This window comes from Apteryx mantelli, chromosome 4, assembly GCF_036417845.1.
Source record: "Apteryx mantelli isolate bAptMan1 chromosome 4, bAptMan1.hap1, whole genome shotgun sequence".
In the NCBI taxonomy this organism is placed as follows: Eukaryota; Metazoa; Chordata; class Aves; order Apterygiformes; family Apterygidae; genus Apteryx; species Apteryx mantelli.
In genome coordinates this window covers 41,656,485-41,788,895 of record NC_089981.1, presented here as the reverse complement: position 1 = coordinate 41,788,895, position 132,411 = coordinate 41,656,485, and the positions used below count along the sequence as shown (strand labels likewise).

General features: G+C 35.4%; 1 long non-coding RNA gene across 1 annotated transcript; it reads right to left on the bottom strand.

Annotated features, from left to right (window-relative positions):
* Positions 1 to 54,055: 54,055 nt before the first annotated feature.
* LOC136991989 (uncharacterized) lies at positions 54,056 to 110,509 on the bottom strand. The gene is made up of 3 exons (XR_010884017.1): positions 110,452 to 110,509; positions 103,142 to 103,174; positions 54,056 to 54,127 (listed from the first exon to the last, which is right to left on the bottom strand). It is a non-coding gene; the product is annotated as an uncharacterized lncRNA (long non-coding RNA).
* Positions 110,510 to 132,411: the final 21,902 nt, after the last annotated feature.

The following is a 132,411-nucleotide window of genomic DNA, read 5'->3' as shown; positions in this document are numbered from 1 at the left end:
TACTCAGATTAGCATGTAAATCATTTCTTCCTTGCCTAAAAGATAGTTATGTTGACAGTATTGCCCACTTGGAAGAAACAGCAAAAATGTATCAGCAAGCAGATGATCACAATACAGTCCTTCATAACTATTCCTTTGGATGAACCCTGCTTCTTTTAGAAGTGAACCTTAGTTATCCCAGAGATTATGGAAACCTAATAATATTACAGATTTCTTACTTGATACCATAAACATTATCATCAGCTTAATACACCTCCTTGGGAAGGGGACCAAATGCATCTGCGTTCCATCTGTGATATGTTTCCCAGGACTTCGGAGTATGATAAACTGCCCTCTGTTAAGTGTTGGTCGAAACACAGTTAGAGAAGTATTGACATAGCCCTGAGGCCCTATTACCCGGATCTAAAAAAAAATAAAATAAAAAATAAAAATAAAACCTATGAAAAACAAATAGAGAAACTTTATTTAGGTGACAATAATTTAAAAAAAAAAGTGAATTGATGAAACCACTACCTTGCCATGTGTCTGTATGGTTGAGTAAATAAACCTAGGTCTGGAGAATGGACAGTGCTTACAAGGTATTTTGAGACCTTGCGAAAGTGCTTGGAAATTAACACTCCTCAAGAAAGCAGAAAGTCATGGTACTGATGTAATTTTCACTATTCACCAGGAAATACCACTAAAAGGTGCTGGGAAATGCAGCTAAGGATCCAAAAAGCATTCCCTTCAGGAACACAGCTGTAGATAACAGGACCCAATGACGGGGAAAGTGTTTGCTCAGTTCTATAAACAAATTAGGCCTATAAAATATTGGCCTAAAAAGGAAAAAAAATGTGACAGAGTTCTGTCTTTCATGAGCAAGTCCATCTACTTCAGACTAATCAAAGACCATTACGAGGTAGCCTAGCTTCTTCAAGCATCACATGAGATGCATTATTTCATAGGAACTTCAGTCTTTAATTCCCTTCTGCTTTGGGCTCATCAACAATGAATTATGCTTAATATGCAAAATTCAGAGCACAGACCCAGAAAAAACGTCCTGGCACTGCTAAAGGAGCATATTTCCTTGGGAGTGGTGTATGCAGAGCACTGATTAGCCTTCGTGCTCCTACTGTCACTGATTTTGCAGGTAAGGGATGCCTGGAAGTGCTAACACCTACAACAGCCCTTTTACTTGAATTTGAACTACAGCTGGAACCTTTACCAGAACTGTTTCAGAAATTGGAGGAATTCATACGCTATCTGTATGTTCCCAAAAGGGCATCCACTGGTGAATGCTATTATCAGTTTTTTCATGCCAACAGAGGTAAAAATTGATTCCTGCCAACTCCTGCTATATAAATAATATGTATTCCAGTCTCCAGTGACTGCGGACTGTTCAAAAGGAATTTGGAGACAAGCCCTGCAATGTTTTTTAACCCTATTGACTCTACCAACTTCCGACTGGCACCTGGTGCTATAAAGAATCTGGACAGTCAGCCGACAACTGGTTCATCAAAAGCAGTCCTGAAGCTTCTGAAACGCAACTGTTCGAGCTAAATTAAGAAATGAATCCTTAGGCAACCCCCAGTGTACAGATATACAAGCTGCCATGCTGGATCAGTCAGAAAACCATTGATGAAAAAGAGGATGGTTTGCAAAAGCATCTTAAAGAAGACATGAGGAGAAGGAGATACATATTTCCAAGGTGCCTTACATCACAACTTACAGACCTGCAGGAAGGAAAAATATTCTATTGCTGCAGCATGGCATATTCTCTTTAGTTACTTATCTATATAACTCTATTATCTAATAAATAAGTTTAATGTTATAAATGGTATAAAAATATATTCCTAACTGTAATGGAAATCATCAATGGTAAGACAAAATTTTATCCCAACTGAGCTGCCATTTAGCAAATGCTGAATCCAAACATCATTTGTAGATAAGACATCTTTAAAAAGCCATCACCAGAGTTTGCTGCCTCGGTGATATCAATAGCTGGATGTTCTGATTTTGGATCACTGACTATACAAAATACAATCAAATATGTTGATCTTTTACTTCAAAAGAGACATGCTCCTCTTAGTTGGAAATTGAACTAAAAATCCAGCACCTCTTCTGACAAAGAATATTGGGAACAAATACACTAAGATGAGAAATGCTTAAATTTATCACATGTCCTTCTAGAAAGTATCAGCCTAAAGTTACACAGGGAAAGAAGGAAAAGACTTTAAGAAACAACATACTGACTTAGAGAAGAATCTCACCTCCACTGGTAACCTGTAACTGCTGTTTTGGGAAAGTGCCTAAGCAACAGCTCATAACTGCCATGTCACCTCTTACTATCAACGGTTTAGTAAACTCTCAGTTAATAAAACCTTTTTTTCCCCACATATTTGTCTAAACCCCTTCTGAGACCACTTATAACAGGTTCTACAACATCTTGTGCTTGAGTACTAGCTTTTAATTTTCTTTTGTTTGGGAAGTGAAACCTGCTACCTATTTTAATTGGACACCCTTAAGCAAAACAATAGCAATAAATTCTCAGGTATTTTCATGATTTTAAAGATTTTATCATTTCTCCTCTCATGTTGTCTAGTGCACTGAATTTCTCTTTGTACAAAAGAAACTTCCTACCTCTAATCATTTGTCTTGTTCTCTATCTTTTCTTGTTCTGTTATACCTTCTTGGGATAACTCAAAAAATGGGATGCCCAAAGTTTTTAAATATTGTCATTATGACATTTTGAATTTTGGGTTTTTTTGGTCAGTTCTTAATAATTCCTAATATTCTAAATGCCTTTTTTACTGTTATTATGGTCTGAGCTTACTGAAATTAGAACTAGCTGCAGTGATTCCAAGATCTCTTTCTTAAATGGCAATACCTAATTTAGAAATTACCACTGCTTAAAGTTATTTTTCACATATGCATTACTATGTAATGTATATGTTGTGAAAGGATTCTCCAGTGCCACATGACTGGCTGATAAGATGACGGATGAAATTCAGTATCAACAAATGCAATCAGCTTTAGATTTAAATATCTTGAATGATTTTGTCTCATTTGCAAACCTTGTCAGTCACTAGTTACACCTTTTTCTAGAAGATTTATGAATATGTTGAACATAATAAGTATGAGATTGTATTGAAAATATCATCTGTCCATCTTAGTTGGGACTTGCCTTGAAAGCAGATATTGCTCTCCCAGTCAGGAACATCCTTCTTCTTTTCTTTTCAACAAGAAACCACAATATAAAAATGCCTGTCTTGATCCAGATAAGCCCATAAGGCCACAGGTCAGTAGATGTAATGGTAGTGGTTGTTAGAGACTGGAATATTAGAGATTAGATATAATAGAAGCTAGTATATTCTAGGAGGAAAGGTCTCAGAAAACAGGAAAAAAAAAAACAGAAGATGGAATGGCAAAAAGGAAACAAACTAAGGAAGGGGTGAAAAAAATCATGAGGAAAAGAACCCCAAAGAAACTGGGTTATAAGGAGAGGAGACACCAGAAAGGCAACAAGAAGCAAAGCTTTCCTTTGCCTTTTGGTCCTTCCCACCAGATGTGGTGAGTCACCTGAGAATGCTTCCTGCACTGAGCCCAGGTGTGGCTTACCTCCAGGGTATACTGGGAGTTGAGCAATAAGCAGCAGGAATACACCAAAGGTCTCAGCATTCCTAGTGAAAGTGCACTTTTGAACTGTATAAAGGATTATGTATTTAAGCAGTATTCTTCACCCCATTTTATTTATTTCTAAACTTTTCAAAACAATTTCTTCATGGATTTCAGAAGGGATTTTTGAGAGAAATTTAAATAAATTATTCTATCTGGTTACCTATCTTGAATGTTTCCGGAAAAGTGAAAGAATGATAATTTGATCTTTCTTTACAAATATTGTTCTGCTTACTTCCTGAAATGTCATGGCCACCTATATATCATATAATTTCATTTTAAAATTATTCTTTCTGAATTTTCTTTGTACCCAAACAAGAATTTCTGGTTTGTAATTTCTTGGAGATTTTAATGAGTATGTTTTTCAACTTCTGCTCATAGCACCCTGCTAATTTAAAAAGAGAATGAAATTTATTTAAAATTTAATTCAATTCACTTACATTTTAAAATAGTTTCAGAATGTATAACACCTAATCTTGTAATTCTTGGTAAATTATGTTATCAGCTCATTTCTCTATTTTTTATAGCTCATATCAATATTTTGTGATAGTTAATTGAAAAGATAGAGAACAAATTACTAAAAATGAAAAACAGTTGTATCTCCATATTGTGAGAATGAAGAGGAAAGTACTTGATAAAGAGTTTATGTTTTTTCAACTAAATTAAAAAAACAAAATAAAACAAATTATATGATTTGTTCAGGGCTATGTTTAAAAAAGAAAAAATAACAAAATAAAACAAAAAAAAATAGAGGAAGGTTTTCATACAGTTTGAACTCATTTATGTTAGAAAAGTTATTTATTGAAGTTCCAAGCCTAGCATAATTGAGGATAGTCAGAAATGAGGAGGTTTAACTATAAAATAACATGGATTCATTTTCCAACAGTTTAATGCAAGTGCTGCATTAGGACTGATAGGAAAACATGTTGTTGTGCAAAACAGTGTCCAAAGAAACTATGCAATAAAACAAGAGAAAATCTTATGACGAAGTTCACTTTTCAAAATTTACTCTACTGATGAGCATAATGGAGACTCTAGATGGATAAGAATAATTTTTGCTTGTATTTTGTGCATTTCTATGATGAACTTTCTATGTTTTTATGAATAATCTATCTTTTGAGGCAATATTGCTAAAGTACAACCAAGTAAAATTCATACTCAGCACTTATTCCAATCTTTTGACATTACCTGGCTATATTTCACAAAGCTGGGGACTATGAAATTCATTTTGGTCCAGTATGTAAATCTTTTTATAAATACAGTTCACATAATTTTCCTGATTCCTTTCTTACCATGGAGTGACTGAATATTCCGTAATACCATTAAAAATATGTTTTATCCCATAGTAGGAAATTATTTGTTCAGCAACATTATACTCATTTCTACTTTAAGTATTCAAAAGTGCAGTGACTCACAAGATTGCTTCATTTTAGCAGTCCTGTCTGATATGGAAATCTCAGTGGACAGAAAAAAGGGTATAAGGTTAATCCACTTTCATCTATCAAAGACAGTTCTCCCCTCATCCTTAGTGATACTGTTAGAAGCAAAAAGCACATACTTTCAATAGGCTGTATTTAAATATCACAGCTGTAATATATGCATCAAATCATTTGTGACTGAAACATCTTGCTTCAAATCCTATGAGTGCAGCTTGACAAGGGCCCCTTTGGCTAATAATAGCTATGTTTGTTTTCTATAGCTACATTTTAAAAAAGCTAAGTTAAATTATCCCCAATACTGAGTAAATCCCCTATGTTTCTGGTGCAATCTTTTTTTTGGGGGGGGGAGGGGGAAGAGAGGGTCACTAAAGTGTAGGCTTAAAATATATTAAGAAAAATTTTTCTCAGTAAATTCAAAACAATATATAGGAAGACCATTCATAGACTGTTTTATCCATTCTAATTTTAATATTGATAGAAAATAAATGGAAAAATGTTAATTCCAAAAAGCTTCTTTTCCTTTTTTTAATTTTAAGGTAGTTTTACTTTCAGCTATGTCCTTCTCATTTCCCCAAGTCCAAATTCTTAGATTAGAAAGGTCATGTTTTACCTGAGCTAACCCTTACCCTCATAATGATTTTTTGAACTGTTTTGTAGTAGTTTGTACAAGCCATCATAGAATACTATTGAAGCGATATGAGAAAGCTGATCCGATATTGCTTTTTTACTACAAATGGGACAATATTTTTGTAATGCTAGAAGAAGAATACTGCAAACAGTATCTTCTTAGAACAACTGTTAGGTATACAGTTGCTATAATAGGCACATGCAAGTATGCAAACATTTTTCAGAAGACATAACTTATATGTATGCCCAAACACAGTCAAACTAGTGAAGTTCTCCATCTATCCATCAACCTGTTAATGGATCAGTTCTCGCACTTCAAAGCCCGCTAAGCTGTGCAGTAGTTTATGTTCCTATGAATAATTCACTTCTCACATCTGTGCACACTATATCTCTACATATTACATCTCTTCCTAATTTGGTATCACATATGACACTGTTCTGATCATTCCTCCACTCCATAAACAAAACTCAGCCCAGTATACTAGAGCAGAAGGTATGTCCCTACCGTCATGTAATAGTAAGAAAAAAGACGTATTATGGAGTTACGCTTTTCTATAAAGAATCTTGAAGAATTCAAGATTTGCCACAGTTGCAAATAAACTGTGGGATTGTAAATAAATGACCTTTCCTATGTTCTTATCTAAGATCCAATATATGCATATAAAAATGTGAGATATGAATGAAGTTTTTAATATCCAGACTTATCCAGCCTAAGATCTGAGTTAAATTTTGAAGGTGTCTCTCTCTCCATAGATTTGAGTTCTCAACAATTCTTAATACAGGCACACAACTAAAATTTGATGGCATGATGATTTTGCATGTAGCTTTCAGATAGCTTCCTCCTGCAAATGTTCTGTCCTTTTTTTCTCATTTTGAGTTTTGGTATTTTTATGTTTGTATCCAACCACTCCACATTTACATATAGCCTAACCTGCATTAATGCATTAATGCATTTCTGAAATGTTTATAAGAGCAGCAAGGACTGGAGTCTTTGCAAAAAAAGTTCTTTGTGATATGAAAGACTGTTAGAAGAATGCTTCCATTAAACACAGGGAGTCAGATGCAATCAAAGTGCAGAAGGACTTGTATACAAAGGCAGATTAAGCTCCATTTCTTGCTCACCTTACCATAACATGAATTTTACAGATGGCAGATTTCTGTTAATTTAGGCAATTGTTGTGATTGGAAAAGGCCAGACCTGTTGGATCAGTGTATCCATTTCTCTTGTGTGTGGCAGAAAGACCTTAGCTTATGGTCATGCTCAGCTTCAATGTAAAACACTCAAATTTGTATGTTTTGAATGTTATATATTGGATACTTTTACCGTGCATATTTTGACACTGCCCTTCTGCAAATTTCCAGCTTCAAGTGATGAAAATAAATCTAGAATTTATTTTAATTTCAGCTCAGATATTTAATTGATGTTCCCAAAATATAATGACCCATGACTGATGCACTGGAATGAGGTACCACAATAGCAGGTTTTCTTTTGGAAACACTCATTGCCAGAGAATATCAATGTCTTGCTAACTGCAGTAATACTGTAAATAGTCTCTGCCTGAACAACTGTTATATATAAAATTAGGATAGTTTAAAATTCACATCCAGATACAGAAATATAAGTCTATTTATTTGTTTTGTTTTACTTCTTGGGGGGACATGTAAGAAACAATGAACAGTTGATAGCCTGGCCACATTTTACTCATCTTTTGGCTTTACAAAAAAGTGTTTGATGTGCAGGAGAAATCAGAACCTTCAACACTTAGGACAGACAGGAGCATATGTGGGTCTCTCTACTCTCATTCATAACTGCAGTACTGGTAAAAGTGCTCTTCAGATTAAAGAACTTAAAAGCTGAGGGATATGAAACACATGTAAAATCCTTCATCTACAAAAGGCATGTATGCAGATTCTCTTTCTCTCAACTGGTGAAAAAGAGCACAAAATATCAGCTACAAGATTTTCTAGCTGATACTTCCAATGCATAGGCTGGTTGTCTACAAAGAAAGGTTGAAGTACAAACAAATCCTGCAGTCCTTTCTCAATTTTTCCTTGCTTATTATTGGATGTTCTCATTACTGAAAGAATTACAGACAGGGGCTGTCCATCACAGTAAAGGACTTTTCAAAATTATCTGACACTTTTTACCATTTAAAAGGGTTCATGGTTTTCTTCACTTTGAATAGGGCATAAGGGTTTATGTTGCATCCCAGAAATCTTAGAATTTCTGCAGAGTGATAGCAGCATCTGCTATAAGAAAAACGGGAAATAAGAAAACTTCCTTCACTTAGAAGGTGATCAGGAGTAGTCAGCATGGCTTCACCAAGGGGAAATCATGCCTAACCAATCTGATAGCCTTCTATGATGGAATGACTGGCTGGGTAGATGAGGGGAGAGCAGTGGATGTTGTCTACCTAGACTTCAGCAAGGCTTTTGACACTGTCTCCCATAGCATCCTCATAGACAAGCTCAGGAAGTGTGGGTTAGATGAGTGCACAGTGAGGTGGATTGAGACCTGGCTGAATGGCAGAGCTCAGAGAGTTGTGATCAGTGGCACAGAGCCTAGTTGGAGGCCTGTAGCTAGCGGTGTCCCCCAGGGGTCAGTACTGGGTCCAGTCTTGTTCAACTTCTTCATCAATGACCTGGATGAAGGCACAGAGTGCACCCTCAGCAAGTTTGCTGATGATACAAAACTGGGAGGAGTGGCTGATACACCAGAGGGCTGTGCTGCCATTCAGAGAGACTTGGACAGGCTGGAGAGGTGGGCAGAGAGGAACCTCATGAAGTTCAACAAAGGGAAGTGCAGGGTCCTGCACCTGGGGAGGAATAACCCCTGGCACCAGTACAGGTTGGGGGTTGACCTGCTGGAAAGCAGCTCTGCCGAGAAGGACCTGGGAGTGCTGGTGGACACCAAGTTAAGCATGAGGCAGCAATGTGCCCTTGTGGCCAAGAAGGCCAATGGTATGCTGGAGTGCATGAGGAAGAGTGTTGTCAGCAGGTCGAGGGAGGTGATCCTCCCTCTCTACTCAGCCCTGGTGAGGCCACGTCTGGAGTACTGCGTCCAGTTCTGGGCTCCCCAGTACAAGAGGGATGTGGCACTGCTGGAGCAAGTCCAGCGAAGGGCTACAAAGATGATTAGGGGACTGGAGCATCTCTCTTATGAGGAAAGGCTGAGAGAGCTGGGCCTGTTTAGCTTGGAGAAGAGAAGGCTGAGAGGAGATCTTATCAACGTGTACAAGTATCTGAAGGGAGGGTGTCGAGAGGATGGAGCCAGACTCTTTTCAGTGGTGCCGAGTGACAGGACACGAGGCAATGGGCACAAACTGAAACACAGACACTTCCATCTGAACATGAGGAAAAACTTTTTCACTGTGAGGGTGACAGAGCACTGGAACAGGTTGCCCCGAGAGGTTGTGGAGTCTCCTTCTCTGGAGATATTCAAAACGCGCCTGGATGCAATCCTGTGCAATGTGCTCTAGGTGAGCCTGCTTGAGCAGGGGGGTTGGACTAGATGATCTCCAGAGGTCCCTTCCAACCTCAGCGATTCTGTGATTCTGTGATTCCTCTCTGACATCAATGCTATAATGAATCTTCTGAATGTATTATGATTCCCAACTAAGCTCTAAGAAGCCAAGGAGAGAATGAAAATAAGTATTAACTCCATGCTTATGTATCATCTGTACATTGCCCAGGCATTTCAATTCTCCTTGCATAAACAAGTGCTTGGCTATTTGGATCACGCCCTGCTAGATTAAAACAATTAAGTGGCACAATGTATGGAGAGAGACAATTCTTTTTTCCTGTAGATGATGGAGTTATAGTAATGGAATTTGCCCCTTACTCATGAGGCATGCTTGTCTTTTCAGAAAATATAGTAGAAGGCATAAAAAATTTATAACTTATGCTCTTTATCAAAAAATATCAGTCTAGGCCAGTCTCATATGCTGGATTGCAATACTAGTGAAGACAAAATGGATGAATATACAAAAAATTGCATATATAGTGTCCTACTTACTTAGGTATACTTTTCCATTAATCAGTGATTTAGGACTTCCTGAGCTGCAATTGCATCCATATTGTTCTGTTTTGTATCAAGCAATATTTCTATCTTCCATGGATTTGTGTAATCATTCTTTGAATCTCTTTGTACTTTGAGTCTCCAAAGCAGCCTGTGGAAACAAGTTTCTAAAGTGGAAACAAACAAAAAGCACCTTCTTTTTTCTTTTTTTAAACCATAGAATTTTACTGAGTAATGTCTATTTCTTGCATTGTGAAAGCAAATCCTTTATTCACCTTCTCCATAATATTCACTGCATAGATTTTTATCACGTCCCCCATTATTTCAAGCAGAAGAATCCTAGTCTATTTTGTCTTCTTCGCTTCCATCCTTTTCCATATATTTCCTAGTTCTACTGTATCTTTTTAGGAAAACACCTATGATTTTACTGTAAAAATGCTTATATTCAGACTGGAATCTTGTCAAGGTGTTATAGGAATTCTTAATGTTTCGAACTTCCTCCAACTGTCCCTACTCTCAACAACAACAACAACAAAACTCCACCTGTTTCTTTTTCCAGTCCCTCTATTATTTTTATTTATTTAATTTTTTAACACCAGCATGGAGCTTTGCAATATTGCAGCTACAGGGAAGCACTGATTTTGAAGCTGCACAGTGTATTTCTTTCTTGCAAAAAATATTTCGAGAGTTATTTCAGTCTTTCAAGAAGCATGCAGTCTCTTCCACTCTACAAGTTTGGTTTGAAGGGCAAGGATAGCTGCTGTTCGAGTTTGACCTAATGAAATGAACCAGGTAATAAGCAGGTAAAATGGCAGGTCTCCTCCTCTGAAAAATAAATATGGATTTCAAGGTGTTAGTGTTTATGATAAAGTGAGCTATTAAGGAAATTTTTTTATAAAATTCCCTTAAAATAATGGGTGTTTTCAATCCATGACAAATCTACATAGATTTTTTTCATTTTACAGATTTTTCACTGAATTATTTTTATAATTACTTATGAAAAATAAAATGATTCTATTTCAAAATTATATTTTAAAACTATTTTTTCTTAAGTAAAATCTCTCTTTTGTGAATTTCCAAAAAATATAATTCTAGGTTAAATTAAATGTTACATTTCACTCCACGTAATAGAGTCACTCTGAGGTTATTTTTTGTTATTCCCCAATAATATATTTAAAAGAAAAAGAAGAATAGCATGGGTCTACAGGGTGGCTTTCTGGGTGGCAAAGTGTTTATCATTCATTTTACAGTGCGGACTGCAAAGATTTTTCAAGAAATAAGCTAATAGCAGGGAATTGCACTGAACACAGCAGGTAGCCAGAGCAGACAATAAATCACTAAGTTTACTTTTAAAACTAGTTAGGTTGCCTCAGAAACCATTATAAATATGCCTCTATTCTTCCGGAGAGACCACAATATATCAGTTTAGAATAGCTTAACTATTGCTCAGACAGCCAACAGGAGGCAAGGAAATGATGTCATTTTATTATTTATATATGTGGGACTATGAAAACATGTAAAATAGCATACAGTTTTATTATTATTCATTTCTATTACAGTAGCATTACAAAGCACAAGAGATCTAAAGGAAGCTACATTCCTATCACCAGGAGCTCATCATCAAGTGCGCAGCACTGCCTCACATTTCATTTCCTAAGCTAACTCAAAACATTCCATATTCCATGTTGCAACAGTTTATTATATTATACCCAGCAGGAATTCTCATGCCTTTTCATGAAACAAAATCATAAACCATGGAAACAGTGATGGGAGTCTCCAAGCAGTCTGGCCATGCCATTTCTTTCTTTGCTTACTCATTGTTTCAATGTTTAATCCTCAGCCTTCAACCTTTGCCCACCTATGGAATGCAATAGCAACTCAGCCTTTAATATCCCACACTTAATTCGATCTTAAATTGGAGCTTTCTATAAGGAATGCAAAAGCAGCTCTCTCCCCTCAAAAACTTCAAGGACAGACTCAAAAGTGGGAAGACAAATAGTAAATATAGTATCCAGAATATTTCATGAAATTATTTTGTTGATGGGGTTGGTACATATTCCTGGCTGATCCAACAGCTCTGCAGTAGGTAAGAATAGGGAGCTGGATTTACAGCCACTTCTGGCAACATCTCTGGTATTGCTGAGGCTAGAAGGCAGCCAGGAGTTTAGGAAAGTACCTTAAGCACTATGAGGGACACCCTCCCTCCTCCAGCACTTTTAAATAGGACCACATCTGGGACCTGGAAGACTTCCAGTGAGCCAACCCCCCTACAGAGCTATTCACAAAGATTTCAAGACAGGCAGTACTTACCTTCTTCTTCCTTTACAGGTCTGATTATGCTTTCACACAAGGAGGCAACATAGAGGGATTGCATTTGAGATACTGATAGTAGAAAGCTTGTGCACACAGTCACATCCAGAGCCACCTTATCCCAAACAATAAGGATTAAAGAGCTGCCTGAGAGAACAGGCACCTACTTGTATCGGATCTCAAAGTACATGTTTTGCATGGAGCCATGCATTGTTATTGCCGACAGTGAATATAAATCCACATAGCAACCAAGCAAGACTACACCAGGCAACCACAGCATGCTCCAACGTCCCATCATACATCGTCTGTTCTATCAGTATCCTCTATACATAGCCAGAGATCGTGCCTGCTCATATCTACTCCTTTTCCTCTCTCCCCAAAACCATCAGAGGTTGCCCAGCAAGCCAAGCCATTTTTGCATAGGCTGCAGACAAGACAGCATGCATGAAAGTACAGATAGACATGTAGAGATTAGCTCAGCAGAAGCAGTTTTTATTTTCATTGTGAAACATTCCCAGTATGATATAGTGGAGACTACGCTTTCCTATCAAAACTCTCTTTTTATGTTTTTTCTCCACAAAACCCACTTCTCTCCCCTCCAGTCTCCCAGTTCCTAAATTGTGATGCCACCAATCTCCAAAAGGAGAACTGCCCCAAATAACCTGAGATAATCTGACCTGACCTGGAATAGCACTCACTGCTCGGGGGTAGATAGTACACAATTTATGAAAGATCTCCACTCCTATCCTCTGCACAAGGGAGTCTCCACACCAGTTTGAACCTACATCCCTGCAAAATCCGTTTCCTACGAAGGACCAGGCAGCTAGGCTGCCACTCTTTGGTGTCAGGGAAAGTTCTTCAATACAAGCTTGTCCTTCAAGAAAAGTCTACCATGAACATAGCTGTATCCTGCTACTTCCATGATGTTCCAGGTTCTGCTTCCTCTTTAACATCCATAGGTTTTCTTGCCTTCCTCCTTTTTCAGTGACAGCTCGTTTTACAAAGTAATAGCTACTTCTTTTTAAAGTAAAAACAAGGATTTTTTGGAGGGAAAATTCTAGTCCTCTGCAGCTCATGAATAAAGCACCAAAAGAAATCAATCACACAGTCTCTAGATGAAGAATATTGTGTCCCTAGAGCTAGAAGTTTTATTCTGGGAATCTCAGAAAACTTTTGCCATAAATTTGCAACAGTACTTTAGCAGTGGAAAGCTAAGTAGGAACAGAGTAAGGCAAAGTCTCCGCTGAAATTTTGCTTTAAATGGATGACATCAACATTTGCAAAGAGCAAAAAAAGGGATTCTCTGAATGTATTCTGTTTCTATTAACTGTGACACTGGAGGGATCACTTTTAGAGAAAAAGCTCTAAAAACCTGAGAGAAGACTGATAGACTTGGGACCCTTTAATAGATTACTTTACCTTTAGGTAACCAGGTTTAATCTAAAACAACTTATAATGGTTGTAATGGTTGGTTCTACAAGGAGCTACACACACACAAAAAAAGGACATCTTGGTTTCAGTGAAGAAGAGCTAGGCCAATTTAAAGGTCTTACATGTCTTATATCTCATAAAGGGCAATCGCTCTGCATCAGGGTCAGAGCAATTGAAACACATCACTGGTGCTTCTGCTAAGTTTATTTTGTAAATAAGCAATAACTGTATCTCCAGTTTGGTCCATCTGGCCTATTTCACAAACAGCAACATCACATTTAGATATAAAAGGAAAAGGAGGAGATTTTTTTAAATAGGTATGTTAGCAGTCTTTAAACCACTTGCTATAGCTTTAGTTATGAACTTTCGTTTAATGGCTCCTGGCATTTAAAGGTTCCTAAAGCTGTTTCGCTCTTCCTTTTCCTGACACAGTCCTGTCTGTGAATATTATGACTTCTTGTACAGCAATAGGAGCGTGACTGCTTTTTCTTTTACTGTGGTCACAACGAAATTTTTTTAGCTGAACTGTAAGGGAAGGGAAATGATTAAAGGAGTTGTGATGTTTTTAATTATCTAATACATGCATACAGCCGACTTTTCCATACAAGATGAAATCAAGAGGATAAGAATTATGTTAATAAATGGTTCAAGAGGAAAATCAAGCTCTTACTGTAAAGCATTGTGGTAGTCTGAATAATGAAAAGAGAAGCTGTCTGGTGCAAAACCTGGATCTTTGACTAGCTGCCCTGCTGAAAACTAGAAGTTTTCCATGCTGAAGAGGAACAGCAGCAAGTATACTGGAAGCTACTATACAAAATAGAGCCGGCCACTACCCTTCCTTTTCCAAGGTCAGATCAGTTATTAGAAGAGCACTCAGTTTTTCTCAGTGCCTTGGACTCAGGGTCAAAGATTGTTGCCTTGCAAAGTGATGCTGAAATTTCTTGCTATTATGATGCCTCTAATAAAAGTACCAAATGCATCCCTGGCATGAGAATTAAGCAAATTTGAACCACCCCCCCCAACTCCCTTCTTGTCAAAATGCCTTTTATTCATTATAGGTTCCACTGCTATTTGCACTACTGCTATGCCCAGAAAGCCCACCTAAGTTTGCTTTTTAGCAAATGGTATTCCAGTATGAATAGCAAGGAGACATAAAACAAGAAAGGCAGGAGAGAATGGGAATTGTAGAGCAGCATATACTGTAGAGTAGCATATACTACCATATTGTAGAGCAGCATATACTACCATGTCTCACACACTACACTTGTAAGAAACTTTATTCAGACAACTATAAAAATGTAGTCTTTTCTTTTACTTCATTTTAGCAACGATGCATTTTATTTGGACTGAAGTTGAAAATATTTCACTGATCATCTATAGTAAAGGAGAATCAGCAAAGGAAATTACATCGAGACAAAAATCTCTTGTAGAGGACATAATACATTTCATTTTCATTGCCTTGTACCACTGCAAATTAATTTGATATTCTAGCAATATAACTTACTTTTTTCCCTTTCTGACAACTTTTTTAACAATCATGCTTTGTTTTTCTTTACATTATAAATATGAACACTGGAAGCCCAGCTTGATGCTTTGGGCATCAAATGCAATTTGCCCTCTGTTCTTTCTCCTCTTTTTATTTTTGTGTAATCTTTGGGGAAAAGTGTCTTTGAAGCACCTTTACACTGATTTGTTAATAATTGACATGAACGTCTTTGCACCTGTGGTTTTGAACGTGAAAATTGGCATGACAGAGCATGCAAATAAAAATCATTAGAATACCTGCATAGATTTTTTGGTTTGTTTAAATGCAGCTCTTCACTATAGTAGAAACATATGTCAATTTTATATTAATATGCTGCCTTTATATTAATAAGCAAACCATTGCTCACATTAAGGTCATTTGATTTCCTGATGTGTGAATTCTGTAAAATATCAGAAAACGAGAAGACCCACTAGAAAAGCTGGCGCAAATTCCTTTAATTGGTTGTCTAGAAAATATAACTTCATTAATGTTCTTATTCTGTAGGTTTAACATCTTTTAGTTAACTGTCTGGTGAAAGTTAATAACAACATGTTAAATTCACTTGGAACTTTTTATCTCTAAAGAATCTAATGTGCTTAACGCAGTGTAAGTACATGCATTTTGATATATGTGCATGTGATAATGTGCATGCAATTATGAAACTAAACTTCATAACTTCTGCTGGATTCCTGACTTATTCAGACTGCAAGCTGGGCAATGCAGTGTGTGTAGAGCAGAGGAAATTTTTCACTGATATTTTATGTACCATTGCAACAGTAAACTCAATCCATTCTGAGAAATACACAAAACAACAAAATACCCACACAATTAACTTGCACTGCCACACCTGAAGTTGTGTTTCATCTCACTGATGATGAGAGGGGTATTTTTTAATCCCCAGAAAAAACTCTAAGTGGTCAAGAGCTGTAAAGAGCAAGTGTCTAATTGTACAGAGAATGAGAAAATACTCCTTCACAATGTTTGAGTTTAGTGGCTGTCATTCAGTTGAACACTGGATAAGAAATGACTCCTTTATATTTCATCATCTATGTTGGGGACGATTTGATTAACTTCCTGGGATATGGCACATGCTGCTCATGATGGGCTCTCTTTTGCACTAGATCTGTAAAAAATCATCTGTGCACATTTACATGAGAGTAGATTTTATACAAAGTAATTTTTCTCTGCATGTATTTGCACATGTATTTATGTTTTACATACATTTTTATATACGTGCAAAACATAAAGTTGTTTCTTCAAGATCTAATCTCTCCTCTACAAAGCAAAGCTCTTTACAGTATTCAGTTCTTATTCATTTATTTTGCTGGCCAGCTACAATATGTAAATCAGAACATTATTCTCTGTGACCCTCTGACGAGCCCATATAACCCTCTAAACAACAGAAGGGGCAGCTTAACAGAACTCACAAAAAGGCTGGGGAGATTAATTTTGAAAGAACTAACTAAATAAGAATCAACTATTTCTGTTCTATGATAACTTGTGAATCTTCTCTGTATGTGTACAAATGCCATACCAAAACCATGCACATGTGCTCCATAACTCTACTGTTCACATTTTACAATCTACCATTTCGCTTCCATCAAAACACCAGATCTGCTCCTAACTTCCCCATGGCAGCCAGCATGCCTTACAGAATTAGTGTTGTCATATCTCAACGCACCACTGCATGCTTACAGAAGGCCAAAATAAACTTGTGGTGGAGGTATATGTTTATTCTTGCATGATCCTTAGTTATAATATTTTTTTATGATCATAAATGCTAGTTATGTTTTTCTATATGCTTTTACACATTCTATTTCATTTGATTTAAGTAAAAAAGTCACTGTTGCAATTATCAACTCCATGATTATTTTATTATGTGACACTAACAAAATTAAATTGCTTGATGAATTTTTGCATGAATCCTAGTTTTATGCAATAATTACTTAGATCAAAATAATTGATTAATCTAAATTATTTGTTATATTATTCTGAAGAATTTGAATAGTATTTCAAATTGTGAAGTCAGATCAGTAATAAATTTATCTTTCCTGTAAGTATATTTCAGAATTTGAGATATACAAATAAATTAATTGTTTATTTTAGAATACGTACTTGGAACTAAATAAAAACTGTTACCATCTGATGGCTGTTGGGTTTTGGTTTTGGAAAAAGAGTCTTTGAATAACTAATCGTTGCTGTAGATTTGAAACTTCCTCCTACCACAGCAGTGTAGTAAGGTCAGAGTAACTCCTGGGCAACTCTTCGACATGTAAGTGCTAGAGCTTCAGGTTCTGCTGAATCCTCCATTTCCACCAACTAAAATGCTCCACTGCAGGTCACTGGCTTGAGAAGTACAGAAAGAGCAAAGGAGATTTAGCCTTTGTTATAATGTTGTGTTATCTGTTGGCTAGAAGAACCACTTAAATTTGTAGGCAGATGTCAATTAAAGCAATGCAGTGAGGCCTGTTCTGATTTATTTTGAAAAATAAACCAACAGTTGGACAGTTTGAATCTCGGTGGAACACAAACATAGCCAATATTATATTGACTGCCTCTGGAGTCTTATAATATCAAGATGTTGGCTCAGGTGATCAGATTTTTTTATAAAGAAGACAAGCATTTTTGCAAAGCATCTCAGCATAGGTATATTGAGAAGAAAATAAACAATGTAGATGAAATATTATCCATATCAGGAATAAAATGCATTTAGGGGCAGAGATAGTGGCCTACTAAAAGAAAAAAAAATGTTAATGAATTAATCTGTTTGATTTTCTGTCTTTCATTAAATTACTTCATTATCTTCAGTGCATATTCATAAAACCACATATTTCAGCATAAGCAGTTATAAAATCTAATATTTAAAGGAGAAAATGTTCTTACTCATCTTTTCTTCTCTCCTTCCATCTCTACTTTCCCGTTTTACAAAGCTTTCAGGCAGTCACACAAGATGGTCCTAAAGAAAGCATAAACATTTCCTCCTGCATCATTTCCAAATTAAAGATCCAGTAATGAGCAGAGCAAATAATTCAATTGGCTTATTTTTAGAGAATTGTGATGGAAACTTGTACTTCTGCTAGTGATGTAACCTCTGTAGATAAAAAGATAAGACAATTTCCAAGGCTGTCAACACTTTTCCTAAGTGTCAAATTCATTTTTAAAGTACTGTTAAATTACAAAACACCCATTTAAAAAGCAAATATGCTTTATGTGCTTTGGATGATTATTGCAACTATTTCACATAGACTGGTATGAATTAATGTGACTATAAGAAATTGATGGGGGATGAAGTCCCAGGAGAGGGCTTTGTTGTTTGTGAGTAGTTAAGTAGTTTATCTAGCATTATTGCCTGCAATGCGAGGATGTAGAGTCATATCAATGTCAGCTTATGAACCTAACTTTGTGACTGTTATTTGTTCCTTTGTAATAACTGTTCAACCTGAGTGGAACAAGAAAGGGTGATACTACATTTTTAAAAATAAGTATAGTGCATTAATACAGAAGGCAAGGAAGGAGAGCTAGAATTCACCTGCTCAGAGGGGGTTTGGGATGTCTGCACCCCTTGCACTCAGTGAAAATAATCAGGAGCTATTTTCTAATGTATCTAACATTGAAAAGAAGCAGTCCAGCTAAATTCAGCCAAAGGGCACCCCTCTCTGGAGGGGCCAGCTCAGAGATGGTGCGGCGGGTGGCCCTGGGCGCAGGGGCTGCAGGAGGTGGCAGCTGGCTGGGACAAGCCCCTGCCCCAGGCGACTTGAAGCCAAGGCTCCCGCCCGAGCCTGCTTGCCGACCCCGCTGGTCCAAGCCCTCACATGGACCTGTGGACAGGTGCTATCTAAAGAAAGAAAGGAGGAACACTTTGTCAAAGAAAAGATTTTTCTGAAACAGAGGTTCAGTTTTCAATAAGGTATTACAGAAAAGCCAGCAAGTAAATAGCATATGCATTTAATCAAAGCCTGGAGATGGTTCAGAGCAAAAGCTTAAGTACTGAACTCATAATTCAGAGCTGCAAGGCAACACAGCTATCTGCGTTATTACTTCTATGTCTCACTTTCTTCTCTTAGGTAGTGTTCATCACTCTAGTATTCATTATGATCAACTTGGAATTAGGTAAATTAGTATCTAGACTTCCTGGCAGAGGAAAGAGAACAAAGAGCACTCATATGATCTTCGTGTTCTCGGGATAAGGCAAAGAGGAGAATGAATGGAATATTCAAAAATCTTCTCACAAAAAAGGAAAAAGAAATACTTCCACAGTTATGCTATATATAAAAAACAATGTAACACTTAATTTAGGCAATAATTTTCATTTCCCAGAATAACTTCCCAAAGCTTATAGCAAATGTAAGCTATCTGAAGGAATCACTGCAGCCATCCTAGAAAGGGCACTAATAGTTTGCGACACAAGTAGCCGTGGTACTAAAGAGCAGCATTTTATACAGGCATATGTAATTGCAGTGCCATAATGTGAGCTGGAGCTGGCTGGAACAACGCACTTAACACTTCTGTAACCCAGGAAGGAAACAAGCAAACCTTACTGAGCATTCACTAGACAAAAAGCTACTATAATTTCAGATTTAAGTCCCATACAGCAACACAATCTCAGCCAGGAGTCTTCTGATGCAATATTTTTTTAGTTCTTTAAGATTCCGAGCTTTTTGATATAGGTGTTTACCTATTCCTTTGGAATTTTTCAGTCAGCCCAGGTCTAGTTTCTTCAAAGCAGTTTGAAGGACCTTTGGTATTTCTATTTATTCTCCTGCCTACAAACATGCAAATCCTTTACCCCTTATTTTGTGCTAAGACAGGAGCATTAATACACTAGTGACTACAGATGCAAAGAATTCATGCAAGCTTCTAGCAGTATTTAAAATTTGGATGTCTCTAGAATTTTTTCCTCTTCTATTCCTGACTCTGTTTTGGCACATATCTAAAAAAATACAGGGGCTCAGGACTTCTTTAAATTGAAAATTTAAGAATAATTAGGTTAAGATGCCACTTAATCAAATAAAGGTTTTTCTAAAGAGAAAAATCTTCCCTTTTTACCAGCAGTTTCCTCTTCAGCAATTAAAGGCTACTAATCCAGAAGTACCTGACATTTACTACTCAGTACTAATTTCTGACCTTTATATCTGTCTATTCTATGTGAAATAATTCATCAATATCATAGTTACATTTAGGATTTCATTTATACCACTAAACTCAAAAATATATTTTGCCCTTGGTGTTACTGGTATTGGCTTAACACAGGCTTTTTTACCACTTAAATTTTTTGCCATTGGATTTACATGATAGGAATTTTCCTGGAATGGGAAGGAGAAACAAATACCTACTGCAAGTACTGGAAGAAGACACTGCTTACATACAGTCTGGATATTTGAAAGTTCATAGGATGGATGCTGAGGGAATGAGGTGTAAACATAACACAAAAAAATAAAATAATTTGCTTACAAAAACAGTAGCAATTTCTAATTGCATTACTGTTAAGATAGATGTAGAGGTGCCAGAGTACGACAGATAGATTTGCTGGGATAATTTGCCCAAAGCAATAGAAAGAACACTCAGAAAATAGTTTGTTCTTAAAAAAAAAATTTGAATAATTGAACAGTTTCACAGCCATAATGAAAGTCATTTCTAAAACTTCTAAGCTATTGTTATATAACAACTGAAAAGGTTAAAATCACGTAGCATGATTCATGTAATTGCTAATATTAACGCTGAGCTATTTAAGAACAGAAATGCCATGTGAGGGAGAAAAGAAAAATAACCATACATTATGCATTGTTCTCCCCCACACACACATACACATTTCCTTTGCCTCAGTACCTACACAGCTACTATTTGTAAAAGCTATACATGGGAGAGCTTGCATTTATTGCTGATAAAAGATCATTTTGTGATTCACTTAACTGTCCGATATCGGCCACGCTGTGGCCATGACGGGTAATTTTAATGAAAGATGAGATAGGGATTTCTCACTGATTCAGGTTTCACCAGTGCGAAGGTCAGTTCCTCAGGGTAGCAGTGCAGGGACATTAATCATCCTTCATGTTGAATAGTGGCCTTATTCTCATATAAGAGCTTGTAGTTCTGTGGATGCTACAGCTTGAAGGCTAGCAGAAAGTCAAAAGACAGAAAACAGCTGGCTTAATCCCAGTGCTTCATGTATTAATATATTTCCCAAATGGCAGCAAGATAAAAAAACAAAGGGAAGAAGTCCACACAGTGGGTATTCTTATCATCAAAATTCAAGTGATATAAAAATGCCAGCTTTTCTGTATGAAAGATAGAAATTAGAGCTGAACAATTCCTCATTAATTAATAATAGCGTTGCTATAGTCACAAGGATCTAAGGACGATAAAAGAGGAAAGATTTGTAAGGAGCAGTAATATTTTTATTAATTTTGTCTCTTGGAAATAGTCATTCAAATGGTTCCCCCAAATCCTTTTCATAGTAGAAGACTCTGTTTTCCAACTCCTTTCCTAAGCTGTTCTCAGAAACATTTATATACATAGTGACACATAAGTCTCAAGTGCTAATGTATTTTTAAGCGAAGTCCAACATATGTGTATAATCAAGAGGACAAAGGTGCCTCTGTGAGAAGAAGGTGTATACCTGTTTTTCCATGCCAGAAAGCAGTAGCACAAGAGCTTCAGCACGATTACTGAAATAACGGGAGGTAGCAAAAACCTTCTAGCTTCTGCGCTCTCTGAAATGCAGCGGTCACAATCAATAGCCAGAATCTGCTCAAAGGGAATCTTGAAAAAAAATCTTCTTCTTACTCTCCTTATCATCTCAGTATTAATACAATGTACACCAACAGCTTGCCTCCTAAAGCAGAATTTTTCAGTCCGATAAAAAAAAAAAGATGATTATATACCTGTAATTTCCTCCTACTGGAAAATCCAGGAGATGATTTTAGCAGGTAAATAATGCAGAAAGAATTTCTAAGGTATGTTTAGTGGCTTTGTTACTCCCCAGCCCACAAATTCTCAAATTCCCCAAACAGGCTTTACAGCACTAGAACATGCACATCCTTTGTAAATATAAGTCCTTTAAATTTTAATAGAAATATATTTAATAACTTATCCAAGAATATATCTTTAAAAAATTAATTAACTCCAAACTCGCTTAGTTCTAATCTATATGATAAGGATTCTTTTTTTCAGCCAGAGAGAAAAATGGAGAAACGTAGTTGTTCATGGCAGAGCTTCATGAAAAATTAATTGCTCAGGGCACCAACCAAATCAGACTTGTATGATTGGTATATGCCTCTTAAATCTCAAACATAACTATCATTAAATTGGAAAACATGAGTCACATTGGTCCATTTACTTGTTTTCTTCCTGCACAAATGAAAAACTGAAATATTCTACTTTATGCTGAATAAAATGTTTGACTTGAAAAAAATGATCTAGCTGGAAATGTTTAGGAAATGGTGAACTGGAAAGTCTCACTATGCAGGCCTTAACATAAAAGCCAAGAAACAATAAGCTAACATGTCAACACTGCCAGACTCTTGTAACCTGAATCAAACAAATCAAACAAGTTGACACAGATATCAATGAAAATGTAGTTGCAAAAGCATTATGTATGTAAAATATAAACATATTTAATGTAACTATATACTGTAAAAAGAACAAATCTAATAATATAAAATAAATATAATATTTATGTATACATGCACTCATCTGTATATATCCTTTCTATCCTTTCTAAGTTATTGCCATATGTAGAGTAAACAATCATGAATTTGTAACAGGAGCCACATGAATATAGCAGAGGCCTTGAAAGTAGAGGCACAGGATGATACCAGAGGCCCTACAGCTATAAAAACAGATGGCCAATTACTGATCACTAAAGAAATGCAGCCTTTAGAGGTTTTAGTGCATAACAAAAGTAATTCCTATAACAAGGAGGCATGCATGGCTTGATTGTGCTAATGAAGCCTTTAGTTATGCTATTAGAAAAGTTAAACCCTGACAAATGCTGAAAAGGAAAGGGACCTCCTTTGGCAGGAAAGCATACTAACCATTGGATAGGGGCCACATAACTTGATCATATTTAGAATTGTGTAATAACCTGTAAAAGCTATCCGTAACTCATAGCGTAGGCCAAGCTGTCTTTAGACATATATAAATCTGCAACAAAACCTACTAGCTGTGCAGGTACCTTTCTGCAGAACTGGGTACGCACTCGTATCGTGTATTGCTGCACACACAAGTATCACTTTCTTCTTATTAAAGGGAAACATACCTGTATCATTTGGGTCTGGTCTCATAGTCTATTGCTTGTGTTTAGTATGGTATCCTCTTCTTGATGTGTGGTTGTAATTTTGACAAAACAAAGCAAAAAGCACAGCTACAGAAGTATGACAAGTCAAATTCCTCTTATTCTGAAAAATGGGAGAGTTGGACCGAAATCACATTCATCCAGTGTGGGCGCCTTATCACTACGTAATAGAGTCATTACTTTTCTCAGCTTCCCTCTCAAACCTAATGAATATTTTATGCACTATATGCATTGTGGAATGATACCTGCTTTGGAGAAGGAGGATTTGCAAGTTAAGCCCCTCCAGGGATATCCAAAATATATATCTCTAGTACATTCCCTTGTGTCTTCAGGCATTTTTATTGAGGGTTCAGAGTCTATTGAAGTCTGTTGAACTACTGTAGTTACCTAAGTTTCTGTTCACCTTGAAAACTGGTGATCTAGCTCTTCATTTCTTCAGCTTTTGATAGAAAGGACCTGAAGCAAAAGGGTAGCAAATAAGAACTGATTTTGCAAAATGTTATTATTCAACATTATTTTTATAGTTTTGTCACTTTTATTTAGGCTGAAATTATTTGGCAAGTTCAGCTTACCTCTATGAATATTTTCATGTGTCCCCCCAAATTCTACTACTATGGTGAAAAATTTGCTTGTTTTTTAAACCCAGAAATTTACCTAAATTAAAATTCTGGACCATATCAGCAGTGATATAGTTCAGAATAAAAATTATACAAAAAGGTTTGGGTTTAGGTTCCAAATCTCTATTCAATACACATTCCTTTTTTGTTTTTTTCTAAAATATTTTTGTAGAACACACAAAACATTAATGAGCAAACAAAACTTGGGGGTTCAAATGATGTTTAGTTTCATGTGGAAAGCGTTTTTGGGATATGTGTACTACACTGAATTATTAACTAATAACTCAATAAAGAGAGACAAGAACAGTGATTTTCATGTATCTATGCTGAAAATAATCTCCAAGTAAAACAAGGGAAAGAAGTAATATCATCTAGATGCCCAATAAACACACTACAGATATTAAAGGCAAAGTTGTCAAAGACATAAGCAAAGGAAATCATTCACAAGTAACTCATCTACTGTTAGCTCATTTAGCTCATAGGCTAAAACAGCTTTGTATAATATATTTTCAATAATTATTAATAGTAAGAGATGAAATAAGGAAGTCTTTCCCAGATACTTCAAGAGAAGAAAAAAAAAAATCTAAATGTATCAGAGCATTTGCTTACCGGTTTGTGGTTTGCTTAGTTTTAACAGAAAGCAGAAGTCCTTTATCTCAGATTTCCCTGGTCTAATCATTAGACTGTAATGCTTTAGCCAATCATAATGAAAATAAAATATATATATATGCTTCACCCAGGAAAGTGTATTGCAATATTATCCACACAACTTAAGTACTTGTATTGCCCAGGGATGTACTGTAATGTATAATAGATAATGAAAAAAACAAAATTATACATAATTATCTCATTTCCAGTGACAGATTGTCTTTTTATTTCCAAGAAGGAAGAATACTAGATAAAAGAAAATAAAACTTATGTGAAACATGCTGGAAGTCATCAATGTAACAAGAGAAAAACCTTGGCACGAGGAAAGCTAATGAGATTACCCTGCGCCTCTAGTGAATTGTGTATGACCAGAACATATGAAACAAAATTAGTCCTTCTTGTTACTGAGCTTCCTGTCACAGCTAAGAGTCATTTAAAAGACAAAAACAAAAGCTATGTTACAGCTTATGATCTGATCATTCATAAGCAGAAAAACAGATATATTTCAGCTACCCAACATTTATTATATTGCCTAACATCAGAGGCCTTATATACCATGAAAAAGAGAGAGGAGAGTTTCTAAAGTGTTGTTGATTCATGGGTGATCATTTATGTTAGTCCCTAAGATTTATAACTCCACAAAAGCATCTTTTTAACTAAAAAGGAATTTTCATAGGAATAAAGGTTTTAATGAAGTAAGAATCATTTACAGAGAAGAAATGAATCTTGTGAAATTTCATTTTAAGCTCTTATTACATGTTACATTTCACAATATGGACATTTGACAGTTGAGATCAAGGGAGATATCACCAGTGTATATTTAAAGGAAAATTATCTCATGAAATACTTTGCTTCATAGTTTGTCTGACCTCTGGACATCCCAAAGGAGCTTTTGTTCATGTGTGGAGATCAGACCATCAGCATTCAGATCTAACTTAGAAATCTAAGAAAGTGTTTGGTACTTTTAAACTGATACAGAGTACCCAAACAAAATCCTGAAGTTATTTTGCTTTCTTTCAGATGTACCATTAAGATGCTTCTCCTGAAAGGTAACTAATGACACAGATCTCTTAGAATCATGTTGCATTTTGCAATAAGACAATGAGCCAGATTTTAATAAACTGCCTGTGTTAATGACTATCATGAACTTCCCATGTAAACCCTTCCTTCATTCTCATCTTGTTTTTTTCTTCTATTCCAGGTAAAACTGAAATTCAATTCCTCTTCTCAAAAAGCATGGCACAGGAGATAGTACTGATCCAGCTGGTTCAACCTCCATCCCCGGAGGATTTCAAGACCAGACTGGATAAAGCCCTGACTAACATGGTCCAGCCTCACAGCCACCCTGTTTTGAGCAGGAGGTTGGACTAGAGACCTCCTGAGGTCCCTTCCAACTCAAATTATCCTGTGATCCTATGAACCATATGGTGCAATGAAGTTCTGTGCAGGTATCTTAGAGCTAACAGAAGCATAAAAGCATCAGTACTAAAATATTTTGGATAAATCATCACCCTAAGACATTGCTTTCTGTCCTGCCTCTAGAATATACAGACTCAATCTGGGTGCCTGTTCTACTTGGATTTTTGTCCAAGAGATAGTCAACACAGCTAGTTTGAATGTGTCTGCACTGTCAGGCAGATATCTATTTATTTCTCACTCCAGTTAGGACTACTATTTTTCATATAACTTCATTATGATATAATTCTGAAGTACTTACTCTATTTTTAGTTCTTACTCAAGGACATCTCCAGTTTAAAAAAAAGATGAAAAAGTTGCTTTAGGACAGAGAAAAGCTGGACAAACAACTTGAAAGATCTAATTATTTTTACTTCTTCCGCTAATTATGATCATTTCTAATTTTATGAATCAAACTATATTTCTTCTAAATTGCCAGATAATTTCTGTAAATAATTGAGATTTGCACTGTAAGCAGCTTGCAGAAAATTTTCTGTAACCACATTTTGAAAATCATTCTGTTTTAGCTGAAGTAGTAGATAACTGTTCTCACAGTGCATAGAAGCATTCTTTTGGTACCATGACTGGAATAATGCTTGCAATTTTCATGTATGAATTCTCAATACAAAAATATTTAAAAAATATTTTGAGAACAGTGTACCAAGTAACTTATACATTATTGTTTCTATTAGTTTTCCCACTAATGAACTGAAATATTGAGATAGATGAACTTCAAAAGAAACATTTCAACCATTTATTGAAAGTCATAATAAGCACTTTGCAACGTCCAGATTTGGGATTATATAAAGGATTATTTGGTGCTGAGCCTCAACAGCGAACAATCAAAGAATACTGACTGAGAAACTTGGATAAATATTCAAAACATTATTTTTTTCAACTAACTGAATACAGAGACAGAAAACTCAATATTAAAACCTGAAGTATATTGAAGCCTCATGGGATTTTCTCTCTATTTAAATGGAAATGGAAATTTTCAAATCTGGTGTATATAGTATTAGGGTTAACAGTAAACCATCAATAATTTCAATACTTGGGATGTCTGAAAATTGTTTTAAAGCCTTCTTTAGTTATTGGGCCCAATTCTACCATTTTCACTAGAGTTGAGAAAAGAGTTAAAATTCAGGCACAATTAAGAAAATAAAGAGTAAATTTTCACATGCCTTTTCAATAGTCTGGAGAAATTTAGACACAGACTGAACTGTCACTCGATTACAGAATATACAGCCCAAGATGCTCAATTTTCTACTCACATTTGCAAAGAAAAAGTTAAAAAGAAAAAAAAATCCTAAACATTTCACTATAGTTTACCATGAACCTCTGGAGGAGGGGGAGATATTGAACAGAAGACACAGATGTGAGAATTGCTTTCATTGCTTTCATCTGTGAATTTGCAAAGAAATGCAGTGTTATAAAATAAAATAAAATAACATAACATAACATAACATAAAATAAAGTAACATAAAATAACATATAAAAAACAAAACAAAACAAAATAAAATAAAATAAAACAAAATGGAGAGATGCATGAATCTGATGGATCCTCACACCCATTGGAGATGTGAAACACAAAATGGATCCCCCAAATGAAATTCCATGGCTTGCAGTATAATAATTACAATAACTTTAGGTGAAAGAGAGCCTTGTGATCTGTTGGGGTGCGACAGGAGAGCAAGGGGAGAGATATTCAAATTAAACCTAATTTGCAGTTCTTTCCAATAACACATTCTCTTGACCTTAGGTCTGGGTAACCAGCTAAGCTGAGTAGCATGACAAGAAGCCTTGAAGACAGTGTGACCGAGTAGGGAGTGGGGGAAGCACTTGGGAGGATCAGATGTACAAACTAGCACTTGTTTGTCCACCTTCTGCCTGACTGTAAAGATGCTGCTGGCTTTTCACATCCCGTCTTACCCCTTAGTCCTCCAGGAGAACTGCCAGCCCCTGGCATCCCTTTGATAAATAGAAAGCAGCTGGTGTCCGAAGGATGGCTATTAATCTCCTCACAAGATGAAAGTAAATGGAGAAGCTGAGCAATGCTTTGTAATTACTGATTCATGCACTCTCTTCCTGAGGATAAAAGAAATTTCAACAGCTCCTGCTTCGAAGATGGATTAGTTTTAATTGATACATCATCACTCTATGAAATTAGAATAAACCATATTGCGGCAAAACTTTAGTCAAACCTGCTTCTTTAGGAAGACTATTACCTGGAAACATGAATTTGATTACGCTTTCTGCCAGTGTGTATTAGTAGGTGGATAGAGTGGATGGTGGAAGACAGCCTCGGGACATGGTTGTGCTAAGCGCAGCACTTCCCCCACCGCCACCTTCGTTTTAGGAAGCAGCAGAAACAAGTGTTTTGGTCCTAACATTTTATATTCAGCACTGACAACACTCTAATTACTTTTCTGATGATCAACTGAAACATGTTTGAGGGACTAATATAAAATGTCTTTCACTAGACTGACTACACCATTACACAGAATATCTGATTTGCAGTTTGGAAAAGCTCACTGTTCCTATTTCAGCTAACTAATTCTACATTCTAGCTCAAAGCACCAACATTTAAGCATATTCTGCACTTCAAGCACGGGTTTAAGCAACCTTTCTCTAGAGTAGTACTTTGAATCATATGTATATTGAGAGTAATACTAGAACAGGTTCTTGAGATAAAACCTGGGGAGAAATGTCGATTCAAAATAATTGCTCAGTGAAAAAGAGCCTTATTAAAACCAAAATTATTCATAAGCAGTTTCAAAATTTTAAATGTTTTCATTTTTGTCAGAATCAATAAAAGGTACATCAACAAAATGCAGAAATTATTTTTCCTAAAAGCTCTATCAATGCATCACTAATTGTAAAAATCACAGATACAAGGACGACTTCATAAAAAATATGAATGTATTGAATGCAATAATAGTTTTCTTAAACAAAATGACAAAACTATCATTGGTTTCAAGGGGCAAGTGCTTCAGCAATTAGTTTTATTGGCAACAAACTATACTAAATTGTTAAAAATCAAATAAACCACTGAATTTCAGATTTGAATTTCATTATACAGATGTTACTTAAATATTTCACTAGCACCAAATTATACAGTTTTTACCCCAACATAATGCATGTTATCCTTTGTCTTGTATTGTTAACTGACTATTTTTCTTTCCGTTAAGATGTAGCTATCCCAAAATAATTTTAAGATAGCATGACTCATGTAGCTGTCCAGCAGATACTTCCACAGAGAATGAGGATAAGAACAATGCTAGTACAGCAATAAAACTGCTTAAGAGTGCTGACAAAAATATGCCAGCTCAGTAGGGAATTTTTCTGAGGAGGTGGCCAGAAGTTAGACAGACAGGAATATTTAATAGCCCAGTGGTTAGGGTACCATGTTAAGTATCTAAAACCAAGTCCATTTACTTCAGAGTAGGTTTTCAGATAAAACTGTCATGAATCAAGTTTAAGTATTTTACCCATCCAGCTACTGTCTTGGTGTAAAATGGCAGAAATCTAAACTTTTATAATTTAGGAGCATGGGTTCTATTTCCTGTGTTCCCATTGACTTGCATAAGTTAATTCATATCTTTTTTCTTTACTTCCCTTGGCATTCAGAAGCTGTACAGGTCTCACATTAGTTTTGAATTTGGATAGACTGACAGAAACATCACAGTGTATACATTCTGACTGGTAATTTTGATATAAGGGGTCTCTGTTACAGCTATGCTGATAGAAGCCACTTTCAAACTGCTTAGCACATTCTAAAAGCAGTAGGAACCATTTTTAGCTAGCTATGTTCTTAAAACAGTCTTATTACAGTTTTATACTTCTAAGGATATATCGAACTTTCTTTACATATTTTCAAAATAGAATAAAAAAATGTAAGACCATATCTGCAGCTGATACAGTTCACACTTTATTGACCACAGAGGAAGGAAAAGAATAATGAGGATCATTTGATTACAAACTAGAAGAAAAAGCATTTGTTTTGCCTACATTTATAGTAATATAGCCTATTTTCTACTTGATATTCATTATTTCTTACTATCTTCTTCTAAGTCATTTAAGTGGATCCTGAGAAGACAGATTGTCAAATCAAGATGGGGAAGAAACATCTCATGGAAGTTTTGTCACTTCCAAGATTTCTGTGTTCTGTGATAGGAATAAATGTAAAGCTTTCCAAATTGGGAAGAAAATAGAGAAAAGCATCATGGCTCCAATCACATGTAACAACTGAGTAATAATCCAATGATTTAAGCACTAGAAAGCTGAACTTCTCCCATATGGTTTTACACTAATTAAAAATTTGTGTAATTGGACAAGTGTTATGGTACCGTGGATTAATTTACTGAAGGCCACAAGGTTTATTCTAGTGGTGGCCTGTTTGCAGTGATCATTTTTTCCCAGTTCTATATGTGACATAAAAGAATAAAGGAGGGAGACTGTTGGTAATGATTCAGCTGAATTGTTCTAGTCTGGCAGAAACAGTCAGGTTCAAAAACATCTGGGGGCGACAAATATTGGAAACTGCAAAGATATGGAAATAGAACATTTCAGGTGTGATTCAGTACAGAGATGCCTTTATTCTTATATTCCTGATGAAATGAGGGGAAGTACCTTAATTGTCAGGGATCCTGAGCAAAGGAGCAATAGGGACGAGGTTTAAATAGTCCTTCTCCTCCTTGCCTGTACTTGACACAGGCTCGTTTGCCCTCTTCGGCAAGTTGTAAAGGCCTCAGACCATCTGTAAACTACTCCCAGCTTTAGCACTTGATGTTCCTTGTATACTGTCAGTAGTGCAGAGCTGACCTATATATCTCTTTGGCAGATATTTCATAGGCTAAGATCTTGTCCTTTATATATAAACATAGACTACCGATAGTAATAATAAAAATAAGAAAAGGTTGGCACATAAAGATCTCCAACTTCTTGAAACTTCAGTGAAAGATCTTCCACTCCCTTTTTTTGTATTTTAGTGCAGTCTGTCACTATGATATCTAAACACCATGTACAGTTTAATGAAAGTACAACTACTTCAAGGAAGATACTTAGTATCCTTTATATTTTACATTTTTTGACCATTACTTATTGGAAGAGATTTTCTGCATCCCTAAAGAATCCCTCCTTCACTCCCCTGCCCCTCAATTTATCTCCCTGAGAAGTCTTTCTAATGGCTTTTCCAGTGGAAGTTATGTGGGACCCTTTATTATACTCTGTGAGCTAAGTTACTTTTCTTTAGAAACATTTTAGTTTGCTGTTTATTCCTCTATGATTCTTTTCTTTCATCTTGTTATACTGAAAGCAAACTATAGAACTAAAACATTTTAAGTGTTGCTAAATCAAGGCAAGCACCCACATCAGAGATCAATAATGCTTCAAGGTGACAGTAAATGTAAAACACTCAAAGCCTTTTAAATATTTTAAATATGTTTCTGAAGATTCTGCAAACAGTTGATGCAAATGGTGGAAGAACTGAAAGCCCATCAGAAGGAGAATTTGGGCTGTCATCATGAAATAACAAGACTGTTTGCAGTATATCTGTTGTGAAAGCACAGAAATGATTCTGACTGTCTCGGATATGAATTTCTTATGTTCTTTTGTTTTTGGAACTTCAGGCTCTTGCTAGATGAGTAAAGCAAAAAGGAATTGAACATCTTGTGCTCAGAGAAAACAAAGGAGTAAGGGAAAGCAATGAGAGTGCAGAACAAAAACTTGAGATGATAGTATAGAAAGGAGAGGTCTTATTAAAGGTCAACTAAAGATGTCTTACTACTGATGAAACAGTCCCTATGCTAAAAAAAGAGCATGCTGAGATTAGATAAGAGTAGGAAAAAAACAAGAAATTCAGCAATAGTGTATTTCCAGGAAGAGACACCAGCAATGGAGATACTCAGAAAGATAACACATTTAAGGGAACAGCACAGAGAAAACCAGCTGGGAAATCCTGCTGCTCCCAAACAGTCCAGCTAAACAAGTAGTAGGAAAGAAATCTTTAAGAAGTAGAGAAAAGATGATTTTTTTCCCAGGGATCACCATGAAAGTCTAGACCAGACTGCTGCTAGCTTTCCAAAAATGAAGAGGCTTTCCTGATGGACCCAGGTAGTCTTAGATCCAGTAACCATGACCTTAGTTGTATTCATACAATAACCATCTGCACTCTTGTGGACAGAAAGCACAGGACAAAAATGAACATCATGTAGCAGTACAGAGTCCTTGAAATCTTTTTATCCTTGTTTTCCTAGCTTACTGTACCTAAAGGATTCATGCTAATTTTGCCAACCTTGAAAAATTATTCACCTCAAACTGTAGTTCTGGATATGCCCCTAAGCATGTTTTTGTGTTATTTCCTTTCAGTCAAGTACTCTAATTTTGAGACTTTCACAGTTGATATTGGTTTGAAATGAAGTTACAGAATAATTTTGTAACCATAGGAACTTAGTTAAAGACAAAACATCTGTCTTGACAAAAAACTTACTCTTTTTTAGTTATGGTTATGCAGAGAGAAAAAGTTTCATATATATACTCATCTATGCTTTTCATCTTCTGATGAACTGCAAACAGAGGGGAGGGGCAGAAACACGGCGGGGGTGGGGGGGGGAGAGGTGGAAGGAAGCTACACTTTAAAATTAATTTCAGCCTATGCAGAAAACTGAAGTATTAGAAGTTAAATCTGACCTACTATGGTTTGTAAACTGAACCTTGTAAGACACACTCAAAGACTTTTATGAGGTCTGAATCATTATGGTCTTTGTGGTCTTTGTAATGCCATCTTTCCAAAAATTCTGATTTTTTTTCTATGATTTTATAACATGTTTTAAAGAACACTCTCTTTTTTAGCTTTTATTTGAAGTAACAGGAAGAATTTGCTTTATTTCACTCAAAACTAAACTCAATACACTCAACTGTATATGTGTGTCAGCTGAATTATATAGCAAAAGGAAAGGTACTCCTTCCCCTTGAAATCAGATTTCCACTATTAAGCTGACCTTTAAATGTACCATTTTGTTAGGCAAACATCATTATATGAAATTAGTCACAGCTTTCTTGTTTTGTGCAAGCAAATCTTGATTACTCGCCTTTCTAGAAAGCTGCTACTCAGTTTAATAATTCATGCTTCTCTGCTTATCAGCTTTAGAAACCAAAATGGTGCATTCTACTATAAATCATTCTCACCGCTGCATTTCATTTTAATGCACGGCAGCAAAAACACTAACATAATTGGTGCAATCTGTTATTTACAGATATGTTGCGAGACACAGGTGGCAACCTACTTTTTGTGTTGTAAGAAAAAACAAGACCTCCTTCACAACTTGAGTAATGTTCTAGAAATTATAGTGATGGCAGGATAGAAGTCATTTATTCTCACTTGCAGTAAACTTTGAATCTGTTATAATGACTCATATACTTTTTTCTTATAAACTCTCATATGGGACCTTTTTCAATTTATATCCAAGATAGAATGAAAGCATGTTACAATAAAATAGTAAGAGAAATCATTTTGAAAAAATAGTATGTAATTCTGTATTTTTCTTGTTTGCTGACTTATTCTACATAGCCAATTTCCTCTGCTTACAAGTGAAATGACAAGAAATTCTTTTTTTATTGGTAGTACAAGTGCTGCAGAGTAGTACAAGTGCACCAAGAAAATCAATGGCAGACTTTTATCCCCAATTTTATTAACAGTGAAAGAGTCCGAAATATAATCAAAAACACTGACTTCAACTATACTGCTCAATCTCATTTGACTAAACTGCACAGTCACCAGCAACACTTGCCATGAATCTGTGCTTAATAAAAGTAGAAATGATTTGAGATTGAATAGTGAGACTATATATTGAAGGGGTTTTGACAATTCCTTATTCTGATCAGAGCTGTTTAACTAATATAAAAGTATAGTTATTTAGACTGAGGAAAAATTGTTGGAAACTGTTTTGAAGAACATTACAGGTAAAATATCTAGAGTTGTGAAAGAGCAGAAACATCACTATATGGATAATTCATAACACAATAATGATATCCATCAAATTATTGAATTTTTTAAAATACTTGGTATGTTTTATCCAAACTAATGGACTACTAGCTGTCTTCAGCAGCCTTAATTATTTTCCTGAATCATATGAATTCATTGCAGTAGGAATCTGATCCAGCCAAGTACTCCATCAGAATTTCAGAACTTGTCCATAATAAGATAATTCTTCTAAAAAGACTGGGATAGAGACTTTTTAATTTTTAAAATGGTTGCAATCCACATATGAACCCCAATCACTGCTAAATGCAGTACTTAGAGCAAAATATCAAGACGGATAATGTACAGTGAATATCAAATAAACATTTCCTGGGTGAGCTGTATTAAACAAGAGAACAATCTCACTAGGGAAATGACATAGGTTGTTTCACTTGGCACATTTTGAGTAGCTTGGAGAAAATACCGTAATATTTTCTTGCATCAGAAGAAAACACTAAGTACTCTACACTGTTATTTTCATCTCCAGTTTCTGTTTTTATACCATCCTATTTTATTAATTTCATTTGCTGGGGCTGATCTGTATAGAGAACTGTGTGGGACCTGTTTACAAGGAACCTCTGCAATAGAAACCTGCATAGCAGCACTCAAATACATTTTGAACCAAAGCAGAAAAATAGCTTCCACCCTCTTTTGCTCCTTTAAACAAGAACTTACATGGAGAGAAATTGAAACAGAATTGGTCAAACCAGAAGACCCTCCCTCTCACCAGAAAGCCAAGAGCAGGTTGGCTTTGTGATGCAGCGCTGAGGTACAGCCTCAGAAAGTGTTCCCAGGTCCTGCTGAGGCTCCTGATGCTGCCACTGCTGATGCCAAACCGGCTGCTCTCACTGCATCATCTGCTGTTGGTGCTGTTTCATGCTTTTGTACAAAGGGCCAAAGGAACACATCCGAGATTGCCTTGTGCCAAGAGAAGGAATAAAGCAATTTGGGAAGCCACTTGATGTAACTACTAGAGCAGGAGACCAATAAACCCCGCCAGTTACTCTTTGGCACCCAGGTCTGAGAAGGGAGTCTAAAAAAAGCATAAGGTCATGAATTTGGAACAAGTTTGGAACTTGATGAGAGCCATGGGAAAATATCAAAGGTATCACACCAGAGACTTCGAGCAAGATCACAGAACAAAGTTTTGGTACAAACAGAAAACAGATATTTAGTTGCCACTGTTAAAACAACCAATAAAGGTGAAGGAAAAAAAGAAATTACAAAACAGATAATATTCAGTAATACTATTTTAAAAATCCTTTAGACATTGCAAGCTAACAAAAGCAGTGATACTTTGTTCAGACACTGGAAGAGTTTATTTACTAACTCAACACCTATTAAATAGCAGCAATGCATACTTCAGCCCCAAACAAAACCATATGGAGTGCTCCAGGTCCTCCCTGATCTGGAGGAATCTACTATAGATGTCAAGAAAGTAGGTCAGCCTTTGGCAAGCAAAACTGAGCTGCCATCTGGGCTTGCCAAAAGCAGAGTCCATTTAGTGAAAAGCTAGTGCCCTACTGGGATGTAGACACCAAACTGCAGAAAACATCACATTCATTTCATATAGGTCACAAAGCAGCCTGGTAATAAAGCAGCTATACAGTTAGAGTTACAGTAGAGTTACAGTTAGGCTCATTACCTTATTATGAAGCATTAATTATCCCATTATTTGCTCTCTAAAGCATCTTGTTCCTTGAGCATCTTTCCATTGACATTCAGTTGTAAACATGAGTAAAAGTACCGTGCATTCTTAGTATTTACTAATGCATATAAAATTGAATGATAACAGCTATGATTTTTGCCCAGAGCATTTTATGTACAGATCTGTGTTACATATAATGTCAACCATTGCTGTTAAACAGCCACTTCAAGTTGAAATGCAGCTGTTGCAGCATATAGGAGAATTAGTCAAGAGTTCAAAGTGGCAAATGACAGAGCGTCTTTACTTTAGTACTAACCACTGATAATTCAGACAGCATATCCAAAGGAAAAAAGTATTAGTCAAGTTGTTATATAGTCAGAATAACAGGTTTCAAATCCCTACCCTATGAGGAAAAGCGACATAGCATCTTTTAATGACTCTGTTTTATGTCTCATCTGAAAATTTGCACTTGCAGGCGTACGTTGGCCTCTAGCACCATCCAGAAGCATTAGCGTGCTAACAGCCCAAAGAAAAGACTGCCACATTCTCAATCACTGAAATCAATGGCTTGTCGCAGTGAGGTGGCAGCTGGAGCTCTCCCTTCCGAGTAAAGACACGGCTTGATCTTTTTCAGGCTATCGGATGTGGCAGGATTACAGCTGACTGGTGCCAAGGGTAGTAATGTCAAAAATTCCCGCTGCTATGGAACAGGTACTGGTCAAAACATGTTTTGCAAACCTCACCTTCTTAACTATATCCCTGTGAAAAACATACTATTTTGTGACAAAGGAAACAAAGACATCACTTCTGCATGTTCTGTTGAGACAATATGTTGATTAGTTCCTCAGCCTGCTTTGCGCGACCCGCTAGCTCCTCTATAGGAAATTGATGTTTCCAGTGATACAAAGACCAGACTTCCTAGGGACTGAAATGACTTTGACACGTTGATTTCTAGAGGATTTCCTAAGTGTGCTATCAGAAACTGATATTGGCATCTCACGTTTACTTTTGTTTACCATCCCCTTTAGATTTGTGGTTCCTTCAGGCTACACGCCAGATGTATATCCTATTATGTGGTAACATTTTATGATGATGAAAACTACTGACACGTCTTGGTTCAGACAAGTCCGAATTCCTCTGACAGCACTTGGAGGAGCTAGCATTTGGGCTGGCAGAGGCAGAAGCAAAGAAGGCAGTGCATAGCACGCTAACAGTTGCATTTTCGTGTGAAAAAAATATCCCCCATAATGTGTGCTTATGGCAGCCCCCATTATCAAATTTTACTTATGCAAATTAAATCAGAAATAGTATTAGCAGCAAATTCGGAGCGCAATGTACTTTCTTCAGAGTGAAGGACCACTCTGCAATCTGCATTAGCATTACTATAAATGGGAACACTTGGTTAGACTCAGGTCTGTCACCTTCTTGTGTTTATAGCCATCAGGTTAATTTAAACTAAAAATTAACTAGATTAACTAACATGATGGTAGTAAATTATGGAAGTAAGTGATTCTATGCTGAATTTTCAACAAATCCTAGTACTGGTGAAGCAGCAGCAAGAGGGATTTCTTTCTGAAATTATGCCTACACAAGGCAATCTTCATGCCTTCTACATGCCTTGCTCATGTGCTGATGTTCATAAAATAGAGAATAAGGTAAGGCAGGTTTACTGTGTTGCTTACCACAGCTACTTGTTTTCCTGAAGCTTAATATTAGTGTATAAACTATCAAGCTGTGATACTGTAAAACCTGGTCTTAAAATAACACTGCATTATGTTTTACGAACTGAGAAAAAAAAAATTTTTATAGAGAGCAGCAAAATGCTTGTGCCAGTAAAGTCCAAGCAGTGAAAAAAAAAAAAACCCACTTCTCAAAATGACTTATCCTTTCACCATTCAGACTGGTCTAGGAGTGTTAAAAAAATAAATAAGTTAAAAAAAAAATCAAACAATGTTCAGGAATATTTATTTAAATTAAGATCTGACTCATATCCTTAATTATTAACTGCTATTGAATATTCATTCAAGTTAAGCTCTTTGCAAGAACACTTGTCAGATTTCTCCTTCATGCTAATAAGTATCAGTTCCAGAGGCATGACTTTTTCTTTTATAACAAAATTTTTGTAGCTTAAAGTCCCCATAGTTTTTGAAGACTTGAAATTTTAAAATATTTTTTAAAACACTTAAAATGGTTTTTGGCCAGCTATCGTAAATATTTGAGGCAGTGATAATTAAGTTTTTTAAAATTACATATGAATATAATGCAATTGAAAATGATTAATTAAAATAGTCCTTTTTCATATTCATGAAATACCTACAGGAAATTGCTCTTACAGACTGTATTTGGCAGTCCACAGTAGGACTACCCAAAAACCTAAGCCAAAGTGATTCTCCTAAAACAGTTCCTACAGTCAAAAATACTGAGGTAAGGTCAGAGTAGGGTCTGATTACGCACTGAAGGATCTGATTGCAACATGCCAAGATGATGCATTTTCACAGAGATGTATCAAAACAAAAAGTCTGTCAAACTTGATCGTCTGTGCAGTTCTCTCCAGATGAGACACAGTATATCGTTTGAGCATTTTAACTGAGTGACAGAAAAGAGATATTGTGCCTTTGATCCTCTGCTATAGCTTTTATAGGATTATACCTTGAAAATTCACTATACACCTAGTAATGTGTTTGCTTGTCTCTGTGCTTTCAGCAAGTTTTGGTGTCCTTTGGCCAAGAACTTGGGAATGCTGCCAGCAGAAGAGTAGTGTATATCTTGGACTTAATAAAACACAAGTGCACATGTGCGTATATATACACCCCCACATGTATCCACGATAGTATAAGTCCTCAGAATTTAGGCTTGAGAGAAAAGGCCTCATCTTCACAGCACTCACTTCAAAACACAGACAGGACTGCAGAGATCTGCTGAAAGGTGCAGCTATTTTCAAAGTGCCACTACATCACTGAAAATCCAACATGATTTTTTTTCTTTGTTTGATGCTATTGATGATTATGATGATAGACTCAGTAGTCTGTGAAATATAATATCCTGTGTTTTTATCTCCTTCTTGTTTGGCCTATGATATGAAACATTTTCTCCAATACTTTCACAAAGTCAAATAGAAGTCATAGCATTCCTATAACTCGGCGCAAAATAAAACACGCAGCAACACACAGTAAGTAAAGGGTAGGTAAAGGCTCAGCTCATGCTGGTGAGCGTGGTAGATACTGAATGAAGCACCAGCTGCTGAGGAACAGCAGAGCTGCCCATAAGCCAGAACATTCAGACGTGTGGTTCAGGCTCCTCCTTCATATATACACGTACTGTGCTGGTGCTTCTGAAAGTCTTGTTCAAACACAAACAAGTCAAACACAGGAGAATCTCAGTAGAGCTGCAGGAAGGACTTCAAATCAAAACAAAAATAGTGGCTACATATGTCAAGGTATGAGTGTACACTTCACTACTACCTTTTTCTTTCTTTTGTTCCTTTTTCTTTTTTTCCTCCTTATAATTTGCTGTACTACAGATTGAGTCAGTTAATTGTTTTTTAGGGCAAGATACCTACAGACCTCTAATTTCATTTGAATTTCAGCTCAGAGAAAATTCTTTAGTTGAAACAAAAACTGGTAATCAAATCTTAGTGATACTTTTTAGGTTAAGCAAAACCAGATTTCATTTGAGTATCCTAAATGTATGATTTTTCAGAGTTTGGTTTTCTTTCCTCTCTTGTAAATGATGTTTATTTTAACAGGGTGTAACATAAACATTAAAAAAAAGAACCTTACATCTGAATACCATATGCTGGGTGCTACTGTTGCTAGAAATGCATGCAGCGCTTGAACTGTGTCTTTGAAGTGTACTTAATCCTCATGATCCTCAGCCTAAAACTATGCTGACTGGGAACATATTTACACCCAAATAAGGTTCTCTCATTTCGTTTTCTATAATCCACAAAATCAGTGCATTTACAGCAGCCTGAATAGTGCCCACAGTCTTCTCAAAGAGCAGATTCAGGTTCTCACCTGTATTTCAAATGCTTATGTAAATTTTGAATATTTTAAACACTGCATGCACTGTTACCCTATGCGTGAAAATGGAATACCTGAATAGAGCATTAGCAGTTGCTTTAGCTCAAATGCTATTTTCCACATGAAAGTATGATTTTATCCTCATCTCTCTTGGAGAACATCTTTCTCAGCCAAATGTGGAATTTGGGATTTGAAAATTTTGTCCAAGTTCAACATGATTTTTCTTGTTACAGAATGGTAGCTTTTCAGCAAAATCAGTTTTGCAAATAAAGCTTCCTGTGAGCATACATAGTTTACAACTGTCTTCATCCAACTGTGTCTGCATGCTGAGCTTATGGGCTACTTGTCTTCTCCATCAGAAACCACTGAAATGCATTAGCCTCCTGCCACACCTCTCTAACAACTCCTGCCTCAGCTCTTTTCTCCATACCAACAAAGCAACTAGAAGCAACTGTTCTCTCAGATAACTGATTATCATCATCATCAAAAGTTATGCCTCTGCATAGATATGCAAAGAACCTACTTAACAGAAAATCAAGTCTAGGATGAATAACAAAATTGCTCAGCTGCATTTCAGACTTTTCTATGAACCTTCTATACCCATTTTCCTCAGCTCTGTAATAGGTGATAATACTTGAGCATAGTAATATAATTTTACTAATTACGTAGAAAATGGTTGACTTGTTGTAGCCAATCTAAGATCACTACTGACTGCCTGGTGGTTATTGGCTTTGATTTTAAGATGTTTATATTGACCTTGGCATAAGAATGTACTTAAAATGGGCACAATAGCACGTGACCATGCCCACACTAACAAGACCATATGTTCCCTAATGAAAAGTCCTATTGTTTAAATGAGAAAGCTATAAGAAAGCTGTTTTTCATGAAGACCAGATGTTAAACTTTGTTTCCCTTTACCCACAGCTGGCATAACCTCAATCTTCAGATCTTGCCAGGCTTTAGAATAAAGAAGAGCATGCAGAGGTCCAAAATATGCACAACTGGAAAGATAGCTTGCAGCTGGAGTAGTGTAACATTTTATTTCCCTATTTTCTGGAGGCTTCTGGTTCTAGTTCTGTGATAAATTCTACATTTTAAATATATGTGATAACCCTGGATGCACCATTCTAACCTTGCTTGTATATGTAGTTAAAAAATATATAAATATATATATATATATATTTGCACCAGATAACAAGCTTATTATTTTCAAAATATAAGCCTGACTCCATTGAGTCTGATTGCTGTCTAAGGAAGATAGTCCTTCATAAGAATTTAATATGGACTGAGAAATTTCTCCAATCAGCCTTGATTTGTTTTCCTAGATTTAACACAAGTTTTCCCTGAGGGAGGAAAAAAAACAAGTCATCATAATCCTTAATAAACACACACACATATGTATGCTCACACAGAAAGAAAAGTGAATCTTAGCCTTCACTTTCTAATACTTCCTGAAATCCACTAGCTGTTTGTTGAGGGGCCAGCTACATTCAAATTAGCAGGTACTTACTGAAGAGATGCCACTAGGGGTTAGCAATCATTTACAAATTGCAAGAAAGCAAGGAGGCACAAACTGTGCAGTCTGAACACCTGAGAATACAGTTTATATTGTTTCACAGTGGTAGTCTAAAACTATCTTGTCCTTCAAAAGCGAAGTATTTTTGTCCCATTGTCTAGGCATATGACTGTTCAAGACTAGCAAGGTGGTGGCGCTGCTGGGTGGAAAGACAAAAAGCTTTGGATAATTGCTACCTAAAGTAATTACTTCTGAAAAACAGCAAATGGTCTGCATTCAAAAATCAGGTTTTGGCAGGTAGTTCAAACATACTGCTAATAATCAGAGAGCTAATGTCCTTCTGCACTAGAGGAACAACACCTCTGCATCATCTGCAGAATGGAAGACATCTATTGGCATTATTGTTCTCTCTGCTACCACACACTCCTTTTTTGGTTTTAAGAAAGGAGGAAGCATCTGCAACTGATTTTGTGAAAGACTGATTCTGTCAATGCAAGATTTACTCTACTCCATGTCTAGTACTGCACAGAAAATTTAGGGGCATCTTTGACTATAACCTGGAACCTAAACCTCAACTACACAGGTCATGCACAGTAGCAGAAGCACAGGTGCATATGGATTTTTCAGGCCCAAAAGGAGAAACTGAGCAGGCTCAAGCACTTTTATACCTGACCAGTGAGGCAACTTTTTCCTAAAGCTTCTATAACTCCTTATTTAGATGTCCAAGTACTTTTTGTTCCAAATACCAAATGCTTCTAACTTCTTGCCTAAAGCAATGTGAATATGTATGATAGCTAAGGACTTAGTTAACAACCATGATGATAAGTCAGCACAGAGGACAGTAAAATTCATCAGCTCTTTTTAATGTGAAATAAAATCCATTATGTTTTAGGTGCCATCAAATCACCATAATTTGGGGGGCCTGAAGATGCAAACATTACTCTCAATGGCAAGCAGTTACTCTTACTTATGTCTCAGAGCATTTCTGTTTACTTCATTTGAGCTTTAGACTTTATTCCAAATTATATTTGGACATAGTGTATGAACAAAGGCTTGCTGAAATGAGTAAAAGTTGAACCTCCAAATCCAAATGCCTGAGAAAGATAAAGGAAAAGCAGCCAAAGAAGAAATTTATTTATTCAACTAATGCAATGTTACATACAATACAATTAAAACACACAAAAATAAAAAGGGCAAATTCAAATCAACCTTGAACTGATAGCTGCAGCAACAAAGAAATTACTGAGAGAGTAATTGCAGTGAAAATAGAAACTTATGCCTTAGTCTGGAAGAAAGATCTGTCTTGTAAGTAAGGCTTTCCTTAAGGGTCTTTCTCCTAAATCATAAATCTCATTCTCCCCAAACAAGAGTGCAAAACATCATCTGTTTGTTTACTAACACACCCATTTTGCCATTCATTCTGGGGAAAACATGTAAGCTCTGAAACTAAATATGCAGGGTCTAGTGACCACATGCAAATAGGACACATTTCTAGAATAAGCAAGAGACAGAGCTGAAGTGAAGGGAAAAGAAGTCCATATCCAGGCGGAATAAAGGCCAGAGATAAGGGGAATCCAGTGAACTTGTGCCCTGGTTTTGAGCCCTGGCTGTATTCATCAGGGGAAAAGCAGCAGGCATTCAGCCTTGCATATCCTGCACTGATACCTTCTCCTGGCTTGCAAGTGGCACCAGGCTCTCGCTGAGCCATTTTGTCTTTCTCTCTGAGACCGTGTCAGTACCGGCACAGAGCTGAATCCGACACTCGCGCTCACTAGGTGAGCCTGAGATTTCATTGCACTCTGAACCCTTCCGCTTTCCTGACACCTCTTTTTCTGTGATGAAAAATTCCTTAGCCATAACTATGCAACAAGCATAACATTTTCTGACATGTTAGGTTTCACACAGGCTAGGATATGTTGATAATATTTTGATCGGAAATACATGTGTTCACTGTGCTGCCTGGCTTATTAACTTTGACATACCAGCTGTTTTAAAGATTTTATGGGCCACACGATAAATATTGCAGCATGAAAAGGAAACTGAAGCAGTGAAAAGAAAGAAGAAAATTACATTTTTCCCCACTTACAGTAATAGAATCACCTCTCATTTGAGGGTTCCTAAGTGCTTTACAAGCATTTATTAGATAACTAATTACACACCTTCTCTCTGAGGAGCAAGAAGCATTATTATATTCATATGACAACTGTGCAAACTGCTGAGATACAGGGTTTGGGGCATGACCCTCAAATCCTTAATTACCTACCTTCAGGAAGGGACCAAGCCTGCAACTAGTTCACCTTGGGAGGAGGCGCGCGCACGCACGCACGCACACACACACACACGTCTCTAAGATTCAAGTCGTTCAACTCACAAGGCTCATGCTCACTAATGCTAGTTGCAACCCAGTTTGCAAAAGGCACACTTTTACTTCAGCAAATTTTGTGCTTTGGGTAAAAATTAGTCATCTGACAAAAGGTTTCCTGGGACAGGTTCTAAATGCCACTCAGGATAGCCAGCACATCTAACAGACCTGCACACCATTTCCTCTCTTAGATATTAATTAACAAATTAATTTGGAAGGTTTATACTTCTTAAAATGTTATCATAAGAAAAAAATTACAGTTTCTCTGTTGATAATTCAATACGTAATAAATAGAAAAGGGAAACATATACTGCTGTAAAGGAATAATTAAAGTAATGAGGAGAGGTTAGTCTTGTAAGAACATTAACTTTAAAAAAAAAATAAATCACTGAGTCAGTAATAAAAACTGCCTGTGCATTTTATATGTGGAAGGCTTTATAAAAATCAAATTTTATTAAACAAAATGAAATGCTGTTTTAAAACCTTTGTCAGGAGGACTTACTTTCATGAACTTGTAGTCCAGCTAGTGAAATTGTGAGAGTGACATAAGGCTTTTACTTCTCTTTTCATTAAATTTTAATAAAAATGGATTCTCCCTAGTAAAAATACATGGCTGCAGTTTTCTTTTCAACCCTTTTCTCAGGTATACAATGTATTGGGGCGGGAAAGGGGAGGGAGGAGGGGGGAAAAAAAAAAAACACAGAACAGGAAAGCAACTTTGAAGTTTAAATTTAGTGTTCTGATACCAGTCTGTAAGTCTCATTAGTGACTTTCCAATCCATATTTCTGAGAAGTGATAGATGTAGCTTTTATTTGCTCATGTTTTATCCTTTTTGCTTAAGAGGAAGAAACTAGACCAAAATCAAAATTAAATTGGAAGATATCAAACTTTGCATATATGTCCCTGAAGATTATGCTTGGCAATTTGAGTCATTTAAAAACAGTTTAAGAGCATAATATTTCTGAGCGGTGAATTCTACTCTGTTATTCTTGATACAGCAATCTCCCCTTAAGTATGGTGTATCTTAGCTGACTCAGAAATAACTACACAGTCACTGATCTAGACAGAAAAATGCTACCACAATAAAGCTTGAAAGGGATGTAATGAAAGAGAAAAATATCAGAAAGAAAAGTTTAGAGATCTACCCATCTAAATTCAAGGATGGTCTGTAACAAAACCTGTAAAGCCATTTGTTTGTTTTCAGACCAATCTTCAGCATCTCTCTAATAAGGGATGAGTACGAGGGCAGCTTCATGGCTTTTTTTCCCCATACTGTCTGTTCTAAGAGAAAATCCATTTGTCTGCCTATGGCTTACTTGGTCTTTTATGTGATTTAAAGGAGCTAGATTTTGGGGAGAAGAATCTAGAGAAAAATTTCTAAAAAAAATTCTAAAAAAGCTAATGTCAATTTTACATTATATTGTCAAGGAAAAAGAAAGGATTAATTAGTCACCGATACAGTTTTTTCAATGCCAAGATGTATAGGGAAGTGAAGGAAGGTTTGGGCTTTTTTTCTTTTTTTCCTTGTTGCTTATGTCTTCTTTTTTGAGATGCACAGCATCTGTAGGATCCCAAACTTACCGTTCCTTTTGATTTAAGGAGTTTTGCTCTGTCAGGCCTAATATTTTATTATTAATATTTTCACATCACCCATTTTCTTTTTAAAGTAAAGATCATTGAATCATAGGATTGTGTAAGATTTATTTAAGAAAAATAAGTGAAAAGAATTTAAGAAAGTCAGTTTCAGCATTTTTGGTATGATTTTGGGATGATTAGAGGAATACTATCACTCTATTAGAAACAACTTTGGAGTAAAAACCTGGATGGGAAATAACTACTTATGCTGAAAGACAGCATTGGCACAAGACAAATGCATGTGAATAGCTTTAGAGTGGAATTAGAAGAAAGCGTCTATCAGCTCATTGGGTATTGAAACAACTTTCAATTATATAGTGGGATCTACAGTTTTAAAGATAGATCTTGCTAGTTTTAATAAAGGCAACTGTGCTCTATAATGTTTATGCACAGTGCATTGAAATGTTTATTAAAAGGGAGAACAGCTGGACTCACCATGTATATATTTCAATCATTTGAGTTTTAATATGTAATTTGGTAAATTCTTAGTCGTAATGTATTACTGCTTTAGTTTAGCCTCACTGAAAGCATGGACACAATAATTTATTTTCTTTGTTTGCTTTTGAAGTATTAGAAGGATATTCTAGAAATATTTTATTTATTTTGAATTTATGATTTGTTGTAGACAAAAATCTAGATTTGAATTGATAGAACTATTTGAAAGAAATACAGAAATATATGTAGTCTACAAAATGCTAGCAGAGATGTTGTTACCTGAAAAAAAACTATTTTTAAAGCTCTCCAGGAGAGGTCAATATGATCTTTAAACTTATACAACACCAAAAGCTTGTATACAGGCCTTGAAAGCTTACACTGCAATGGGAATGGAGAGAGCCTTTACACTACATATATGGGTGAGAAACCATGCAGTTTTATGGTAGCAAAAATAGTTTTCAATAACAGGGATAGGATGCTTAAAAATAAAGAGACCATATAATCACTGAAATGCAGTTTTGAATAAGATAATGAGGTTAATGTCCAACTCTTGTGAACAGCAACCTGATAACTTGGCTGTGATTTCTTTTAAAGCACTGCTGAGGGAAATAGGAAATATTAAGGCCCATCTCTCCTCTTCTGCACCACAACATTAGGCATGTCCTCAGTGTGAGGAGGATATGATACACTCCCTCTCATTAAAAGCTAAAAGAGTGAAATGGGCTAAAAAGGTAGGAAGTTTTTTTTCACTTTGTTCCATCTTACCATCTTCTCCAGTATGGCAAGCAGTACTGAGATGCCTCAGGGGAAGCAGCAAGATAAAACACTTCCGCAACACAGAAAGAATTGTGATATGGAATTGCAATATCAAACCTACTGTGGCAGAACTTATTCATGGTGTTCCTGAAGATTCAATCTAGGCTTAAAAGATGGTAGGACTTCAATGTCTTGTCTGAAAAATGGATTTATCTTCTGAAAATTGCCAGGCTTCCTAAAGAAATGTATTAACACACTCAATATTGCTCCCAGCAGGAAGAAGGCCCAAACATTGTTTACTTCCAGTATTTGAAATTATGAATCAATTACACACCTAGAGTTCGAAGAAAATGGAGGAAAAGGTGCGTCAAATATTCTCCATCCTTTCTCTACATGTTCAGAGAATCACTAAATAGGATGCAGCGCTGATAAATTATTTAAACTACAATAAAGGAAGCAATAAGCACTGCTTTTATCCACCTTTGCTTTGAATATGATGCTTTTCATTTATGACTAAGCCACACTTTTACCCATATTAAAATGATTCCTGTTTCACTTTTATTGCTGTCATTTATTTTTTATAACTACGTGTGTTCAACAATGAAATAAAGTCATGGAAAATCTGTTTTACAAATGGAATTATTTCTATATAATATTGCTCCCAGATGGACAAGGGGCATTTGGTCATGTCTTTCGCAGCCTTCATCAGGCTGCAATGGTAATAACCGGACAGCACGCCTCCAGTAGTGCCCAGATAGGAGAGAGGGGCTACAGCATCAGGGGAAACAAGGGGTAGGGACAGACTCCAAGTCATGGCTGACCATGGGGCACCATCTCCCTAGGTAATAACTGCAACATCACCGCTATGCAGAATTCAGTTAGTAACGCACTGACACCTTTTCCTATCGCAAAAGCAGGTGGGATTGAGACTCTTCTGATATGTGTGATACCGCAGCAGAAAAAATCTGAAGGAATAAGTGAGGAAAAAGTGATCATTCACTAGTGATTCAACAGACAGATTTATAAAGGGTGCTTTAAAGGTGCACCCTAAAGCACAGATTGCTGTGTAGCGTAACTCCAAAGCCAATGATGAATACTATCTTTAGTCTGATTATGGCAGACTAGAGCTCAGTGAAGGCATATTTACCCTAGATTTTATGCTGCTACAGGTTACACCATTACCTCCTTGCTGTCTGTCGTTTCTGAAACTCTGCCAAACTACCGCACCGTAAGCATAAGTGGATCTTTATAAGCCTTGTTCTGATGAAAGCAGAGGCATTGCAGCTCATTCCTGAGTCTAACTGCAGCGAGAGTTTGGCCCACTTACTGTATAAATGCCATGTTCTATGTATATTGATGTCTCCTTTGAGAAACCCTATTTTCATGTGAGGCAAGAATTCAATTAAGCATATTGTTTTTCTAGATTTACAACCTGGAAAACTGTCTTGGAGGCTCTCAATTTTCTTGTGATAATTCTGCCATGACACTGAAGAAATATTTTTCCATTAAAAGTTTAATAAACCTAATTTTGCTGTGTAAAGTTTAATTTTAAAATTCTAGTAAGAGTAATACTAAACTATTTGGGGGAAACAATGTCCCATAAGAAGAGCATGTTCTGACTCTCAGAATCAATTCTTTCAATTTTTCATTTTAAAACAAGTTTTATTGCTAAATTTAATTTTATTATATTGTAACCTTAAAGGTCAAGCCAATGTCAGATCAATATTTACCAGAAGGAAATGGTGAAAATGCCTATTTTTGAAATTCTATTTAACAGAAAATATTGACATTATTTGTTTGTGGGTTTTTTCTCATTCAAATCTATAGAAATTTTGAATTACAGTTCTAAGTTTTCCTTAGATTGTCTTTAATGAAGTCCAACGCTTGCTTGAATATTCTTACAAAAGACATTTTATTCTTTTGCTCATGAAAATAATGAATGTAAAGAGCAGTTGCTCTTATATAAGATATTTGGATTTTTTTTTTTTTTCTTCTTCTGGTGATGCCTCTATTCCATGATTAAAATTAAGCTAAGTTAAAATGATAGATTTGTTAGCTTTTTAGTTTATTAGTACAAGACTATTGGTAAACTGCTTATTAAAATGTAAGAAAGGACATTTCTACAGATGCCTCTTATTAAATATTTGTATCATCATAGTGATTCTGAGATACCACAGAACAAGCTGTTAACCACAAAGGCAAGGTGTCTAAGGCAGCTGCTACCTGAAACCTCCATCTTTCTGCTAAACTGCATTGCTAAAAATATTCAAAAAAAAAAAACATAAAGATACTAAACATGTCAGTTTAAATTTCAGCTGCTAAACTTTTCAGAGAATTTTGTTTAGACTTCATTACAGAATTATAAATTTTCACTCCCAGAAATACATAACTGAACTTAGTGCATTTAAGATTGTTGCTCACTAATTACCCAGATATCACTAGTATGACAGTCTCTCTGCACAACCTGCAATTTGCATTAATTTGGAAAGCACTCAAAATGCTTTCCTACTATACAAACACAAAGAACAATAATAACAATGCTGAAACAGTCAAGTTATTTGAAAAAATAGAATTCAATAAAGATGAAAAAGGTTGTTTCAACTGCTATCATAACAGTTTTAACAGTGACAATTCTTTGGCTCAGGAAAGGATTCTATCACTGTAGCTGGGAGTAAATCAAACCTGAACCTCTCTGTTGAAATTCTCTTGTACATTTATACTGAATCTACTGCATAACCTTGCATGGCATACCCATGTGATGATATTCAGATCTCTGACCAAGAACCAACAGACTGCTCCAGGATGAGACCAAATCTCTGCAAGATGAGACCAAAAAGCAATCTTTTGTTTGCTTTTGTGGTGGTTGGGGAATTTTTGGTACAAAACTCTCCGTCTCCTCATCTTTTCTCCCTTTTTCTGTATCTACAGTCTCTGACTGCCCCGAATTGCTTTCATTCTGCCACTTTTTCTGTACTGTGTATTTCTAATTGTTGATGAGAAATATACACTGCTTTTTTGTAGTTTTTAGGATCTTTAGCTATGAACACTTGTGCAGGGGGCGGCAGCTTTCCTTTTCAAAAAGCAGAATTGTTATTTAGATTTTAAGTACAAATTCCATAATTGTTGCTTTATTCCAGCAGAACTCTATTATACTGGCTGCTCTCACTGACAGAAATTATTGTTTGCAATACTACTGTATTGTGTTTAAGAGGGGGTTATTTCAGAGCATAATGAACCTTCTGTTTTCAAACAATTGTAACTACAGCAAAAATAACTGCTGCAGGTAGAAATGTGTTCATACTGGATTGACAATTCTTTTTCTCAACTTTTAGATCTGTTTTGCCTAATTCAATTTAAAAGGTAGAAAGAAAATGAGCAGGATATTCAGGAGCCAATGTTCTACAAAATGTATTTTATCCAAAAAAAGCCCTGACCAATGAAGTGTTTACGAGGAAAGTCTGAAGTGCTTCATCTTTGTTAATAAATCCCTGGGATATTCTGACAATTCCAGAGGGAGTTGCTTACCCTTGGATTTTGGAATCTAGCTTGAAGTTTCTGAATACTTTGTCCAAAGGAGCGAGGGCAAGCCAGCAGGTGAGCCAGCAGCGAATCAAGAGTAGATGCAAGACACTGGATTCCCAGGACTTGGATTTAATAATCACAATAGTGTTTAACTGGTGTTAATGCTGAGTTTTAAACAAAAACATTTATAAATACACTGTTAGAAGTGTACTTAGCCTCCACAGATCTGCATTCTGTAATGTGCATATTGTAACCAAAATTTAGTTTTGATGAAATAAAAATGATGAATAAAGCTGAACATTCCATTTTCTTAGGACATTCTCTTGTATAAGAAATTCTGGAGAAGCAGAGAGAAAAGAAACAATATTATGGCTGCTTCAGTCATTATTACTTGATTAATCCATGGCTAATGAGTTGAAATGTTGCCTTTCAGAGATGGTGGCTTAGACCACAACATAAAAATGCTAAAGGGCAAGCTCTATTGATAGTTAAAGTTGTCCAACACCAGCTGTATAATTTTCTGTTTTCAGTTCCCAAACAATAATCGCTCAGTCTGAGATTTTCTACTGAAACTTTTCATTTTTGAAAATCTATCTCAGGCTAGTGGGGTTTTGGTTGGACAGAAATAGTTTGGACATGTCTGAAAATGTCTTAAAACATATGTATGGAAATGGAGGAGGGGGAGAGAGGTGATAGACATCCATACTAAGACAAGCCCCCAGCTTCTGTACCTCATATGAAACATGGATATGTACTCAAGTATTAGTTTGTTATGTATGTAGAGCAGATTGTGAGGATGAAAGGTACCATAACAATAGGATATTATTATTATAAACACCTTATGCTAACAAAATTACAAGCAGAAGTAGAAATCTCTTTAATCAGCATTTAATTCATGGTCTTTTAGTATTGATAGATCTTCATCTTGGGAAGGGCATTAGCACAAGGCTTAACATGGAAGTATTACAGATCAATGGATTAGCCCTTCAGGAGAGAGACTAATTATTTTAATGAGAACATTCTAATTAGGCAGGTTTGAACTGATGATTAAAGATTCTTGCATGCTTGGAATTTTAATGGGGTTGTCACCAACTAAACATGATTATACGTAAAGGATTTATGGCATCTCTGTTAAAGAGCTAACATGCTCTTTTTTGGGATGTCTGAAAAAATCATGGAGAAGACTTTGGCAATAGCCTGAATTCTAAATGCCAGGTGCTGAGATTATAAATTGACTGTTTCAGACAGAAGACCCAAGGATTGCATCCACTATTCTGTTTGTGTGCTACAATTTATTAATAATGCAATTGTAACAGAAAGCAAGAATTTCTATATTAAAAAGAACCATCTAAAATCAAATTATCCCATGTATTTGGTGAAGCATTTGGGTGATCTAATTTCACTCTATTTAGAGAGAAATTGTATTTGCAAAAGTACTTTCAGAAGTGAGATGCCAACAGACTATTTTATTTACTCTTAGAGACAAGATGAAATGGGAAGAAGGCAAAACTAAAAAGGTAATATAATCGAATATTTTTTTCATTAATCATCTAAACTAATCCAATAATGGCATAGTAATGTTCCAGTTTCTTGTATTTTATACATTGACACCAATGCTGATTTAGATAAATAATTGAAAGGGGGTGTTGTGAAAATTTAAATATTAAAAAAAAAACACACAAAAACCCTTCATGACACCAGAATAAAGGCTGATAACTTCAGCTGTGTTCTTTTCCCCTTCAGGTGCAACGTATTTTATGGTTAGAGACACTACCAAGAAGCTGTCAATCCGCTAAATATCCTGATCTTTACATGTCTGAATATTAGGCCACATATTGCTTTTTCTATTCTATTACTCCCTGCACTGCAATCTGGCATTCTGCCCATCTGTTATGGTACCTACACAATCTCAAGGACAGCAGGCATAGGCAATTTGAATTGCAATGGACATTCTAAAATAACATACTTTTAAAGCATTTTTAGAATAATAATAAGAAACATTATAAAAAACTTGTACAAAATAGTTTTCCCATCATAAAATATTTTTAGGATTTTAAGGGTATTTTTCTCTTTTTTTTTTCCTGACCTGCATCAATACCTTTTACATGCTGAACACATTTTTCAGTGAAAAATGAGTGATAAGATGTACTTAAACCTAAATAACCAGTGATAGTTAGATTACCTAAAACAAAAGAAAGCATGGTTCAAATGAAGTCTACAGATCTCCTTATTCCAGTGGATATTTTAAACACTAAGGGTCTCTTTTGAAATGGACATGTTTTGAAATAAAACATCCAAATCTCTTTACATGTGACACCTATAAATAGATATGGCATATATTTTCTTTTTGGACAGTATTTCCATCACTGAGATTTTTGAACAACAAATGGATGCATCAAAGCCTGTTTAAAAATGTAGCATAGAGTTAGTGAAGCATAAGAGCGGTGCAGTAATACCTTGATCCCTCGTATACTGTTTAATAGAAATAACTTATTATTAAGAATTAACCACTGCTCTTACAAATCCTCTCAGAATATAAATTTAATTACAAATTCCCACTACTCTTACCAAATGTGTCTGCCCAGAGTCAAAAATTCTTTTATTAATTATTAGGATGATGGTTCCTTCTGTCACCAAAGTCTCATCTGAAACACCTCTGAATTCAGAAAAGGCAGTATGGACATTAGAATCTTGTCCAAAATACTATCCTTTTTCCTGATCTGGAGCCAAACAGATAGCCATGTGCTGACTTATTATCATAGCCATATGCAGGATCCTGGAAGAATAGCTTTCAGAACATTTGCCTGTTTGAGTATTAGCAGCAATTAATACTAATGTGTGCAACCCATTACCTCCTTCACTTGCCCAATTTTTTTGTATTTCTTCTCATTGCTTGCAAAATTCAGCTTTTTTTTGTCCTACCGTAATAATTCCACCATCCCCCCTTTTTTTTTCATCCTGAACATCCATGTTTGTAAAACCTTCCAAGCTCCAAAATTTTTTTTGTTGTTCTTGAGTGCTATGAGAACTAACTGCCTTTTAAGAAGCTCAAGGTAATCAAGTTTTGCTCTAAAGGAACATGCTTCAGACTGCTCAGTCTAATTTGGTTTCAAGAAGAAATTGTAGCAAGAATTTTCCAAAAAGATATTAGATCTGCTCCATTATGAATATAAGAGAACTGCTCAACATTGTTGTCTAGGTTTTGAGAAAGAAAAAATGCTTGATGTATGATGTGAAGCCTCTGAAGGTACAAGTAATTAAGAGAAAGCAGTTTGAGTTCATCCAGCAAAGATCTAGAGGAATTTGGATTTACTTAATGACAGTCTTTAAGACTCTTTATTAATTTTAATAATTAATATTTCAAATGGAAGCTTTGCATCCAGTATTCAATCTCTGCTGTCAGATTGGGACTCTTGCCAATTTCTCTGTTAATCTCAGAGGTGCCATTGAATAATGAAAGAGTTTAGCAATTCTTTAAATGAAAAATGTTTCAAAGGTATTTTTAGTTAGGGTTCATCCTTCTATTTTGGGTCATATTTCCTTTTTCCCATTCTTTCCAATGATGACTGAACTAAAGAAGAAAAATCCATACATGGATTCCCAGCCATTAGTGTACACATCTATACTCAAGGTGACAGAGACAATTGGTTTTTAAATTATTTCAAATTATCAGGGTCAGCAAAAATAGTTATAAATAGGTTTGGTTACTCCTGAATTTTTATACTGAGGAAGTAATACGGATACAAGCTCTTCAGTAAAGAAGTGGGCATAGTGTTATATGACTGTTTACTTGTCGGATGGGAAAAGACAGGGAGAGTAGAAGAATGGAAAGGCAGGGAAGAGATTTTCTCATCAGAATCAGACTATAATAAGGGGATGCATAATATTCATGTGAGATTTTTGTGAAGTTCCTTAAGGATTAGCCTAGCAACAGAGTATTTTATATACTTTCATTAACAAACTATAACACCAAAAATAGGACATTACTGATGAAAAATATTGGTGGCATCATCCATATAATATCAGAATCTCATAGAGGAAGCAATAAGTAACCTGAAAGTAAAAGAGATGGAGTGGAATTCAACAGTATAGAAGCAAGGCAGCATACCTTGTAAATAAATCTTCTGCTGTTGCTTGAGATCTCATCAGGCAGAAGAAAAAGACCACATGGCACTTGTCAATATTTAGGTGATGAGCTGCCAATATAATAAGATAAAGAAGGTTAAAATGAATATGGGAGGTACTGGTGAAAGTATTTCAATTAGAAGTTTAAATAGTATTACAAAAGTCACTGATGAGACTTCGTCTTAGGTTCTGATCACCTGTAGTAAAGAAAGATGAATTCAAAACAATACAGGTACAGAGCATGACTACTCGGACAATCAGAAGACTGTAGAACCTGTTTCAGGAGCAGGAACTAGGAGAATTTTGTTTCTTTAGCCTAGCAAAATAAAGGCTGAAAGAATGAGGGAGAAAGATTACCGTCCATACAGATGATATGGTAGGTAAACACCATGGAGGAAGCGTAACTATTTACATTTCAGAAGAATGACAGTAATAGAAAAAATGCATATGAAGTACCCATGAATAAATTTAGCTAACATTATATGAAGCTTCTTAATCCTAAAATCTGTGATTTTCTAAAACAGCCTTTATTCAGTATTTTAATGACAAAAACCTAAGTGTATACTTTTTGAGATGAAGTATAATAAATGGATGATATGAATTATCTGCTGTATATAACAGAAGACTGTTATCAATTGAGAACAACATGTCCTGATCTCCAGAGGTTACTTCTAGCCCAAGTTTTCCTATGATTCTAAGATAAATCATATAATCCATACAGGGTCTAACTTTAGATATTTAGGTCTAACTTTCAGCTTGAAATCACAGGATATTTTCACAAAATGGGTAGAACCGTTGTTAGAAGATTCTTAGAATTTCAAATCAAACAGTAAAATTGTGCATTAACCTTGTAAAACAGAATCAGCATCTCTCTTTTATTGGGGGCCTAAATCAGACATAGCACTCCAGATTCAGCCTCTCAAAAGTATCCGGTAGAGGTCCCTCGACCGGCTGGCTACACTGCTAAAGAGCCCCTGTGTGCACTTAGACTTCACCACCACAAGGGCGCACTCCTGACTCATGTTCAATTGCTTGTTCACCAACAGATCCTTTCTGGCAGAGCTGATACCTAACTAGTTTGCACTGTTGCTTTGGACTGTTCTACCCCAAACGCAGGATTTCCCATTTTGCCTGACCTCCAGCTGCTGACAGCCTCCTAAATGGCAGTCCTGCTCTCCAGAACATTACCCTCAGCTGCTGACAGCCTCCTAAATGGCAGTCCTGCTCTCCAGAACATCACCCCCAGTTTGGTACCATTCGAGGACTTACTGGTGGTGCACTCTGTCCCACTCTCCGAGTCACTAATGAAGGTATAAGCCCCAGTTTTGACCCTTGAGGAATGCCATTTGTAACTGGCTGCCAGATAGATTTCCAGTCATTGACCTATAGAAGCCTTTCTTTATGCCCTTCATGCTTCTAAACAATTTCATCTCCACCTGAGCTTTGGCCTTCCTAATTCTATCCTCGTGTATCTGGATGATGCTTTTATATTTGTTCTTGGTAGCTGTCTCCACTGTTGTAAGTGAATATATGTGTCTATATATATGTATGCATATGTATGTATGTTGGAATTAAGAGATTGTTGTGATGGGAGTGTTTAGAATACTGATAGATCAGACCAGCTTTATACTTCAAAACAAAATTTTACTAGATTCAAGACAGGTTAATATTGATTATATCTTGAGTCATGTAGTTGTAATTTATACATGTCACAGGCCTTTGCTTTGACTAAAGCACTTCTACCTGCCATCTATTTCCCTTTTGCATTGAAGTTCAGTCAGGATTTCACCCTTCATCCAAGCTGGCTCCTGCTATACCTGCTCATTTTCTTCTGGAGTGGAATGGACCGTTTCTGTGTTATAAAGAGGTTGTCACTGAAAATCAATCATCTCTCCTTTGCCCTTCAGAGCAGCTTCCCACAGGATCCCATCCACCACTTCCCTCAACAAGCTGAACTCTGCTTCCCTGAAGTCCTGGCTCTTAATTCTGCTACTGCCCTTCCTCACTTCCCACAGGTTCTTAAATTCTACCATCTCGTGGTCACTACAGCCAAGGCTGCCATTGACTATAACAACTCTGAGCAGTCCTTTCCTATTTATGAGTAGCAGATCCAACAGCCTATCTCCCCTCATTAGCCCATCCAGGGCCTGCATCAAACAATTGTCTCTGATGCACTCCAGAAATCTCCTGGATGGCCTGCACCCACTGGCTGCCCTTTCATCAGGTAGCAGGGTGGTTAAAATCCCCCATGAGAAACAAGGCCTGCAACCAGGAAACTTCTTCCGGTTGTTTAAAGAAGGCTGTTTCTAGCACCTCTTCTTAAACAGGTGTTGTAGAAGACAGCTTCCATGACATGCCACTTCATGGCCACTCCTCTGTTTCTGACCCATAAGCTCTTGACAGGTTTGTTATTTATTCAGCAGCAGAGCTCCAGACAACTGAGTTTCTCCTTTGTGTGTAGAGAGAAACCCCCTTCCTTGTCTTCCCTGCCTGTCTTTCCTAAAGATTATATATTCATTCACTGCAGCACTCCAGTTGCAGACCACCTCTCTATGGGGGACACAGCTTCCATTCTTGAACCAAGCCTTCCATCTCACAAGCAGAAGACCTTGTGATTAGTGTCACAGAGGGTGCACAATCTGGTATCGCTGCGTATAGTACATTATTCGCATTCCTCTCCAAAGATATGTCTATGACTTACATTCCTGTCCATGCTCCAACCTGGCAGAGCCCAAATGAGAACCAGTCCAAAAGCTGTGTGACCATCTTAGTGCAGCACCACATCTAAGCCTCTCAATAGCTTTACAGTCCAGGTCCATCACCAGGCTTGCATGGTCAAAGGGCTTTTGGACAAAACCTGGCTTGGAAAAAGCTCTTATATTTCCTTAATATATGGAATGTTATACATAAACCTAATGTTTAAGAATTCAGTTTGGTGAAGGCAAGTTTGAGTATGACATAAAGACTATTATATCAGACATTTGCAAGGACATTGGGCCAGTTCTGTGTCAATTTTTACATTGGTATGTTTCTATTGAGAAAGCAATCTACAAAAAAGACACCAGAATTGGGGTCTTCACTTAGAGAAAGAAAAGTGGAAATCTTTCAAAATGGCTATGTAACTCAGAGACTAATTTTATATACAGAACTGGGGTGAAATCAAGGACATTCTATTAGGAACAATTAATGGAAAATAGTATATTCTTCACACAACAACAACAACAAACCCTTGAACAAACAAAGAGAAAAAAAATCCACAGAAGTTCCCTAAGCAAAAATAGAATTCTTATTGCGGGCATAAAATCCATTTTCTAAATTGGTGCATGGTGTCACAAAGAATATTTATCTAGAGACAGAAGAATTTTATAGATATAAAAATACTGGAAAATAAAGCCCCTTAAGAGACACTGTATCTCATTAGAAAACTGGAAGAATAAACACAAAATTTTGCATGTCATTATCCTGTACCACTGAGCACAGCTACCAATTTAACATGAAGATACTAATACAACCACTGCACAGAAATGCCTTGTGTTATGATCTTTCAGAGCTTAAAACTGAAGAAAACTCTTCATCTACATCCTAAGTATATCTTATTCACACAAGGAAAAATCATACCTCAGCACAGAGCCAAATCAAATCTGTGTACCATTTAAGATCACTGAAGCTTGAAACTTTCAAGTTTGATCTCATGTAAAATAGGCACCTGGCTTCTCCTCTGCTTTGGGAAGAGAATCTTTCATAAATTGAAAGCCTGAAGTATTTATTCCATTTGTTCTCATTTTTGCTCAGCCACGATCTCAGATGAAGTAAAAGGATCTGAAACCTTTCTGGATGTACTTATATACTGGATGGAAGAATTGGGGGAATTCTGAATAAAGTGCAAAATTAATGGTCCCTATACCTGAATGAGGACTGATTGGAAGCAGAGTAAAAATAAAAAATTAATAAACTGAGCAATTTTTGTGTGATTTTTATTGTGATAAAAATAATTATAGCCTGAATTTCTTAGCCTCAATAATATTTTAACTACTATGTAATTACCCTAGGATTTTATGGATTTTGTACTGTGATTGTTCTCTATACATTTAATAATTATCATGGAACAATAAGTTTTTGTTCAAGCAAGACATCCATTGAGAATTGGCCTAATGAGTAGATTTCTACCTTCATTTGTTTTATTTCCATCCAAATGAATGGGGTAAGTCAAATTTAAATTCTGTGCAGAAAAAGTAAGAGACTGAGTGAGACTTCACAGGACATTAATAGTCATAAAGAGGGAAAAAGAACCTGCATGGTCTTTGTGCCCTGAAAGTTTCAATGTCTCACCAGTTATCACCAGTTATCTATTAGACACTTATCTCAGAATTATTTGCGCTTTTAAAAATAATAAAAACATCCATAATTTTTTTTAATATATGCATAGTAAGCAGGAGAGGAATGAGTCCAAGAGTAGAACAAATTAGTGCACTTTGTATTAATGGAGCAATTATTTATTACTCGTTAAAAAGCTATTAGTAAAACATTGTTGTTATTTATGATAAGTAATAAGTAGCATGCTGGTAAACAGTTGGCAATAGAAATTAGAAAGTAATAATATTTATTAGTTAGAAAGTAATTTGAATCCATCTAAAAATGGGTGTCATTTCAAATGCTTTAGCATGGAAATATTTTGGTATACGTGTTTAGAGTGGTGACATTTAAAACATTTTTATTAATCTGTTCTTTATGAAAATTAAAGCATTTGCATGTACTCTGCTTCCATTCATAACTCATGTTTTAGAGCTCCTGTATCTGCCACTTAGATATGCATGTTGTCATTAACTCCTACACGAGTGAGCAGTATTGATTATTGTCCTCCATCCATCTAATCTCAGCTCTAGGTCTCCACTTAGTAATGATGCAGAAAAGTTTTCCCTATTAGTAAATAAATCTTAATAAATGTATTAAGTGTTAATAAATCATTTATACTTATGGACCTTTGGGGAAGGGTAAAAGCTCCCAATTTTGATTTACATGAAAATATTATTCACCACTGAGGTTTGCAGTATTTCCTGCCTGGGATAATCTTTTTCCACAGACATAGGGCTCTGGCATAGTCCTCTGGGACTAAGCAGAATATCATCTTTTTTTTTCCTTACAGCATAGTAGGGGCAGAGTAGAGAGCCTGCCTGTATTCTTTCTTAAAACCTCCACCACATGTGATATGGTGCACTGGTTAAGGTGCATTATCATAGAAATAGATGTTTGAGCCTTCTGAAGATTAAAGTGCATTGATTTAAAATCAGGAAAACTGGTTAAATGACTATTTAAATTAATAATTAAATATTCTAATAATTTCATTTCATTAACAGTAGATTTCAAAATACACTGCTGAGCCAAGAACGGGACTTCTGTGAAATTTTAAAAATAAAATACAAATCCTGAAAAACTTTGCAGAGCTAACTATTGAGGTTTGCCAAATACCTAGAAATATGCCATTCTTGCCTGTTACTGCAGTAGCTGTGACTTGCTAATTATCTTGATCGTACACTGACATGTAATCATGAGTGGGATCATGAAACCAGGTAATCCTCACATAAATTTTTTAAGAAGGAAGTGATAGTTTCTGCCTTTTATGTAGTTGCTTGGCAGTTCTAGCATGTGTGTAGGAGGTAGCAGATTTTAGGTTTAATTTTCCTTTCCGCCTAAGATTTAAGCTTGCACCTCCCACCTCCCATGAGAGTGCCCTTACAAACCACCTATACGCACCTCTCTTGTTGGAGCTGTTCCACTTGCAAAAACGGAAGCTGAAATTAATTGGGCCCAGGGGAAGCATGACAGTGTAGCTTAGTTTATCCAAGGAGAGATACAAAACTTACATGTAAAAAGTCTCAGTTGATTACCCTAAATTATAGCCTCCCAATTATGTGCTTGCATTAAAGAGTTATTAAATAAAATACATAAATTAGGAGCAGGACTAGAACTTGCAGAGGACAGTCCAGAATGAACTACAAAATGCTGCCTCCTCTAATGTACTCTGGTCCCCAAAATCCTGTAGTCCTGACTGTTTACACATTTTAAACAGGCCCATTTTAAATAGAAGGAATGGAGAACAGCCTCATCTAGCATTGCCTACTTCATTGGGATTAAGACACTGTTTTGAGAGGAGCTTTGCCTGAGCCATTTCAGGTAAAAGAGGGAGATGAATCCATATTTTCTACTTTCTGGGCAATTTCACTAGCATTTAGCATCTAATTCAAAGCATTGTGTCAGCTATCTTCTCCTGCTATCCTCTTTTTTTTGGTACAGAAGTGGCTCATTTGAATTTCAGTTATCTTAGGATATAATAGATGTGCTCTGAACAGTGAAAAATAATGAAAGTGGTTAAGGCGGTTTGAGCTAACTTGCTTGATGTCATCGTGAAAGTAATTAGAAACAGTCACACAGCTAGATAGCGTATATCAGCTGGAAGGCAGTAATTGCAGCCAACTACAATGACCCGGTGAGTGCTTTAGCCCATTTTGATCTAGCAGGTTAGCCTCAACCCCGCTGGTTCATCTCTGTGCAAAAGAAGGACTCAAGGAGGGAGCTAGGAGCTCCCCAAGCAGCCTCAGCTGGGGACAGCAGCCGGAGGAGCTGCTCAGCCCTGGTCAGCGAGCCTCTGGTCTCAGCCTCCCTGTGGCCTGCATAGACAGGGCAGGGAAAAACAAGCCTGAGTCCCTTTCTGGGATGCACCTGATTCAACTTCTTCACCCCAAAGAATTTCTTGCCTACATCGCAAGGCTGAGGATTCAGTTTAAACTGACAATTCTCATATTTAGCCGATATTAGCAACACCACAAAAATATTTGTGTTCTCATAGCACTTAATCTGGATAGGAAAGCAGAAGGAAAGATTGGAAAAATGTTGATACAGTTAAAAGATAATGAAGCATAATTATAACCAGAGAAAACAATTGTTCTGTGAACATGACTTGTCTTATTAAATTAATTAATCCAAAAGAAGCGGTAGTTACATGTCAGACCTACAACTACAAAACAGAATTTCTAACACAGTAATTTTCAAATATGTCTACAGGTTTACTTCCTAAAATTGTTTTGTCACTTTTCTGGATAAAATAATTTTAATAATGCATTTTCTTAAAAAATGTTTAGAAACAGAAAGAATATTAGTTACTTTTATCAGAGGAGAAATCATTCTTAGAAAAAAACAAGAAGTAGGAACAAAGTAAAGAGGTGAGTACTGCGAGTCCATCTTTATAGAAAGACCAAAAGAAAGATTAGTAGAAATGTAGACTTTCCCAAAAGCTATAAATTGCTAACCTAGATATCATAAATAAATCCAGTGGGTCAGATAGTTTACCTGATAGCAAAAAAGGATCTGACTGGGAAATAATCTCTTCACTCCATCTTTTTTTGGAGGGTTGGGAAGAGAGAGATTTCACTTGAAATGATCTCATACTGACCAGTTTTGGAAAAAGGAGATGAGAATTTTAGAAGTAAATCTTACCAAAATAATTAAATACAACAGACATGTAAATTCATAATTACCAACAGTAAGCCAGGTATTTAAGTAATCTGGATTTGTGAATGAGCTTCCAACAATTTCAGTCATGTTTGGATGTATATTTTATCCAATTAAACTGAAAAAGAAAGATGAAGGCTACAAAGTGAGACCTTTAATACTTAGCAAATATGTTATGCTTGCACTTTTCAGCAGATTCTCTTCCTTGTTCAGTTGGTGTCTTCTATTTCATTTACTGACCACTAGTCCAAGACAATTCCAACTCTTCTCTGTTTCTCTTTACATCTTTTAACATCCTTCTCAAATTCTATTAAAAGTCTAACCCACTCTAAGTCTCTCGTCTCTCAACTGACCCCCTGTGTATCCTTTCACTCTCAACACACCTTTTCCTCATTGTTTATCTACATTTTCACATTCCCTCAATCTTGGTACCAAAGAGACATTGAAGGAGGTACATGGCATGAAAACATTTGGACTGTTTTATGCTCAAATAGAATAATATTCAGTTGAAAATAGGATTTCATAATAGAAAGTGAAAGTCCATAATATGTATCATTCGTCAGAATTTTGTCAACATCAATTCATTATAAAATCAAAATAGTTAAGGCCATGGTAAGGCTTCAAAATTAAGTATGTGTGATATCCCACTAGAATTCAAATTTTTGACTTAAATAAACTGTAATGACATTTAAACAGAAAACCCACTTCCTACCTTTTCAAAAAATCCCATTGTACCAATTCAATTAGGGAAAAAATTCAAATAATTGAATGATTACACTCAATGTAATTATACTCTTTGAAACCACTCATAGTTCATATTTAGCAAATTTGCAGATAATATTAAATATAATATTATTGTTCTGGCACTTGTTTGTTCTTTTCATTTTTCCCCTCTCCCCAATTAAAATATTATGTAAGTAATAATGCATGTTTTTTTCATTACAAAGACTTTTTTTTTCCTCATTGTACAAAGCAAGGGTCAAACATCTGATGTTATATCAAATAGTTCATTAGAAAGTGATATGTATCAAAATACATGCATTTCATAATACTACAAATTACCTTCATATTGAGGAAGAACAAATGGAAAACTGTGCTGCCACTGAGCAAGCGTATTCCAGAGCTGCTTATTGCCAGCACACAAAGCAAATTCACTTGCATCTCAGCCAGTGAAACCAGACATAAAACACAACACAGCTAAAATACATGAGAATCTAAGTGGATGATTATTTTAAGAAAATAATACAACACTGAAAAGTGACAGATGAGCTTTGCACAATTAAAGAGGAGTTATTAGATTGAAAAGATCTGGAACATGGAGGGTTTGTTTTTTTCAGTCATTCTAAACTGTCTGGGTCAAAGAGTAATATATGATTTTATTTTAATTTTTAATTTCTTTTTAAAATGAATCACTTCTCAGCAGATGACCCAAAGGAAAGTAAGCTAGGTTATCACTTGCACAGTTCTGTAGTTATTAGCCAAAATTACAGTTATAAAGATAATACTGATTTATTGAGCCCCCATGGAGGTAAATAGGTTCTGCAAGACAAAAGAGGACAGAATTTGAAGTTCATAATGTTGAATAGCTATAAGTGTGCAAAAGGAAAAACTGGTCTTCAAAATTTTTATTACTGGCACGTGTAAGACAGAACAAATCTAGCTTGTCTTTTGGGGGTCTGAGGTTGAATGTCATATCAAATAACAAACAAAATAATGGTTTTGCTGTTAGCTGAGCCAATTTGCCTGCAGATCACATGAGTGCTGTAGCCATGAAACAAATAACACAGTTAAACACTTTTCAGACTAGAAAGACTATTTATCAGCTTTCTTATCAACAGTATTAAATAATATATATATATTCTTCATTAGTCACTTCCAAGGTAGTTTTCCTAAGAAAAAAAGTGTGCATAACTGGTGCTATAGTATGACACAAAATGTATTCTTGAAGAGACCAGATACAGAGCTCTTGATCTTAAGTTCACAGAAATCTGGAAACGCTTCTGTTGTTTCAAATAGATTTCGTAATATTGTTCTTTATGCTATTGTATCTTTTCAAACATCACCTCATCTATGCTCAAGACTTCATCTTATATTTTTACACACAGGTAGCACATACATCAGTCTATGCTGTGATTGCACCGATAAGAATATTCATCAGCTTCGAAAAGTTGACAGAACTCAAAACTTTTAGTCTAATCTCTGTGGGTTGCTGCGAGCCAAAAAAGAAAAATTATTTCAATATGTCCACATTGTGATTTGTTTGCCATCCTGCTCACTACAATGAAATTTGTCCTCTATCTATAAACCTTCAAATAATCAGAAATAAATTAATGAGCCTTATTGTCTTTTATAAATGGAGGTACATAAACTGCCTCCTTTGTAGGCTCTAAATGTATAACATGATACAATTTCGAGAGAAAGATCTGATCACTGATTCTTGGCTTATGTTCTTTCCTTTGCTGGCTGCAACAGAAAGTAGTATGCTTTCGGCAGGCAAAAACTGACAGAAATACATAAGCTATGTTGGCAAGCAAGTTCACGCTTGGCCTTTACCAGTTGGTGCATCAAGCTGATAGCTGGCCAAAAATAAATTACAACAAAATAAAAATATACTGATCTTAAAAGAAAAAAAATGCACGCACACACACACACATATATATATGAGAGTGATGCAAGCTTTGAAGAGGAACTAAGGTAGAAAGGGAATAATAAATTAGTAAAATATAAACAGTAGTGAAAAACTATACTAAAGTCTTTAATACTCTTTCTCCAGTCTTTGCCCTCTCCATTATTGCTAGTTCTACTCCAGTCAGACACAGCTTTCCTCAATTTATACCAAGCTCCTTTGCCCCCCTCAAAGGACCTTGTTTTCCACCTCACCTTAGGCATTTCTTTCTTCCTGGAATGCTACATGAAGCACAGGGAAGCAGAAACTTGTTGGAGGGAAGCCTGTGGAATCGGAAAGAGCTTTTCTTTTCTTTTTGGAAACAAAGCCATTCATTCAGAAGCTCCAGAAAAATTTGGAAGATCATATTCTCAAAAAGAGCTGTAATATTTTATTGTTCAATTTTTTCAAGAAGTGCTAATTTATTTTATAATTAGGGACATATTCCCTTGACTTCCATTCCTAGTTCTTATCAGAGATGCCCTAACTTTTCCAGAACTTAATACAAAGCACTGAGCAAATCTCAACGTTTTTCATCTCAGCTATTTTGTAATCTGAACAGGACTATTAATATACTGTTATGAATGCCTGCCGGGCAATGCTAATGGACCCTAAATGGTATGCTTGTTATCCAACATTTAGGGTTACGAACAAGGTCAAGATTTTTTGGAGGATGAATTCTCATTTATTATCAAAACAGCAGGCAAACTGAGCGTAGATTCCCAAATGATCTAAATTGGTTAAAAGATTTCAAAGGCTATGTCCTAATTATCTTTCTAGCACAAGAGGATACAAAAAAAATCAGGCCAAAATTTAAATGAATCAGACTTTCCACAGATTAGGCTGCAGCTCTAGAAAAGGTGAACTGAATAAATTGGACTTTTGAAGCTGCTGACTTGTAGTGTTAATTGTAAAAAACTCACACGTAAAGGATTAAGTTAAACAAATGCAGTCTCTAATTATTAATAACTGATTCAGTGCATACAGAATCATTGAGTTTACTGGGTTTTGCACTTAAAGACTGTCTTTAGCACCAGTGAAAATGGTGAAATGGTAATAAGAAACATGTCTAAAACATTCTAAAGGAGGAGGAAATTTTATTTTTTTTACAACTCTCTTCGCAAAACTCAATATCGTATCTTTGATGGTCAAGATAGATATTTGAATGGACAAATAAGCTATTTTTCCTCAAAAAATGAACAAAATTTATATATACATATATATATTTCTTCTCTGACTCAAGTGAAAAATCACCTTCAGGAGAGAAGTGTTATCCAAAGATAGTTTTATTTATGAACTCTGCTAAAGACAGGGTAACTAAACCTATGGGCTGCAGAGTTACAATTGTAAGACATAGATGGCTTGTACCTTCAGTCACTTAAACTTAAGGGAAACTCCTCCACCAAGCAGCAGAAGGTCAAAGCATCCAGAAACAGATGATCATTCTAAGGCAATAGATTTCATATTCTTATAAAAGTAGAATTTGATGGATGTTGTTTGTTCTGGGAGGTTGTTCAGAGGATTTTACTGGTTTAGATCTCACTTAATTCAAAAGTGACATGTTTTTATTGTCTGCTGGCTGTTCAGTGACTTTTGTGAAATAAGGTCGTTAGTTTCCTTTACCTACATGTTTCTCTATGGTCCCTGTGACAATATTTTCTGAACTCTTGATAAAGACAAATGGATTTATCTCCTTCCTTTGGTGCAGGAAGTTTTATTGCTTCTATTTCACAAACTGGGCAGTCAAGAAAAGAGAAAGTGTGAAGATTCATCACCCATTTATGTCAGTTATTTTTGCAAGTGAGATGATGATCATTTTGACTAAGACAGCTGACTTTGTGCGATAGCATTACTGTTTGGAGTATTTAAATGGTCCTTTCCATTTTGTTTATTGTGGTTGTTTTTTCTGTCTGATGTGTGAAGAAAAGCAGCTGGATGTTTTAATGCCTTCTACAGCTGCTGGAGTTGTGTCCATGCCACAAAAATAGTAGTCCATGGATGGGACTTTAAAACTAGAACAGAAAGTCCATTTGAAGAAGGGAGAAAATCACAAGATTTTCCTCTAGTCCTCAAGTCCTCTACCTAAAGATAATTAATCTAACAGTTCTCTTTGTGACAAACAGGAAAAGCTGACAGGACTGCTTGTTCTGAAGTATATTCAGATTTTCAATGTACTTGCTGTTTTCCTTTTACAATAAGACTACAGAAAATTTCCTCTTTCCACTAACATAGAAAGATCACAGAGATAATTATGTTAATAATTAGAATAAAGTATTGTACTTCAAACTTTTTTCCAATACTGTATAAGAAACATAGAGTTCAGTGCTAACACAGTGGAACAGTTCCATACTTTCTTTTGTTTCCAGCTACTTTTTTAAGTAGTTCCCACATGAAGTACATCCTTTGTTTTCTGTAGGCTTTTGGAAATAACTTCTTGGCTAGATTTCAAGTGTCATTTAGCTCCTCAAAAGAGCTTATTTAGCATATTGTCCTGCATCATTTGAGGAGCTGCCAACCTTATCAGATTCAATTTCCAATGAAAACATTTCTTTTTAAAAAATTAGATTTCTCATCTCCCATTGTTGTACATCACAGAGTGCTTCAGTGAAGGTAAGTTAAATGGTAAACAGCATCCAACATGAAAAACGACATCCTATTTTTATCAAAAGCTAGAATGTTAAAATGTTTTTTTTTTCTTTTGCTTACTGTATTTGGGGAGAAATTAATGAATACTGAAATAAAGTGTTTAAGTGTTCCAAAAGGGCAGAAATTAAGTTGTAAAGATAATATGTCAGCTGGGCTGAAAATTAAAAACAGTTGCTCATTGTGTGCAATCTCTCTGAGCATCCCAAAATGTAAGAGGTTATGTTTCTTAAACTTGAAGCTCTTTAGTTCAGAAATATCTGTCACAGATTTCTCATTCTCTGCTGAAAGACTGTTCCTAACACAGACACACACACATAGGATTGAAGGTGACGACAGCTGCAATTCTCTGCTGGTCAGTGGAAAGGAGAACGGGAAACCTAAACCTTACCAACAGGAGATGGATTGGAGACTGCACAGGGGCTGATGAGAGCTATAGTTCTACTGACCTGCTCCACTACTTGAAATCTCTGAGTAGTCTGGGGACCATTAATGCTTCTGATTCAAAGAAAAAAAGAAAAGACTCCGAAGGCCGAATAGCCATGGAGATGATCGGGCAGTTAGTAACTTCCAGCAATGTAAGATATGTGAAGATATTAGAATGAGGAACCTATAATGCTCAGAGAGAAGAATAACAGAATTCCTCAGAGCTGGATATATCCAGCATGTTTCATTATGGAAAGTGCAGACATTTTTTGGAATTTCAGTTACTTGAGTGGAATGGAGACTGTTGAACATATTCAACTAGCAAATCAATGAATAACAGCAAAGTCCACAGCATATGGAAATAAAGCATATCAAACAGAGAGCTTTCCAAGTACTCAGACAAGACATAAGCCAAGAAGCCAAGAATGATGTAATGGACATTCTGTAAGAAAGAGAAGAAAGGATAATTCAGTCACTTTCTGTATCCCAAAATATTAGATGTCACTCTAAAATTTGATATGTTTGAAGCTAGTAGATGGAAATCTCTGTGTTAAAGATTCCTGGATACACTTCTGATTGGGATAGCTCATAAATTATAAGTGAATTCTGACTGTTAGAAAGTAAAATAAAGGAGAAGGCTATCAAATTTTCTTCTCAGTGGTTTCCACATTTACAAATATATAAGAAAGATGGAGGCTATAAAATTCAGGGGTTAGATATTTGACATGGTAAATGATAAAAAGAAAATGTTTTGGTTTTGCGGAATTCTGTCTCTGGAGAGATGATGCTGTAAAACAGTTATAGCCTTCAACTCAATATACAGGCTATTTATTGTTTTAAGGAACAGGTAGGCTAGAGTAGTCTAGAAAGCTTTAATAGCAAAAAAACAGCTAAAATGTGGCAATAAAGGGAAACAGATTAGAAATCATTTGAGACAAGAATCAAGATGTTGCTAACAAAATTAATCAAGGCGTCAAGAAACATGAAGAAAGTAAATCATTTGGTTGTCCACTTGCACACCCATAGATGATAAAAAGAAGCTTTGGAATAACCTATTTATGAGAATACATCCATCCCCTTTTATGTTATTGAGAGGTCTTGGGAAGATTTACATGATTATAATATTAAAATTTAAAACGGTTGTAATCTATCTGGGAATTATTGAGGAAATGGAAGGGCATAGGAAATGACAATTTTTTAGAGAAGTAGCATGCCTTTATCAGAGTCACAAGATGACTCTACATTAGCATTCCAGTTCAGTTCAGGAATTTCAGTTCATCCTTATTTACCGCACTATGATTCATTTGTGCATTTACTATGCTTTGGTTCACATCATGGAGTAGACTCTGAATGCATCATCTGGATTCCTTTCAGATGAAAAAAAAATGTACTCCAGGAGTGCACCTAATGTAATCCAGCTGCAAATGAGCACTCGGTCTGCAAGACCAGACTCAAGCTAATCTGAAGTAAATCCCCCCCAAGAATGCTAGTGTGGATGCCATGTCCTCATCACAAACTATTTTGTCCTTACAAATCTTTTCCTGTTTGGCCATGCTATTTGCTAGCTAGATTTTTAATTACACTTGGTGGGATATGGTCAGAAATGGGTTAATAGATTCTCTGGCCTGTATCACTCTTGTCACGCTAGCTCCAGGTGTCAGGCTTGAAAGAAGAAGTCAAAAGCATATGCTATTGGGATGATGTCTGGAAAGAAAGCAATCACCACTTCTTCTTGAGAGAGAATTAGTGAGGGTAATGTCCTAAACTACATGGTGACTCCCACAGCCTCTCTGCAGAATCTCTTGGAAATCTAAACACAAGCAAAATGGATTTATAAAGAAATGTTATGATATATCCTTACTTAAGATCATATAACAGCAATAAAAAGTTAATGTCATAATCGCATCACCTATCCTGGCAAAACTTTCCCTGGGAAACAATGATTCTGAAAAGAACTCACAGATAATGATGAATGAACTCTCAGTGCTGTACTGTGGCCAAAATAAAATGTGATCCTTGGATGAACAAGAAGGAGAATGCTGAGTAAGATTAGGGAGAATACATTACCTCTCATTTGACATTTGTTGACTACTGTAACAACGGTGTCCATAAATCAGGGAGAATGTTGATAATTTGAAGACAGCTGAGATTTAAAAAAAAAAAAAAAAAAAGCTCAAGGAGCTTAAGCCGATTAACTCATCAAAAAGGAAGATAAGAGGCAACTGTAGTATCTAAAAAGAAAATTAACTTGGAAATGAAATGTAGAAGAGGGTTTTACAATCTGGTAGCCATCAGCTGGAAGGTTACCTTTGTCCCCCAGTGGATATCACTGAATCTAGACTAGTACAGACTAGATTAAGATACCCACTGTTTAACAAAGAGAGTAAGTAATTAGCTATTAGAAAAATTACCTGCCATTTTTGTGGGTTCTCTGTAATTGTGCATTCTTTATTCAATATTGTTTTCTAAAAGAAAAGCCAGTTCAAACAGGATCAATTCAGATTCATCAAAAGGTCAGGAAGTCAACAGAAAATAAAGTGTTCTACATTGCATAGGCTGCATCTCTTGTAATCAAAGGATTTAAAAAATGAGAAGAGTTCTAAACTACTGCATATCTTTATATCTCAGTAAAACCTCTTTCTAATTGGCTGGTTTCCTTCGATGCCCATATTCTCAGTAATAGCAAGCAATTGTATCTATCTCTCCCTTCAGTAGCAGTGACTAAAAAAAGAGAAAAATCAGGAAGAAGCAAATAGAAAAAAGCCCTGCAGCTCAGTTCCTGTTCCCTGCTACACCTGTCTCAGAAAGGGACCTTATGGATGATGAGCTTTTATGATATGGATGAAGAACTTGCTAGAAGAGAATATGTTATGCCAACTAGGAAGAGATTAATAGGAAAAGCTGTCAACGAGACTGTCTATAAAGGATCACAAAGGCCATTGGCACAAATATAATGTGGATTTAGTGGATCTTTTCTACTATATTTTTATAGCTTGTTTGTTGAAGGTAGAAATAATTGCTCTCAGAAGGATATTTTGTTTTGTTTTGTTCCTTTCTCTAAACTCAAAGCACTAAAGAACACATTTAATTATCACAATAGTTCTCCAGCCTTGTTATCCATCCACCTCTCTACAGCACTATAGTTTTATTCAGAATGAGATCAAGTTCTATCAGCATTACAGATTTTCATAACAGTCATACAACTGCAAAGTTATCCTAAGACCACATGCTTTTGCCTTTCTGACTAGTTTTACGTTGGCAAAGCTCAAATCCCCTTAATAATGGTAACAGGGTATTAATGAAATGGGAAATGTGAGTTGTAACCCACTCCTCAAAGTGAGAATTAGGTAATCTAATAAGTGAATGAAATGAATGAAAAGATCCTTCGCATTCCTTATTTTTAGAAGTATACTTCACTTGAATTGAATTCCTTCTATTAAAAAATAATAATAATTGTTTAATGGAATATGCATTACTTCTAGTATGCTTGTGAACTTGGGTCTGTTATTATCAGGTTTCTAAGTTTAAGTCAGAGAAAAGAAGAGAATCTGTGATTTAACAGTGCATTTGGCAAATTTTGGATCCTGTATCAAGAGAGGAAATGAACAAAAAAAACCCTCAGCTGTCCAGCTTTTAGAATTGTCCAGAGCATATGCCTCATTAGCCCTCTACGTAAAAAACAGACATGTCATGTTTTCATGATACCTAACAGAAATAATTCCAATCTTATCATTAGATCTCATCTGCTTAGTGATCAGCCACTTATTAGCCATTCTTGAATTATTCTTTCATTCATGATTATTGGACCTGAAAGGTGTGTTTCTTTCTATGTCAAATCCTTATAAAATCAGACTTTTTTTTTTTTTAAAGAGCAGAAGGAAATATTTTGTTCTTAATAACTTTAAGAAAATCATATCTCTGTGATTAATTTCTATTAAAAAGGTGTTAAAGGAATTGAATTCATTAATGTTTTTATTGCCTATGGAAATGCAAAGGGTTAGCTGATGTTTAGGTATTGTTACTATTGAAAAAGCACACTGGTTTTTTTTTTTTTTCCTCTTAGAGCATTTAGAAAGTAGCTAAAATTTTACTATCACCTAGAGCTGGTATTTATTCCATTCTTACACAAGGCACCATGCACCTTCTCAATTTCAGATGCTAGTCTTGCAAAGAGTTAAGCATATGTCTCATTTTCTCTATATCTAATAGTTGGCTTAGATAACTTCAAACAGGTAAAAAAAATCCAATACTTAGCAATGCGAATCAAGAGAGTTCTTGATTTTTGTGCACTATGTTTTAAATGTCTCTCAGAAATGATATTTGAAGTATATATAAGGTCAGTCCATCTCTTCTGACTGGTTGGTCTATATTCAGGAAAAAATAATATTGATACCTAATAACAAAGCTTATGACATGAAGAAACAGATTTTCATATGGCATTCACTAAGGGTATTGGCAAGTGCCAGCGAACTTGCAATCAGGCACTGAAAAAGCCAAGTTCATGAAGCCTACGTTTTTAGAGCTGTAGCAATCATCATATAAATTATTCTGCATCTAGGTCTACATAAATAGCAAAGACAGATGCACAATGCTAGTGCCAATTTTACAAAATATTATCCCAGTCAGCAAGATGCTGCAATAAATAGATTAATCATTATTAATGCCTTTGATATTCATCATAACAACATTAATCAAGATTAATTTATCTGGTATTAATGTTCATGCAATATGTATGGCCAAAGGTATTTAGTTGTAAATTCAATTTTTGATGACAGCCTCAATCTCCTTTGCTCTCAAAACCAACTTTGATTTCTATATTATTCCACACACGCTGTTGACCTTCATGCTAGTGCTGATGCCCACCTATGATTTCTTTTTTTTCCCTTATTGATTTTAATGTCCTCAGATATCTGCCAGAACAATAGCCCAGTACAATTTGTTTCTCCTTTCAGTTTTGTTCCCAGTTAGCAAAACTGGTGAAAAGGTTTTGTCCCTATTAACTAGCACATTGTTGAACAGGCATGTGACTAACTGCTCCTGGAGGAAAGAGAGTATATTCTGTGTTCCAGTTACATGATCAGATAAATAAAGCTTGTCATATATAATTTGGAAACCAATGAAAAAACTCCTTCACATGAACTGGCAGGTATCTGTAAATTTGGAATACAAGTTCCTGGGTTTTATTAGCCATAATGAGTTTAAATCATTAGTGCTAGTGCAGGGTGTTAGCCACACCATAAATAGATATAACCTGAATTATTTCAGAACTAAAATATACACAAAAAAGACAATTAGTTATCTTCTATGTACCATCTATATGGAACATGGCAGTTACCAAATCTAGTACAGAAGGGGGAGTGAAAACTATGTGAAAAAGAAAACAAAACCAAAGCCCAAAACACTTGAGTTTCAGCTCAATACCTCCACCATATAACCATCTTTTGTGGCTCAGGGTCAATGTTAATTTTAATTTGTTAACAAAATATTGGATTTAACAAAAACTTCTTATACACTCTTACTTCTTTTTTTTTAATTTGTAGTTAAACACAAGTATGTTGAATGTTTCAGAATCCTGCCACTGTGAGTTCCCCTTGATAGGATTCTAAATCTCACTTTTTATGATAGAATTTTAGCATCAGACACCATATGACAAAGCATTAAAAATATATGCTTAAATACACATACATAGATACATATACATATATACATACATATATATATACATATATATATATATATAAAAAGTTGTAGTTCTCCAACAGAACACCAGATGGTAATATATACTAGAGCAGATACAAAGCATTACAAGCCCTTCTACGATCAGAGCCATTGCTATGGAGGTGAAAACTCATTTACCCTTGCAGTATTTGGAGTATGATTCACAATGAAGTTTTTGATTGAAAGGAGGTGGGGGAAAGTGGTAGGAGTTCTTTATATGTCTATACCTATTTTGGACAGTAAAAGTACATTTTAAAGTTAGTCAATCACACAGACCAATCACACAGACCTATACCTATACTTTTTAATTTTGTTTTGACCTGTGTTCCTAGCAGATCTTCCTGTTCATGAACACGAAGAACGGTTCTATTCTCTAACTGCAAAACTACAGCATATGGGACTACCTGATAGGGAGGCATCAGGTCCTGTCCTCCTAATTTTTGCAATTTGTTCCTTTGAAGACAAAGGTTCCAGTTCAGTTGCCTTTGAAAAAGCAAAAATTAGTTATGGTGAAATAGTAAATGCATTTTAACTAATAGAAATGTAGTATAAACTTCAATATGAAGTTAAATGTTTGCTGACAAAGATTGTGTAGGTTATATACCTATAAAACAAATTTTAGTTTCTAGCTTTCTGGTTGTCCTCCTCCAAAACCATTTAAAGGTTTAGTAATAAAAAATAATCACTTTTATCAGATCCTAAATGAATGAACATGCAATTAAAAAAGGTAGCTCTAATCAATCATCTTTCTTGGAGTAATTAACTTTCTTTTAACTTATGTCAAGTAGTTGCCAGGTGGGAATATCAGACCTCTTTAATAGTACAATTAAAAATAATGAATGAAAAAGGTACATTAACATCTGCTTCTAGACTTCACACCACTGTCTTATTTTAAATTAAGATTCTTGTTCCATGACAAGATCATTCCTTTTGTTTGCTTGTTTTGTTTGACTTGTGACTACCATATAACCAATAACTGAAATGGCAAAAGGGTAGAGAGATCTTACGGGGAAGAAATTTGGGTACATCAAAACTGCAAAGGTCCTCATGTGTGGACTCTAGCACCTTATTTAGTTCCATAGTCATAAAGGCCCACCTGGCTTTGCAGTTCTGCCTGAAGATGGAGGCCATGACTGCTGTTACCAGGAAAAAAGGACACATTTAGAAAGTGTACAGAGGTCCAGGGAGATTGAAAGTTTTCAAGTAATTACACGGATTACATGAAGCTCAGCATACTTCACTTGACTTTTTACTTTATTAATTTCCACTCTTTCTTCTGTCATCTCTAAACCTTTCATCTTTCTAAGATCCCACCTGCAACTGCATGCTGACATTGTCAATATAAATACTTTGAAGAACAATACCAGTAATTCACAGATAACACAGCAGAAACCATTCATAAAGTTCACAGAGATCTCTGTTTGGTGTCCAAGATATGGCTAATGCATAGACAGATAATGTAAAGATATTTCATTTGGCACAACCAGGTCAGTTAATTTCTCTAACTCTAATAGCTAGGTCAAAGTTTTACACATCTGTAAATGTGTTACTGAAAAACATAACAACATTAAAATGCCCCAAAAGTATTAACTGACAGTTTACTAGACATTTTACTATGGTAAGATGTTGTGAAAGGGAATCTCCTGAATTCATAAGCTTAAGAGAATCCTGCTATTGTGTTTTCAAATAAGTCTAAAAAGAAAACCTATTAATCAAACACTACATTTTTTTCAGTTTGTACAGTAGATGTGAGAACCATTGATTATTTATCAAAAGAACAGAATAATTTGCTGAGGACTGTGAAGAAAATCATTACTGCGTTAGAAGCATTATCAGAGTCCCCTTGAAAAGTACCATTTAAAAACTGAGCAATTCTACAGAGACTTTATAGATTTTCACTTTATCTGGTAGCTTGAGCAATATGCTTTGGAAAGTCACTACCATCACATGGATTATGATTTAGTTTTATAAAACTACCACTAATAAGTGCCACTTATTTCATGTTGCCCTTACATCTGCCTTCCAGATTTTGAACTGCTCGTAGTAATTTTTGGAATTGTGGTTTATGATGTCTCATAAAAGCCCAATGACATCTGCAAGGATGCACGGGACACAACTACACTGTTTACAGATGGCTAGAGAATGGAAATCCCACAAAACTCAGATTGAGTATTCACACTGGATTACCAGTTAAGATACAGACCAAAAGGAATGAAGTTATTGCACAGAGTCTTGTCAGGTAATTCCTATTAAAACTGCTAGAAGCTGGGCATCCAGCAATGTTTCCCCATCACACACATCCATACAAATGCATATACTCTGCATGCAGGTACCTGCATATATTCTTAGCCAATCTGAATTTTATTTCTCATCCAAGTTCTAAGACTGTTTACAAAAAATACATAGATGGTTTTCAATTTGTACACATGTATTTGTTTCTTACAAAAGAAATGTGTGGCTCATTTTACTAAGAGAACCTGTATAAGTACAGGTGGATGATACAGATGAATGAATTAACACTATAAAATGGGAGAAAGATGTGACGGATGCAATAATGCACATTTTAGCAGAGGCTCAGTTTTGATCCCTTTGACAGGCTCCATTGCTTAACAATACCTGACTTCACTCTTTTCCCATCTCTTTCTCAGAGAGAAAATTCTATGTTTGAGAGGAAAAAAAAAATCAGTAAAAGCTGATAAAACATAATTGTTTTCCCTTGTTTACTTTATATTCTTCTTCAGTTATCTGCACAGGCCTTTCCTTTTTTAGGATCTCTTTGTTACAAGTGGGAATGTTGCAAAATATGAGGGTGATAGTCAGATCAACAGGCAGAGCTGTTGTCTGCTAGTAGGTTGAGTGGCCTGTATTATAGTGTTCATGCTGAACTAAAGCATACTGCAGTAGTAATGCAGGACAACCTGCTTGTTTCACAGAGCAGTCATATAATAAGAATACATTCTTTCTCTGAATCTAGACTTCCTAAATCTCACACTTCTGCTGTGATAAGTAAGCAAATACTAAATCTTCTGAGACACAGATTTGCTCTTGTAGTGGAAAAAGAATCAAACACAGTTAGGTTTCCCAACTGGGGATTTCCCACAGTGCACTAGAGTTCTTCACGTACCAAAGAGCTGGCAAAACAGCAATATACTACCAATGGCTACATCTCCCCAAAACACAGCAGTCTGGGGCAGGTATTTTGCAGCCATGACTGAGCACTCCTCTACTGAACATCTCCACAGTGAATTGCTTCAGACTGTATAAGATGGAGTAAATCAGAGCTGCTTTGATTTACAGCATGGGGTCAGCCCCTTAGACAACTCATATAGCCACCTTTGTCTTTCTCCAGCCACAGCTTTACCTCCTATGCTGCTCAAATTCACAGGCCAAAGAATGGACTTCAGTTTTCATCTAGATTAAAGAAAACCTAATCTCTAAGGAAAATTTATGAAGCAAAAAAAGGTTCATAAGAATTATAAAATGAAAGGCTCCATAAAGGTGCTCAATTGGTCACATTATAATTGTTGAGAATAGCATGATTTTGAAAGACAGCACAATGTTCTTCTTTAATTTTGGGTTTGTGATGTAAAGCAAATAGAGAGGGAGAAAAACATAGATCTAAAAAACGTTATTCCTTTACATAAAACTCTGTTAAGTTATTCTTTGCTAAGGATCATTAAGAAGTTTTATGTCCAGAGAGAAAGTCAAATTTTCCAGCAAAAATAATTAGAGAGTGTGATGTAGTCATTATTTTGGTCTGCTAATTTCTAGACTCCATTTCTTTCCTTAAGGAAATAGCAAGTACAACTGGTTTTCAGTGGAATAAGAAAGACCATCCCCTCAGGTAGTGCATTTCTGATGATCCATGAACAAGTTTTATAATGAGCTGGCAATTGACATTGATTACCATCAAAAAGTAGAGAAAATGCACAAGCCGTGTTGCAAGGTTTTCACTGTTGAAAGTGGAACTGTGATGTTTACCAGGGACAGAACTTGTGCTTAAGTGAAAGTTAGGTATAAAGCTCAGAAACCACCTGTCTTGATCACTTTTTATTCTCAGCCAGTAGCAGGTACATCATTTGGGAAACAACAATATTTTTATCTTTTCTGTTTTAGAATCATGTTTTAGAAGTATGCTGAAATCACTAGCTTGTAATTGGCACGCTGAAATATCAGGTTACAAATTCACCACTAGACAGCAGCATTTCTCTGTTCTGCATTAGGATGCTGCTAAAGAGCAGATTGCATTTTAGTTCCCTGTCATTCAGTTATGTGTCTTCATTACAGTAATCCACACCTCACTGACACACTAACCACCGACCCTGGTGATTCCTTGCTTTCTGAATACTGACAAATACGTGATGTTTTCTGGAGAGTCTTAATGACAAAAGTGACGAAAACCACTTTTTGGAGGTCAAGCTTTTTTTTTTTTTTTTTTGATAATTCAATGTTAAAGAACCAGCTTCATCAGCTTGTGATTGGGGAATAGCATTACCAGTTCCATTTCCCTATTGCTGCTCTGCAACCAGCAGCTCATTCTGCCAGTAATATGGTGGAGGGTGGTGATATTTTCTCCTTGATTCAGTGGTTACTCTGTACCTACTTCCAAACAACATTTTGAAGTCATCCCATGTTCTTCTGAAGACTTGCAACAGTAAAGCCATATTAATGCAAAAATATTGCCAGACACTACATTTTATATGCTTTGTATATTTGTGGCTGGTGAGCATGTCACATAGTTACACTGTGAGAAGGATGATGATGTATGATTTGTAATACATAAAATAGGGATATGGAGTGGAAGCCCAGTTAACAAGAGCTAAAGGAGCATGCCCTTGCTTGAGCTGGTAATTTTCCAAAGAGGCAGGACTTTCAGTGCCATACAATTTTCCATACTCTGAAGTTGGGATGTAAAATAACAACATGGGATAGATAGCAGAAAAAAAACACAAATAAAAGAAAATTAAATAAATAAAAAGATAAATAAATAAAAAGATTAAGCCCACTGAACCTTGTCATATGTGAGGGTAAAATTAGATCATCACCAGTGATAGAATTAGTTCATTTTAGAAAATCATCACTCATTCTGTTAGCAGTTACCATACTAAATATGCATGTTAATTTACAGCATTTATGTTTTCCTAACTCTTAGGAATACCAAAACAAAACACTCTTCCCTCTCTCCTCCCACAAAAGTTACCTTTTAGCCACCTCCAGTGAAAGCAATTTCAAGTCAGTCATGATAATTTGCATGACAGTGTAACACAGCTGTTTGCAATAAATTATTGCCTCTCAGTTGAAGCGTATAGGGATGAGGGGTCTGAGAAAGGAACCGATAACTTAGAATACACTACATTTTATTTTAAATGAGAAAGGATACGATGAAGAAACTCATGTTTATCAACAGAAGCATGAGCTGGACAAAGAATTAACAAGGTATATTTACTTGGAGAATCACAAAAAATGTGGTATGCCTCAATTTTTAGCCTTCCGTTTTTCCCCTTGTGCTGATCTTTTTCATTCTTATATTGAATAATGAAATGTACTATAAAACATGCAGGAGAGAAGAGCTCTGACTCACTGGCCCCTGAAGTATTTTGTCTGACTTTGGTTATCTGTATTTCTTCATTTCTACAAGTGTAAAAGACATTTGAGCTCAGTCACTGACAACCTCTTTACAACCGGTTATAAATAACAATACAGTAAATTGTATTCCTTGTTCAATACCTACGATTCTGTTTGTCTGCAAGCTACAGCTTCAGAAATAGAACATTAATTTAATAGCTTTGCTTACAGTTAGGAAATCAGTGCAAAAAGGATATGTGCACAGGGCAAAAATTGTATATGAATTGACTTGATGTTTTTATTTTTTGAATCAGTGAAACAGAGTTTATATGCAGTATCCACTGGATTTCTCTGAATGGAAATTAATAAGAAAGTCTCATGTATTTTAATGCTTTAGGCCCATAAACTGTATATGTAGGCACTTAACTAAATCAAAGGGGCTTCATTCAGAAATTCTTTCTGGAACAAAGTGTGCATGCTGTTATTATTATGCAGTTATTAATAGAACTAATTACAATTTCACTTTTTAAACATTTCAGTAATGTATTTCATCTAAAAGATCAATTCAAAACCTTTTGCTGTTTACTCTAGCTGCTAACACTGTTTATGCCCTCCTGCAGCAGCCTGCCACACTGAGACATTAGGCATTCAATTCGACACCAGTCAAAAAGTACCATCTACGCAATCACCACAGTCAGCCCCTTTGAATGCAGCACAGGTCATCACGCGTATTGATTACTTGGCAGTTTTTGTTTGTTTTTGTTTTTCTGTGCAAAGCTGAATCCCACGGGAGCACATTCAGTGGTGCTCAAAGCACCTTTACTCATTGATATGAGTCCTCTCAGGGTAATTAAGCAGAGGAAAGGGCAGTTCCTGACTCCAGTAGGCTTCAGGTGTTAGGCACCTGCACAACTTGCAGGATGACAGTTCTAGGTAGCCATATAGGTGGACCTGCAGGTGCCTAAGGAACTTTTCTGGCACACAATGAGGCATCTATGAATGAAGAGGATTTTGTGGAACACCTTCTTGACTCTGGGTCCCAGAGGCCCGAATACTTTTGGTCCTACATTCCTTCACTACATCAGTCTAGACATACACATTTTCTCTGGGTTTAATCAAAGAGTCGACTCATGTTTTTAGATCTAAAGGTGGATTCATTCCCATTAAGATGCCATTATAGTATGTTGCATTTATATAATATTTTACCTGTAAAATGGCAACATGAATTTAAAAAAAAAAAAAAGGTTTTACTGTAGTTGTCCAAAGAAAAATAGCTCAGAATTAGGAATGTGAGGTAATATTCATCCAACACAACATAGTAATACCACTGAGTGAACATCTGAAATTTTTAGAATTTAGAAGTAAATCTAAATCAAAAACTAATATTTCTGCTTCTGTATTGATAAACTTGTATTTAATTACTTTTCAGAATTAAATCTAGGTTTGTTTTAGAGATTACTTTTCACTTACAAAACTTTCTTTTACAAGTTATTTACTATGAATTTTCTGATCAGACCTTTTTACAAGATATACTTTTTCCTGTTGAAATTGTCTCCTTTAGAGTAATTAATGAATACTAAGTAAATATATAATCTTAAACTTTTGGAAAAGGAAAGATCAATCACATGTTCAAAAAATTTATAAGCAGATTATAGATCTAGCAGGCTCTAGTGGCTTCTCAGTCCTCCTCCATTCACAATGACCAAATTAAATATAATAATAATATTAATAATCCCAGACCATAAATTCAAGTTCATAGAATTTTTTTGCTTTCTGGCTTTGATCCAATTACGATATGAATAAATCCTCTAAATGCAAATAAACCCCACTGAAGCATGCTTATTAGGCATATACAAATATCTTAGCTCTTTGTAATGCTCCACTGCTCTGATTGCTCCCCCATACCTTCTAAAGAAAAGTACCATTAGTAAAGCAAAAATTCTTAAAGGAAAGTAATCCTAATCCAGTAAACCATTAACTATACTTATTAGTGCTGTATCGATCCCTAAAGACATGTTTTTCAAATCATCTGACTACTTCATGCTATTCTTTTGGCAACAAAAATACAGTATCAATTGTTTTACCATGGAAATGCTATTGTATCTTTTCTATTAAATTGAATGTACATTTTTTATGTTAGATGAATGACATGTTTTGAAAAATTCATGGAATGTTAAATGAAAAAAATCTATGAAAGTTTCCACTTCCTTAGTTCATAGGAAAGCACTGAAATTAGGAAATGACAACTTCACAGGTAAAACGTGTTCAAAAGCAAGAGATGAATTTATGCTCCAAGTGTACCTCTATGCCCCTAATTAAGTCTCTATCACATGTATGGAGGATTTTAGTATATTACCTCATCAGAAATTATATTTTATTGAGAAAATTAGTAGAGTGGATGAAAAAGTAGAATGAATAGCAATGGTCAAGCACACTTAACCTTATAGGTGGTTATTTGCAGATAAACCAATACGACTGGTTAGTTCAAACACTTCTAGCTCCACAATGGATTTCAATCCTTCCCTATCTGAGGAATTCACAATAGAACTTGTTGAGGGTTCATTTACAATATATCAGTGTAATAATTAGCCTGATTTTTTTTTTTTCCTTTTCCTTACACAAGATTCTGAAAAGTCTGCTGGGGTCTACCTCCAGGATTGCTCTGGAGTGTCTACATCATTTTCGTGACACTCAGATTACTGCTTGGTGAAGTACTGTAGAGAATACAGTTTGCCTGTACCTCGTCAATGACGCTTCAAAGCTACTTTGAGGATCATTTTTGAGTACTCCATGATTTCACACTATACAATTATTTTACTTGCCCATCTATGTCTCAACAGAAGATACTTCACTTGGAGTGGTATTAAAACTTAAAATGTCCTGAAAACTGCTGTTCAAGTGGCTTTTATGGACTTCCTCTGTCTGTGTTCAATTTGCATTTTACCTATATCTCTTATCATGTCTATATTATGATGGAAAAGTGATCCAGAAGGTTGGTTTCATTTATCATGCAAAAGCTTCAAGAAGCTTATGTGAACGTGTCCATACTCCCCAAAATTACCTTAGTTCTGAAAAGCATATAAAATAACTCTCTCCAGTGAGCTTTTCTACCATTTGCTGGCTTAAATTGGGTTGTGCAGAATTTCTCAATGGCAGATGAAGGGAATCATTAGAGAAAGCAAGGTATTTAGATCCCCTCCTGTAAATGCTTCCTTGTCCCATTGCTAAACACAATTATAGCAATATTCAGGCTTTTTTTTTTTCTTTTTAAATCAAAAGGTATGGTATTTTCAATTTGAAAAAAAAGTAGATTTCATCTATGAGATTTTAGATCAGAACTTATATTTTGTAAATTGATTTGCCCACTTCAATTTTGCTCTATTTTCAATGAGTGGTATGAAAATAAGTACTATATAATTTATGATGTCATTCTTTATTACTGAACAAGTGTATTTTTACTACCAAAAAAAGTGACACATGCTCAAAGAAATCCTAAATGTAGCACAGTAGAGTCTTTTCTTAATCTTATGCAAAGACTAAATATGGCTATTATTACATAGGCATCATAAGTGACAATTAAGTGATGTGCATTTAATCACTAAACTAAATTATTATTAGAATTACTAATTCTATATCATAAGTTGAGTGGTCTGTCACCTTTATTCACCATAAAGAATTCTTATTTTATATTCATTAAAATAATGCAGATATGCTTTTATGTTTTTTAGAATCCAATTTCTTCCTAAGCAATTGCAATTTAGTATTTTTCTGTTTTAGCAGCAGCAGGTCAGCCTCATACAGAATATGACTCTTAATAAATTTTGGTAAATAATTCTATGGTTTTGTTTGCTACCTCCTCTTTGAGGAGTAGAGTCACCATGGATTTTTTTTCAAAGCAATGAATTACTTACTGAGAAACTGCATCAACAACAATTGTAATGCACCTTTTTAACAAAGAAGTAATCATAATGAGTGGTAGACAGTTCATTCAGTTACATTCTATAAAAAACAGCTGGGCACTGAGGTGATATTGACATATCTTAAGGCTAACATGATCATTTATTGACCCATGCACTAAGTTCACAGTAAGGTAAAGTCAAGAATTTGCTTCAGTAAGACACCTTTCATACTTAAAATGCTTTACAATGAGAAAAACAGGGGTGAATCATTCAATACAGTGGCAAGTGAAGAAAATTATATCTGCCCTATCCATGAACAGCTGAGCACCCTAATTTCCTTTAAAAATCCCAAATTCATTGAAAGTTGTGGTAAATTTTTATGAGAGTTTAAATCAGGAAAAAAAAAAGACAGAAAGCTCTGTTTCTTAAACTCATAAGGGAGCATCAAACAACTCAACTTACAAAATGGAAAACTTGGCTTATCCTTTAACACCACTTTATAATTTCCAGTCTATACCTGTCAACAATTTTGCTTAGAGTGTGCGTAATTTATAACTGAGGAGTATCTATCAAAAACATATATAGAAAGATGACTTCTGTTCTGAAGGCAGAGAAAAGTACTCTCCTGGATTTATTTGAAAAGAAAGTTTGTTTTGTTTTGAGCACACAATTGGCAGTGGTGGCTTTCCTGGTGCTAAAATATTCTCATTCTTTAAAGTAGTTGAGGTGACACTAGAATTTAGGATCATAATTTGCAGCCATCGGACAACTGAGTAATATCAATATTGGACAACTGACTGATATGAACATTTTGTTTATTACATAGCTTTACAAGTGGGGACTAAAACTTCTCTTTGAAAAGCTTACTGGAAGCTGTCTACTTTGATGACCTCATCTGTGACTTATCAATATCCTCTTTAAATGATTGATAGCAAAATTGTATATAGAAACAGTTATAGTAATGCCAACTAAATAGGTAATAGAAGCCTATTATGTGCTGTTTTCCTGTTTATATACATATCCAACTAATACATTTGCTCTTTGAGCCATTGCATTGCACTGAATCCTTACATCCTGGTAATAAACTGTCATGCCCTTAATGACATTTTTTGAATCAGAGAACTCCAGGCTGAGGCTTTTTCAAACAATTATGTGTCTTTTAAAGAACTAAGAGACTATGTTTTCTTTCTGAAACACCAAAATATGCAATTTCAGAAACGTCCCCTTTTAATGATAAAATGATTAATAATAAAAGATTACATTTAATTCCTCCATTTCTAGATATAATAATTTCTTAGGCCTCATTCCAATGAGATTAAATGTAATAAACTTTTTCCTAGAAAACAAGTGCAGGGTTTTTTTTTCCCCTCTAATTCAGGTAGAACATCAGCTAAAGTTTGTGTGAGAAACTGATAGAAATGACCTGCAAGCTGATCTCTTGGCTGGGACTCAAAAAGTTAATTGAACAGCAGAAATATTAAGAAAAGGTGAGTATATTCTACTCTCTATTTCAACAAAGTAAATTCAAATGAAAAATTAAATGTGATAAAGTATTATTTATTAAAATCTTCTGTGATGATGATTTGAATGAACTATTGATTTTATTTGCTGAAATAAAACTCATGCAAGGCCTTTGCTGCAGTAGCGTGGCTATATATCAGTTCATACAACTCTTCTGCTTGGTTTGTCATGGTATCTGTGATATCTCACCATCCTATCTGTACTTTCTATCTAGAGACATTCTCTTTTAAGTGCTGACTTTTATCATATTTCCATTTATGATGTTTGCACAAAAACCAGGAATATTAATGAAATATGCTAAGGTTATAAACTAAAGAACATTGTCAATACCAAAAAGAACTGGATAATTTTGAGATGACTCGATGATATTGCAAAGATAAAGGATGAAATGTAAGGATACTGCATGCAGTGTCCAGCGCCTGAAGACAACAAAGTTAAATTATTGCTATGAGATGATGAACTGGAAGTGAAAGAGCTGGAAAAAGACCTGAGGTTATCAGCTAATCACATGCTGACTGTCAAGCATCACAGCAAAGGTAAGTGTAAGCCCAGGATGTATCACGCATTTTGTAATGTAAGCAGTAAGATACTTCCACAAAAGGAAGGAAATTATTAATTATATTATATAACACAGATAGGAATTTCTATGGAATACTGTATTCAATCTTTTTACAGCTGAGAAAAAGGAATTAATTTAGAGCATGCTTAGAAAAGACTCTTAGAACAGTCCATGGAAAGCTGCTCATACAAGACTTGGCTCATTAATCTTGTGAAATGAAGACTGAGAAGAAATAGGTCTCTTCTGCAAAACTATTTGGGGGGCAGGGGGATGTCAAATAATATCTAGGAGAAAATTTTCTTTCACGTGTGGAATAACAATGGAACAAATCCTTTTTGCTTTAAACTCAACATGAACACAGTCGGCTGTTAATGAGAAACCTTCTAGTCATTAGAGCAATGAAAGTCTAAGAAAAATGACATGACTTTTTTATAACAGAATTTCTGTGCGATAGATACTCCCTTTACATAGGAAAACTGTAACTCAAAAGACACAGCCTTTCAGTAATGAAATGCTTACCCGTGTATTTTATAGAACTTGAAATCAAGGTCGTTTCCTTCTAGAGACAAGAAATTCCACCACACCTATTTTCATGTGTCTAATCATCACTTTTTTTGTATTGTCACTAAAAAAGATATAGGAAGTATTACCCAGAAAAGTCTAGGATAATCATCTCTTTCTCATATTGACATTTGGTTATTTAAGAAGATTAGTTAGAGAAAAGTATTGTGTCATAGTTTAGTATGCATCTGTAGAGAAGAAATACTGTCTTTGGGTTGGAGTAACAGGCTGACCTCCTGCTCAAAACTTTATCTCCACCTTATAAGGAATTTTGCACAAGCTTAGCATGATAAATAAGATGCAAGACAAGGCCGTTTTCCTGCAGAAGTGTTTGTTCACACCTCAGCAAAAGCAAGTACCACAACAAAGCTTATAAAATGACTTCAAAATTCACAGAGTTTTGCACCAGTAATTCTTTACTTCTAGCACGTTTAATTCAGGGTCTCCAGAAAGGAAGAGGAGAAGGCAACAATACATGCTGAAATACTTTTTAAAAGTCATTGCCTTGCCTCTCTTCCTAAAATCTGATAACATCCCTGCCTGTCCTTCTGGTTGGCATTTTTCCTGACCACCCTATAGAAAATAAGAATCATCTTGCGAGGTGAAGACTTGAGAAAAAAAAAAAAGGGGGGGGGGAAGGAAAGGAAAAAAGGGGGGGAAGAGAGAGAGAAAGTTGGCAGGGAGGATAAAAAGAACACATTGCTTGATCATTACTAGGTAGAAGAAAGTCCTTCATTCACCCTATCTCTGAACTCCTAGGTGTTAATGAAGGTCTAGCTTCAAAACTGAGAAGGAAGCCTAAGAGTTCTCCTACTTGTTCCTGGTTAAATCTAATGTGAGCCTTAGTACATCCAGTGGATCCAGCTGCTCTTTTACTACTTTTTCCACCATGCAGCTTCACTACATAAGTCTTTTAACCATTTCCTACCTTATAATCCATCAGTCAGCTGTAGTAAAGGGTGCTACAGAAATGAAAATATTTAATTATTATAGATGGCAAAAACAGGCAAAAACAGTGTGATTGGATGTAAATAATTTTCTACCAGACCTTTTATGTGTTTTTAATATTCTTTTCTGTCATGAGTACTTGGGTCTGGAAATATATTAGCCAGTCAGATTGCAAGCATTAATTCAAGCATCCTCAATTAACTTGTTTCAGGGTTAGTTACAAGATCTTCACATTTTATTGCTTTATAATTCTTTTCATTTTAAGGTTTTCCTAAAAATAGATTCCAATTTATTTTAAAAAAATTTAATACTTTTATTTAGAGAAAAACAAGTTCCTCCTTGCCTTTTCAACTTATCTTACTTTTTAAGACAATTTCCTCATTTTTCTAGTCTCTTGAAAGTTTGAATCATACTCAGCCTCTGGTATTTACAATTAAAAGCAGTTACTAACCACAGTCTATTTTTAGTAAAGTAAACAAATCTGAAAAACATCAGAAAAACATCAGAGCTCATATATGGCTAAGTAGAAATGGATCCATTAACAAAGCCATCTGTTTTTTCTTTTGACAAGCTAATTCATCTGCCTAGAAATAGCAATCAGAACTCAGAAGAACAGACTATATACTGATCCTTTCTCTGTTCCACAGCATTTTTTATAATATTACAGTTATTTTAGAACATAAACTTGTCTCATTTTCAGGAGATTAACGGTTTCCTTAATATTACTTTACGACACTTAGTGCAACCTTTTTTACTCAGGCTTGCCTTTATATAGTCAAAAAATATATTATTTGATCTTGACTTGTTGAACTAGATAAAGGACCAAGTGCACTTTTCCTCCTGCACTTTCCTGACAAGAGCTGCTTAGATATATTCATACTTAAACATGTACTGCCACCTGTGGTCCAGGCAATGGCTTTAAATTGACTCTACATTTGTAGAGGCAGAAATATTACTTTTTTGCTCTGGATTAGAAAAACTTTAAAGGGTATAACATTTGGAGTATTAAAACAAGTATGGTCCACATTTAATTCGGTACTGCAATATCTTGTTCAAAAATGAGTACCTCGATTCTTATAAAAGTAAAAACAAACAAACAGTCACCACCACTCCCAAATCTGCTGGATTTATTTCTTTGGGAGCTATTAAAGAAATTCAATATTGAATTAAATATTAAAGAAATCAAGGGCTGGATATTTCTCATAGATCCTTATCAGAAGAACATCTTCATAAAGAAATATTCCTTTTTTGTCATTGTTCTTTCACCATGTCTCATGTGTTTGCCTTTGAATTTAATCTTTGTAGAAATGGCTTTTCTAAGGGATGCAACATAACCAGGTGGTACTGATCTTTAAAGCACAGACTCTTGATTTGTTCACAAATTTGCATATTTGAATCCTGGCTGAAAACAAATAGCTCAGACCTATCATATCAATGTGTGGATCTCTGGCACATTCTCCCTTTCAGAGCCATCCCATTTTAGGGTGATGAAGAAGTAGAGCTTGGAGTTTTCTATAAAATGCTTTTCTGAGGACACAGATTCCAGATGAAATTTAAAAAAGTCTTGTTCCAGTTAGTTAAACTTATTGGAATATGTCATTCTGAATTAGGCACTTAATTTAGTTTACTGTATTGTTCCATGAAAGCCTTCATCTTGAAATACCCTCAATCTCTAAAATGTCTCCCAAGCGGATTACATCCCGTGATGTGTTACAAAGCTGTCTTTTGGTATTTGCACTATGAGAAATGTTGTCCTCTCAGCAGGCCAGTTCACAGGCAGAAATGGGAGCCTGACTTAAGTAAAGTAACATGCAGATAGAAAAGCGCAGTACCATTTTACTGGACTGACTGCAAACAAAGTGCTTCTGGCCAGTTAATGTAATATACAAAAGTACACATTTTGTTTAGATTTTTCAATAAAAAATAGAATAAAAAAGTATTACTATGGAAAACATTTATTCAGAGCAACTACATTAAAATAATTCTTACAGAATGGTCATATTCTGGTAAATCCAAATCATATATAGCCCCATATTCAAAGAATGAGAGGATGGCAAATAGCTGCACAGGCAATATAGCAGAATAGGTAAACAGAGAGAAAAAAAGGACAGAGACTTACTGCCAGATCATGAAAACTACGTTACCTTCTCTCAAACTTTTTCATTTCTTCATGTTCTCCCACCAAAACCTCCCCTGACACTGCAGTAAATCTGAATTTTGCCTAAACAGGTGAGAAGCCTTCAACCAGTTCCGTATTTTCTCAGGCTCACAGCACCTGCACAGCCACCAGGGGAGTGCATGCACCAGCAGGCCCTGCAATCTCTTCTCCCCACCCTTCCCAGGCCTTCAGCTGCCTGTGCTTAAGGCCAGCACTGATATGCTGCAGCTGTGAGACCTGGGAAAAGGTTTCCATCAAAAAAAACTATGAGAAACCTTGTCTGTGTCCTCCCCCTTCAGTCTGGGGGCTGCATTTCATCCAGGTCCCTGCCCTTTATCTCTGCAGCTGTGTTAGTGCCCAGCCTTGTACCTTGCTGACTAGACCTTAGATCTGCTCTTTGCTATGGGCTTGTCTGCTGATCACCGAGCAGTTGGCTGAGCCCAGTTACCATTACTGGATCTACTCCTCTTACTGGGTACCCCTTTTCTAGGAGGACGCTGCCCCAGCTTGCCCTGCCATCACCCTCTGCTCCCAGCTCACCTTGTTTTACAGAACAGCCCATTTTTTCTGCTCCCTGACAATAGCAATAGCCTATTGCCTCGTAATTTTATAAAGCAGAAGGAGACCTGTAAGGAGAGCTGCAAGGTAAAACTATGAGAGAAAGAATTTTATGGTGCCTCAGTTTTTAAAAAACAGTAAAACAATAGCACAAAACAATAGTTTTGTATTTTAAAATCTAGCACACTCCAGACAATAGCCACTTTTGAGACTTAAGGCCAACAACCGTCTATCTTTGAAACAGGTGAAGTTGCGACTTTAGTGAGTTTTAGGCCAAAAAAATTCTAACGTCCCTAACTGGTTTACAAAATGAATTAACATTTGCATAGGAACATAGAAACATACATGCCTGAGGTGGACATCTGCCAAGATACTAGCTTTATCTGATTTTAGTGGAAGTGAGATATCTTACTATCTTTTCGAACATGAACAATAAAAGAGTGATATGTTTAAGTCCACAGATTGTTAGTTGTCAGTAATCTAGAACGCTAAACCCAAGGTTATATATTTATCCTCAAGAAAGATTATTTAACCTAATACAGTCTCCGTATATATGTTCAGGGAGGATCTTTTGCTAACAAGGATGAGTAGCCCAAGATGGCAAAAGTCAAGAAATATTACTGCAACTGTTCCTGTTTCTAAGAAGGACTTTGGGTCAAGTTTTTGGCATTTCAGTAATTATTAGAACAGAGATGGAGCCCTCTGGTGTACCTTTAGTTATTAGATTGCAAAAATATTCTTGTGTGTGTATGAAAACAAATTCCAAAAAGAAAACACATTAAAATCAATAATAAACTCATTAGAACTTATTATTTGTTAGTGACAAATGTTCCAGAGCCATTTTCAGGTTGGGTAAACATCAAGTACAGCTGCTGACAGGATCTGAATAACTCAAACCTCATGACCTGTAAAACTGAATAGGAAATGTGTAAGGACAAACTTCCATTTGTTAATCTAACTCCCCTGTGGGAAGAATTAGAGAAGCAGATGAAAATGAGGGAAAAGCAAAGCAAAGCAAAGCAAAGCAAAGGAAAAAACCTCTTCTGTTTTTAAAGCCAAGGAAGGAGTCAGAGCTTTTTAGTGGTAGGATGATCTCCAGCTCACATCTTAAGATGGAGAGTCACTCTCACTCTGCACCAAAGCTATACTGTTTGGGGCAGTAAGGACAGCACTGTCAGGGTATTAAACCTTTCACCCTTCCTTACCACTAATAGGTGACCACTATATATAAAAACAAAGCCATAAATTCTGGTCATGATTCCTTTTCAGATCACCCCTGCTATAACTGTGAAGGAGTATAACTCTGAGGAATCTTGCTGTGCTGCATTTCTGGGATACAAAGGAAAGCGTGTGTCTCTTTTCATACAGCTGTAAAAATCCTATTTCTCCCCCTTGCCATGGTGTGAAACCAGACTGGCTACCCCAGGCCTTAACAGGAGATTAAGGCTTTGCTTCCAGTAAATAAAATCCTTTTGGAATATTATAGGATAAAACAAAGGTTATCCTTGAGATTTAAATGTCAAAAAGAGACCCTGAGAGTGCTGGTTGCACATCCCTGTTTGGGCATAAGCATTAGTTTACAGTTGTCCTTCTGAACAAGTTTCTCATTAAATCTCTTGATACACATTCAGAAAATAAGAGGAAATGATAATACTTATTTCTCCTGTCCTTTCTCAAACAAATGTTTTGAGACTAAGTTCTCTGGACAATCCCACATCATAAGACTTTTGCCACTGCTATAATGTTCCTTGCTCTAAAAGGAGGAGAGGAGAGCAAGAGTATGGTTCTTGACTGAAGAAGCTCTTCACACTGATCAAAGGCATCTTGCCTGTGTGAGGAAGGAGACATTGGCCAGAGTTCTCAGCTCATGTTAACTTCTGAATTCAGCAAGAGTAGCAGCCTCTTATAGCAGCAAAGCAATGCCTTCATATAAAGCAGCGTTTATTACAGAGTCTGGACTTCAGAAACAGGTGGGAACTATATGACAATAAATTCTCAGCATTATGGAATCTGGCAGCTGAAAGTAGCTGAAGAACTTTATCTTCCCTTTGTAAAAAGTATTTGCATAAAGGCAATGGTTTTCTCAAAAAAGTGGATCTGTACCCAAATGTTTTGCTCTGCATAGTCTTCCACAATGTTTAGTCCAAAAAGGGAGTTTGTATTTACAGTCCCTCACTGAGAATAGTGCCACATGGACACTGAATTAGAACAGCATAGTCATTGCCAGGATCTGTGATAAAACTAGAGCAGAAAGGAGGGAAGATTCACAAGTACAATATTAAATGACAAGAGTCTAACCGGACTGTCTGCATGGATAAAGTGTGTCTAACATTCTATCAAACCCCATTATGCTGAAAGGTCTCTTTGTCTGAATAATAAATAGAATCCTAGTCCACAATTTTAAAATTGAGATTAATACTATCTAGTGAGTGAATGATAAAAACAGACATATATGAATAACAAGCCCTCCTTTTGGTGAAAACTGCAGCTTTTGCTACTACTTTGGTACTTTCCAGACTTACTGATTCAAAAGAATACTGCATTAAAAAATATTTAATGGGCAATGAAAACATAAAAGTAATGTATTCTTTTATAATTCATTTGGCCATTCTTAGAAGAAAAGCTTTCCATGCCCTGTGAGTAGTTTATAGGTCTAGAATGCCCCTGTAAATGTTTGTGTTGATTTCTGTACTTTCCAAGACAGCCCATTTCATTAGCAAAGGGATCTTGGACACTTTTCGGTGCCATATCACATGCAGCTTATCTTCTTCCCTTGAAAGTAGGAAGTATTCAGATCCATAATGCAGAAATGCTTATTTTAGAAGTCTGGTGAGCACGCAAGAAAGAATAAGTGAACTTACACTTCCCTTGTAATCTGATAACCTGAATCTGATTTGGCATGTTGGTTTCCAAAAAAACCCCATCTTTTTCTTTTAATGTTTTGATATTAGGTTTTTTGGATAGTCAGAGACATGATATGCTGATAGCTTTTAGATGAAAGAAAAGCAAATGTGCAAACTTCTTCAAACAGTAGAAATTTTTCTTGCCAAAGCAGCCTTCTGTTCCTGCTATACCAGACTGCACAGAGAATGCTGGCAGCATAGTGGTTTGTATGTTGCTGTATGAATCACCAGCTGTTGAAAGGAGGAAAAAAGGGTACAATGCTTTTAAATGTTACCTGAACCAGGTTTAAATCTGAGTACAGGACTGAAAGTTATTTGAATTATACACCTATTTTGATTTAGAGCAATATTGTTATTCCTTGATGGAATGAAAAACAAAAAGTGCCTTTTTTGTCTTCAGAAAAGGTTTTTATAGATAAATGTAGCATCATTGTACAGTTCCTACTGGGCAGTAGTTGTTTGTCTACTGATATATTCTTAATCAATTCACTTTAACTTCCTTGTCTACTCCACTAATTTAAAAGGAACAAAGACTGAGACACCTGCTTTAGAATATGTATAGCTGTATGGAGTTGTGAAATATTCACGCTATCCTGGTTTGCTCATCAAAAAGATAGGCATTCTTTAAGCTCCTGATTTTAGTATTTTAAAATTAATGTAGTCTTATTCAAAACACTTAAATTTTTGCAGATCATAAAAATTGATCGGTAGAACTTCTTTGAAACTGGAACAAAAAATGTGACATTTGTGCTTACATCTAATTTAGAACATTGTTCTCTGGTTTATCTGTATACTCTATTCACCAGTCAAGAGTTCTGTGTTTTCTGTTGTACAGAAGAGCATCTTGGAGAGTCCACATAACTCCAAGAAGTGAAAGCATTGATTGAGACCTTGGAATCTGAAGCTGTTTATTTCTGTGTTGAACACTGGTTATAGCCATCATCACATCAAGGCACAGCATCTGAGACTAGGCAGAATGTAAGCAAGCTTCTGAAACAGGGCCACAAAGAGGCATTCAAAACAATGTTTAATTCTGTGGAGTTAGTGATAACAATTCACCACTCAGGTTTAAAACTTTTCTAAAGGCAATAAACACAGAAAGGGCTACTGGTTTGTTTGGTTTTTTTTGGTGCAGATATCTGTATTTACATGCAGGTGTTGCAGCCAAAAACTATGAGCAAATTACAGTTTATTCTTATGAGCTTCATCTCAACAGTTTGAAGTGTTTCTTACCTATTGTGGCCAGAATGCTCCTGGCTGTGATTACAATAGTAATAAATCATGCAAAGCATTTCATATATCATGTCTGTGGCTCAACTTATATTTGACCTTCAGTGTTGTTTGGCTATGCATGGACCAATGGCATTGAAGACATGCTTCAATCTGTCAGTATGTGCTAGCTTTTATGCATACTACATAACAATTTTCCACTAAGTCATAATTGCAAATGGTGATATTACCATGACAGATTTTCAGCGTGCTTTTCCTAGCTATGTTTAATAGAGATTAGAATGTCTATATGCTAGACCAAACACTGAGGCCAGAAGGGAGCATTAGGCAGTGCTTTTATAATAGCCTTCATGTTTCTCTCTGGTTTAAAACAGATGCTCAGTGCTCTGCATTCATCCAGGCATGCAGAGAAAGTGATTGAAAGGTATCTTTATCACTTCTAGCCTCTGTAACCCTGACAATTCTGCTTAAATTTACAGTAGAAAACAACATCTAGATAAGTAGAACAGAGTAAAATGCATTCTAAGTATCCTTCTGTCACAGGTAGATGAGACTACTTGGCACTGGAATACACTCCTTTTACATAAAGTTAATTATTACCATATAAGTAGCTCAGGAGAACACAGGAGCAAACAAGTGTAGTCTATAATGCAAGCTTAAGATGAGCTATAGTTAAAATTATATTTCTTAACTCCATCACAACCTGTGTCAGCTCTAAACCTGAATATCTCTACTGTCTGATCTGAATATCCACTAATATATGATTGCCAGAACTAGTTGGTTTGATTTAGGTGATGGTCAGTGGCCCATCACAATTCTGTGGGTTCCTTTCTTTCATCTTTTTAATACATATTTTTGATTATATGCAATGTGCATGGTCTGATATTGTTTCTCATGGCCTCTCATGCTTTGTGTGGTTTTCCTATTTATGAAAGGGAGGAAAAATCATGTTAATTAATAGGAAACCGTGTCAGAGAGACCACCTATATAGAAACTCAATATGTTCTTTGAAAATTCTAACAAAATTCAGGAAGCTCTATGCAAATGAATATAGAGAACAGAACTGACTTCCAGTTAAAATGACTCTCATATGCATACAGTAAAATAATAGTGGTCTAGAGTACATAACTCTGGACTGCTATCAGAGACATAAATGCTATTAACTGTTTAGAATATATGTACTCTTTAGAATACATATAACAATGCTGGAGTTAAATTCAGTAAAGAAAAGTAGGTGTTTAGAGTCAGAAAGAGTCCTACAGTTCTATTTGTTAGTAAAGTCTAGCCTGTCAAAAGAAAATATCGGCAATGCAATCTTTTCAGGTTTTGTAGGATCCATTGCTGAACAATTTCCAGCTCCTTGCTCCTGTAAGATCCACAAGAGTTTTGCTTGGGTGATTTTTGTGGGAATGGCACCATAGGTAGCATGGAAAAAAGAAACAAGAAAGATACTGAATGTAATCATCATAGAAGTCCATTAGGAAGTGGAATGTATTAAAAAAAGGGGGGTATTCCAGAGATCTCAGGCAACATACAAGCATTGCATATGATATATGTACTCATAAATATCTCACTGATGTAGAATTCACTCTGCAGTATTGTGGCTTGTTTACCTTTTCCAGAGAAAGTGTAGGAAAGCTACAGCTCAATGTTTTTAGGAGTTGTAAAAAAGTGTTCCCCTAACTCTGTATTATTACTTATCCTGAATGACAGTAAACAACTCTTTTCCAGCATAGGATTATTCTAAGTTCAACATCAAAATTAATCAAACTCCCTTGATTAATCAAAATTATATATTATCATCCTGATTGCAATCATCTATCAAAGATCATTTCCTCCTGCAATTTATAAGGTACATAATCAGTGGAAAAGAACAACAAACCAAAAGTCTACAGAACCAAAACATTAGCTGATAATTATGCATTAAATAAAATTATTAAGTGGACAAAAATAGTCTGGCACTTGCAGGGCCTCCCACGTATGTGTCATGCCTTTCACAAACTCAGGTGAGATCCTTCCACAGCCTAATTAACACATGCAACACCTCTTTCTTTACCTGATATTATTCAGTATCCTAGTGTAAAGATGTGAATCCTCCAGGTTGGAAGAAAAAAGTGACATTCTTAATAAAATTTATTTCTTTTGAGATTCCAAGCTCCCCCCCATTGTCTTTCAGCTTCACTGGTTTAAGAAATCAAAACCTGGAAGTTTATATTGGAAGCAACTGATACAACTTCACAGAAAATTCCTGGAGAACGTTCATGTTTGACTCCTGCTTAATGTATAGACACCAGTCTTGTCCTTATCTGACCACTCCCTCTTTGTCATCTGCCAGAATGTGCCCTTCAGGTTTGTTATCAACTAGGAAATGAACCAGATGGTCTTAACCAACCAACCAAAGATAGCAGTGATACTGAGAAATAGCACTTTTATTTCAGACTTGCTTCAAATATGAACACACTAGGGGTGTAGAAGGAAAAGAAACCATTCAGTAGTGATGCTTTGTGTTTCTGTTCGGTTGGGTACTTTCTTTTCTCTCCACACTTCTCCAGAATACATGTGTGACCCAATTATATCTCTAGGCTTTAACTCGCTAAAGTAAAAAGCAACAAATATTTTCTAAGATGAGTTTTTAGCTCAAATCACCCAAGTCCCAACAGAGCATTACAGAAATATAGCAAATCACTGGAGTTACCTAAACATTTAGAATTGGTAAGTGTCATCAGCATATTACAATGAAGTATTTTGTGTTACCTCTTCACAGACTGATAACTGGCTTTAGATGGTCTGTAGCCTGGGGTGGTTCATGGAAGATAAATCCCTCAACCTTTTGCCCAAGTTTCTTAAGAACAAAAAAAAAGAGTTAATTCCCTAGTTTTCCCATCACCAAGAGGCACAGGTAGATCTATAAATACCAGTTCCTTGCTATATGCTAGTGTTTAATTCACAGCTCTAAAAAGACTTCGGTCCTTTATTGCTTGACCGGTTAACTTGTGAGGTGCCAAACGAATACAGGTGAAGTCAAGAACATTGGCCAAGGTTAAATCAGAAGTAGGGAACAGATCATGAGAAGAAAGGAATGTCTAGTCTGATTTCACAACAAAAACATGCTTTCATTATCAAAAAGAGAATGTACTTGAAGTAAACAAGTTTTGAAGTAGACCATTTTAAATGTACGAAAAGCCACTAAAGCTTATCCTGATGACACACCTCTGACCCTGGTGAAGCATCAAGTTTTGAAATTCTGAACAACAACAGTTCGGGCTCAGCACTCAGATTTACTAGTTTTACATATACATAAGAATTTAAGCCCTATGTTTTCTCTGAAACAACATATATTAGAACATCCCTTAATTATACATGTATGACATTTTGTTTATTGCTTTTCAGATGTTTCTTCTTCATGCTCTTCAGAAGGCATAATGAAGTAGACTATCAGAATCATCCTACAAAATTCAAAGGGAAATGATTTGTGTAAGAAGTATGTGAAGTCCCATCTCAGAGTTTACGCTGAAATTAACAGAAATCTCAGAGGTAGCCATCACATGATTAAGTATTCTAAGGCTGAACAGGTCATTTTTTCATCTTTGTTAACATCACTGTTTTGCAATTGATCCATTTTGATTTTCAAAAGAATGAGTAGGTCTGAATGTGTGAGGTAAGCTCAGGGATTTTAAGAGATTTGGATTTCAGAAACAGGAAGCAAGGAGTGAAGATGTAGAAAATATCATTTCATTAAGAAGAATTTGGAATTGCATCACTGAATAAAGGTCTTTCAAACCCTGTGGGTCTGGAGTGATTATCAAATTCAAACTAGATAGGTTTTAGGAAAAAGAGACTGGGAAAAAGACTGAGAAGTAGAGAAATACTGACTTGGGGGGGGGGGTAAGAAGAAAAAGAAAATGCCTGCATTTGATGATTTAAAAGAGATAATCTGGAAAAAGGGCAGCAAGGAAGAGAGAACTGAAGCAATGCCTGGTTCGACAAGCAAGGTATTGGGAAGCAGGCAAGAGATGCTTTGAGAAAGAGCACTTCTAAAAGAGGATTTGAGACACCTACTGTAAAGTTCACAGGAGGACTTAGATTAAGTTTTTGCTTCTCCCTTCTCATTATAGAAGGATTTAGGTCTCTGGAGTAACAGATACAAGAGAAATAGGTATGAAATAAAAAGAAAATTCCCTAATTAAGATTTTGAACAAGGTTCAATCAAGAAGAAAATACACTATCTTGTATAACAGGTTTGATTCTTAGTCATTTTACTAGAGCTACATCTGATTTAGAGTTTCATAATTGTAATCTTTATCAGTTCTGGACAATCTCATTTTCTAAATAAATTTTATGTAGTAGAGGACATAAGTTTAGTCAAAGAAGTAACAAACACTTAGTGTTTAACTTGGACTAAATGCAAAAATAAAAAATATACTTTTAACTAGTTTTTTTACATTCACAATTTTTGCAGGCTCTTTTGACTTACAATTTAGACATAACTATATAAAAGTGTTTACATATGTGTAATGAATGCATATTTAAATTTTCTGTCTGGGGGAAAAGGGATAGGAGAAAACAAAAAAATTTCTCAACACCACTTGCTACTCCAGAAAACATTTTCAAGACAGTGTACGAATAGTGACTTACAAATGAATGGGTCAGCCCCAAAAGGTCATGTCAGTTTAATTTTGTGGCGATGAGAAATTGCTGATGTGTCAGTGAAAAGGATCCAAGTACTTATATCCATCTGCTCCTTGGGGTATACACAGAGGCTTTTTAATCCCATCTATTTGTGGTAGCCAGAGTGCAGGCTGTATGCTCAGCATTTAGTAACTGGCCTCTCTTGATAAAAGTGTAATTCAAGTTTGGTGTCTTTATTTCATATTTTTGTAACATCAGCAGAATGGATCCAAGCTTTAAGATATTTTGACTTTTTACTATCATTACTTAAAGTATAGCTTGGCCTAGAAAATATTTCCTCATACATGCAGACTTTAACATTGCAGGCAGAATCTGAATGTTACATCCAATGTCTCAGAGCCCAGACCGAAACCAAAAAGTGTATTAGAACTTTTTAGATTTCAATAAAAATTCTGTAGCTTGGGCTAATTTAGCCTCATGCCAGTGGTGAAAAAGAAGAGAGAAATCCATAAGAGGGAACTGAATTGGCTAAAAATGTCAGAGATCATGTTGCTCTGATGCAATGTAAAACACTGTTGAGCAGAAAACTAGTGACATTGACTGCTGATGAGAGTCACAAACATTAGGAAACAGGACATCAGTTCCTTCTGGATTTTGTGGTCACGGAGACAGATATAACAGGGAGAAAGAATATAGTTACTACGTCCTGTTTCCTACACTCTACAACATATTCTCTCTATTAATAATATATTTTGCTTTTATAGAATATATTTTATCTGAAGGTATTAAAGCCTTTTAAAAGACTGAGCATTTCTTAAAGCGGCCTGTGCCATGGATATTCTTATAATCATGAAACAAATACTGAAACTAAGAGGAAATTGAAAATCTTAAGCCTAAACTTTTCAAATTTAGGAAAGAAAGAATTAGGCATCTAAACTCATATGAAAGCACCTAACAGTATTTCATAAAAATCACACTACAGTAAGCATCCACAGATTTCTTAAAAATTTGGAAAGAATCAGGTCATTTATTCAGATATATTTAGCTGACTGAATGTAAACAGCTTGGTCTCAGTGAATTGCTTAAGATACATAGTGAATTAATAACAGATGAGAACAGAACCCAGGTGCCTCAGGCATCAAATTGTTTTTCTGTGTTAAATAAAAGCATCTTTCTGCTTAACACTGCAATGAATTTCAAATCAAAAAAGTCCTGGTGTTAGCTTACCATGAGGCATCTAGTGGATGCAAAGTGAGCGGCTCACTTTCTTCTATTATTCTAAACTGATATGGGAGGAAGGAATTAAGCAAGATTAAAGAAGTTGTGTGTTCACAAAAACTGAATACTGTGCAATTCTAAATAAGATATCTAAGATAAGATTCAATATATTGTATAGAAAAGTAATTATAGCAGCCTATGACTTTTAGACACTGCGCTTGGGAATAAAGGGATGTAATATTACAGCAAGAAAATGGAGAAGCAGGATGGGGAGAAAAGCTTTTATGGGACAGTTATTTCCCAGGATGTACAGATGAGGATGAGGGAGAAGGTGACACACAAAACTTTATCCAATCATCAGAATACAGAAGATGCAAAAATGTGGTGAAAAGACCTCATTTCTTCCCAATTCTGAGCAAGGTTAAGGCCTGCCCCAAGGATAAAATTAAACCACACTCTTTCCCAACTTTGTAACTAAGCCTGAAAACAAAATAATTTCTAGAATATTTTCATCTTCTAAGTTACAAAATTCTAGGACAAAGATACAGCAACCTTCCTTTCCTTGGTTACACAGCTATAATGAAAATTTCACTGCCACAGAGGGAACTGTAACAGTTGCTACTGTCCTCAGCTGTACTCACTTCTCACCCTAGGCCAAGTGGCATTCATGTGCAAGAGGAGCCCTAACTTTGGGGGTTTTGCTCCTTCTCACCTGTAGATTCCTTGCTATAACTTTTCTCTGTATTAATCTGGCTCGGAGCTCCCTGGACTATAACACTCATACCCTGTGCCTTCTCCCACAGATACAAGATATACAAGTAATCCCTTTCAGCTTAAACTTCCACATACATGCAAAGAGGATGTATCTGTCCATCACCTCCAAAGCACCCCTTAAAACCAAATAAGTAACAAAAATCATGCCAAAAGAGGAGCTGGGCAATCTCCACTGTAACATTTACTCCTTTCATCATCACTTCTGCCATGCTCCCCCCCTCCACCACCACCCACTCCCAGTCTCTGATCCCCTGCTACACTGCCTTCCCTGAGTAGGGAGGGAGCTGCAGTGGCTCTCCCCAGCAAGGCTGTCCTCAGCAAACCACAGGCAGTTTATACCGACACAGTTACACTACAGTTTACACTAGCTTTACTGCTGCCTGTCCTGTTTTCCCTCAAACAGCCTTGCTATCCTCAACAATGTGCTACTGCATTAGTGCAGGCACTGAGAGTTCAGATAAGACCACAGCACTTTGAAGGAGCTCAGGGTACGTCAAAAATGGTACGGGAACATTATGTCATCAGTTTCTTGTTATCATAAAAACCTAGAGATAAATAAGGTCTTTCAAGGTATCATCTTTGAATAACAGACCTAGATGGATAATCCTGAGACATAATCATCAATCTTTTGTCCAGTCCAGTTTTACTTATCTCACATTTCTCTCAGGAAGTTAAGAGAAATTGTCATCATGGGAAGTTTGTCCTTAGTGTTCAGTCTTAAATTTCTTTTGCTTAATACCATCCCATGAGTTTACATAATGAGCTTATTCAGCTATAAAGAGAGAGAAAGAGCACTTGCTGGCCAAGCAGGTTTTTGCAATACTCTTTCAGCTCCATCACAGATATTCCACCACTGTTCTTAGCCCTTGTGACATACACAGTAATTAGGGAATATTTCACTTGCACTAACAGAATGAATCCAATATTTCCTGTGTAATATGAAGCTGATTAAAACACAAAAAGAAAATTAAAGTTAGCTAGTGGTTCAGAGGAAAAATATATGTATTTTCTGTGCACAAATATGGGATCTTCTGAAGTTAGTGTAAATTCTTTTTGCTGGTAAGTGATAGCCTAAACATTTACTATATGCATAAAACTCTCCATCCCAGATTACCAAGCTTGATTGAACTTTATAAGCAGTAGTAACAACAGCAGTATGAGGCAGCAGGCTCAAAAATCCAAGTCATCTTAATTCTCTAAATAGCCTCTTCTTCTCACCCCCATCCCCACAAAAATTTCTGGGGAAAACTGGATATCTAGCTGGGAAAAGCTTACACTTGCTTAATGATTTCTCATGGAACAATAGAGAGAAAAAAAAAATCAGAGATAAGACAAATTGGTCCTTACATACACAGGTCTTCATTCTTTGGCCGTATCATCTGTATCTTTTCATAGATAACTATGAAGTTTTACTATATATTTACCCTCTACTTCCTTCTATTGTTTTCTTCTTAACATATTGCTACATGTATATAATCTGGCCATAAATTCTTAACACAGGGCACTTGATTCAGATTTAGGTACTATAAGATTAAAAAAAATGCTACATTTGGTGGAAAGAACCTGGAGAAAGTGATACTTTTATCCATGTCACACCAGCATTCACAACAAATAGCAAGTGTTACCAGAAAAAACAGGCAACATGTACTCATTAAAATTTCCTTTCTCTTGCCTGTATTAAAATTCCCTTCAAATAGATAAGAAAATTTGTAAGTTAAATATTTTGAGATCTCTTAAGCGCTTAAAAAGCTCTGTTCCTTGAATATGCAAGTAGGATCCAGTATCAATCCACTAATTGATAATAATTATAGGAGGAAAAACATGATCATCATCTCTTTCCTTATTAAGGGCAAACTATTATATATGTAAGTCAACATAAAGCAATCAAAATATCAATATTGTGACTATATACCAGTGTAAAAATACTCAAGTACAAGCTGTACTGGGGGAAAGAAGGTCCATCTAACCTGGTATGCTGTCACTGGCAGTAACCTGTATATTTGGACTTCTGAATCCATTCATATATTTGCAAACAACAGTTTGTGTCAGGGAGTTTCAGAAATCACTATTGTATATTGTAGGGAAGAAAGTTCCTTTAACCCTGTTAAGGCAACATTAAATTTCTATCCCTGCTTCCCCCCACACACACCATTTGTGTTGAGAAATGTTGCTTCTGTTTCCTTGGTATTCATGATTTTATTCTCCCTCTCTCATCATCTAGTTTTGCAAAGTAAAAGAAGCCTAGTCTATTTAATCTCACTTTGTACATCAGCCTTTCCATAAGTTCAGCATTTTTCCTGGCTTCTTCTGCACCTTTTTAGCTCTATTGTGTCTTTTTGAAAGAAATGACTAGAAATGCATGCAGTAATCTAGATCGTGATTCATTCAGAGGCACAGTTACACTGTCTGTTTACTTCTCTATTCTTTTTCTAATAGTTAATATTCTGCTTTTTTTTTTTTTTTTTGGACCACTGCTGAACTTTAAGCTGGTATTTTTATAAAAGCATCTATAGACACTCACAAATCAATTTCCCAAGTAATTAAAAAAAGAAAAATCTAATTTAAACCTCTGCAGTTATGTATGTACAGGTTGGTTTTTACCAGTGTGCCTTATTTGGCATTTATTGATATTGAATTTCATTTACTGTTTTAGCACCAAGTAATTCAATAAAAGACTAGATTTTCACAATCGGATTTAGTTTTGATTATTCTGAATAATTTTATACCACCAGCAGCTTTGTCAATTCCCTATCCACCACTTTTCTCAGAACATATCTGGATAGACTGAATAACATATTCCAGCACAGATCCTGATAGCACGCAACTGGTAATTTATCTCAGAGCACAGACTTCAGCCTGAATAAACCACCTCTTCCAGAAGAGTTCCTTCTTTTAGTACTCTGCAATACAACTATTCCAAAATTTCATATATATTTATTAGAACTATGAGTAAGGCTTCTGAGTATTGGAAAAAGCATATGATCACTAGAAAAGAAGATATTTAAATCCAAATCTTTTCTCATGCCATAGGATAAATTTCCCAAACATCTGGTTATGAGGTGCTATGCCTTGCACCTTGCTTTTGTGTATATGATCTCTCAGGGGACAGAGGCATTAGAGCTTATTTCTAAGTTTACAATGTGTACAACCAAAATATTCAAGATCAAAATAAACTGTTTGGGGCAAAACAGTATGCTACATCTAGCACAAAATGAATTTTATCCACAATCAGATAACATTTCTTGATGCATTTTCCCCTGCTGCAGAGTAGAAATGAAGGAAAAATTTAGAATGTAGTAGGTTGAAGTATGCATGAGAGAAACTCATTTATACAACATGATATAAGACACGTGAGAAATTGTACTGTTAGTTTGGCAGAACAGAATCAAATAAACCTGAGTCATGTTTGTGATTTTAATATTTTCATCAAGTTTCAGGAGAATTCTTGTTTTCATGGAAGTTTTAATACATTTTTAACTCCAAGCTTGCATTCACTTGTATTATTCAAGAAAGGCATTAAATATACTGTACTACACTTAATATCATATTTTCCTCTTGTCACATATACTCCTCTGATTAGCTTAGTAGTGTAATTTTTTCTTACCTTTACTAGGTCTTCGTTTTTTCTAGCTTTTTCCTGAAACAGTATTTAAAATAATAAGATGATTCAGTACTGTACTTGTGGGAGCTTCACCTGCTTGATTTTAACCTGCTACTCAGGCTTTCTTAAGACTTAGGGTTTAGGTTTTCTCACATGTTTACTACACATTTCAAGTATTTTGAACTGATCTGAATTCAACTTTCAAGTCAATTAAGTCCCATTTTAGAAAACATGAGCAAATAATTAAGATGCAGCCAGCAAGGAAGATCAAGTCATAAAAATAATAAAGAAATTAATCAGTCAGAACACTAGCAACAAGAGAAAGACCCAAGGAAAACATCCACCCACCAGCCAGAGATAATTGCAACAAAATGAGGTCTACCAGGCTTCCATTTTTAGTATGCAACTATATTAGCCACACCTGTAGGAAAAAAACACAGGTGAGAAGGTATTTAAGTATTCCGGATGCTTTCAAGTCAGCTGGAACTGATAACATCCATCACAAGCTGCTTAGAAAACTAGCTGAAGCTGTCTCTGTTCCCTTCAGTGTTATCACTAGGCATGCCTACATTAGTTACTAATACAGCATGGGTGAGGAATTGAGTTTGAATGTATTGTGAACTGTCAGCCATGGTTCTAGGCTACTGTGTTTTTCCTGGAACAAATTTTGGCTGGTCTAGGTAAGCAATGTGCGTGTACAGAGAGCTGACTACTGGAGGACTTCATGCCCTCATTACAAGTGGGACAGTCTATGTGGTGCCCTAGTGTGTGTTTTTGATCTTTGTTCCTCCAAGAGGGAAACTGATTCAAGCTCGCCAGTGGTGTACTTGTGTATATACTACAAGACTTTAAGTGTAGACATAAGGCAAATTCACACCAGAAAGAAGTCCTCCTTGATACTAGATTGCTAAAGTGGGTACATCTTCTGAGAGCTTTTAAATGGCAGGTGAAATACAAAGACTAAGAAATAACAACTGTAGCACCTATTTTTGAAAGAAAAACACTTCCTGGAAGGAAGCAGGGAAATGATTAACAGCAAATAATTGATTTGTAAAGAACAATCCCATCAGTCGCATCTTTCCTCCTATGACAAAGTGAAAAGCCTTGTGCATAGAGGGGAAGCAGTAAACATTACTACTATATTACTACTACCTAGCAGCTGGCTAGGCAGCTTTTCTGCAGAAAGAGATAGAGGAGATTTAGTTGTCCACAAGCTGACCACAGGGTTATGCTTTTTGTGAAAAAGAGACATATAGCACATGTGAATCAGAATACAGTTTGCATGAATATTCATGAAGCAACAGCTGGAGTGCTGTGTTCTGGTTTTGGAATGACACTTCAGGAAGGATCATTTGAATATAGAGAAGTAGACTGAGTGTGGGTAGAAGTCTAGTAAGTATAATGTTCAGGAAAAGACCAAAAGAGTAGGAGCTGTTTGATCTAAAGACAAGAAGGCTAAACAGAAATGCTAAAAGTCCTATGTAATGGGTTGTTGCCAAGAAGAATGGAATAGACTGTGTTCTGTGTCCACAGCAAATACAAAGAAACTTACATTAAGGAAAACTCAGTTTTTTTATAGGATTTTATTTCAGTAAAGAAACAAATTTCTGGAGAGACCGTAAACTCTCTCTGATTGGGGTGTTGTAAGAGTTGGCAGGAGAACATCTGACAGAAAAGACAGAATTATGTGCCTTTGGCAGGAAAATGAGCTAGGTCCTGAGCTCTGCTCCAACCTAGTGCTCTCAGATTTTATGACTGAATAAAAAGAAAAGGAATCCTTTCCTTTCCTACTACCTATGTTTAAATTAACAATTTCTTTGAAGTCACTCACAGAACAACTTCAATACTGACCTTCCAAAGTTCTGAGTGGTTGATATTCTTTTTAAGGGCTAGGTGTGAATTTATGTTAGATGAAAACTTAATGATTACTAATGACTATAATACCTTCACACAATTTGCTTATATTATTCCTTATTTCAAGAGGAATAGTGACTAAGACTGTTTTTCTTGATATGATCTGTTGCTTTTTATATTTTAAACAGATTTTAATAGCTCAAATCATATTCTTTCAGTTAGTTCTTTCCAGCATTAATATACTGTATCATCTTCTGGTCAGAAATTTTCTTTTACTATGTCAGTAAATTAAAGTGCAATCAAATACATTGAAATAGGCTTGAACCAGTATTCTGGAACCTCCAGAACTTCAGAAGAACTTAGATCTAGATGTGAAATCATGTCTGTTATAAATCAGAAGACAAACAGAGACATAACTGTGCAGTTCAGCTTCATTTACTTGATTCACAAAGCCCCATTTATTAAAAATGGAGGGGGAGAGAGACTTAAAGCTATTAAATGCTTGTATTTTAAAATAACAGAACATAATAGAACACAGGTATGAAAAGAAATCTCACTTTTACTTTATTATTTTATTAGTTTTAATTATCAAAAAAGTAGCCAAATAAAAGACAGGTTTTGGGGGTTTTTTTATTCTCAAACCATGAACTCAGGTTTCCTGTTTTCTTTTGTGGTCTCTGATGCAGTCTTGCAAGTCTGTTTACTTACCTGTGCCACAGTTTCTCACAAAATTTAATGTAGAAATGGTACTGTGAAATTACATTTTACAGTATTAAAATATTTTGCCATCCATGGAAAGAAGGAGCTCTATAATGTAAGCCATTGTTATTTTTACATAATATACTATGCAGTCATATTTTACACACAAAAAAATTAAAGCGTTTTTTAATACTCAAATAAATACATGACAGCAGTCTTTTTCACTTCAAAGCTATACAAGGAGCTTCAAGCCCATTAAAGTTGGTCCTTGCTTCAGATCCTCAGCTGATCAGATCTTGGCAGTACACTTTGAAATGTCTGGCAGTCTGCTGGACTGTTACCGTTTCAGAAGTAGTAATTTTCCTTTCAGATGAGGTGCAGCATTAGACATGTATTTTCTTTGTTACAGCAGATGTAGAAGCCAGCAGCCAAGTGATCAATACACACCCAGGCTTTGCCCTACTGCAAATGTTCCAGTTATCAAACATATGGTCTGATGTTGCATGTCTTGCTCAAATGTTGTAAATGAACTCAGCTGTGCTAGCATATTGACGCCAGAGAGGACTCTGCTCCTCTTTGTGCAGTAAGACTACACGCAGCCACTTGCTAAATGTTTTCTGTTGAACTGGCAAAGATGTTGCTATCAAATTGTAGAGGCTGATAGGTCAGTGTTATTTTATATAACAACCAGAACCCCCCCAAAAAAAATCCCCAAAATTTTAAAGAACATAAAAGAGAATGTCATAGTTCCAAAGAAATTTTAAATCAAGACTCTTAAGGTGTCTTGAAACTAATTAACTGTCGGAAAACCCTATGAGGAAGTTACAGGGTACACTTCAGTTACTTTTCTGGCTATTGAGAAAAAGATTTCTCTTGAGTGAAATTTAACAGCTGTTTAACAACACCCATCAGTAATTTTATAGGGTAGAATTTTGAGGAAAATTTTCTGTTCTCTGTGAAACAACAGAGATTTTGCTGCAGTTCCTACCTTATAGTATAGATACCTTATAGAATCTTTAATGATCACAGATGTTAGATTTGGTGTTGCTTGGAGCTGCTCTCTTTTATTTTCTATTCTTTTATTTTCTTTTTTATGGTGGGGATTGGGCAATTTAAAAATTACCCCATAAGCTTGGAAACGAAAAAAGAAAAAGAAAGTGATACTACATGAAGACCAGAATACAAAAATAATTTTAATTAAATGTGAAAATAGCTTCTTAATTCCATGCCAAAAAAAAAGGGAAAAAAAACCACAAAGGAGATAATGTACATGTTTGGGGAAACTACATTACATTTTTAAAATCCTTCAGTTTGGGTAATCTAAAGGGCTAACAAGATATATGGAAGACCTGTATTTTTCTCCTACCTGATTTTAACTTTTAAAATTAAACTTCAGGTTGAGAGGGTTTGTTTGTTTTTTTTTAAGATGAGTCTATATTTGAATTAGTTCAATGAACCAATCATAATGCTAATGCTATGACTCATGATACTCCTGCTTGATACCTACCTAACCTTGTCCATGGGTTACTAGAAGAATATGTCTTGAAACTCCGTGATCACTAAATGTCATTTACTTCAAGAGCCTAGAGTGTCTTTCAAAAGTCAAGATGGAAAAGGAACAAAAAACAGCACCTGTGAGCAAGTTGCTCCAGCAGCTATGAACATTTCATTGGCCTTCAGCTTAAACAGTACATGACTTGGCAGCCTTTTGGCTCCCAGCTAGCAATAAGGGAGACAGAATGACTGTGTGGACAATAGTGATCTTAGCAATGTGTATCAGTAAATTTGGGGGTTTTTTGATATATTTTAGTCCTGTGCAAGTGGCTTATGAGATATAAATTATTGCTTCATTCTCATTTCATCTATGAGATATAGCCTCGGTTATGTGCTGCTTTTCAGTTTGTATTGTTTTGTTTTCCGTTAGCCAACAGATATTTTAGTTCTTTATAATAAGCATCAATGGTAACTTATTTTGTATCAAACAAAGAATTTAGAGATGTCTAATATTTTATATGGAAATTTCTTCTTTTCAACTTTTTTTTTTTTACCTCTGCTTCAAACTAACTTTTCTTTTAAATTACCTTTTTTTTCTCCTTTTGCTTTTCTTTTCCTTCCAATGACATTAAGCTTTGAGGAAGATTTAAAAAGAATGTAAATGGGTGGAAATGTAAAAGTTGCCCTCCAACCACAAGCACTTTTGGTCAGTGCTCCTCAGAGAATAATGAAGTTTTGCTGAATGTATGAATAATTTGTCATACTAAAGATCTAAAAAAACTCAAATATTCAAGTTCTGATTATGCAGTGCTTCTTTCTCTCTGAAAATAAAATTTGTCCTAATCAGTGTGACAGAACACAGTAAATAATAAATCAATAAATTAGTAATAACACAATAAGAAATGTATCGATACCAAAAATCTTATTGAATTTATATTCTAAAAACTCTAATTTTAGAATATAAATGCAACAAGATTCTTGGTATCAGTACATTTCTTACTGTGTTATCCAATCCTATGTCTAATAAAATCGTGTTGCTGATATTCCTATGCTATTAAATATACACAGAGTTAGGGACTACTGTACGAGCTGCACATTTATGCTATTGTCATTCTTTCTGGGGCAAATTTTTAGCTTAGTTTAGTAACTAAGCTGTGTTTCTGACTCATTATAGGGTACACATTTACTACTTGTTCTGGATTCAGTAATAAAGAGTTTAGTTCACGTTTAACTAAGAGTCTTACATCCAGAGGCAGAACTTCAGGTTTTGTTCTAATTTCCTTTACCAACATTTTCACAACAGTTTAGTTCTTCCAAGTGATATACCTCCCCAACTGTGCTTGTCAATTGGCCAGAAAACTTAGTTCCAGGTTTCTACTGAGAGTTCTTACATTGCAGAGGAAATACAAGGAAACATGCATTCTCAGATTGGAGGTTTTCTTTATCTTATGTTGCTTGCTTGTCTTCTCCAGCTGGTGTTAAGAGTAGTCATGATTCTCTTCAACATTTATTATTATGTTTTATTGTTTTGATTATTTTATCATATTTTAGAAGTTAGCCACTAGTTAACTGCATCCCAGGAACAGGGCTTTTCTTTCTGTCTGCCAGCTAGTTTCTTATTACCTAGAATGTTCAATGAGATAATGCCTACCCAGTTTTGACCCCTTTCATTGATAACTAGATATGCTGTGCACTTCCAAACTGACACAGCATTCTTGCTATTTTCTTATTTGACTACTACTACAGACCACTATGAAATTAAATGCAAGGGTAAATTTGTTAGCTTATGTATTTTTGGTGAGGGAAGTGCAGTGGGAAGAAGAATAGCTAAGATAATTTATTTTCATGTTTAATGTCTGCACCAGTGTCTGTGAGGCCAGAAGTATAAAGTGCAAAATATCAGGACTCTGAAATATTTTCAGAAAAGAAAAGAACAGGCCTGTATTTAGCATCAATAAAATGGTTAGTGTTTTTAGGTGGACTGCAAACTACATAGAGGGGTGAAAAAACCAAAGCCACGCCAAACTTTTTTGCAAAGGCCAAGTCTGGGCATACAAGGTAACCATCAACATATCTGCTTTTTTTTCACTGAGAATAAAAAATAGTGAATGCATAGTGATGGAGAATAAGCAAAGATTGATTCCAAATGCCATTCATCTTAGATAAACTGTCATTTTGAAGAAGTAATTTGCTCTAGAAAGGAAGCATGTGCCAACAGTAAATAACTCCCCAGGAGCAAGCTATGAGCTGGAAGGAAATGTATTATTCTTTACTACACAATGCTGGTCAACACCCTTAAACTGGCTTCCTCTCTTTTAAGGAGCAGGTGATAAATTATGCTTCATCTTAATTTGACAAGAAGCTACCTTATTGTTTCTATTTCATTCTCTACAATTAATATTATACTACCCAGTTTAGACCAATTGTTCCAGATGTTTCCCCTAGCATGGCTTGTGCTAGCGAAAACTTGTGCTTGAACATACCTCCTTGAAAGAAATTGCCTCTGTAACCTTGAGACAATATAATCCTGAGGGAAAGATTAAACTTTATTTTAGTTGCATTTACATTATTTTTGGAGCATGACTAACCTTTTATTTAGAACTATCAAACAGCAGGAATTGGACTATTTACAGTTGGACCAAACCTGCTGATTGAAATTCAGATTCTGTTCCTACTGGAATTAGTAGGAGTTTTATTACAGACTTCCATAAAAGATGTACAGACTTAATCTCTGATTTTCAGAGACTAAGTAGTCACAATTTCAATCACAGTCAAAAAAGGGTGAAGACACTCATAATCTCTGCATACAGGGATTTTTATTACTCAGGTAAAATTCCTACTCCACTCTCAGTATATTATAATATGACTGGTTTTGGTAACTTGTTTTTGTCAAGCATTACCCAATCTATCAAGAATTTCCAATATAACAATAAAAATACTTCAGACATTTTAGCTGCAACTCTATATATGTACAACAAGAACACAAAACCCACAGCTATACCCTTTCTCCCTTATTCTCTATGTATGAGCTATTCAGTTTCATTGTTCAAATTTATCAATTCAAACAAATGCGAAAAAAATCAGATTTTTGCCTCCAAGACTTGGAGCACTGTCACTGAGCAGATAAAAAGTCATCAAGAAATTCATTTGAAAGTAATGTTAAAGCAAGCGAAAGTGCAGTGTTTAGGATTTTAAGGTGAACCCATATACTGTACTAAAAAGCAAGAAAAAGTGATTTAAAATAAGTATTTTTAAAATTACCTTACCTTTATTTAAAAGGTTGTCACAAGATGTACATGTTAGAAATCTTCATCTGCTTGGGTCTGTGAAAGCAATAGAAGAAAGATTCACAAAGCCCAAAGGATGTAATAAATATGTTAGTATTTGTTTACATTTCAGAAATAATTGTTCTGTGAATGTTCCTCATTATATTGAATGAGATGCTCCTTACCTCACTGCAATGAACAGGAATTTACTGCAGAGAACAGAAGCAGGGTAGTCAGTATATTGTTTTCTGGCTCATATCTATACTGCACTTTCTCCATGTATTTGAAAGGTTTGTTGTTTTCTGAGATGTCCTTTGGTTGGGGGAGGGGGGGAGGAGCTGAGGTGGGAAGGGGGTGCTGACTCTCTTCTTGAAAGAAAACTTTAAAATAGTCCATTTCAACTTTTTCTACATGAAAGCCTAATGTGGCTATAAAACAATTTTCAGTCTCTGCTCTTTATTTGCTCTGATTTTGATTAGTCAAGGCAAAATTTATCACTTGCTTCTGAACAGAGTGGAGAAAAACTATTTATTTGTTCTTAAGTTTCCAAAAACAGTGTTAATATCTGTGTGTTCTTCCTGTTGGTGACTTCTAAGAGCAATAAGCCTCATCTTTTAATTTCCAGATACTACCAGAGAGGAAACTGGCTTCTCTAATAAGTAAACGGACAACAGAATACCAAGTGGAATTTGGTAATAAGGAAATGGATATTCTAATTATCAATTCAGGCTACATTTCTATGTGATACAATTAAGAAAATGTAAGCCATTAAATCAAGGACAGGAGAGAGGTCTTGATTTGTTTTTTGCTGCAGATCATATGACAATCTTATGAAGACCTTTCAGAGGGACCCATCTGAATTTAACAGAACTTTACATACACAAGTAATGCGAGATTCAAATCTCTTCATGCATCTCATTTTTTAACTATATCTCTCATTTTTCAGCCTGTCATATTTACTGGCTTATAGTCAATACTTGAGTATAATCAACTCGTGACCTGGGCACAAGTTTGTCCTGAAAATACTCTGATCTAATGGTTCTTTGACCACAAGTATCAGAGCTGATCTCTTCACAGATGGAGGGGATGTCACAGTGTCAGTTGGAATGTAGTCTGAGAGTATCCTCTTTAAGTAATTCTTTAATATTTAGCACGGGTTAGATAGCCTTACCCTATGTCTCTGGAGCACCATAAAATGGTTCAACTGCATCCTCTCCAGGGAGCAATGTTGTTATCCGCAGCACCTAATTGCAAAAGAGTCATTAAGATGGTCTCAACCGTTCTTCTAAATGATGAGGTCCATGAACTCTAAAAAGTGAATGCAAACAGAGTCTATCACCTTTCAGAAGCAAGAGTGGGAGCCCCTTGTGTATACCTTTTAATGATAGATTATGTGCCACCTTGTCTTCTTGCCCTTGCTTATTGTTCTAAACGTGGAAAAATGCTTCTTTGTTAACTGTTACTCCTCTCCGAAAGAGTCTGCATCTCTTTAAGCCTGGCATATTAGGGTAACCTAGGATAAAATGACAAGTTTAAGTTCTACTGACAAGTTTAAGTTCAGCTGTGGCCTAACCCACAATAATTCATTGTAGCAAAGTGATGAATTTCACTAAACCCTGAATTAGTTTTCCCTTCTGTGGCAGTCACCAATTTCCAAGCAAGAGAAAACAAGTGAATGATTTTGTGGAAACTCTAAAGAGTTCCTTCACAGTATGTAAAAGAAAAGCACCAGATAAATTTTAATATCTCTTCCACTGGTGCAACCGACAACTATTGATTTTGAAAGCTTATTGAAAGGTAAAAAAGGGCCATGCTGCTAATAAGGAACAGTTTATAGTAGTGTTAACACATCAGTGTTTCATCAGGGCTTTAATTTTAATGTGTGCTTCCAGGGCTGGACATAGAATTTAAGGAGAACACGGCAGATATTATGTTTGACCCATTTATTTTTTTCCTTTTATATAAAATACAAAGTTAGCAAAGGGGATGTGTCTGTGTTGTAAAGTGCATTGTGGTTGCAAGTTGTCCTGTCTTGTTGATTTAAAGGAATCTGTTATCTCAGACTGAAGAGTGAGGATTGCAGATATAGTGCTATATAGATCATCCAGCTAAAGTCTTCATCTTTTCATCACTATATTTTTAGGAACTTACTGCTAACTATGTTTTGTGAAAAGAGCCCTGTCAGAAATCCTGTTAACAGTTCTGTTTGAAATACACCCTTTGATGTCAAGTGTGTTGCACTCTCATAAACATAAAGATATGGAATAGGTTCTGAACTTGTGTTAATAAAGTTACAACCAAACTTCCAGTATTCTGGATCACTCTACATATTTAACCATTCATACCGTGTTTTTTTCATGGTGCTGGAGTGTTATTTTTCAGTATAGGCTGAGGGGCTTCAGTCCCTGAGGAAGATGTTCAGCTTATAGAGCTGGGTCTTTATACAGCCCTGTTAATTTGAAGATTATAAAGGTAAGGTAGGATCCCATGAACATAGCTTAGTCATATGTGCCTACATTTTAATGAGCTGTCACTTTCAGGAAGAAAAGGGAAATGCGATCTTCCTAAAATGAGCAGCTAATATCCTATTAAGTCAGGAAGTGAAAGAAATGCATTTAGCTTTCTAGATCTCTTCTTCATGTAGGCCTCTAGAATAATAAGAATGACTGTCTTTATGAAAGAATATGTTGGTGATACAGCAAAGCATTGCATATGTGTCTACTGAGGAAAGCTTACAACTCACATCTGACACTTCCTAGGAAAACGTTCTAAAAACCAGGATATTACACAAAAAAGTTATTACTCCATACCCTCTGGACAACTACAGATTGCTATAAAGTCTTAGGCAGGAAAAAAGTGTGTATCTTTTTTCAAAAGGAAACTTCTGGTGAACTGTAGAAGGGTAAAGTGAAACTCACCCCATATATAGACATAGATTTTTTTAAATCAGTCTTTGAGCAATTTAATCTGAATGAAAACAAAACTGCCTGATTATCCTCCCACTGGTGTTAATTAAGAGCTACTCTATGAATGTCAACAACCACTGTTAAGGGAATCGGGATCTGGTTTATAAATTGATGTCTTATATGTTCTGCTATGTTATCAAAAAGGAAAATTGCATATGTCTAAGTTCTAGTACTAGTTTCCCTCAAAAGTACTCAAGCACTGCACACAATAGTTTTCCCAACCCCCACACTTACAGACAACATCTGTGGCTTGATTTAGACATTAGAATTAGAGCTGTATCAGAGGCCTTCTTGTTGTTTGGTTTTTGTTTGTTTGGAGACTTTTTGATGAATTGGTTAGTAGCCAAAAAAGACATTTTCAAGGTGACTGAAATAGTTTGGCTCTGTATAACTGAATAACTTCATCCGTAACAAAACTGATTATTTTGAGTGTTGGATCGGTTACCTTGTTTTGACACTTTCAAAGCATTTTGATTTTTACGTAGAGGCAATAAAACTTGTACTTTAATGGTCAGATTCCCCAGTGGGGTGAAAGGAGTGCTGATTCCCACTTTCACCATATAACTCTGGAAGTAAGTAACTGGGTTCCAGTCTGTCCTCTGCCTCAGAAGCTACAAGACCTATAGTCCTATACAGACTAGAGAATGGATCCTGAGTCTGTTAACACCCAATTCATTCATAACTCAGTGGACTAGAGAGTTTAGCCGTGAGCATCTGGCCTTTTGATATCTGACTTTAGTGTAATTGCTTAAAAAAAGGCATCTGGCTCAGCCCAAATTAAAAAAAAAAAAAAGAATTGATAGGTGGTGGATTTTGTTTCAACAAGAAAGGGCTATTCACAAAAGCTAATTTTATCCTAGGAACACCAGTTTTTCTAGACTCTTCCTACATTCAGTAAAGAATAAAAGGCTCCTCCGGCGGGTTATCTGGACCCTGGAAGAGGCTATCTTCCACCACTGATTACTGAGGAAATTTAGAGACACCAGAATCCATGGTTCAAACACTTGCAAATACACTTCAAAAACACATACAGAAAAATATTTTAGGTCAATTTAACCTGTTCAAGCAGCAAAACCAAAAAGAAACCAATATATTTGTGCTGTTCTAATTAGAAACTGGTATTTTTCCTCATGTTATTTGGTCTAATAATGAAACATCACAGCAATTTTTTCTACTCTTTCTCTCCTTTTCCGAGACTTTGTGATATCCTTGAAAGAATAAGAAAAATAAAACACACAATTATCAGACATTTTACTGCTATGTAAGTCCAAATGGAACCTGAAGCTGTCTTCCTTTGTGGAATATCAAGGCTGTATATGTGTGTGTATATATATATATGCAACAAACATTTTTTATTTGGGTTTATTCCTGAGACTTTATTTTAAAGTATATTGGCTAGAGAATATAAGATCCTATTATTTTATATGCCTTGAATTTACTATAAAAATGCCAAATGGCTCAAATGCACAGAGCCTAGTGAAAAAGGATGATTTAATCCATGGAGCAGCTTTAGTTAACAGTCACATTTCACTGCAGATGATGATACAATAAACAGGGCAGAATGGGATTATTTGAGGGTTCTGTCATAAGACAGCATACCATATGTGCTTTATGTCTATCCCTGGATATCAGTGGAAATTCCATCCTGAATTTCTAACTCATATTAATACATTTTTATGGTGCTATATTTTATTGTTCTGACAATAACATTAACATAAATGAAACCAGGATACAGACTTAGAGGATTCAGCTCTTCAGTTAAATCCTGACTACAGAGCAGGTTTATCATGCTGCTTGAAACACCACCTACTTTTCACAATGTCAGTCCTAATGGGATCTAGGGGACAAGGGTTTGCATCCCGATTTTAGAACTAAGAGGAGAAGTGCTCCAACTGATAGTTAGCATGCTGCAATTACTGTGTCATTTTCACTGTTTGAGACTAACCTAAAGCCCATTGAAAGGCTAGATGCATTGTGAACAGAAGAGTGAAAGGAGAAGGGTAAGGACAAGATTTTAGTAGAAAAAGAATATCTGTGGTGCTTCTCAAACTGTGCTACCTTTAGACTTTTCTAATGAACACCCTGCATCCTTAACATAGCAGCCGAAAGAGCACTCCACTAATTGTAGCTCCTAAAACCTTGGCTTTATACATCCTCTTCAAAGAACAATTGGAAGTTTGGCAGCTGCAGAGTGAGGAGGCAGAATTTGCTCATATGTGGACAGGTTGAGAGCAAAACAGAAGGGCTTCACAGTTTTTAAAGCTAATAAGTGATATATTCCTTTGTCAGCTTCCATTTGATAAGCACAGATAACAGAGAAGAAAATAAGTGTTTTGGAGTTTTGAATATCAACTTATTTATCAGACATGTTTATGAGTGACTTGTACCTCACCCATATAGAAGACTAAGAATATACCCAATTCATGGCAGCTTGTGATAACCTCTGCACCAGTGCATCTCTATTCCAAATGTGTCATGAATACTGCTCTGCTCATAGGTGCCTGCATAGACATTTTCTGCTTCCATAGCAGAAATAACAAGGAAACATAACAAGGAAAATAAATCAACCTTTATATGAATGCATCTATGTGATTCATATGAATAAACTTTAAAAAAAAACAGAAAGAAATGATGGCTGAATGCTATTAACACATAAGTTATTGTGGCTTTAATATATTTGCTGCTTTTCCAAAAATTTAGAAGATGTAGTAATGTTTAATATGAGAAATTTAACTTTAACCAAAAATTATAAAAACTAAAAATCAATCTGCCCTCTTCCCCAAGTCATTATTCAGGTCCCCCAAATTAACAAGAAACTAAAGATTATGATATTTTAACATAGTCTGCTCTTTTAACTCTTATATACTCTTTTAATGATTGATCTTCTAGAACTTCCATTTTTTAAGTTTTCTCTGCAACAGAGGTTATTTACTTCTTCCAGACTCTAGTGAAAATAAAAATTCTTATGTACAATATAGAGGTGTTTTGTAATGGTTTCTGAACAGAATAATTGACTGAATGTCCTCACCTAACTGTGAAGTTACCCACTAGAGTTGAATGGCTTAAAATCTTCGCTGGAGAGCAATCCTTTTTAAGGGGATTGAGAAAAGTGAAAAATAGATCAATAGCACGTAGCTGTCTGGGTTGCTATGGATGGAACTGAATAGAGCTATCCATCCACCTTGGGGGGCACAATGGGAACTCCAGTGACTTGACATCATGTTTTTAACTACTGGGAACCAAGGAGCTGGGTGTGGACAGCTTGGCTATTAATTTCTACAGAAGATCAGGACAGAGAAGAGAGGATGCTTTGGACAAGCAAGACAGACAGCTTTGCTCAAACAGTCTAAGTTAAGGTTTGGCTTGGTTATGTAAACAGCAGGACTTTATGTACTATAGTCCAGTTAACTAATAAGCACTGCCTTGTTTTGAAAAGGTTTCATGAATCAATATAATTACTTCTGGTCACATTACTTCTTCACAAACCTTGGGGGGGGGGGTGCACATTCGTTTCTATGGACCATTTGGAGAATTCAGCAAGACCATAGCTACAGAAGGTACAATCTCAAACTGAAAGAAACCAGGGGGCCTGCTCTGACAATTTATGCCTGGGGCTGTTTAAAAAGGATATTCAAAGAGCTAATACTAAGATCTGGAATGTCAACCAACTGGTAACATTCATATAATTACTTCAAGAGGCTGGAGTTTTAAGAAAAAAGAACAAATACTGCTATAATCATGACACGCTTATGTAAGTTGGAAACACCTAAAGTGTTAGCCTGTATGTTTATAAAAAAAAAGTTAAATCATAATGATGTAAAAAGCAGGAAGAAAATAAAGATCTCAGTAATTATTAAAATTCATTAGCTCATGAAAGCAATCTTTCTGAGCATGTAAATAATTTTTAGCCATTAAGACTGGAAAAATATGGTCATTTTGGATCATCTTATATACAGAAAATGAATATTGAAATATTCAGTGAACATAACCTCACTGGAGCAAATTCTTGATTTCAAGAAATGGATTTAATTTGGTCCATATTCAAAGTTGGTCTAAGATTTTTATCGGAACAAAATAGTAAATGCTTTCTGGTTAAGAAAAGTAAATGTATAATAATAGGTAGAACAGATTCAAATTCTTAGGTCTACAGTCTTCTATATTTCTCTTATGCAAGTATATAAGCAACTACAAATTGAAATGGTCATTAATGTGCTTTTTCTTTTGTCCAAATGAAAAGGCTTTTTTTTCTGAACTTTTTTTCTGAATGCAAGAAGAGTCTTTCTCTTTTAAATTACGATTTAAATAATCTCAGAGTTATTACATAATTCTGATTATTTATTTTTTCAAAATCCTTTTGAAAACAGGTATTGAGATAATAACTGATAGTTGTTTCATAGACTTTTACACCTTGGTCAGGTGCTGCAATAAAATGACAGGTCAACTTTTGAATGCTCAGTAAGAATAGCACTGCCTAAAGGTGTGCAGACAGCAGTTACAAATGTGTCTTCAACCTGACCACACAAGAAAGAGAGCATGCAGCCTGAGTGCCACCCAGGAGCTACATGGTTCTTTTCCTTTTCAGCAGGAGAGAGTTTTTACTGAATTGAGTACCAAGTGTCTGAGTTCTGCATGTCAGCAGCAATTTCCACTGTGTGTCATTTTGGATTGTTATAAGAATGTGATCTTGGTCATGATAAAGACAGCAAGTCAATCTTATTTTATTAAACTTAGCAACAGTAATATCTCCTAGCATAGTATCAGACCATCTCTATTTAGGATTATGTATTTTTGCCATGGACTCTGAGTGATCAGTAAGGCATTCGGTTTGTGCATTTGTGACAATGTTAGAAACTCGCTATTTCTGTATGTAAGAAAACAAAGTTAACAAAAAAGTGAATTTATTCATGAATTAAATACTGGGGGAACAACAGCAGCAGCAACAATATCAAAATCATGGAATACTATCTATGGTCTAATAAAGCTGTAGAGAAGGCAAGAACATTCCAAAATGTCTATGGTCATTATTGTTCATCACATTACACTGAGAACAGTCTCAAATAGTTCAGATAGACGGTTCGTTTTCTAGAGCAGATATTTTTATATTTAATCATAGATTTTTACATTCAGACATCAAATACATTAAAAAAAAAAGAGAAAAGAACCTAAAAGAGGCATTGCTATCTCACTCCTGCAGGACAGCCCGTGTACTCTAGTCTTTATATTCTTCATCTCAAAAAAGGGGATAATATGTCTTTTCATTCACTCTTAATTTGCCTTTCTTATGCAGCATTGAGGTTTATAAATGCTTATACTTATTCACACATATGAGTGCACTGAACTTCTCAAATGCATGAAAGTAAATATCTTCAGAGAATGGACTTTCTTTAAATATTTCTAAGAAGCCCAGCTAAAACACTGAGACCCTTATGGTTTTGGTTCGCCACACCTACACAAATACTGAATAACAACAACAGCAATGTCTGGTGTGTTTTAATAACCATTTTATCTTGCATGAAACAAAATGGTAACTCCTAGTTCAGTTTATAATAGCATCTACTATGAATGGTGCTATTGTGAGTTTGAAGACCCTCAAATAAGAAAAGCATTAGTCTGCCTCTAATTATTGGTCTTATAATTTGCAGTTAGCTACTGATCATAAAGCTGTAATCTAGAAAGCACCCCAGTTTATTGTTTTCCTTCTGGAAAACACAGGGCTACAGCTTTTTTTAACCTTCATAACTACCAATTTTTAATTATGCCTCGACACTTGCAAGGAACATCCTCACCTTCTCCTCCTTCCCTTTTACAGCCTCTTCTGTCAAAAAGATGATTCTGCTAAAGACAATGCCATTTCTCATGTGAACAGCACGTATTGACTGAACATCTCTTCCTGGGGCACTCATGTATGTCACATTAATAAAAAAGTGTTCTAAGAAAGCAATTCAATATCCTTTTCTAAATAAAATAAAATATACCATAAAACTGAACAATGGAAGATTTCTTGCTGTGGTTGGGATTTTGTGTTTTTCTTGGCAATGGTTTATAAAACATGAGTTTCACAAGTGTTAAGAACAATAGGTCTTTTCATTGAAATGTTCTGAGCTACTGAAATGAACTATGTTGACAAAATGGACCACAAAAAAAATCCATTCATTGCAATAGTTCTTATTCTCTTTTGTAAGTATAAGAATTTGTACTCAAGAGAGACCTTTTTTGTCTGTATCCTTCTGAGGTAGAAGGGTATCACTTTTCCTTAAGCATCTCTTCCTGGCTATTGCTGAACAAAGAACACTGAACTAGATAAGTATTTGTCCTAACCAAGTATGGACAGAACCATCTCTCTATATATATTTATATTTTTGTACACATATGTTTGACTCATGGTGCTATTGTGAGTTGGAAGCCCCTTAGATGAAACAAAAATATTAATCTACAACTTATTACTGGTCTGTTTTCTGTTGGAATTCCTACTACTATGTCATATCATTATATATGATTTATATATATATCCAATAAAAACTAAGCCCACCACAAAACTTGTAATCCTCAATAGCAAGTGCAGACTACTTTTCTGTATACATAATATGCATACTACCAAAAAATAACAATCAAACTACTCGCATGGTATATTCTTGGCAGATGTGAGCTTTCTTTTTCTTCATTTAGTTAAACAAAAGCTGAATGGTTCCACTTTGAATTTTAGGCTACATTTCCCAAACATTTTTCTTCAATTTTTTTTTTTTCTGAAATTTGATACTCAAACTTACTTGTAAAATATGATTTGCTTTTTTCTTAATAGAACTCATATTCAGTCTTATGTCTGTGTTAAGGTTTGGGGTCTGTACTGGAATATTGCCCCATTTTATGCATTTATTTTGTTCTTTTCAAGTACCTCTACTGCACTTATGTTCACTGAATTTAGGTTTCATTGGTTTCGTTTAAAGGCATAATTTTGAATTCTTGTCAATGCCTTCTGAAATTCTTGCAGCCTCCTTCACTTAACATCATTTTAAGTTTTAAAATAGGATTCTGTTCCCCCACTGAAGACAGAGAAAACATGGATTCAAACAAAGCTTAGACAAACCCTGCAGAACTCTATGTAAATCTAATAGGCACTGACAATTCAAATATATTTGTCTTATATAGATATTCTTTCAGAATTCTGTAGTATATTTTTATTTCCCTATTAAAATTACTTCCATCAATTATGTGGTTACAATTAGCTTGTTTTGTCAAAAGAAAGAGCTGAATGTTTTAACCTTTCTCTTCATCAGCAATTATATCCTTCATCAAGGAATAGACTTATATTTTCTTTATTTTCTGTAACTTTTTTTTTCCTTTATGTCCTTTCTTGGCTTACGCCTTATTTCCTTTAATTTCACTCTTGTATGCCTGGGTTACTTCTTCAATTCATTTTTTCCCTTTTTTGTGACTTCTTTCTTAATTTTTTAATTTTAGATAACCAAAGATTTCCTGATAGAGCCCTACTGATCTTTCACCATGATTCTTGTCTTTCTCCTGACATAGGTCAATTTGCCATTATTGAATTAATATGACTTCTTTCAGTAGCTGTCAGCTCTCCTACAATCCTTCTATCTCTTAGAATAGTTTCCCAAGTCCCTACTACCAATTTCCTCAGATCATTGAGGTCTGCTTTTTTTGAAGTCTATTGTCTTTATTTTTATGCTATCACTCCTTTCTTTCCTTAAAATCACAAACTCTATTGTTTCATGATCAACTTTTACTAAAATTAGCTTCCATTGCTACTCAACCAGTTTGTATTAAAATTAAACCTAACATAGCTCATCTCTTAAATTCCTCCAGCTTCTGAATAAAATGTTGATCCCACGATTTTTCCAAGAACTTTCTGGCTTATCTGAGCCCTGCTTTTCTAACAGCTATCCAATAACTAAAGTTAGCTCATAACACTAGGTCCTATTTTTTGAAGGATTATTTCAGTCGTTTAAGAAAAAAAAAAAACACTTTATTCACTTCTTTCCTGAATAGATGCTCTATAATGGAGCATACTATGATATTTCTCTTCTTCTTTTCTTTCATTACCTTCACACAGAGAGATTCAGCATGTTAGCGTCTCACAAATTTCTCACAGAACAAAGATGATCTCAAAATGTAATGAGGTGATTGCAAAATATAATGAAAAGCTCCTTTTTTTTTTTTTTTTTTACACATCCTGGTATCCATAAACAAGTGTTAGTCTTTTAATAAAATATTCACTGAGTCGCACCAAGCCTCTGACTAAATTTTTTTGGTCTTCCATCTCTACATTTTTTAAACACCTTTTTCATTCTAGTTGAGACTGTTTTTGTGATAAATAGCTCTTTCTTGGTCATTCTCATCTTATTCTCCTTTGATGATTAATGAAACCAAACCTGTTTTTTTGGTGCAAACAAAGGGGAAACAATTAATCAGTCTTCTTGACATCAAAATTAAAAATTTTCCCTGTTTTCTTGGGATGTTGTAAACTGGCACCATTCCCTGGGCACCAGTCTTAATCTATTCTCTATAGAATGACTTTAATTCATTGTTAAAGGCACTTGATATAAGAAGTAAAAATTCTACTCCAATTTCACAGTCTGAAATATCTGCCCCATTATAAGCCCAGAAACCTCTAATTCTATCCACAAGCATGAAAGAAGCTGTCCGGTTTCTCCATACCATCCACTCACAAGTGAGCATTGCTACGCCCATTAGCTTTGTATGCTTTCAATAGATAAATAAGGACTTTGAACTAATCTGTACGCAAAGCTGGCTTGGCAGGGTTTTGAGGTTTAATTGAACTTCGTATTCATTTACAATTAGTTTGTTTTTTTACTTTCTCATATCATTAGCAAGCTTATTAAAAAGAAGATACAAATACATTTGTGCCAATTACATATGAGAATAATTGGATTTTATTAATCCAAGAACTCATACAATCAATTTAAGCATTGGTACTCTGGTTTCAGATACCTCATTATTCTTCACACTAATTAATCACATCTACTAATGGGTTGCTTTGAAATGGGCCTCTTTACTCACCCTGAATGGAAGCTTCTTTAAACCACCATTAATATTTACTTTAGAGAAATAAGTAACTTTTTAAAATTAGTATCTTTATATTCTTTCAGATAAGATTCTGACCTCTATAACAGTAGCATTCCTGGTTCTAAATGAGATATTTAAAAGCTTTTCTTACAGGATTTACATTTCTTTTACAGTGTTGTCTATACTGTCTAGAGTTAGGTTGTAAGAGAAAAGAACTCTTGGGTTTTATTTTTTATTCCAGTACTATCTGAGCTTGGGCAAATGACTTATATTTACCTTCTTAAGTATGTTGTCATTCAGCAAGGGTTAGTGCACGTCAAAATGGAGGATTAACAAATACTGCATATAAACATAGGATTATGCAGAATTCTTTACTGAATAATCTTATCAGCTTTATCTTCCTCCTCTGTCTCTGTACATTTTATCTGAAAGCACATTCCATTTTTTATGGTGTCATGTGAGCCTCTAGCAAATAGAATATTACAGAGACTATCCTCCCCCATACAGATGTAAGAGAAAACATGCTTGAAAAGGAAGGTGTCATTTGTGATGCATTTAAACTTACTGAAGAACTTGAAGATGAGATGAGTTCCAAAAATGAATGTGGGAAATGCATTTGGTTGGTAACTGAGGAGACCAAAGGAAGGGGGATAAAGTCAGACTAATTAGCATGAAAGATAAAACCTGCTGCACTACTGATGGACTAGAATGAGACAGTATTGTGGAGGTCAGAGAATAAGTAGTGAAGAGAATGAGGTCAGAAAACCAAAAAGGGGAACAGCAAACACAAGAATAAAAGTTTTAGTTGTACAGGCTGTAAGCTAAGCAACTCCCCAAAGACGCTGAGGAGAAACCACATGGATTTAGAAACAGTCTAATTAGAAAAATAAGTTACTGCCAGTGAGTTTATTGGTTTGAGCAACAGGGGAGAAACTCTTGCATTCAGTAAGGATAATTCTTGAAGAATGTTTGCATGACAAGATCATGAGCCTTCATTGGACACACTAAATATATTTTGACAGCAAGACATACAGAGAGAGAGTGCAAAGATGAGATGCAGTGTGGAAAGAGAGAATTATACTTGGAGTATACAAATAGATTATAATGGTAAAATAAGAGTTACTAGCAAAAAGAGTGGACTATGCTGATATTGTCATTCCTTGATCAGATTCATTCTATCTTTTTCTGTGGATAATTTAGTTTTTAAAATTTTTTTAATGACAATGTTAGTTTCATTTGTTGTGTTCAAACACCACATTTTTTCATTTTAAAGTATTCATTTTAAGGCTATGAAGGTTTCAACTTTCATTAAAAAGTGAAAATAGTTATCAAAACATATTTAAATTGTAATTCAATTTAACTCATTGAAATTATTTTTGCTTTGCAAGATGCTATTTAAAGATTTAAAAATAAAAAGTTCTCCATTATGAATAAGAAAAAAATATATAAACTTTGTAAGCAGCAGCTAATAAAAGCTCTTTTCCTCAGGTTTTACGCCTTATAGTAGAAGTTATGATACATACATAATCAGGTGTGAGTGTCAGTAACAAATTGTCTGATGATTGAGGTACTCTTAATGCCTTTCTTTCCCTTTTTTTTTTTTTTTTGGGGGGGGGTATATAATATATGCTGAATTCATCCTCTTGCCTTCCCAAGTAAAAGGAGCTCTACAAGGATCATTTCTATCCAGCAGTCACTTTTTACAACTTTCAAGATCTGTGTATCTCTGACAAATATCTTTCAAACTGATCATTGGATTCATAAACTATAGGTTTAAATGAGACACCAACAGACATGTATCCAGAGTATATAACCTCTTAAAACATGATGTTTCTCAGAAATCAAGGAAAAATTGTAAAGATTCTTCTACACAAGGATAGTTAAAATGCTTCAAAGAACATAAAAAGGATTTCAACTACTCCAAGAAATCAGAAGAGCACATTTCCAACACCATCAAAACAGGGCCTATAGAGGTCTTTCCATTAACAGAAATTGTCTTGTCAGGCCTCCCAAAAATATCTTTGGAAATCAAAAAATTATATATATTTGAACTATAAAACCTGAAGTGGATATAAAGGAGAACAGAGTCCTCTCCTGTCCTGCTTTCATCACTGTACATAAGATCATGGCCTAAAAAAAGGAAAAAAAAAAAAAAGGCACCATGGGATGAACTTTAAAAATTAGTGGTTTTTTTAAATATTTTAACTAATCTACCAGAAACAGAGAAATCTATCCAATGACAGACTGCTTCTTAATCATTTACGTGGATGTGTGCTTCCACTCACAGCACATTTTGCCAATCATTTTCAGGCATCTTGGAAACACTGTTGTCTTGTTCTACTATAGGAAAAAAAAAATACTTTATATTTTGACAGCAGATTTCATTCCAGAGATTCCTAAAGTAATTAACAAATACATAGTATCTACATACTATAGGAAGACAACTTCAGTCCCATGATGAATATGTGAGCTCACAAAATATACATTTGCCTAGGAAACACAGCAGAGAAGAAGAATGCCTGCAAAGAGAGTTCATGAAGACACAACACACCAACAACCTTAAGACTTTGTCAAAAAGTAGAAATAGCACCCTTCTGTTGTTTAGCTATCACATATTTGATGACCATCATTAATAGAACAAAAAATGTAAGACAAGGGACCTCATTCAAAGTATTTAAGAAAATTCCACTACTTCCATAGTATATTCAATTCCCTGCCAATTAAATCAAGGAAAACAAAACCTAAATAGATATGACACATGTTAGCCTAACTTAAAGCTACACTTCAAAAGCTAAAGAAAACAGACTGAAAAAAAGACTTATTCCTTATCATTTTCCACTTAAAAACAAAGTTATTTTGAAAGTGTCCAAGTCAGAACTAAAGTGACTGATCCACAGTCATTCTCAGTTCCACTGGATTCCCTGAAATTATTTTTTAAATTCTTTTTATGTGTAGTCATGCTAATGAGAAAATGGAATTAGTAATCCACAGTGTTGAATTATTGCTCTCTCTTCAAAATATCTTTAAAAAGGTCACACACCTCTTCTTAAATACTTTCAGATTCTGAGGATACCATAGACGTTACTGATCCCAAAGACAGTTCTGCCCTAGTGAACAGAACAGGCAAGAAAAGATACACATGGAAGTATAACATATTTGTTCTAACTCAATCTGTTATCTTAAAATAAGTTAAAAAAAGTAATTTGATTGATATGTATTTTGGCTTCTGCTCTTCTCTGTTTGCATACTGGCATGCAAAAATTAAATCTTGGGTTGATCATCAGATCTAAATAAGCAGTTAATTTGAATACCAATCGGTCATTTACAGTCCTCAGAAATGGGACATGCAGCAGGTGTTTGTGATATGTGTTCTCAACAGAAGACATAAGCAGGTCACTGCTGAAAGTTACTTGAAGTGCATGAAGTATTTTAAAGCCCAAACTCAGCATACCTAAGCTTTTCTTAAGTCAAGGTTTGCATGTAACTAAACAATTACTAAAATCATGCTACATTGCTATTTCTGGTAACAATCAAACAAAATATCTAGTTTTTGAAGTTCAGTCTCCTGAAATAAATAACTAAACTAATTTTAGAAGTCTCATACAGTACGATTCTTTAGGATTATAATCTTTTCACTGCTCATTCATACAATTTATAAAAAAATAGGACTGTAATCACTGAGTTACTCTTCTAATTTTGACAGCAATCATAGACATATATAGGGGACTATTGTGTGCAAAACTGTTTCACTGCATTTCTCTTTAGCTAAGCATTTATGATGATATCTCTAACATATATTTCCACGTCATAGGTATCAGAAAGGTTTCAAATACTTAAATTTCTTTTTATTCTTCAATATATTGAACCTGCTAATGTAAATTTTCCAGTTTATATGACACCCAAAACTGCAAGCTGCTCTGTTCAGTTCAGTTTAATAGCATTATAGCAGAACTAAAGTCTTTTCCACACCAGACATTATGAGCTTATACTTGCCACCCCACTTCACTTTTTCAGCTGAAAAATACATGACAAACACATTTGCATCCCCCTAGTTCCCCATGGCACTTCTGAATTAAAAGATAATTCAAATGATATCTCACTAGAGGGGGAAAAAAACACTTACAATGACAAAGTAAAAAGATGCTTTAGCCTAAATCTTTTAGAAATCAAAAATAATGCTTTATACTCCAAAAGGTGGAACTTGCCTCTGGGAAAGTCATTGCAGCACTTTCTAGATAAAAATCAATGTTAACAAAAAAAAAAAAAAAAGAAAGAAAGAAAGAAAAGAAAATCAAATCAAATTTGGGACTAGTCAGGGACTGTGAGTATGATATTGAACTTTGGCACCCAATTAGGTAGGGAATATCTAAGCTCTTCAAAGCTCCATTTATGTATAAACCAGATCAAAGTTGTCTGTCAACTGTCTTTGAAGAAAAGCATTTTCAATTCTATTTTCCTTTCCGTTCTGCCATCTGCTTTTCCCCTCCTACTTCAGGGTTCTGACAACTTCTGCTGGCGCCTTTCAGTCGGCAAGTCAGTGGGTGGATCCTACCGCAAGATGGCTGGAGGAAACACTCAGCTTTTATATGGAAGCTCAGTCACTGTCATGTACAGATTACTGATATCTGCCTAGTCAGGGCTTGTTATTGCTAACATCATTTTAAAGTGTAATAATGCATATGATCCACAAAATTCATTTTTAATAGAGGTGGTGGGGGGTGGTCATACTTCCTACCTTTAGGCACCTGACTTGAATTGGAGACTAGTCACTTTGGATATGCAGAGGTCTCCTGTTAGAGGATGACTCTGAGCAGGAGCTTATTTTAAGTGATTTTAATTGCTCTGGAGTAGCCTCAGTTTATATACGCATTGTCATGCACCATTTGCATATTATCAAAGATGATAATGTAAAACCATCATGCTTTTGGTCTGTTTAACAGATGGTTCTTAAAGGATGGGGGAAAGGGATTTCTTACAGTGCAGTTCTGTAGCTCTTCCAACTTATGATACTACTTCAAGGCATAGATAGACAAACATACTACATCACCTAAGATGTAACTTTTATTAACAGTTATCAGATATGTTAAAGTAACTCCATCTTCTATGAATACATGAAGCTATGACTAAAAATATTCGATCTGCTCTTACACATAATTATCAGTAAAAACATTTTCAAGTGCTGCTTCTCAGGTCCTGATGCAATTCCTTGATAATGTTAAGTCAGACTCTGCTCTCTAGCCTCACTTGGCAATTTATTTGGCCGGGTGTTTCTTGGAGCTGTTGGTACTACCTGCACCAATGCTTCCCATTGTTTCTGTGAAGCACAGTTGTAATTTATGATGTGCTGCAGAAACTTCTGGGAATCTGCAAGATGTCCTGGATATTCTTAAAACAATCCCATTTTCTTTCTGGACAACTTATTTTGTTTGTTTCTTTTAGTTAAAAAAAGTAGATTAGCTTCATGTGGATTCAAAATTATCAAAAGTAAACAAGTGAGAAAATAATATGCAGTTAAAGGCACTGTTCATTCTATTTTTATAGTTATTTTCAAATAGTATTTAATGAATTTAAAAAATCAAAATGTCTCCTTTGAATGAGAATGTTTCTAAAAGAATATTTGTTCTGTTTGCTTTATTAATGTATTTGACCTTTTATAGGAAAGATTTTTTTTTGCAAACCTCAAAGAAAAAAAAAACTGTAATGCTTTGAGTCATGTTGCAAATTAACAGTCTAGTCATTTAAAAATAAATACAATCATAATATTTAATATACACAGTAAATTGTTCCATAGATTAATCTATACTGCCAAGAATAAAATATTTACTACCTGAATTAATATTTTTAGGTTGTTTTTATTGTCTCTTCTATGATGTTATGTGAATAAAAACTTATGTTAAACTGTACTTATTCTAACTCGGAAGCTGAATCTTAAGCTACTCCTTAATTATATGACATTTTTTCTTGGCTCAACTTTATACTTCAAGAAACTGTCAACTGCTTTCTTGAAATGAAAGAAGTTTGTCTTACATTTCACATGAAATGAAGTCTTGGTTAACTGTTTGATAACTGGCTGTGCAAAACTGAAGGTAAAAATTGGCCTCCAAAAAGATACTAACAGGAATTAAGCAAACAAAAACTCCAGACCAGCTCTAAACATAGATAGAATTAAAAAATCAAAAATTCAAAAACTGTCTTCCCAGTGTGCACATTTTTTTTTAGTGTCAGGTAATTAAATATTTTTATTGTTGTTTACACAATATCTAGCACAATCAAGGACTCAGTGGTGCTCCCAAATTTCAGTATAAACTCTCTTAATGAAATATTACAATTTTAAGAGTCAATAAAATATGTCAACTTCTGTAGAAGTAACTGTTGTGTATCATTAATACTTATTTAAATTTTGTCTTTATATGCTTATCTCTGAGTCAAGAAAAAAGAAACTCTGGCATTATTTCAGTGAAATTTGGGAAGCATACTTACAGACAGTGAATCAAAAACAGTCACTAGGAAAAAAAAAAAGTGGGTCCACAGGTAAATTAAAATTAAAACAAAAACTGTATCTTCAGTTTTTATATTTTATTTTTCTAGTAATGGGCCTTATGTTCTCTTCAAGTTCTAGAGGAAGGTCATACTAAATGTATTTGTTGCTCTGTCTAATTGTCTTAAAACACAAAATGCTATTTCTTAATACAATACTTGTTAATAAGCAATTTCTTGGACATGTTGCGTCTGGAAAGTTGAATCTTCAGGCAAAATGACCTGTAACTTTGTAAGACATGAAAATGTCTTCGGGGATGTTCTGTACAAATATAGTTCCTCCTTCAAAGGCATTAGAAGGAACTTTCATTAATGTACCACTTCAAAAGGGTATTCATTCAGTCCGGCTCATAGATAATGTTGTCAGACATTAGTGAATCTCATGCTATTTGGTGCTCTTCTCGGAACAGCAGAAGGTCGTAACCTAACATTACCTATGAAAAGGGAAATTTACATCCATAATGCTGAAGGGAGCAGCTTGACTATCTGGTTCCCAATGCTTTTTAAAGAAGCAAATTTAAAGAAGCATAAATATATTACTTTAAAAGTCAAATGAATTAAAAGCCCATTACAGAACCGAAAACCCTCTATGACCTTTGGATGCTTGGAGTCAGTAGCACTGCATGGGTCAAGCTCTCTAGCATTTATTCGTCAAACACTTGACACTCTTGCCTTGAATACAGTTAGGCATACAGAAACAAAGACATGTCCAAGCAAAACCCACATTCACTTGAATTTTGTCAGAGATTTTTGTCAGAGTAAAGATTTCAGGATTTGATTCTGTAAGTTTACAAAGTCTCAAGTTATTTATAAAATGTTTCAATTAAACATGAGTAACATTTTCATCATACAGCTAAGCTTCCATCAGCAAGTCCAAAAGTGAGGAAAACTGCAATGAATTATATAACCAGAGGACTTATGTAGGAAATGTTTTCTTTAATTTGAAATAAAATACAAATCATTTAAATTAAGATTTAAAAAAAATAAGAAAATTATTCTCATATTTCTTTAAAGTGACATACTCTCTTTAGTTCAAGTCAGAACAGAAAAGAATTTGGTAGTGATTAGTTCAGTTAAAATTATATTCTTTTTCACTGTTCATGGCATACGATCATCAAGATACAGCTTTCTCATTGTTTTTGGTTGAATTTATCCATTCATATACTTTAAAATTTATTTTGTTCTTTAAGTTTTCCTTAATTCATGAGCATTTCTTGCAACTCAAGATTTGACATTTTACACATTTTTTGGCCAATAACATTGATAAAATAGTTACAAGCAGGATAAGTTGAAATTATTTTAGCAAAGTGGGTAATTATGCCTGCTTTAATTGTATTTTATAATATATATCTGGCTGCAATTATGACTCTAGACTTCAAGAAAATTGAAAGAGGAAGTAAAATGTTGTTTTTCTCTCTTATTTGTATTAAGAAAGTGCCTAGAAACCATAATGTAGATATGAGTATAATCATGCTAGGGAGAGGAATAGTGAAATACAACATCTACACTAAAAAGTGTGTTCTCTAAATAGAGGAGGAGATGGAGTTGGAAAGGAAGAGGCACAGAAGGGTAAGATGATTGCCTAGGGTTACATAGCACACTAGTGAAATAGTGAGTAATAAAGCCCATATTTCCTATCCTCCTGTGCAATTGCCTTCTCTCTGGAACTACATTGCCTCTTGCATTCAATTAATCAATAGATCAACAGTCTGAGGTGCCACATTTACATTTACATCTTTTCCCCAGAGAAGAATACACTGGTATGAATTAATGAAGACCCATAAACCAAGGATAAGAAGATAAGAAACATGGCTACCTCAATTATTTAAGAGTTGGGAAATGAAAACTCTGGAATCTTAATTCCCTGCAACAGTATCAGCAGAAATGTAACCAGTGCAACGCCTGCCTTCATGAGGAAGAGAAGGCCCAGAACATTCCCATGATTTGCAGAAGATGACATGGGAAATCTATAGCAAAACATTTTCCTTGGATTGCTTAACTCCCAGCCCTGCATTTTAACTACAGAATGTTTTTCTTCTTCCCTATACTAAATGTGATAAATGTATACATCTAAGGCTTTTTTTTTTTTTTGAGGTATCTTAGTAACTCTTATTGATTTTGATGGCGTGCGCCTGAGTAAAGCTCAAGAGGAATTTGGCCCTTCATTTTGTAAGCAGTTGATACTGCCTTAAAAATTAAAAAGAAAAAAAAAAACAGTTATCTGGTTTGTACCTTTTATTCATTCTTGGTATTTGACATTTTGATTAAAAACATGCTTTGGAATAGTGTCTTTTCCCAGATCTGGACAGCATTTTTATCATTCTTACATTATATGCTTAAGATTAAAAACATTTCAGTCCCTTTGGGTTAAAAAAGATTAAGTAAATACACATACTTACCTTCCCAAATAGAACTGATTTCTTGAATACTGTTTTAATTGTTATGTTTTAAAGCCCTAAGAAATTATTTTTAAACATTTATGCTGGAAAAAATATTTTCAAATTAATGGTAATTGTATTTTTCACTATAAAACATTTTAAACCCTGCAAACTGTTTGAAGTTTTACCTTGAAGTTCTTTTTTTGCTGTTTATTTTTTCATCTGTAAGACAAAAAAAGTGTCAAATGAGGATGGAATGAATGAAAATACAAACTTAACCATAATTCTACAATTCTACAGCCATTATCTAACTCAGCTGACCCATCTAGGACAGAGAAGATGGAGAACACAAGTTTAACATTTCATAGCAGAACCTATTTGCTATAAATGGAAGTAATATCTTAGGGACATAGTTTGACTTGCCAAATTTCGATTCACTCAAAAATGAAACCATTCATTTCACTTGTTAAAAATGGGATATCTGGATTCCTGGAAGCAGTCTCTACAAAATTGTGTTGAAATTGGGGGCACAGACATCATGTTGACAATAAGATAAATGTCCATTATGTTAGTTAGATGTGTTTTATGAATATATCACTCAGATATACACACAGAAAACATTGTTAAATAGCTGCAAATTAATATAAGTTACAGTCTAAAAATAGTCCACATTTGGCCTCTAGAAATTAAATATTAATAAGGATAAATTATATCAAGTGGTTAAGTTTGTTTAGAAATTTAACACTCAAAATTTCTACATTAACATTCTTTATAATCTCTCTAGTATGACCTGCTTCCCTTTGACCAAATGATAAGGAAAAATGAGTGCTTTAATACCTCCTTCCAACCATATTAGTTGTCTCTAATGCAGCAAATTTCATCTTCTTATCAGATTTCCATTTCATCCCGAGCTACCTTCATGCTAGATGAAAAGCTAGGACAATATACCTGGGGAAGCCTGTCTTTGTTTGCCTAAACTTTTTTGCTAAGCTTTGCTATTGGCAGATATTAGTAGATGTGATCATTTAAAGTAT